A 140853-nucleotide genomic window follows, 5' to 3' on the forward strand; every position below is an offset into this window, starting at 1 on the left:
GAGGAATGAATCACCTGTATGTGTGAGCACAAATCAAACTGCTGGATTTCAAGTGTTAACTTAACCGTGCATCTGTGGTGAACGCAGTTGATCAATACAAAACTGATGCTTTTGATATCTTAACGGCTACATTGCACATTTCAGTACAGACTCGGTTGTGTAAAAACAAGTAAATGTCACACCAACTCAATAAAATAAAATGACGAGCGTTTATTTATTTCTTGGTGTACTGGATACAGAACACATCAGAACAACATAAAATGACATCCAAGAGTGCCTCGGTAGTTCCTGTAACGATGAATCAGTTTCACATTCTTGTGGGAAGATGAGGGTGAGGAGGCAATCTAAAAAAAAAAAAAAGAGGGGAGGGAGGGGCGATAAGTGCTAAGAAGGAGCCTGATTACCGGCTGTGATATTTACCCCATTGTTTGTCGAGCCTTACAAGATGGTAGTGTCTCCACTAGGAGGAGGTTTATGTACACTGAAGCTCAAGAGAAGGGCAAATATGTCAAAAACAAATGTTATCATTTAAACATTTTCTTTGTGGGACCGCAGAAGGATCAGAGGTTGATCACAACAGTCACTGAGTTGCTTCTCGACTGTTCCTTAAAAAAAAGAAAGCACATTTTCTTTGTTGAGTATTACTTTTTCTCAGGAATGAATGAATAAGCCATTCATATAATCAGTCAGGGCAAGCCAAAGTCTTCATCGGGGTGAGCCTTGTCCACCCATATCCAGGTTTTGGCTCGCTTAAGAGCCCACAGTGAAGAAGAGGAGTCCAGAACGGTTCGATGAGGTAGGCGGATGTGCGGTCTGGGGATATAAAACTGGAAAACACTGTCTCTGTTTGGCTCAGTCTGTCCCTTTTTTTCTCCAGTGGTGTCACCGTTGTTGGTCAGGGTTCAGTTCGTTTGATCTTGCTTCAGCCTCAGCAGGGCGGCCTGGCTGCCGGCCGAGGAGCTCCGAACATCTCCTGCGAGGCGTAAGTGATGTAGAGGAAGCCGTCGGCGTCCCTGTAGCGAGAATACACCTCGCCCATGCTGGAGGACATGCTGGACATGCTCCTCTCCGCTACCAGGAGGAACAGAGCCTGGGTGGTGTCCAGGGCGATCTTATTCCTAAAGAGAAAGAGAGCAGGCGTGTCAGGCTGAGGGCGGAAAACAGATTTTAGCGACGATTTTGATTTTGAAAAACCAGAAAACAAGCCTCAATACATGCGCTGTACAGAGAAGAGCTGTGAGTTATCATTTACCTGAGCAGACACAGGAACTGACCCAAGGTGAGCTCGAAGGGAACCAGAAACTTTGTTTTGTCCAACAGAGGGAGAGTCTTTTCACGGATGTAACGTTCAACAATCACCTGAACGCAAATACAAATACAATACATCGACTGGTAGTTTGAAAACACACATTAAAAATGGGATTAGATGCATTACAGTTGCAATAAAATTTAAAACTAACTCACAGGTAACTTGTTGGGGAATTTGGACCGAATACTGCACACTTCGTCTTTTCTTGTTTCTAAAAAGAAATGGTGCACAGTGTTTTATTTACACGTATAAACCAGCATCCATGCACAGTGAGGTCAATTATTTAATCCAGATGTTGCAGCTGTAGCGACCAGCGGGTCTTACCGAGGCATTTCCTCTGCTTGAAGGGCATCATCTCCATGGATTTCTCAAATGGAGCCATGTTTGTTCGTTGCTCGGGGCGGTTTGCAGAGACCAGTGGTGATGGAGGCGGTGAGGCCGGTCTCGCCCAGGCTGACGGTGAAGTCCCCTCGGGTGGAAGTAAGCAAACCCCAGTGAGCTGCTGTGACCGCTGGCGTTTTATAGGAGGACCAGCTGGGAGGAGTCGTCATGTGACACCAACAAACAAAGACACACTCCTCATCCTGGTGTGCAGCTGGTGGATGCAGGGATGCGTCTCTTGCTGGTTCAGACCAGATTCACACATACTGGTTATCTCACTGAGCATTCTCACATCTGCTTGTGATAGTGGTGCTGCTGTCACGTACACAGGGGAGCACAAGAATGAGGGCAGCCAGGAGCACAAACAACACATGACAAACTCCTGAGGGTGCACCAGCGCCCGAACCAGGCCAAACGACCCGGACTCTCACACCCAAACATCTGGTGGACCGTTTCATTATTAGATCAGAAGTTGATCAATTGACCTTTGACCTCACTGTCTGATAGCCATGCTGGCCACGTGTTTAAGATATCCCACATGTTACACTCTTGATTTACTGGGACACAACAGCTTTGGTAAACTTACACGGATCAAGCATAACATTATGACCTAATATTGTGTAGGGTCTCCCTTGCGCCTCCAAAACAGTTGTGACTCATCAGAGAATGGACATGGGCCTTCTGAGGGTGTCCTGTGGTGTCTGGCAACAGGATGTTGTTAGTGGGGGCCTTTGGGTCCTATGGGTTGATGGGAGGGGCCTTTGCGGATCATCCCACAGATACTTGATCAGTTTGGGATCTAGTGAATTTGGAGGCCAGGTCAACACCTTGTGCTATTCTTCATGTTTTTTGAGTTGTTCCTAAACTGTTTTTGTGTGTGCACCTGTGTCGGGCTACATCCTGCCGGGGATGGCTGCTGCCATCTAGGAGTGTCATTGCTATGGGTGGGACTGTCTTGTCTGGTCTAGGTGAGTTGTACATGTCTAAGTAACCGCCACATGAATACCAGGTCCAAAAGTTTCCCAGCAGAACATTGTATTGTCACAAGATGATCAATGCTATTTACTCCTCTGGTCAGTGGTCATAATGTTGTGTCTGATCAGTATATTTTAAAGGTCTATTTAGCAGCTGTTGTGCTCCTTTCAATTATATCACATGATTTTCACAAGCAGGTAGCTGAGTTGTCACAGCATTGTCATGTTGTCATGTTCAGGTTTCTAGTTTTATGAGCTCAATGCCAGCACTTAAAGTCAGATAGGCGCCGAGCAAAGTCCCATCTGCTGATCAGGACCACGTGATAAGATCAGGAGCTCCAGAGGTGGCGGTGAAGTTTAGGGTTTGACTGGATTGATTAGGCTTGCTGTGATTCAGAAGTTTGTTAGATGATGTAATGTATGTGTTAGTAGTTGATTTTCTTGTGATACGTCGAGTTTAGACTAATATAGTTTAATGCAATACATTTCACCTTAATGGAGGCTATAATGTACAGTTTTGTTTTAAAATAAAATTAAAAAAAAGACATTGCTATAGTTTTGTGGTCTCTTTGGAGGCTGTGTGTGCTGCTGTTGATTCATATAAAGTAGCGCTTCTAATACTTCGTTCACTCCATTGCAAATACACTGGCAGTAAAGATTATATACAGTTTCTATCTCAGACACTGACAGCGCGCCTCTCTTTAAGGAGGCCCTGTGGTCAGGTTGCAGCTTTACAAGCCATCAGCCTGTGGAAAAATAATCAGGGACAGATGCTCTGTTGTGAGTGAAGCTCACCCTCTGCTGGTAGAAGGATGGAAACAAGGTTCCCTCCAGTATTTCACATAAATTGTTCACTCCAGTAATCTGACATTTTTTTATACATCCTCATGGTGAAGCAAAAAAACAAAACAAAAAAAAACAATCAGAATTCTACATAAAAACAATAGGGACCAGACGGGATAGGCTCCAGCCCCGCCGCGACCCTTCACAGGACAAGCGGTTACAGAAGATGAATGAATGAATGAATAATTCAAGTTGCCTTTTTTAGTACAGACTGCTCATGAAATAACACATGCTCAATATTTACTATGTGTTAGACAGAGCTTATAGATTTTTGATAACATTTATGTTGGATTTTGCTGCTACATCAATCAACAGGATTTTAATGCCACAGTGGATTCCTGTCGTGCCCCTGAGACTGACTCTAAAAGTGACGCAGCTGGAAGGGGTTTGGTTGAAATATCTTTTCTTCCCTAACAAAAGTTGGGAGTTTTATTGGGAATTTTGCTACACAAGGTCAAACTCATGTGGCCCCTGTAGGCCTGGGGACCCAGAACAGTCGCCTGCTTTTGTTTGACTGGTAACTCAGTCTCATTCAGAAAGTAGCCCAGAGGTTTCACAGCAACAGGATAACACCCTGTAGTAACTTCACCTTACAGTGATACTCATGTTAAAGAATATCAACGCCCCAGGCTAAAAAGTATTATCATACAATTCACAAAGTCCTTCCTAAGTTTGAGTGTATTTTCAGTTAAATTAAAAGTGGTTAAGGTTCAGAGTTGACCCTGTCAGTGTTGTATTTATACAATACAGATTTACTGATGCCGATGGATTACAGAACAAGAAGCATTTTAATTGTGATATTGATATTTTTACCCTTTTCCTCAATGTCATGTGCAATAAACTTTCAATACGAGTGTAATTTGTTAACAAGTACACTACCTGATGCACCAGTCTACACTGATGCTACAACTGTGGTCGACAGTGGTGACCAGTTCACCAGTCACTGGTTGTTGCATTTATAGTATTCTGATTATGATTTGCAGCTTGAACAACTCATTTATGCAAACTTTTCCTGATATTTTTAACTTTTTACAAAGGTGCATTGCAATGTTTGCTGTGTTTACTGCGATTTGCACTGCAACCATCCTCCAGTGCAAAAAATGTCCTTCAGGACCAATATTGTCTCATCTCATCTCATCTTGTCTCCTCTCATCGTTATACATCTGGTTGTGTGAAATACTAATGCATTTCTTACTGATGCTGCAAGTTTTTGGTCCTTTTTCACATCTGTGGAGCCTAATTTGTATGTAAACACGGGAGTTTCCTCTCATTTAGCCTGGCATCGTTTTAGTAAACAGAGTGTGATGAAATAACGACATAATTTCCACTGTAACTCCACCTCATTTACACCTGGCAGGTGTGATTATGGTGAGCAATTACAAACACCTCTGAGGGTTGAGTAAAAAGTAACTTATTTTTTCCTTTTGTGTATGCAGATGCATAAATCTTAAAGCTGTGGCCTGTGTATGGGTATCGTTACAGAGACATGGTATTTGGCCTTTGACACTGCACTCTGAAGTTGGACACTCGGGGGATTTTCCTGCGTCCATTCGAAAAACTTGACCGTCCAATCCCCGCGCAGCTCCGGTGCAGTGGCTCCTCCTCCTCCTCTCCGCTGCTTGCTCCCACATGTAACGTTATCACCCACCCTCTGTCCGTCTCTTGCATTGTCTCACCGGGGACGCAGCGCACGGAGCGCAGCACCGTGGTAACTCCAACGAGACGGCAAACAAGTGACATAAAAAAGGAACCATGTCAACAGGAAATGAAGCCGGGGTTAACATGGGACATGGGTCGGTGATGTCTCTTCAGTCTGCCGCTGGATTCATTAATGCTAGTCTCGTGCCAGTCCGCGGGGCTGCGTGAAGCTGCAGGCTGCATGGCACCTTACAGATGGACGGGATTATCTCCTTACGGTTGCGTTAAATCGAGCTGCTGCTATGTTAGTGTCGCTCAGTCGAGCCTGCGTTGCTCTACCTGGTGCTGAACCTTAGCGCATTATTAATTATTCTCACCCGTTGGTAACTGAGCCGTGGTCACTAGTGCGCCCCGGTTCCGCCTGCCGGCATCTAAACGAGGATGGCCGCCCGCCGCAGCTCCGTGAACTCGCTCTGGTCGAGCACCGAGCGCGTCCGCATCGGAGAGCGCCTCAAAGCCACGCTGGCCGGGGTGCTGGAGCTGGAGGTGCTCAGGTGCAAACACCTGGAGATGGTGGACGCCGCTCTGGAGGACGGATCCTCCGCTGCCCCCAACGCCGAGGAGCCACGGCCGGAGGAAGGGAGCGGAACCCCGGAGAGCATCGCCTCAGATGCCGTGCAAGGCTCTGCGACATCCCGCAGGCAACAGGTCAGTCAGTGCGTCTGTCAGCTAGTAGCCCGGATCTCTACATGACGAGATTATTAAATATGGATGCAGGGTTTATGGTGATCTGCCAACAAGCATGTCCCTCTGCGGCTCAGTAGCCAGATTTTATCGCTGCCTGGCGGCGCACGGCTGTGTCGAGGGCTGAATACCCAATTGACTGAGATGGTGCCAGAGACCATCCAAGCATTCAGCCCGGTCATTATGTTGGTGACCGTCATATGGAGCAAATGTCATTGAGGTCAGGTAGCCAGGACCAGCTCCTGTCTGGCTGGCTCCGTGCCCTGCCTCAAGGTTATAAAGGAGGATGTGGTGGCAAATGGGCGCTAAAATCAGGTGCAGGTATTAATAAGCCTGCAACCAGGCACTACTGCATTTTTGGCATGGGCCTTTAGGTTCTAAATGTCACTTTGGCACATAGTTTGCATTCAGATTACTCCAATCACTGTCAGTTTGAAAAGTGCAATTTTGATCTTTTATTTTGCCAAATTTCCCAAACTCGCCTGGAATTGGATACTCCGATCTTTTTGTGTTGAGGATGTGGGTTGACATGTAATACGGGAGGACAGGATGTGAACAGGTTCCATCCTAAGGCTTGGACATGGAGGCTGGAGCTGGCCTGGCCCAGTATTTGTGAACATGAACTAAATTTGAACCCTTAAACTGATCAGGATGTAAAATCTGCTGCATATGAAAGAAAAAAAGAAAAGAAAAAAAAGGGCAACTGTGGGTGCACCCACAGGATTTTAAAGTTAGAAACAGATATTGGCAAGATAATACTAAATTTTAAATACTGCTAAAGAAAATAGTTGCTTAGAGGATCGACAGGACATGATTTACGTATTATGTTCCAACTTCTTAAATATAATTTATATACCTATATACCTACAACTTCTAGATTGTCCCTGCATCTTTTCCAGACTTGAAAAAACAGTGACATGATCGGTTCAGGCTGGTTTTGCAGGTGCAGATAACTGATAACTGAGAGGCCCATCAACCAATTCTGTTGTGTTTTCTGTAAAATTGTCTGGTTACAGCTCAAATAGATAAATCAATAATGAAAATAATCATTGTTTTTTTCTGTAGGGACGTCAGCAGGCCCTTTTTCTTTCAACTACCACAGAGTTTTATGAAAAGACATTATTTCAGCAGTGATTTTTGTTGTAGAAGACCAAACCATTACAATAAATACTGTACAGTACGTGCAGATTGGTTTTCTTTGGTACTAAACTTAACCGCATTACGGATAACAAACTCTGCTGTGCATGTTATTTTGCACCAGATCAATTATTTATTTCGTTTTTTAATTATCCCTGAATTATTTCCAGATTAAACAAATCACTGACATGTAGAGGTTCACGTTGTGTTCAGGGTCTGCTATGTGTTTGGGTATTCAGTTAATAAATGGAACACGTATTGATTTAGTGAATGTTTAAAGCTTTTAAATTATTATTCTGCATATTTTCTACCAATTAGAACAAAACCTTTAAGGTGGCCCTTCTTGCCTTCAAAATGGAGGTAAAGTCAGTGGAAGAAATAAAAAATAAAATTATCCTCGCTGACAATAACACATGGAGAATACGAGTGGGACAACCAGGGAGCATGCTGCAGGGCTTCTCTTAAACCAAATTTACAGAAGAGCAGCAAAGATTATTTCCACATGTGACAAACCAGTAACGTAACAGGTTCATGTTGTGTCCAAGGTCTGCTGGCATTTGTGATGCAGATATGAAAGAAGCCATCGCTGGCTACATCAACAACACTGTTATTCTGAGAAAGTAACAAATTCCCAATCACGTACTCTTTTCACAATCTGTGATTACGCTATGCATATTTGTTCTTGATATCAGTGAGTAGTATTAGTCAGCAGCCTGCAGCTGTTTAATACATGTTCTGTCTAAACCAGGTGGAGATCGCATATGCAGAACGGTGTATTTACTGGAGAAAATAATTTGAAATCATGTCCCTGAACAGGCCGCAGCAGAGAGCTGAAATAAATAACATATTTATCAGCGCAGGGACAGAAATCGCAGTCCCATCTGAGAAGGGCATCTGCATGGAAGTGTGTCTCATAATGTGCTGCCTTCCTCACCGCCCACCTACCAACATCTCCTCTGTAGTTCCCCCCACTGCGCCGAGAGATCCTGTGGAGAGGCCGAGCAGCATTGCTCATTCTCACCTCTGAAGGGAGCTGCCGGTGTAGCAGAACAAGCTGGCACGCAGCCCTTTGCCAGGCCAACCCCTTTACCAACACACACACACATTTATGACATTTGCAGAAATGGAAACAAATTCCTTGTTGTTGCAAAAGGGACCATATCTAGTTTAAACAGCTAGAGAATAAGAGAGAGAGAAAGAGAGAGAGAGAATAAGGAAGGGAAAGTAGAGGGACTCCTGCTGTTTTATTTACAACAATCAAGGTGATTATATTATATTCAGTTTACCTGTTAATTCGCTTTGAAAAATACAAAAGGTTGTTCTACTTTTAAAAATATATAACTATTCTGTAAGCTGAGGATTTTGTGACTCATATCATAATGCGCTCTACTTTACCCCCTGCTTTTTTTTTCATTTTATTATTATGTGGAATTAAACTCTTGAAATGTGATTCACTTTTTCTCTCTAAAAGCAGAGAGAGCTCAGAAGCTATCACTGAACAAATCCATACTTGGCAGGTCAGGATTATGGCTGTATGGTGTCATCTGTGGTGAGAGGGGGGAAAAAAAAAACATGCAGTTTAAAATGAACCATGTGATGTGCTCCAGCATTTATGAACAAGAGAATAAAATCTGTTCAGAAACAACGCTTCTTCAATATTGTTTGTGGGAAGAAAGCACATATAATTTGCATTATTATTATTATAAATAATTCAGTTGTGTGCCATTCCGTTTTTATAAATAGAACCAGCGTTGATTTAGTGATTCTTTCACATAAGTTTTTTTTAATTATTCTGCACATATTGTACAAAGTAGAGGAAAACTTTGAAAGCAGTTCTTCTTGCTTCCAAAATGGAGGTCAAGGCCGAGTCAGAGGAATTGATTCCATTCGGTGTTTGAATATATACAAGTCTCCTGAAGATAAAATGTACAGAAAAGGAGCGGGACAAGTAGAGAATGTGGGGCACAGCCTCCCTTATTACACATATACAGATGAAAGTTTAGTCCACCGATGAAGATTATTATCTGTGTTTCAGTCTCACATGCGACAATCAATTTGAGTTTTGTGCCACTGGTAAAAAAACACCTGAAGACATCTTAGCCCTCATGAAACACAGATGTGTATTTATGACTGATTTCAAATGTTTTATAGACCCAAACAACTAATCAATTAAATGAGAAACTGGAAAGGTAATCTTGTTAATTGTCAAATACAGCCCTAGTAAGCAGTGTCCATAGTACTGACTCTGAAGGCAGCCTGTCTGGAAATTGGGTTTAGTATTTGAAAGCATCACCTTACACAGCAGAGCCACTACCCTGACTAGTGGAGTGAGACAGCTTTTGTCTCATTTTTTTTTTTTTTTGTTAGCCTCAGGATCTTTCTGGTCTCACAGAAAAAAGTCTGTAACACTGATACTTTTTTGTTTTTGGCTAAAGATCCACCCGAGTGTCTCAGAAAAGCCGGAGCCCATCACTCCGCTTGTTGGTGAAGATGAAGATCCACAGCGAGGGCTGCCTCACAATTTCAATTCCATATTAATAATGCATGAAACGATAAATGCTGCGCCGCGTAACAACGGGCGAGTACTTCTCACCAAACACTCGCTCCGTCCTCCACCAAATTATTCTGCCTCAACATGGCTGCAGTTTGCCTTTGCCGATGACATAATGCACCTAATAGGAGGAGGTGTACTGCTTGTGCAGCTGCGATCACTGTAGCGTTATTATCCAATCGACCCATACATTTTCTACACGTTCCAGTGGGGCTGCACTCCTCCCTCATATGAAGGAATATCATGTTACAGAGCTCTGAGCAGACCCCCACACACTTTGTCTGTTAGCCTCCTATGATTTGATTATGCACTGGGCACTGTGTAACATTATATCCCATTATGTGCAATGCATTATGTTGCTTAGGGATAGTATGGGGATGGATTTTTTATTTTTATTTTTGCAGATATATACACATATAAGGGACTTAAAAAAAGAAAAGAAAACTCCAGTTAAACCTCTGTAAAATGCAAAAATATGAAGCTTCTATTATGACAATCTGTGAGCGAAAGTCAAGATTGGACCGAGGACGAGTTAAATATTTCGCCAGGCCTGTTGTGCTGTTGTGGGTCTGTGTGGGAGGAGAAGCGAGCGAGAGTTAGAGAGCGAGCAGCTGTAGCTATGGTGAGTAGGGGGCGGCTGGCTCGGAGGATATTATAGAAACGGGGGGGGGGGATTATTTGTCAAGGGGAGTGTGGGGGAGGAGGGGGTCCTTCAAGATGCCCTTCTCTCTCACCCGGCAACCGCTCACCCCCTCCTCACCTCACCCTCCCTCCCTCACTCAGTGACTCACACTCTTATTTCTCCGTCCTTCTCGCTGGTTTTGGTCACCCACTCAGCCACGGCTCACTGTAGATTCCCCAGAAAGAACCCGGGGACACAATCTCACGGAGCCCAGGAAAAGAGAGTGGTCAAAGTCTGCACCTCACTTTTCCTTCCCTCCTTCCTCCGCTGTCCATCCCCCCCCTTCCCTTCTGCCGCTCCGGCTGCTCTTTGTTACGTCATCTGTCTTCTCCCATTATCTTCTGAAGCCCCCTCCTCTCCTGTCACCCCAGCAGTGAGTCACTACCTGTATTGTTCCCTCAGTAACAAGAGGATTGATCAGCGCCACTCACAGTGTTCCTGTTGTCTGGGCTCGATCAGACTAATGCAGGGGCTCTTGGCGGCTGTCCTGGAGGGACGGGCAGGGGATTTGGAGGATAATTGGAGGTGGGGGGTTTACTCAGTTGAGCCCTTACTAATCTGGGAAATGGAGGCACTTTGCTAACTTGATGGGGTGTTTGTTGTTCTTGTTGTTGTGGGGCCTCATTCCTGACTTTTCCGGTAAGAGCGGCATGACGTCACCGCAGTGCGTGTCTGGTGAATGACATCATGGATGTACAATCCTACATGTCTTTTCACATGGCTTTAATTGCATCCCCGAACGGCAAACACATGCAGAGAGTTTTCAAATCAGTGGCCTTACTGTCAGTGGTTGACATTTACACAAGTGGAACTGATCGCTGTTGGTACATGATACCCACCTCAACTATTAGGCTCATTTGCAACAGCAGTCTCTAGAAAAACACACAGACATTTTACTTGGTGTTTCTGAAGCTTTCATGCGCATTCTGTGGCCGTCTTCAGAGGACTGGGTTTCTCTGTTGTCATGGAGATGGTTTAGTTATCATGTGGCCAACATAGTTTATTTTAGTCATGATGATAAACGCTGTCTCTGGTCAGTCATGTTATTTTTTCCCAGCTGTCCACTGACTTCTGGTCGGTTACTTTGATCACTCTTGTACATTATTGTGTATATTATTTAAGTCCTATTGGCCTTATTGACATTTTATGTATTTTATATTTTATAAAGCTCTATTTGATCACATATTTTGTTTTTTATTTCAGGCTTCCTCTCCTTCAGATACGATGGCATTTCCCAGTCAGAGCAGCCCGGAGGACTGTGGCAGTAATTCAGGGGATGGGACAGTCAACCTCTCATCTGGCAGGAGCAGTAACTCACGCTGGTCTACTCTGTCCTGGGACGCCCCCTCGGACCTTCTCTCTCCCCCAACCCCAGACCTCAGCGGTATGGTCCACCTGGACTGTGACTCCAGACCTAGTTCAGGTAAACACACACCTAAACCCTGAGCCGAAATGACACAAAGTGTGATAACAACACTGACCTGCACGATGACCAACAGCTTGTCACCTTCTGATAAAGCTATGGCTCACTCTCCCATCAAATATTAACCACGCTCTTTTTTTACCTGTGTTTACTTGCACTCTCCGTGACTTGGCACTGACTCATTCTTGCTGTCAACTTTTTAGCCTTGCTTGTCAGACTCTTATCCACTCTCCGCAACTCTGCTCCCTGTGCCCCTGAAAGCATTGTATTCTCACATACTTTTTTTGAAAACTACTATTTGCTTTATTTCCTGAAAACTCTCTGAATACAGTTTTTTTGTAACACTGGAATACTCCAAGTGTTAACAGCTGATGTATTTTTTGCACTGCCTACTTGTCAAACAGTAGATCCAGTACTGTGACGCCCTTCTCCTGGAATTTTAATGAAGTTTGAGTTTCTGTAGGTGATGTCTTGTCTTTGTTTAGCTAGTTTTACTGACCTTACTCGCCTATTTCTCCATAGAGACGTCCAAACTATTCTTAGGATAGAGCTGTAGAAACAAGTAGTGTTTGTTCCGGTGCCGTTCCAGAGAGCTTGAAAAAATATATTGGTGACATCCAATAAAATTCTTATTTTTTACCATGGAGTAGTGACATTGGGAGATGCTATGGAGCTGTCAAGTACAATCGTTTATTCAGAAGAGCTTCATTTCCTGGCATACATCCGGAGCAACTGAGAATTATGGAGTCACTTGTTGAACATCTAAACTAAGCCTAACTTGTTTTCTTTCGTCAAGGTTTCTATTCGGTGAGTGGGAGCTCTCTGTCGGACTCTTCCTACTCCGTCTCAAGCGATGCTGCTCTTGGGGGACTGGTTCCACCTGCCCGACCGCTGCATCTGTGGGAGCAGATACCTCTGGCTGCAGAGAACACTGACATCTTGTGGTCAGAAGGTGCAGGACAGCTGCAACAGCCTTTGCTCCAGAGCAGCCAGGAAGAAGGTGACCCAACAGAAGGGACCCAAGAACCAAAAGAGGGGACCCGAGAACCAACAGAAGAGACGCAAGAACCAATAGAAGAGACGGAAGAACCAATAGAAGAGACGCAAAAACCAACAAAGGGGACGCAAGAACCGACAGAAGAGACGCAAGAACCAGCAGAAGAAATGGAAGAACCAACAGAGGGGACCCAAGAACCAATAGAGGACACCCCAGTTTCAGGTGAGCTGCTACAGACAATATATCCATGTTTTGTGGATTCATCCATATAGATATTTCGAAGCATTGTTTTGACTATGAAGATCAGTGAAGGTCATCTGGAAAAAAATGTATAAATATTTAGTAAATGATCATCTAAAAAAAAAGTTTTGTCTGTTATCTCTTACAGTTCTAAGTGACCTTGAAGCAACTGGTCTGAGTTTTCTCACTGACCTTTGCTCTGGACTTGGTGACTCCCTAATGTCTTCCCTTCTCCCGCTCCTCAACACTGCTTCGTCCTCCCCCACCTCTTCCTTCGATTTTAAACCCCAGCTGGACCCCCGCTTCTGCACAGACCTGGTGTCTCGTCGGACCAAAGAGGTGTACTCTTACCCAAGCCCACTGCACGCAGTTGCCCTCCAGAGCCCCCTCTTCACCTCCCAGACCCAGGAGCAATCATCCTCTGCGAACCCCGAAGGACCACAGTCTGATGAACCAAAAGAGTCAAACGCTGACGCAGCTCTGACAGTCCAACCTGAACAGTCCCCTGCACTAGCATCCTTCACCCAGCTGGAGCAGTATATCTCTCGGCTCGCTCGTCAGTACCACAGCCGGGTAACCTCCTCCACCTCCGATCTCACTTCTGCTGCCACCCCATGTCGAATGACACACAGAGGCCTTTGTACCCCAGGCAAAAGTCATGGCTCCACCCAATCACTTTCTGCTTATGACAGCCGCAGTACACCCTCCATCTTACCAGGTGGCAGCATCACACCCTGTAAGTCACTGCTGGGGAACTCGGCCAGAGTCAGTCTCAGTACAACCGCAAAAAAAGGCACCAGGAATTCAATCAACCTGGGTAACCTCCCTTCAGCCACCGGAGAAGACTTGAGCATAAACCTGCATCTCAACCTGAACTTGAATCTGAATCCCGGTTTAAATTCTGGCCGCGGGCTGGCGGACAATCCCAAAAATGGAAGTTGTGGAGCTTTGAGGGCTGACTTTACCGCAACATCCACTGCTGCTCCCTCATCACTTTCTTCTGTTACACCCACCCCAGCAGTGAGATCCCGTCCTCGCATTTCAACTTGTCCCAGCAGCCTGAGCCACCGCAGCTCCCTGGAAGTCCCTTCAGGGTCTGGGACCAATTCTGGGTTTGCGTCATCAGGCTTCTGTCGCTCATTAGACTGGACCAGTGGTGCTCCACCTGAGACTGGACACTATGTGTATGGTACAAACCCTGGATCAGCTCCTGGGTCTCAGCGTAGCAGCTTGATCCAAGAGTCCAGCTCCAGTCCCAAGCTAAGCGAAGACTCCTCCATGGTGGAGGAGATCTCCCGCCTCTCTGGTCTGTCTAGGGCTGTTGTTATAGGACTGATGGAACAAGGCGTGGAGCTGGATATTGACTGCTTCCAAACTGATTCTGCAGGTGAGGTGAGGGGTCACAGTAAAACTCACTTGACGGCCCAGCCAGATCAGTCACATGACTATACTAGGCTGACAGACCTCAGCCCACAGAGACCAATCCAGCTCTCTCTCAGTGTCACCCATTCTCCACAGTCTCAGTCTAGTCTCACCCCTCCTCTTTCACACTCCAACAGCCCCATACACCCTTACCAGTCCATCCATGTTCCCTCTTCCCACTACTCGTCACACTGCCACTACCAACAAATCCCTTCCCCATCTGACCTTCCCTCCTCCACTGCCTCCTCCCCTGCTTCTCGCCCTACCCCAAGGGGTCGCTCCCCTCCACGCCCTCTCCAGCCATCCCCCCTAGGTGCCACTCCCCTCTCAGTTTTCCGACGGGATGCACCCTTTCAGTGCTCCCTCCCCCGAACCAATACCAGGAACTCTCCTTTGGAGCATGGTGGCATCCAACCAAGAGGTGGATCACTTCGACAGAGTGGTGGAGGAAGTGGGGGTGGGAGCAAGTGGAAAAAAGGGGAGGGAGAAGGGCTCTACAGAGGCAAGCATTCCTCACATAAGTTGATCAGGGCAGCCACAGTAAGCAGCTATGCCAAGAGGGGAGACTATAGCTCAGTTTGGGTTGAGGAGGAGGCACAAACACCAAGGAAGTCCTCCAACAAACTCTGGAGGGGGTTAGAAGGACGTCTCTGGGGAAAAGAGTCCGAAAGTGAAAGGGAGGAAATGGACAGAGCTGAGTATGGCTACGGCTGGAGGAGGAACAGCGTTGGGAGCTGGAGGAGAGAGCACAGAAGGATGAAGGCTTCATCCAGCAGTGGTGACAAGAGGCCAAAAGTAGATAACTCTCCCATCTTCTCAAAGAAGAGGGGGAAGGAAGATGGGGAGAGACGCAGTTCCAGTCTCAAGCTATCGAGGAGGGCTCTGTTCAGGAGTGAGTCCCAAGGCCTGCTGGTACCTCGTAACTACAGCGAGGAGCCTAAAAAGAGACAACACTGGGTCTCCTCCTTAGATGTGGGGCAAGGTGGCATGGGGATCAGTAGAGATGAAGGAGTTAGGCTGCTAAGAGCAAAGGAGGAAGACAAGCGACTGTCTTCCACAGCTAGCCTCTTTAACCTTTCTCGTTCTCAGAGCCTAGAAGGCAGCTGTCATTCCCTTTCGCCTCTCTCCTCCCCTTCATTCTCTCCTTCCCCTCCTCCACGGATGCCCCTCCAGCGCTCCCGATCACTGAGGGATTTGGGGAGGAAAGTATTTGGCTCCATGAGGTCCCTGAGTCTCAAACGGAAACCATCCAAGAAGTGACATTTCTACAATAATAGAACTTCTCAGTAGATGCATCTTCCATGTGTTACATACACCAGTGATGCTTAGTATTATATTTGTTGTAAAAGGAGTGCCATCATTTTTGATGTTCATTCTTCAAGGTTTTATGATCAGTCAAATACACTGGCCTTAAGATATATACTATGCCAGTACTTGCATTCACCGCCAACATGATGGAAATTCCTCTCAGGCACATGAAGTGTGTAAAATCTTGTTTATGGCTCATGTCATACATTCTAGTAACATTTTTTTTAAATTTTTAAAAGACATACACTTTTTATAACCTCCCAAAAATACTAATTTCTTATCATATTCCTTCGAGCATGTTCTGCAACAAAATAATAAGTGCTTAGTAGCCCAAGAAACCTTTTATTGGAAAACCTTGTATGGTTAACTGTGCACCATACACTAGCAAACTAGAGGACTGTAGAATGAGGAAAGGCCCACAGATAAATGTAAGTGAAGGAAACCAGTTAATTTATGAGTGAATATGGGCTGCAAATAACAGGAACTCCGTTCCTTTACTTTCTGGAAAGTATCCTGATTTAAAAATACTGAATATGACCCCATAACATTCACTATAAGAAGCTTCATTGCAATTTGGTTGAACCCACCAGTAACCATGAGTATGAATGCCTATGTGCACACTCCCTTTCTGCATGCTGCTCCGTGACTTGTTCAGTGATTGTAGCTATTGTGAGAATGTGATATTCTTCTTTGCTCATGGGCTCTGGAGTACAATCATATTGGCCAGATTATGACCAATACCACCAAGCAAATACTCTTTAACTTGCTATTTTGCTCAGGATCTTTAAATAAATATTGAATGATTAAAATATTGATGAGTTGTTTGAGATCAGTGTGTGGCTTCACATGGCGTGTAATTAATAAAAGGAACTGATAACTAAACTTGTACTGTGGTTGAAACACCTGCACTCATGTTAAAAAAAAAAGACCATTACACGTAGGCATTATTTAAAAAAATATTTTACTTGAAAAGTCGCAGGATCATTCACATCACAGACCAGGTGACTGCAATCATTGAGGCATTTGAGAAGTGCATGAAGAGTCTTCCTTGAGATTCCAGTATTTCTGTGAACTCTATTGAACTTTATTTCGTTTCTGTGTTGCTAGGAAACTAACTTTTCCGTCATCATCGTTCTATTTTCAACAGCATATCTTTACTCTCCTACAGACTGTTTTCTTGTATATAAAATGAAATCCTTACTTTCCAATGTGCACCTCAACCACATTAAGGAAAGACCATAACATTTGTGTTTCAAGACATTCTTCAGTTGGTAAGTTGAGGTTGGAAAGTCTCTCAGCTTTAGACTGCATTTGGCAGGTTATACTGGCAGACTATACTCCCTCACCAGCTCAGTTGGTTTGGTTAATCCCTTCTCCGGAGCCATCCTTCATGCCGGAGGAAAACATGCCTCGATACATGGCTTTCTCCTTCTGTAATTCCCGATTTATCTTTTCCTCAGCCCTCTGCAGGTGCTTCTTCACTTTGGCATCTGTAACAGAAAGGTTACATAGTTTTGTACTTTATTCCACAGGCTTTTAAATGTGTAGGAGATGGTTAGAAGAGAATTAGCAGAATGCCTGCTAGAATATAGGGAATGTAATTCTGCGAGACTCCTTGAGTCAAAATCTGCAAGGATTAAAAAACAACGCTGCAAATCACACACTTAGCTGTGCAAAAGTGAACTGAAAATTATTAAACTGATAAAGTGGTCCATGAAATAGGGACACAAATTGCTATTTGTTTTTTGCTTATCAGTATTTATCTGAAAGAACTTTAACACAGGACAAGATAAAGCATGTTTATTAGTGAGTGTAGCAGTTCTTGTGGGTAGGGGTGCTACATTTGGATAAAGGGTTAGTTTTCCCACGTAGAATCTTTATGCTAAGCTGACTAGTTTAATAAGCAATGGATTAGCATCATACCAAATTTAATTGTGGTGCTATTTTACAATAGTAAATTGATCTTAAACATGAAGCAGAATTGTTAAAACCTGTAATCTTTACATTAATTGCATTTTGGGAAGTAGGTGATATTTCACAAATAAATGTTCGGGACTGATTTCATTCCAATATCCATAAATCTGTGAATGTGTAACAGTTTCAACACTGAAATTTTTTCAGACGAAATTTTTGGTCATGTGTGTCAGGAGTAGAGATTATAAATGAAACAGACAGATTAGGACAAATTGTTCCACTGCTCCGACTGTAAACACGACTGTGTGAATGACTGGATGGGTCAAAATGCAAAAAAATCCCTTGTGGGATCAATACAGTATCAAAAAAAAAAATGTTGTGCTCTGAGTCTAATACAAGCAGTCAACAGTGCTTTCACTTCCTTCATTCGAGCATACAAACTCACTCCAACAACAGAGGTTTTGGCTAAACCAGCTGTGGATGTGCTGGCTCTGTTCTTACCATTAGGCTGCTCTCTGGATGCCTGTGTGAGATACTGCTTGGCTGCCTGTGCATCTCCAGTCTCCAGAGTGGCTACTCCAGCCCTGTACAGTGCTTTGACATTTTCTGGTTGCCACTGTAGCACCCGCAGACTGTACTCCAGAACACGAGCATAATCAACACTTTGTCTCTGCAGCAAACAGGCTGAAAGAGATTTAGAAGAACATAATGAGTGCCCCTCAACTGTAAAATAAGTTCCTCGTATTTAAATGATTGTACTATCAAATCAGTCTATTTGAATAGTTTGAACCGAACATTTACAGTATTTCTACTTATTAGATATTCTAGTTCTATTTCCACCACAGGGTTTTATGTTTATACTTATTATGCACCTGCTAGATTGTTGTAGCAGTCCACTTGTGTGTTTCTGAGTAAAGCCTCCTGTTCAGGAGTGAGTGCTGGTGCCTCTGGTCCAAACCCTTTCACTGCTGCCATCACTTCAGAGTCGAGGCTCCGAAGGACCAGCAGAGCACGGTGATAACGACCGATGGCTGAGCGGATATTTTTCTCCCTGTAGAAAGCATTCCCTTCTGTTTTCATTTGAGTTGCTTCCTCTAGCAAAGCCCAAACCGGCTTTGCAGAGGTCTGTCGTTGTCCAGAAACGCTCGGTTCTGCCGCTGCTGCCCCCTGTGCCTCCAGACTACCCTCTGCTCCCGCAACCTCCATTTCTGGAGTCCTGCTAGTTTGCTGTTAAGATGATAAAAACATGTTTAAATTAGTGTGTCAAGAAGACATGTAACATGGGTATACTCAAAAGCCAGGCATATACTACTTATTAAATCGATGGGAAATGTGGAAGATGGCAGCCTGGAAGCCAACCCCACTTCCTCCGCCAACAAGATTTTTGTGGAGACTAGTTGGGCACTACATTGGGAACTGATTATACTCCAGGCCAATCAAATTATCTGGGAGGGTTTTTTGTGGTGATGGACAGAAGAGTAACAATGACTAGTCATACACATCATCTGAGCAACATTGTAAGTGAATTTGTGTACAAAAACATTGGCTGATTGGCTGTAGGACCAAATGTACTGCATTGCATTTGGAAGTATTTTTTTCTCTGCATCGGTCAAAACACGCGCCAGAATTAAACCCAAATGGCGTGTTAGTAGACTCATATTCTGATAAGAATTTAGTATATGCTTGGGAAGATGGGCTCATTTTAAACATTTAAGAGTGGTCAAGAGAATGAACTGAGTGAGTTGAAGTATTTACTAGTTAAAACACATTGAGGACAAAACCTGCACTATTGAGAGGGAGCAAGGCGGCAGATGCAATATGATGCTTTGTTCAATAATATTGTTCAATTTTCTGCAGGGAGACCTTGGATCCTGTCATTCCTGTGGCTTCAGTTTGACACGACTAAATACCTTAGCATTGTTACAGGCCGTGCACACCCCTTCATGAAAACAGTATTCCCTGATGCCACTGGTATCTTACAGCAGTATAGTAGCTTCCAGATGCCCCAGAACTCAATCCATCTGAGCATCTGTAGGATGTGCTGGACGAACAAGCACACGGCACACCATTAGAGGTATAGCAGAGCTCATGCTTCACTGAGTCAGGGCTGTTGTGGCATTAAAAGGGGGATCTACGCTATATTTGGTCATAATGTCATGGCTGAGTGGTGCATGTCTTTGTCAGCATCATTATAAAGACCATGCTGATCATCCAGAAGAATTCAGACTTAAATATTGTATCCTAAAATACTGATCATCTTCGCTTATGTATAGTAAGAGTTTATGCAGTTAGAGACCTCACAAACAACTGTAGCACGTGTACATCGTGATACACTGCTCTAAAATGGGAAAACACAGCAAGAGAACTGGTCTCTACGCCTTATACTGGGCTTAAAGGGAAGATGTTTCTCAATAAGTGTTTCCACGTTGCTAAGTAACTGACTGCTGCAACGTCACAGAGCGACGCATGGTACGTAACATCAAAACTCGTTAAAAATTATTATAATTGTGTTTTTTAATATGAGTTCTATACACCTGAGACGACTCGATCAGCCTTCTGTAATCTGCATGCTAACACCGCTAAATGTTAACAATAGCTCTGTCCACTACAATACAATCAAGTCAATCAAACGCCTTTATTCCAAACACGCTGATGCCTTTTAACACTCTCTTTAACTCTGTGGTAGAGCGTTGACGGCTTGTTGCTGCAGCTAATCAAGCTAGCAGTGTTAACGAGCTAACTTCGCCTCCTCACTCGCTAAATAACTTTCATACAGTTCGTTTCAATATGTCGGCACATTTTAGCGACTCGGTACATCAAAATGTGACAAGATAACGTGCTGTGCACCATCTCACCTTACTCCAGCGAACAGCTAATCAACCGACAGCTACTTCTTAACATTTGACAATCATCTTGGTGCCAGAGCACAGGCGCTTCCTTGTTTTCCTATAAAGAAGTAAAAACTTCCGACTACAAGCAGCGTTACTGCCACAACAAGGCCGAACCAGGAATTACCACTGCACAATCTCAAAAACATATATATATATATATACACATATATTTTACATTTATTTAATCATAAAGCACTCTGTTGATAGTAAAAGAAAAAAAGGAGACCAAGGGGAATACTCAGTTTTTCAAAGTAAATTAAACATGTTGTGTGGAAAACATTTAACATTTAACAACAAATGCTATAACATAATAAAAACATTGCACATTATTTCCCCATGAGATTTCTGTAATAAAAGGCAGACACTGACTGAAATATATTAAAGTTTGCACAATATATCCCTTAGAAATTAGTTGTATGTTAGTGTACCCGCTGTTTATAGGGTTAGCGGTTTGATACCCCAGTGGACCACATCCCGAAGTGTCCATGAGCAAGACACTGAACCCTGAGTTGCTCACAGCACCTAGCACTAATGGGTCAGTGCATGAGTGTGAATGAACGGGTAAATGTGCCACTGTGACTGCAAAGCTCTTTGAGTGCCAACAGCTAGAAAACCACTGTATAAATACAAGACGATTTACCAATCATATTGTTTATTAGCCCATATTTATAAACAATATAATATATCAGTTCATCATTACCCATGTATAATTAAAATTAATACACCAATGTAATATTTGTTGCAAGTGATGAATTCTTACACCACCCAGTGGCGGCCAAAATGATCCTTTTACAAAGTATTTGGTATACAAAAAGAGCAGTGAAGTAGTGAAATGTTAAAGAGCACTGAAGCTGTTTAAAATTAAACTATTGCGTGTGCTGTTGCAACATCTCTCTCCTCTTTGTGTTCTCGTTGTGAATGGGTTTTCTTACCTCTCACTGAGGCTTACAAACAGAAAGATGCATGAAGGCATCTTGCTTGACTACCTCTCCACCTTTGAAGTAGACAGGATAAAGTGTGGCCTCTCCAACACACCCTCAAAATGAAGAGTAGACAGCCAAAGAGGATATACAGTTGTTCCTTGTAGAAAACACAACAATTCATACTATTGGATATTGGTTTAACATTTAGTACTTGAAAACAAAGATATGTTGCGCCCATCTGCTTAACACATTTCAACAATATTCATTCATTCATCTTCTGTTACTGCTTATTCCTGTTAAGGGTCACGGGGTCTGCTGGAGCCTATCCCAGCTGTCATCGGGCGAGAGCCCGGGATACACCCTGGACAGGTCGCCAGTCTATCGCAAGGCTATTTCAACAATATAATAGGCTTAAATGTTTGCTCAGTGTCAAACGTCATTGGTCAAGTTCTCTGCTTTGTATGATGTACTTACCATTTCCATGGATAAATTCAACCAAAGTGTGTACTTGATCTGTTTTTCCAAACTCACCAGTGTAGTTAAAAAGTTTTTTAGGTCCCAAACAGATGGTGAAGACTGGTCCATCTTTCTCTGGAAACTACAAGATAGACATAGCACACAAACGTGGAAAAAATGGGGAAACTGATAAATCCAGTACTGAAACAGAAAACAAAGTAAATCAAAAACTTTTTCATTTTCAGAAATGTTTTAAAAGGGCTCTTTAGGTTGAGTTGCAGCAGGTTGCCAAGAAGGAAGTGGTTTTGGTCCTAATGGTTCCCTTCATTTTGCTAGGACACTTAGGCCTGAAGAGGAGACGAGGTAGACAAGTAGTACAAGTTTCAATAATCTCATTACTCAATACATCAAAATTCTACTGAAATGTTAATTTGTAACTGCTTTTACTATCGTCAGGTTAGGTTTGATTAGGTTGAATTTTGATTCATTGTTTATTTTGCTTATTATTTAAGTGACAAGAAGGAGAACAAGAAAAAACAAAAGAAAACCTCTGACATTTGATAGCAAAAGGCACTTTAACAAGAAGTAATTAGAAGTAGAAATTAGTAGAAATGAACAACTCATGGAGACTCAGTTAGGTGTCAGTAAATGGCTTTGCCTTCTCCATGCAAGCTTCACATATTTGTCTGGAAGACATTTGCTTTGGGTAGTATGGATCAGTGGTAATGTGAGTGAACTCAAGCTTATAAAGCTCAAAATATCTCCTTTAATATTCTCTTTCTTGTTTCTGTCACAGATGAGGTCATCATTGTCTAAAGTAGAATTGCAAATAAGCATAGCAACAACAGCACTAAGTGCAGTACTACTGTGAATTGTTTTGTCTGCTGACCATATTTACTAGTAACAGCCACTCTGTTTGCTCTATCACAGCCAGATTAATGTTTGCAAACACTGGTTAAGCCAATTTCATTTAACTCAGAGGCTGCAATGAATGTAGACAGAAGCTGATAGCTGAGTGCTAACTGGGTCAGGTTTTAGGAATCAGAATGAAATAACAAACCTGATAAACTTACCTGTTTGTACTTTTAAAGGATAATCAGAAGTTCTGGATGAATTTGTGGAAGGAAACAACAGGTTGACTTCAGTTGTATAAAAAAGAGTCTTATGATTAAATAATTAATGTAAGAGATGAAATAGCCTTATTAGTTGTCACCTGTGACAGTAAATAAGAGCCAAGAACATACCTATAACTTTTGTCATCCTTATTTGAAATGAACAAAGAGCAAGGTAAGCCAGAGTCTAGTCATTTTATTATAAACACTGTTCAGAGTTACATTTTAAAATTGTAGGCCTACTATTAGGGTTTGCACCATGAACTATATTATAGCTAAGTTTATTTCATATTTATATACAGTCAGTGGTTTGCATACAGTTCAACTAGTCATACATATGCATACGTTATCATAGTACCATATTAAGTGGCTCAGATTGATGGGATTTCTAATTTAAAAAATGCTAAAAAGAGCTGAGCAAGAACAAAGCTGTTATATCAGCTGCCTTACTTAAAACACAAATAAAAGCATCATAATGGGCTGGAAAATGTTTGCTTTGAAATATTTGGAGGAGAAACTGCACTTCCTGTTTTTCACCGTTGGAGGCAGTAACGGCTACTAACATCTGTGCGCATGCGCAGTGGCACTTCACACAACCGCAATAAGCAAACATGGCGGCCGCCGTCGACAGTGTTGTGAAAGTGTAAGTTTACCTTTATTTATTGTAAAAGTAAAACCACTCGCTCTACAGTAGTGAATGTTTAATAGATTGCTTATCACGTTACTACAGAGGGCAGAGAATTGTACACACCGCATCCTCGATCTTAAATACGACAATTGTCCCAAGAGAGTAACGTTGCTACGGTTAGCTTGTTAGCTATGGAGAAATATAAGAGAGACAAACCTTTTCTGTAGCTGCGTTTTAGGCACTATTTAAGTCTAACTCCGATACCTGGGGGGTTATTTAGAGCGCCACACTGTACCAAACTGTTTGTAATCAGCCGCTTGAAGAGGAAAGTTAATTTTCTGGGTATCCTGAGCGGTTGGCGGGCGCTTTGTTGTTACGAGCGACTTGCTAACAATCAACCTTTTGTTCTGACACCGCTCCATCGTTACCGTTAATACCGGCTATTATAACGGAACTAGGCTTGGCCACGTTTGTTCTGTAAATAAATAAATACCGGGAACGTCAAGTCAAAGCCTGTGAGCAATATGATACAACAATGCTAATCATTGTTCCGTGAGTAGCTGAGGGTTAAGACTGTGTTACCGAGAAAAGGCAACACTCTCATATGAATGGTTATTCATTTAGATACACCGAAGATGGCTGCCGCATTATAATTATGATAATACAACCACAATACTATAGGGGTTACACAACGGTTGACAAGATATTTATGAATTACCATAAGGAATTTAAGTATTACGACCAGAGTGGCAGATGGAAGCGATGGAGCCATTTGTGTCTTTGTGTTGCAGGTCAATTTAAGTGTGCGACTACACGATCAGAGTACTCCTGATTATAGCTGCCGTGTGAAGCTCTGTGTGCCACATATTAATTCAAGTCTATGTGATTTAACGTGAATAGATGCCCCTTTTCTTAATGCTGTGATATAAACAAGCATGCTAATAGATCTGCTGAAAAAAAATGTTAAATGTTGATAGATTAGATATAAAGAATTGCATTTGAAATAATAGATATTTTCCAGTTAAAAATTTCAAACTTGTGACACTCACCGATACAAAATTTGCAGAAAGCACCTTTTTGTTTTGTGTTCAGCTGTAGCATTGTCTGTTTATTACATAATTTAAAGGTACTAGTAACACGTAAAAGACTACAATCCAATCTGTGGCTTGTAAAGCTAAAGAATTTATTTTCTTGGTGTGTGTAATGGATAAAGCTTAGTTTTAGAGGAGTAAGACTAAGAGTGAAATATGTCTTGAGAACACATGCAGTTACACATCGTGCTCTATGATGTTTATTTCACTCCTTGTTTAACGCTTTATTAAATTAAGATATTTACCCACTGTTCACCTTTTGGCATTTCAGGCTGGGGGAGCAGTATTACAGAGATGCCATGGAGCAGTGTCATAGTTACAACGCTCGTCTGTGTGCTGAACGCAGCATCCTCATGCCTTTCCTGGACTCTCAGACCGGTGTGGCTCAGTCCAACTGTTACATCTGGATGGAGAAGAGACACCGGAGTGCAGGTATAGTATGATTAGTGTTGAATGATGGTTTCATATTGTACTTTCTACTACATTTACTAAATTGTACCATCATTTTGACAGCGTTTATCAGGCTGCAATAAAATGATTAGGAATATAGGTATCAAAGGTTTTATTTAAAACGAGTGCCCTAGATCACACCAAAATTTCCTTCACCTGTTGTTTTTTTTTTTTTTTTTCTTTTCATTTGTACTCTCCTGTATCACATCAGGTGTAGCTCCAGGGCAACTGTACACCTACCCAGCCCGTCGCTGGAGGAAGAAACGGCGTTCTCATCCCCCCGAGGACCCTCGATTGGCCTTCCCACCTATTAAAACAGGTACCACTTTTGGGTGAAACAGCTTTTCTCATCACAAACCCATTTGAGAGGCTGCATTTATTTGTGCTCGTTGAACTTCAACAGGAATGGCTAGAACTGTGTGTTAATAGAGCATTGTTCCATAATTTTTTTTTTATTAACTTGTATGTTTGTGTTTGTGTTTTTGTCATGTCATTGCATGCATTACTGTTCTGCTTGTGTGTGCAGCAGATTTGGAACTGGGCCTGAAGCGTGAAACGTTGGGAGCAGTGGATGGCAGCAGTTTGGAGGCTCTGCTGAAAGGGGAGCCCCTTGATAGGAGGAGCGGTGTTGCAGAGCTCCGCGGCCCTGAGGATGATCCTGCCACTGTGGAGCCTCCTGCTACATCAGCTGCCACTCACACATCTTCTGGGCGCATCCGTAAGGTCAGAGTCAAACCTGGCTGAACGCTAATGTTTCCTGTGACGGCACTGGTTTTTGAACAGCATACACAAATGTATCACACTGGTGTTATAAGTGCAAAGCCTGCCTACTTCAGCACAAGTCATTGGGCTGCATTTTTAAAACAAGTTAGCTGCTTTAGTTAGCTTTTTTAATCATTGCCCTTTGAGCTTTAAACTTTTTCACATAACTTTTTTCGAAGGTAAGTGTGTAATAAGTTTTTTTTGTCAAGCTATTCACTGATATTGTTCTTATGTTCAGCCTATATCTCTGTGACTAATCTATTTTGTTCTTGATTGATGTTCTCTTATGATTTGGAGTGTTGTTTGATGCTTGGGTCAGGATGTGCTACCTGCATTGACGTGAACATGTTTGACTCAGACACTACTAAACATCTCTAAATTAGACAGCGCAATGTCTATCAAGAAGAGATAAGAGTCAAACACAGTTCATATATCCCTACAAAGTTGCTAATTACTGCTAACCTCTGGCTATTTTATCATGGCTAGTTTACCTCTTTTCATAAATACTACAGTAAAAGGCTTGATATATTTTTCTCTCAACAAGTAGAAGTATTCAAGACTAATCTGAACATGATTAGTATCTGCATTTCTACTTTTCTACATGTTCTTGTCAGGCTCTTACTACACTTTTTTATTTCAGGATAAACAACTTTGAAGTTAAGTTCTTACAAATCACCAGGCTCTGTGTGCTAGCTCTAAAATAAAATACAGTTGATACTTTTCATGCTGTAAACTAATCCACACTCTCTCACTGCAGAGAGTTCTGGACCACGACGACTATTTGGATGATCTGGATGACGAAGACTTTGAGGATGAGACCCCCAAGAGACGAGGCAAGAGCAAGTCCAAGGTGAGCGTCTGTTGTCTTACTGTACGCTGTAGGATGCCAGAAGACAGCATGGAGAAGTAGGGGGTGAAAAATGTTGTGGAGACAGTTTCATTAAACATTGTGGTTCAAAGATTTTGTATTTCAGCATTTTCTCTCTGCATTGGAAAAATCTAAAAACAGTCACAGCTGATAACTGAAATTAGATAAAGACAGTTTCTGCTGCTGTTACAGGCATGCTAATTCTCAGCGTGTTTCAACATATAAATACCTCAGCATGCAATTGGATGTTATTTTGTTGTGAACAAATTCAACTAAGTGACGCTCAGATGATGATGTCCACCACCGCATAATGCCTGCCCCGAAAGGTTTGATTGGCCCGGCAGATCTTTACTGACAGACCAGTTTTGTTCAGGTTGGCTTCCAGACAAGAGTTCTCCTGTAAACGTACAAGAATTATGTTTACATTAAATGTTTTTACCCAGCTGAGCTGTAACAGTTGTGATAAATGCATTTCGTTCCTCATAAAGTTTTTGCAAAACCGATAAAAATGAAGTATGTAAACAAAATAGTTGTTTTAGTTTTACTGTCTGTCTCAACTGTTGAATGGGTTCTTCAGGGTCGCAGTGATAAGAATGGCAAGAAGAAAACAGAAGCTGCTGCTGCAGCGCTGGAGGAGAGGGATAAACCATACGCCTGCGATAGTGAGTAGTAGCTTTCTTTGTAACGTCAGTGTGCGTCATGCACGTCAACAAGAGAGGCTTTTGCTTTTCCCTTTGAAAGACAAAGAGAAGCCTTCTTCCATGCATGGCACAATCTGTAAGACCCCACCTGGAACTAATGTTTGACAGCATTGAAATTTGAGATGTTTCTCTCCTGGATGCGTGTTTTTTTTCTCCCTGAGGTGCTGCTCCATGTTTGCTCTGTGGCTTCCTGTTCGCCCCAACTAACTCTGCAAATGTTCACCGCCGCCGTTTGAGTTTGCTAGCGTGTCCGTCAAAAATTAATAATGTTAAAAATACGCTGACAAATAATCGGTTTTGGGGGAATGAACGTCGCACCTCCGGCTTGGTTTCAGCTTGGGCCTTTTTGGGCGCTAGATCGAATTAGCCGCCATCACTATAACACTCATGTATGACCGTGTGTGTGTGTGTCAGTCTGTGGGAAGCGCTACAAGAACCGTCCTGGCCTGAGCTACCACTATACACACTCTCACCTGGCAGAGGAGGAGGGCGAGGACCGCGAGGAGATCGAGGCACCACCCACTCCTCGCCAGCCTGAGGAACAGAAGAGTGAGTCACTCTCTTCTACTGAGAGAGAGAGAGACAGAGAGAGAGAGGGGAGGGAGGTTTGGTTGCATGCTGTGTAGCATGTGTGTGTTTGTTCAAGGGAAGTCTCTCTCTCATTCTTTTTGTTTTTTTCTTTTTTTTAACGCTCTTTAAATTTTTTTCTTTTTATTTTCATGCTTTTGAATCCCAGTTTTGGGATTTGACTCAATGTTCCTGAAACTTGTTTGCACAGTTGGGACTGCTGTTTTTTTTTTTTTGTTTTTTTTTTCGTAATTTTTGGGTTTTTTTTGTAATTTTTGTTTTTTTTGTAATTTTTTTCAGCATATCATCCCACCTTTTTTCCCCCCCAAAACATATTCATCGCATTGTTATTGTTTTTCTTTGTGCACGACGACACCGTCTTAGCAAATACATACAAGAAGTGCGTTTTATCAGTTGTCACTCATCTATTAGTTTGGATCATGATTCAATACATCATCAGTCACAGAGATTAACAAAAAAGTTGTTTGCAGACACGACCAGGTTTGTACTTTCAGATTAATTTGTGAACTGTATTGCATTACAATTACACAGTGACTCTCCAGTTTTGATATGTTAAACTGGAAGAAGAAAGATTTATTTAACTGGTCTACCTTGATATGTTAAAATGACAGTTTTAATGTGCACTGAATAGTTTCTTCACTCATTCCTCTGTTTAGCCACTAAGAAAGGTCCCAACGGTCTGGCTCTGCCCAACGATTACTGTGACTTCTGTCTGGGAGACTCCACCTTAAACCAGAAGACAGGCCAGTCAGAAGAGCTTGTGTCCTGCTCAGACTGTGGTCGATCAGGTATGAACCTGTCCATTATCCTGATTATTACTTTACATACCTGTCTTTCTTCTTTTAGTGTGTGTTCACTGTTAAAGAATGACTTTTAGGATGAGGACTAAACCGTTTGTTTTTCAAATGTAATTCTACCTGTTGGTAAACTTCCCTACATACAAAAAAGCAGAGTCACAGAACTCTTATTCTCCACCAGCTCTCTCTCAGGGGATGTTCAAAACCTCATATGGGACCCCACAATCTGTTGTGGTTTGCTAGTGATTTTTTTTTGATCTGTTGGTTTACAGTTCATTGTAAGCTGGTATATGCTATAGTAACAGTTTCCGCCTAGGCTAGAGCAGATAAACAACTTTTGTGGTTGGGATTTCAGTTTAAAAAGGGATAACACACCCTTAAAATAATAAACCTTAGTGTTTGTTTGACTTTGTCATATGGAGATAAAGTTTCCCAGATCTGCTGTGCGTAGTCACGGCTGCTAATCTATGAATGGACAGTCGCTGTAGTCAGTGAATCGGGGTCGGACAGTGGTTTTCATGGTTATGTTTTCTCTTCCCGTAGGCCACCCAACGTGCCTGCAGTTTACACCAGTGATGATGGCCGCGGTGAAGACTTATCGCTGGCAGTGCATTGAGTGCAAGTGCTGCAACGTTTGTGGCACCTCAGAGAATGATGTGAGCCTCCCTTAAATGACACCCACTGCTCAGTTTACATCAGTCCCATCAGTACACTGATCATGTTATTGTGTTTTCACAGGACCAGCTGCTGTTCTGTGACGATTGTGACCGAGGCTACCACATGTACTGTCTAACTCCACCCATGACTGAACCGCCAGAGGGTGAGCTAACATTTTACTGTAGTAAACAAGTAAACAGAGTGGAAGGACTTATGTGTGTGCTGTCTGTGAAGGTTCTCAGTCATCCAGATCATGGTATAAAAAACATTTAAGAAAGGCAACTGGACTTGTAGAGAAAAGAACTCTACAAATCTAGTTGCCTTTCTTAAACGTTTATTTTTAGATGTATTTGTGTGTGGTGTTATACACAGCTGATGCCATCATTTAATGGTGGGTTAAAGATTGGTCACTGAAATGTCGTCTTCATAGCAGCGACTACCCAGCTCTTCTGATCTCCTGCTTCACTACAATTGAACGAGGGAATTTCAAGCCAAGTTGCATTCATTAGTAGTTAAATATTTATACTTGTGCTGAATTTCTAAAGTAATATAGTTAACGGTTATACTCTGTTACATTAAAATAGTTACGTTGTTACTGTTAAAGGCTCATTTAAAGTACTGAGGGAGACAGATGCTGTAACCTACGCACGTAGCCTACACCGTAGCGAGACATTTATACTTGTGTACTCATCAGCGTGGCTCGCTCTGTAAAAGCGTCGCCCAAACGCTAGTCTTTTTTGCCAGCCGGGTTAATTTTTGTTTCTAATTCCTGCTTCACTTTCAACAATGCCGACTGAAAGTTTCCCTGAAATTTCACCAATGACGAGTCGTACAAATCACCGAACTTCCTCAGTTAACCTTTCCTTGATGTGTTCCATCTTTATTGATCCAAAACAATCAGTTAAAAAGCAGCCGGAAATACGATACTACCAAGCAAACCATTCACAGCTCATGTGGTCTGTGTCGGAGTGACACTTATTTACATTTCTGGGGGAGGTGCACGTCAGGCTATGGCATAAAGGTCTGCGTAGGGTCTGGGCCGACGCTGTAGATATGGCGTCAAATGGACTTGGAGAAATGAACAGCGCATCAGGGACAAAAGTGTCCACTTCAAAAACGGCATAAAAATAATATTAATAAAAAATTCTACTTTTTGTTAACATAATAATTTAATTAACTGCAGTCCAAATCACAACAACTTCATATCAACTTCAGGACTGAAGACACTTTTGTCCCTTAATGGTAACAACGTAACAATCTGTGGCTGGAATATCAAAATTGGTTGAAAAATGCACACCAATATCATAGGAAAAAAGCATACGTTATAAAAAAAAAAAAAAAAAAAACTCAATAAGGACACTTTTGTCCCTAACAGAATATGTAGAAAATGTGGGCGGAAAAATCCTCTTAAATCTCCTGCAGTCAGACTGGCATAGAGCGGCACTGGACAGTTATTTTCATTATTGGTTAATCTGTCTAAATATATTCTGATTGCTCTGTACAAGACCCCTGGAGTTCAAGATCTTCAGAGGTCTTCCAAAAAACAAAAAGTATCACATGTGAGAAACCTGAATTTGAGACAGTTTTTATTTTGAGTTATAAAAATGTACTATTTAATTGATTCAGTTTATCTTGTAGCGTTATTGTAGTGTTGAAACAAGAGAAAGTAATGATTCAACAGTCCAGTAATCTTTCCTAAATTAGACTGTGGTGTTTAACAACAACAACAGGTGTATGAATAATTTACACTACATTACATTAAGGAATATATATCTACATGAAAACCTACACTCATCGATGTCTCACTGTACCTTATCTGTGGTCCAGGGAGCTGGAGCTGCCACCTGTGTCTGGCTCTGCTGAAGGACAAAGCCTCCATATACCAGCAGAACCAGGGCTCTGCCCCCGAGTGACGTCACAACAGTGCACTCCACCTCTTGCCACCAGGACCCCTCACCTCCGATCAAAACGTCAGACCTCCTCTCAGCCCGGAGCTCCAGGTTGTGTGCAGAAATAGCTGAGCCAGATCAGCTTTAGAAGTCTCATATCAACAGGGCCAAACAGGGGGGACTCAAAACCAAAACAGACCTCAGATCAGTCAGCATCAGACCGTCACTATCCACCGGCCTGAGAAGTCCCCGCGGCTTGCCGTCAAACACCTAACACATTGTGTGTACATACAGTATAGACACACAACCTCCTCCTGGACTGTTACTTACACTAGATACAGAGACAGAGCGCATGCAGTAACCATAGTAACTGCTGTCTCCATGGGAGCTTACGGGAGAAAGCGGATTAGCATCACAGCTAATTATCTGCACCCTTTCACTCAACGACACAGTGTGGACTGTCGAGACATCACAGTGTTTCTTCTGCCAAATTATCTATTTTTACTCCCTGGAAGTGACAAAAGCGTCACCACGTATACAGTCTAAAGAAAATGATTATTATTATTATTATTATTATTATTATTGATTATTATCGTTCTGGTTACTTGTGGGCTTTTGTAGTGGCATTTGTCTGTGTACTCTTGTCTGATCCATTGGAGCATTTATCTTTTGAAGAGGTGTCCCTGAGGGGAAGCCAGTCAGTGCCAAGGTCCACCATCATATGAAACTCACATTGTCATTCTGCTCAATGGGAGCTCATCTTAAGCACCATAAATCATCTTTGCTATGAGTCACCGCACCAAGATGGTAAAATTAAGTCTGTTAGCACAAAGGTTTTGGTGTTGCTACTTTAAGAAAAGCATCTTTTAACAATTTATTCCATTACTGAACAGATGAGTTGCATCAACCAAACACTACACAACATATATACTGTACCCCGGACCCATCAAACCTTTTAGTATGGTGTCACTCTTTAACACTCTTATTTTGAAAAGCCTCATTTTTTTTTTTTTTTTTTTTTTGCCAGTGTTCTCATGGCGGCTCCGTTACAGTATTGAAGCCCGTCCGGTACATGACGACTCTTAACCATAAAGCTGCATCCTTTTCTCACAGATGTTCTTCGTGCTAGCTGTTTAGAAATAGTTCGGCGGTGACGCCACCACATTTTTTTTAGACAGCCGCCCTCGACACACAATCATTAACAAACTGTAGCTGCTTTTACCATTTGTCACACAGAGGCAGATTTGCATGCAGATTGCACCTGTATGAATGCACACACACATCACAAGTGTATTTCTTTTATTTTTTTTTGAACATTTTATATTAACTGATATTCCATTGGTATTGGGAGTTTTTCTAGTAGATTTTTGTAAAGTCTATGGTATAGCAAACACTTCAGTATATAGCTCCTAATGCATTCTATATGTACTGTATTGACTTTTTCTATTTTTGTTATGACTGTGACATGTTTGGATTTATTTGATTATTCTGATATGTCAAACCTCCATTATAAGTATTTGTAAAATGATGTACTTTGTTGTACTATTTTTATTTTTTACATTTCTTTGGTATCAAAGCCGATTTAGCCTGACTCAAATAAAAATCACTTTGAATTACGTGTCCATTGTCATTGATCCAGATACTTAATTACTAGAATAGAAAAAGGTTTATTATGTTGTACAGTGGATATAAAACGTATGCACACCTAAATGTGCTGTTTAATGTCATCCTTTTTTATGTAAAAGAAAATAATACCAAAATCAATAATTTCAGAACTTTTTCCACCTTTAATGTGACCTATAACCTGTACAACTCAACTGAAAAAAAAAAATATATTTTAGGGGGAGGGAAGTTAAAATAATGTGGTAGCATAAGTGTGCACACCCTCTTATAACTGGGGATGTGGCTGTGTTCAGAATTAACCAATCACATTCAGACTCGTTAAATAGTCAGTATACCCCTGCCATCACTTAAAGTTGCTCTGATTGAACCCAAATAAAGCAGTTCTCGTAAACTTTTCCTGACATTTTCTCAGTCACATCTTACAGCTGAAGCTATGGGCCACAGAGATCTTCCAAAGCGTCCGGGGGATCTCATTGTTAAAAGGTATCAGTCAGGAGAAGGATACCGAAGAATTTCCAAGGTACTAGATGTAGTGAAGACCATCGTCATCAAGTGGGCAAAATATGGCACCAAGGTGACATTACCAAGAACTGGACGCCCCTCCAAAATTGATGAAAAGACAGGGAGAAAACTTGTCAGGGAGACTGTCAAGAGGCCTACAGCAACATTAAAGAAGCTGCAGGAACTTCTGCCGAGTACTGGCTGTGTTGTACATGTGACAACAATCTCCCGTATTCTTCGTATGTCTGGGCTTTGGGGTAGGGTGGCAAGATGGAAGCCTTACAAAGAAAAACATCCGAGCCCCGGTAAATTTTGCAATAACACATTTGAAGTCTCCCAAAAGCATGTGGGAAAACGTGCCTGATGAAACCAAGGTTTAACCTTTTGGCCGTAACTCCAAAAGGTATGTTTGACGCAAAACCAACACTGCACATCACCAAAAGAACGCCATACCCACAGTGAAGCATGCAGGTGGCAGCATCAGGATTTGGGGCTGTTTTTCTTCAGCTGGAACTGGGGTCTTAGTCGCGAGGGAGGGAATTATGAACAGTTCCAAATACCAGTCAATACTGGCACAAAGGCTTCTGCTAGAAAGCTGAAGGGGAACTTCATCTTTTAGCATGACAACGACCCACAGAATACATCCACATCAACAAAGGAATGGCTTCACCAGAAGAAGACTAAAGTTTATGAATGGACCAGACCTGAAACCTATCGAAAATCTGCTGCAATCTGTAGAGGGCTGTGCACAGGAGATGCTCTCGCAATCTGAGAGATTTGGAGCATTTGTGCCAAGAAGACTGAGCAAATACTGCCAAGTCAAGAAGTGCCATGACGGAAAATGTGTCAAGATGTGCCAGACTCCTACCCAAAAATACTCAATGCTGTAACAAAATCAAAAGGTGCTTCAACAAAGTATTAGTTTAAGGGTGTGCACATTTATGCAACCACATCATTTGTGTGTAGACTTTTTATATCCACTGTATGAAGCTTAGGCAGAAGTTCAATAAGACAGAACTGTCCCCTCGCTGTTTTTTACGGTTTCTCTTCCTCTTTGGTGAATGTGGGCTATTCCTGCCGTCTCAGTTTCCTCATATCTTCTATTTTCACACACTGTCAAAATCACTTCACTCTGTTTATACGTCATTGCTCCTGTTCAATGATTTACCCGCCTTTCCCATCAGTCCTAAGTCCCCATGCTTTAAATTCATTATAAATCTGTCACTCACTGTCTCTCCCCATTTCCACCTCTTCCTGCTTGTCCTCTCAGTCTTCATCATCCACCTGCTAACTTCATCTGCTTCTCCACCACCACCACCAGTCCTGTCTCTATCCTTTCCATGATACCGTCGCTCTTCTGAGTCTAACAGCCCAAATACTTTTCATTCTCATGTTGCTATAACAAATATTAATTCTGCAACCCCACTTGACCTCACCTTATTGAAATAATATGGTTGATGATTATTTTATTCAGTTAGAATACATGTAACTCTTGTTGATTCTCCAGGTAGCCCACGCAATGTGTCCCACTTCCATATTTAATACTGATTTTGTTCAAGCTACACTATATTACCAAAAGTATTCGCTCACCCATTCAAATGATCAGAATCAGGTGTTCTAATCACTTGGCCTGGCCCCAGGTGTATAAATTCAAGCACTCAGGCATGCAGACTGTGAAACAAGACATTTGTGAAAGAATGGGCCGCTCTCAGGAGCTCAGTGAATTCCAGCGTGGAACTGTCATAGGATGCCACTTGTGCAACAAATCCAGTCGTGAAATTTCCTCGCTCCTAAATATTCCACAGTCAACTGTCAGCTCTATTATAACAAAATGGAAGCGTTTGGGAAAAACAGCAACTCAGCCACGAAGTGGTAGGCCACGTAAAGTGACGGAGAGGGGTCAGCGGATGCTGAAGCGCATAGTGCAAAGAGGTCGCCGACTTTCTGCACAGTCAATTGCTACAGAGCTACAAACTTCATGTGACCTTCAGATTAGCCCAAGTACAGTACGCAGAGAGCTTCATGGAATGGGTTTCCATGGCCGAGCAGCTGCAGCCAAGCCACACATCACCAAGTGCAATGCAAGGCGTCGGATGCAATGGTGTAAAGCACGCCGCCACTGGCCTCTAGAGCAGTGGAGACGCGTTCTCTGGAGTGATGAATCACGCTTTACCATCTGGCAATCTGATGGACGAGTCTGGGTTTGGAGGTTGCCAGGAGAACGGTACATTTCAGATTGCATTGTGCCAACTGTGAAATTTGGTGGAGGAGGAATTATGGTATGGGGTTGTTTTTCAGGAGCTGGGCTTGGCCCCTTAGTTCCAGTGAAAGGAACATTGAATGATTCAGGATACCAAAACATTTTGGACAATTCCATGCTCCCAACCTTGTGGGAACAGTTTGGAGCGGGCCCCTTCCTCTTCCAACATGACTGTGCACCAGTCCATAAAGACGTGGATGACAGAGTCTGGTGTGGATGAACTTGACTGGCCTGCACAGAGTCCTGACCTGAACCCGATAGAACACCTTTGGGATGAATTAGAGCGGAGACTGAGAGCCAGGCCTTCTCGACCAACATCAGTGTGTGACCTCACCAATGCGCTTTTGGAAGAATGGTCAAAAATTCCTATAAACACTCTCCTCAACCTTGTGGACAGTCTTCCCAGAAGAGTTGAAGCTGTAATAGCTGCAAAAGGTGGACCGACATCATATTGAATTCTATGAGTTAGGAATGGGATGGCACTTCAGTTCATAGAATGAGTAAAGGCAGGTGAGCGAATACTTTTGATAATATAGTGTATGAGCGTGCATTGTGTTCATACTGGAAAAGTAATTTAAATCGCACAAAGGAAATAAAGGAAATATTGTTGTAAAAGGTTAAAACCAGTCGTGGAAGAGTACAAAGAATTTCTTTCAAATACAAAACAAAGTATGTTGAATTTAAGTAGATTCTCAGTCCCAAGACTGAAGGTAATCCTAAACGCTAGAAGAAGAAGAGGCTAACTGACTGCTGTTTTTTTATTAAGGCCGTCTTTGGGTGGTTACTGAAAAATTACACGACTAATAGTTTATGAAAGACCTTTGTTCAGAGATAGGTTTACCAGTTTAACATAGATGGTTCCCTTTATTCCTCCCTAAAGTCTGAAAAGAATGTGAGCCTTGAGTGATGTGAGTTTGAGGTGAGAAACACCCATAGATGGCTTAAAATATAAAACCTGAGATTTTCCTCAAAAGTCAGTTTGAACTGAGGTTTCTTGAATGAGAGGTGCAACATCTTCAAGAGCCAAAAAGAAGTGCCTGTGCCTTATACTCAGGTGTTAAGAAAGTATGTTGATGTGTCCACCGTATACCTGATCAGACTGGGTTTGGGTCACAGTGTAAAAGACTGGCATCTAAATAATGCAAAAGATTCAGTGTGCGTTATCACAGCGTTCCTGTCTCGGCTTGATTGTCATTTAATTCTGACACCTGGCTTCAGCACTGGACAGCTCCCCTCAACCAGCCAGCTGTGGGGCATAGAGCTGTTCCTGGTGCTGAACTATAAGAAGGGGAAACATCCCACAGCTTCAATGAACTACATTACACGATTATTTCTGTCGACACATCCTGGTTATATTTAGAACCTAAAAAGAGTCAAATAAATGTTTTGGGAGCTTATCAAGTTTACATTTCTTCATTGAATTTAATAATTTAAATAAATCGTTAAAGGAAAATACCATTTACTTGCAACTATGAATTGCGCCTTTGTCTTCATACGTATAATATAACTGTGCTCCACAATGGGAACACATGCACACGTTTAGCCCAACAGTTAAAAATCATTTTTATAGAGATTTCTTAAAGTAACTTAACAGCTGACATGTTTTAAAATGTAAATTCATCTTTTTGGGGGGAGTTCAGCTTAAATTCAGATCCAAACTAGGCTTATGACTTTCCAGCATTTGAGCAGTGACCTCACAGAACAAAGTGTTTTATTGCACTCATAACTCACAGACATATACTCAAAGACTCTCTCTCCAGACAGACATTCAAAAAACACTTCGTAGCATATAGTCACCGTTGTTTCCGAACAAAAACACAACATGTGTGCCGAGAAGCTTTTAGGAAAAGAGTGGGGGCCTACGCTATGTACAAGGCCAAGACAACAGTGGCTTAGTGCAATTACCTGGAGCATGATGAACAGCCATGCTATGCCATTTACAGCTACTGACACAGAGGAGTTATGACATTAAACTCTACATAAGTACACCAGCTGAGAAGCAACTATAGAAACATACACATATAGTCATCTGTTCATTGAGGTTACTTGTGGCAGTTATAAAGTAAGAGTAAGTAAACTAACACACTTTGGGGTTCCTTACACAATACTCCTGGTTTCAGAATACAAATTGAGTATTTTATAAATTTGTAGTGAGACAGTGCATTACCTGTTTGATTTCACAAAATCTGGTCTGGAGGTGCTCGGTACAAAACTATGTAAAATACTTGTTTATCAAAGGTAAACAATGACGCCTTCAGGGACCCGGTGTCGCATTAACGCCGCTCAGACTCGTACATCTACTGTGAAATGGAATTAAAAATCACCTCTTCGTACATTTGGTTAATAATGGCAGCAGAGAAGGTGGGAAACAGGTCGGGCCACCTGTGTATGGGGAGCGTGTGTTTCCTCTACAGCCTTTCAAAGCCGACGGAGCAGAGGATGAAGACGGAGTACAGCAGCAGGAGACAGACTCCCAGCCTGCGGTCCAACCTCCAGCGGTTCAGGTGGACACACAGGACCTGAGGACGGACAGACAGACAGGAAGACACAGACTCTGTTCACACTGCAGACAAGATTTAATAAAAGACAAGCTTCATTTCCTGTCGCACTGTTCTTAAGTATAATCTCCAAACAGCAGAAAAAACTGTGGTGTGAAAATTAAATGAGGAGCTCTCGGGCTGTGGCAAGAAAAAAAATAACAGGTGAAGGAAAAACAGGCAGCTTTGTTGATCATGACACAATCTCAGAGTCAGATCTGTGATTTCTAACGTTAGTGGTCGTGTAGGTGGAGATTACTCACAGTGAGTGTGACCGAGGCCAAAAGCAGAATCACTGAGTACACCAGGCCTTTGCTGTTGATTGTCACCTAAGAACCACAGAAAACAAAACATGAACACAATGTTATTAAATGGGAATGACGTGAAACAAAGGTTGTCACCAGAGTCAAACCAAGAACACTAGTTGAATTAAACACCTACTGACTGTCTGACCATAGATATACGGGATGAAGAGATCATTTAAATACACTGTGGACAAAACAATAATCACTACGTCACTGGACGCCCCTCTACTTTATATCACAGCTTGAGAAGAGGAAAGCTACGCCACCACATCAACAGAGAGAGAGATGAGTGTTACCACTGATCCATAGCTGACGATGAGAGTCCTCAGCGCCCAGGGGAAGCCCAGGCCCAGCAGCACGTCAAAGATATTACTGCCGATGGAGTTGGATACGGCCATGTCGCCCAATCCTGCAGCATGTGACAGACGCACACAACATATATAACGGTGTTCATCTGAAAGCATGATAAGTAGGTGTCTGCATGCTATCTATCCATCAGTCTTACAACTACTATAAGTAGTTATTATGGTAAATCTTTCTTGCTTCACATACATGTTGTCTGCTTTTCCAGAAATATGCTACAAGCATTAAATAATGGCCAGCGACTGTGTAAATGTGTAAATGTGACACCCACCTTGTCGGGCGACGATGAGACTGGCCATACAGTCGGGAACACTGGTGCCAGCTGCTAGAAAGGTGATGCCCATGATGACCTCAGGGATCCCAAGTGTGTAGCTGATTATGGTCACCTTCGCAGAGGAAAAGAGGAGGATGTTTTTGTGTGTTTTCATATGCGTGTGCGTGTGGACGGCTGCGTCTGTGCGTTTCGTACCATCCAGACCATGAGGTAGGAGAAGAGGGCTATCCAGAGTGTTGAAGACAGGAAGGTGATCAGGTACCAGCGCTCCCACCGCGGCAGGCTACAGTCGGGGATGGAGCAGTAAAGCAGGACGCTCAGGGGCCAGGACAGGAGCCACTTCAGACGCACGGACCAGCCATCTGAGGGCGCGCCGAGAACACACAGAGAGGCTCACGCAGACAGAAGCACACACACACACATACAGTATGTACACAACAGATTCCTCGCAGGCATCATTACAGATTATTCTAAATTATTAATGTGGCTCGGCCTGGATCTGTCTTTGTATCATCTCCTTTTAATTAGCTCCATCAGCTATAAAACCATCTGTTATGCTGGAAAACATGAACATTAGGTGGAGCAGGAAGCACCTCTGGTTGGTACAGAAGCAACAATGACAAAACAACTTTTAAAAAATGTAAAAAAAAAAACACTTTTATTTTTACTTTCATAATGTCTCTTTATGCAGTTGATCTGTAGTTGGCACGTCTAGGTTCGGTGGTGGAGCCTCTCTTTTAAAGCAATGATAATGTGCATTGACAATTATTTCTTAGCCAGCATCACAAGGTGAGATAACCGTTTGCTTAGTTTAATTCATCACTCACCTGGAATGACGAAGGGTTTAAAAGCAGCGTTCCCCTCTTCTCCTTCTTCCTGTTCTTCCTCCTCCTCCTCCTCCTCTTCCTCTTTTGGCTGCACCGCCCCGGCTGCCTCTCGCTCATTCTCTTTACCCCCATCGCTCTCTCCTTCCAGCGGTTGTCTGTCTCCCTCAGCCACCGCCCCGTTCTCCCCTCCCCAGGCCCCACTGGCTCCCACACCTTCCTCCCCTGGGGCTCCCCCCTCCTCTGGGCCAACTCGAGCCCGAATCAGCCTCTGCCTCTGTGGGTGGGGAAGGAAGTCGGATGAAGTCAGGGAAAAAGGGAAATGAAAACGAAATGAGAAACGCCGCGGCACGCTCATGGAAATGGCTTTATCTGAAAACTGGAGGGTGGTGCGATTAAGCAGCCAGGCAGGTCCTCACATTCACCAGAGGGGATTTGGAAAGCACTGATTAGGGGCATGGAAGAGAGCAGGGGCAGCGTTGGAAGGTGCGCTTCAATTTAGCACTGGAAATGAGAAGCACACATGCGGGAGAGCTGAGAAGTTGAGGAAGCAGATTTGAAGATGGAGCTGTCATCTGAGTCTATTTCTGAGATAATATTAATGCATTAGGCAGCGCTCTGTGGGCTTATTGGATGGCTTATGCTTGTACACGTCTCCCTATCTTTCAGTTTGTTTACTACAGATGCATCAGTCCAATAGTTTCTCTTCTGATTGTCTCCTGATCCCACAATTCCTCTTTTTTTTCCAAATCTGAGGTTGGTAAAAGCCAGTGGGAACTAATTGTTACAAAGCACTGACCTACTGTACTAAAACAGTGATATTTATTAACATATATTCATAAATATATGTCAAATGTAGGTCTGGATTAATTTGATGGTGGTGTATAACATGTTGTGCATCTGCGTTTAAATACCCACCAACCTAGGCAGATAAACCGGGAGAAGGTGGGGTTATGTGGATGGTGTGAGCACGTGCGCTGTACCTCGCTGATGACCATGCGTCCTGCCATGCGCAGGCGGGTGGAGGGGGGAAAATGCGGGGTCATGAGAAGGCGGAGGCTTGCCTCTGAGAAGGTGAGTTGATGTGGGTGCAGGTTCACAAGCTCATCCACCATCGCCACCCCTGAGTCTTGACCGGCCACCACACACGAGTCTGGGGACGGAGGGAAGAGACGGACGGATGTTAGGAGGCGATACAGAGAAAGAGTAAGGGACAGAACACAGATGTGAAGAAAACAAAAGGGACGGGGCGATACCAAAAGAGAAACTCATCAAAGCGGTCTAGTTCTATTTGAGCCCGCTGGAAATCCACTGGGGAACAGAAATGGTTTTGACTGGCAGCTTAAACTGTGTCACTAGGTCTCTTTAAAGCTGCTGAGTGACGGATGTTGTAGACGTACAGGTGCACACACACACACACACACACACAAACACGAGGTCTTGCACCTGGCTTCAGCGGCACCATGTCATTGTCACAGTCTCCAGCGTTCCCGACAGCGGTCGTCCGTCGCAGACTGCTCAGACACGGCTGACCCACCCGGCTGCAGTGCCTCTCTACCAGGCAACACAGGGGTCTGTTGAACCTACACACACACGACACACACAAAGACGTTGTGTCTTTAATGAGGGCTTGACACTAACAGCACTGAAATGTGAGAGCAGGAGAAAGAGACTCACTTCATGATGATTATATAGATTCCATACATAGAGATCAGGATGATGGTCTCCCACCTGAAACACCAACACAGATTCATCAGTATGGTGGAAACTGATCTGATTTCCAACAGGGGCTGCAGAGTTGTTACAAAAGAAATTTCCCAGCAGTCTTACCACATGACTTTCTCATCATAAATCACCTGCAAATAAAATGAAAATATCATTTAATCACTCAATAAGTAAATTTTTTTATGTCTTATTGATCTACTATTAATATCACAAGAACCGAGTTGTCATTCTCAACTAGTTGCCAGAAACTGCAAACTGTACTCCGCTTTCTTCCAGGTTTGATTCACAGATTACCTTACACCAATGCAACACTAATGTCATCTGATATCTTGTGATTTGTCTTTTTCATTCAAACTGTGCAAACCATTCATACCGTGCAGAGGTATAGCTGCTTCTTGTGCTTGGTATTAATATACTGTACGAAATGGGGTCAAGGGTCCATAATTGGACCTGCTACAAGTCACTGAAAAACTGGAGCATGTGTTTTTATATCCTTTTATCCAAACAGTGAAAAGTGTGAAAGCTAGTTTTACTGGAGACACTTCTCACCAGAATTAGCACCAGTATGGACAGGATGTAGAAGACAGCGTCGCGGAACAGCGGCCACCAGCTCAGAATGATGGGCTGCAGAGAGAGAGAGAGGACCCATTAAAAAAACTGACCCGACTTTGTGGGACAAAAACATTTTGTCACAGATTGTACGTACCTGTCCGGAGAAGATGCCACAGATGCCGATGATCACCAGGATGTTAAAGACCGCTGATCCTACTATAGTTCCTACACCGACATCTCCCTTTGTGATGAACACCCCTAACGCCGCAGTGGGACAGGGCAAGCCATAAATCATCAGCAATAATGTGGCAGTAAATTATGGATTACATCTTCCTCACATACATATTAAATGAACAAAGTCTTTTTTCCTCTGAACAGAAATAGTGCATCTCTGGTTCATTCCAACAGCAGCTTGGCTGATATGTTTTATGTTATGTCACTGATAATATGTAATATTTACTGCCTATTGCCTAAAGTCACTCTAGGATTTATTGAGGTCATCGTTCTTTCTCTTTTAAAAGTGAAACTGACTACTCCGGGGGCTTTGTGATAATAACCAGGCTACATTCAAGATAATGCTTGAGAATACGCTCACTTGACTTCATTAGGTACACTAATGAAAGCAAATGTATTCTAATATAACAGCCCTGCACTAAATCACCCTTCATGACTGTTGTAACCTTCAGTTTATGTTGAAGCAGTGTCAAGAAAGTGGTGATTCACCTGTAAGAGCACTTTGTAGGATGTAGTTTGTGGTGTTGTTTAACTAGACTGTATTAAACATCGGTGTTTCTGTTATTTAGCCCACTGACTCAAATAGTGTTGTTATTTAAACAAAATACTATAACCTTCATGAAGATACGATTTAGTGCAGGACTATTACTCATTCATTCATTTTCTGTAACCACTTGAGGGTCGAGAGGTGTTCACATTCACACTTCACACCTACAACCAATTAGGATCACCAATTACTCTAATGAGCATGTCAGAGAATGTCTAATAAGGGGAGAAGTTCCACTCTCAGTGAACTTCCGGCTTCTGAACTGTTCGTTACAATGGGACTTAATAGAGAGTGGCGAGGCTCTCCGTAGACGGGCTCTCTGAGCATGTCTTTGGACAGTGGGAGGAACCCGGAGTACCCGGAGAGAACCCACACAGACACAGGGAGAACATGCAAACTCCACACAGAAAGGACCCAGTGGGCCGATGGATTCGAACCCAGAACCTTCTTGCTGTGAGGCATCAGTGCTAACCCCAGGACTGGATCAAGGTTTCAAAAAACTGTGAACAGCATCATGTGAACAACAAACTTTATTTTGTCTAAATTTCACTCTCATCTTGTTAATTATTTGTTCTCTATCTACCCCAAAAAATTGCTTTTCATCTTAATCCAGCTTCACTGAAACCCTTTGAGAGAAGAAAACACTTCTGAGAAAAACTGGGCCACACTAATAAGTATGAGTAATTTACCGGGAAGATGGCCAGCCATCAAACGAATAAGAGATTCGCTCTGTTCTCGACACCTTAATGCATGAAATTGGCCAATCACTGCGGCCGCCTTGTCTTTAACTTGACTCTTCTCAGCCCTAATCAGGTGCTTACGATTGCAGGTAATTGGAGAGCTGATGGAGTAGCGATTGATTAAAGGAGCATCATACTGACCAATCAAAGAGGTGAAGAGCTCGGGGGCGGAGCTCCCAGCTGCCATGAAGGTTGCCCCGGCAACATCCTGACTGAGCTGAAGATTCTGGACAGAGGAGTTCAAACTGGTTAAAGACGGGTTGAAGACGGTGATATACTGTATTTTTCTTATTGTCTGTGGATTTATTCTACTAATAAATATGTGTTCAATCTATAGACCTCCGTCTGTGTCCATAAACTATTAGAACAGATACAAATAAGCCAAATGGTGGTTCTTTCTTTAATCCAATCAACGTAAATACTAGTCTAATCACACTGAATGCCACAAATTGTAGACAGTAACAAGTACGCCAAATTTATACACACAGTTCTGTCCTATTTGTTTAATGTTTGCTAGAAACTAGAGCGCCCATCTGTTTGAGAAATTACCGAGCTGCTTTCTTTTGTTAAAAAACCAAAGACAGCAGAAATCAGAAAGTAGTGACAGATGAACACGTTGTTGTCTTATGTCTTTTATAGACGTAAGTATAAACACTCCATCCTTTATGCCTTAAAGATTTGGAGGAATGGAAAATAATCAGAAGCTTTTGTAACAGTGGAAAAGAACATCAGTTGTGAACTTGCAAACCTCAAAATGAATAGGCTACTATTGCACTTTCAACCACCTCTGATTTATGTGTAGCTCATACCTCTGATACCATTTCCAGTGACGGCACAAAGTAAACATCACACACGATGGCCAGTGCGTGAAACATGTAGATAGCCTGTGAAAAGCAGTAGACATGTTATTTGCCGAATTACTTATATTTGTGAGTTTAATGCGACAAAAAAAAATTAAAAATGTCATGCCACACTCCGGCTTACTCACACAGAGAACATGAAGGAGTACGGCTCCTTGTCTCCTCTGATCCAGAGTAAAGATGTCTTCAGGAAACTCACTGATAGCTGCAGAAGAGATGAACAGAGCTAACATAGTGACATGTAAAATGAGGGAAATTTCTCTGAAATCACAGAGCTGGTTGGCAAATAGTCTCATAATCAATTCATCTTTTAAAACGTTTTTCATTCCAAGCAGTGCCTGATTGAGGTTTGTAGATTTGTTGCTACGCCGTCTCTACACTGACTCACTGCAATTAAAATCTTTATCTGCAATTAAGTCCTTTGCCCTTTGACCTCTGAGAGAAGCCTCAGGTATTGACTCTGATCTGATCCAAGGTCATGGATGAAAATGGAAGACACCCAATTGTGTCTAAGCTTTTGTGGCTTTTATGTTTTCCGTTACAACCTTCCACAGGTTTGTGCGCATTTTTTAAAAAGCATCTTCTGTTGCTTGCTGTTTTTTGTGTTATGTGATGGTAAACTACCGAATGTGTTTGGGTTTTAGGTTGTTGATCACACAAAACATCAACTTTGAGCTCTGTGGAACTTGTGATAACATTTTTTTACGGCGTATGTGTGGAATCTGAGTGTGCATATCTGACTTTGTTGGATGTATGTCCAGATGTATCCCCTAGCAACAAGGGCCCAGACAGTATTAGGTTAAAGCACAGCCATGTGATTAAGAGTCTGGTTGCGTTACAATTGAGTTTTTCATCCATTTGCTTGGAAAGTGCTCGTCTTGTGACTTCACACCATCCCTCATGCTATCAGCACTCAGGTTATGTGGCTACGTTCAACATTGCATCACAATGATCTTCTCTCTAGCTAGAAAGGACTGTTTTGGTAAACTGCACTGTCTCACACATAAGCTGTCACAACTCACTCTTCCTAAAAAGAAGGTTTTCATTGTGAGACGAGCAAAACAATAATCTGGAAAGCTGCCTCCCAAGTGACTTTCCCCAAGAGGTTTTCTGACTTAGTTGTGAGTCAGGATTTCTAAAATCTCTACTGAAGATGAAGGTTACGGACAGCTCAGAGAAACGAGTGTGACAAAACTGGATGAGATCCTGCGTATAGGCAGCATTGTGCAGTTAGAGACGAGCACGCCTCACGTGCTGGGATATGGTGTGATGTTATGACAACCTGTCACATGATTTCGTTTGGACTCCGTGATCAAACAGTATATTTTTATCTCCCAGAACATGATGATGCTCTTGAAAACAGTGATATGGTAATTTGAAGAAAATGTCTTTGAGGCCTTTAAGTTCATTAATACTGTATTTCCTTGATGCAGTAACTTCCTTTGAATACTTGTAGTGCAATATATTCTCCGTAACTGGCTAAATCTCTTCATCTCTTCATTATCGAACTATAAGATGCTGTCACAGCTTCTAACTCAATCTTTCAGTCAAACAGATCCAAGCACGCGCAGGATAAGAGAGCTTCTGATGAGAGGCTACTAATCAGCAGGTCATTACGACAGGGCAGGCACTTTGAACAGCTCCAGATGCACACGTCGTCCAACCACAAATTCAGCATTCAGTTTCCTAGCAACTGGGTCTCTCAAAGGCCTAACTGTGTTTAAACATCTAGATGTGCAGAGTTTGAGGAAATGAAGGATGAGGTGGACCAGAGAGGTCGGTCGCTGCATATAGCAGACAGAATTAATAGAGATGGGAAGGAGGCACACTTCCTCACTGTCTCGACACACGAACACATATACACCCACACACACACACACACACACACACACACACACACCCACACACACACACACACACTGGAGTCACCAAGACCATCACTGTGACTATACACCACTGCATAAAAAGTGATTAAAAATACAGTCTACTCAACACACTCAAAAGCAAACACAGCTTTCTGTTTGTCAAGAGCAATATGAAAATATTATGACGCACAGATTACACAAATGTCTCACCAGTTTTAGAGGTACTTTCAGTCTGGTTGTCTTCCTTTTGCTGGATGAGCTCTCTCTTGGACAGGAAGACGCTGTGATCCATAGTTGGGCCATATGAGCCTAAAAGAAGGATTAAATAAATGAAAATACTTTAAGTATACTGTATTAGTTCATGTTTGATACAGTAGGCCTACAGTAATTTTAGAACAACCTTTACCTAACTTCATGGAAATTATTCTGACTAGCGCCCTGATGTAAAAGGTTGCAAACTAATATTAAATAGAAAACACGTGTAACGAAGCACATTTTCATGTTTTGTTTTTTTTTTGCCTAGAGACGCACCTGTAACATAATTGACGTTAAAGATCCAGGCGGCTGCGAGCACACCGACTCCACAGACGCAGAACCGGGGGAGGAGTCGCGTCTGCCTCGGTCTCCTCGGAGCCTTCATCCCGCCAGCCGCCGCCGCCGCTCGTCGGCTCCCCGCTCAGAACATGTCGTGTCTCCGCCGCTGTCGCTCGTCCTCACTCCGCCGGTCTGGATCCCTCCTCTCAGACTGGATCAAATTGGCCTCTCGCTCTCTTATTCTGATTTATCGTCTTTCAGCTGCTCTGGCTTGGGGCTCCATTCACAAAACAGGACGTTAAAGAGGCTCGGCCTGTCATCAGCATCTCAGCATCTCAGCATCCAGCAGCAGTCAGTCAGTCAGTCAGTCAGGGAGCACCAGCGACCCAGCCTCCGCGTCCACAGGCGTCACCTCCAGCGGATATAAACAGATAATGAATCACCAGCCAGCGCCTTAACAATAATATCTGGACTCAGACCGTCCTCACATCCCTCTGCTCTCAGTCTGATCTACTGTTTATGGTTCTCCCGTCCAGGAGGGGGTGTTTTCCTGGGCTCAGACTGGAGAGCCTTCAACTGGGTGGGGCGACTGGAAAGGAATAACTGATACGAAGGAATCAACATTACTTGAGATGTGATTTCAGTCACGTGTGTGCTGGGAACTATTTTCTGGGAGGAATGTGAATAAATAGGTTCAAAAATTGTGAAATTATATTTCACATCGGTGCAACAAGTTTTAATAAATTAAAAGAAACTTAGTTTAACAGAATATATTTATCCAGTTATTTGAATGTCACTGAAATAACAAAGTAGTTCTCAAAGTGGCCATACTGAATTGTGGGAAGAGTATTAGGGCCACTGATTCTGAACCTAAAGTCATAAATTCAAAATACTGACTCATTTTCCTTAAAGTTCTGATTTAAAGTCAGAATAAAATTCAGAATTCCATATTTTCTCGGGATTCTGATTCTAAGCGGAATTAAATTTAGACTGAATTAAATTCAGAATATTGATTATTTTTCCTCAGAAGTCAGTATTCTGAATTTAACCCTTAATGAGTGGGTTTGATGTCCTTGAATTGAGACTGCTCATTGGCCACAACAAGAATTCTGATTTTAAACTCTTTTAAACTTAACTTAAATTCTCAATTTAGAACTGAATCAGAATACTATTTTTCCTATTCTAATGTTTGAAATGAGAATTTAATTAAGAAGCACATTTTACTCAGTATTCTGACTTCAAACTCGACTTTAAATTTAGAATAATTTTCCCATAGAATTATGAATTAAGGTTCGCCCTGCAATAGACTGGTGACCTGTCCAGGGTGTACCCCGCCTCTCACCCAATGACAGCTGGGATAGGCTCCAGCCCCACCTCCGCGACCCTTCACAGGAACAAGCAGTTACAGAAGATGAATGAATGAATGAATTATGACTTAAGACAACATTACTTTAAACTTTGAATTTAGACTATTTTAATTCAGTGTTCCTTACCACAGAATTTTCAGTAGTTTAAAGTCAGTATTCTGAGTTTAACCGTCAACCTCAATATCAATATGTTAATCAGTGTTCCCAATTGGCACAACTAGAAAAAGCCTGTTAACTTTTGTTGTGTTAACCCATAAAAGTATTACATCATAACATGACTGGAGCTGTGAACATGCATTTTAATGTCATCGAATACATCTCTAAAAATCTCTTACTTGTGCAAATGACAACGAGACTGGCAAACTTCATTACGCTGTCACAGGTTACATTTGGTCCTACGTAAAATAATCTTCAATAAAACCGTAATATTAACTTTATACACCTTGTGTACACAACAAAGTCAGCTACAAATATAACAAATAGTTACACACATGAATGGAGTGAACACGTTTAAAGAGGGAGTGTTAAGATTAGATGGGAGGTAAGGCTCCATAGTGGACGCTGCAGTAGGGCTGAAACATGAAGCGAGCACTGTTCCACAAAGTGTTGATGGAAAAGAAGTCAGAGTTTCTTGAACAGTTTCCCGAAGCCATGAAGGTCAAAACGGCGAGAATGAAGATGCACAGCACAAATAGCCATGGTCTCTGGGTAGCTGTGTCCGATTTATCTGCACAACTTAAACAATAGAAAATCCAGAGGTGCAACAATGAGTGAGGGAATGTTAAGAGAAATAAAATATATAAAAGTAATGCGATATAGAAAAATGCTGGATATATAAAATAAAGTTTATCAGAGATTTGTTTTACCTTTTGGTCTGAAGATCAACTGTGAGACTATGAGGTTCCAGCAGCTCTTCAGCCTCAGTTTCCTCCTGAAGGCAAAGTACATAACTTATCTCATGTTTTTCTACAATTACAATTGCAAAGCTGCTTTCTGACAGACACACTTGATTGCCACTTTAAGTACACTTCATAACAAGTAATGTAGTTTGATGCAGCTGTTCTGTAACAAATCCTCCCTTCAGTTTTCAAAGAGTTTAAGAGATGGGTAGAGTCAGAAATTGGATTAATCTAAGCTAGGTGTACCTAATAAATTGGTAACTGAGTGTATTTTACGATCTTTCACTTAAATGTCATACATGTCTCAGGTCTGTGATGCTGGATTCAGCTTCAGCTGTAGAGGCCAGCAGCTTAATTTCCTCTGCAAAGGACAGAGGGGGACAGAGTGATCCTTCCTTTTCTCTCATCTGGTCCGTCACAGCAGCACTAGAAACAAACGTGGACACACAGTACAATCTGTATGTACTGTATGTACACACATATATATTCATCTGAAGCAAGAGGATTTGAGTGTCTGGGTTACAATGAGGCCTCGTTGAGTTTGTCCTCTAACTGATTCTTCAGCTCCTGGTTTGTCAGCCTGAGGTCCTGGAGTAGAGAAACAGGATCAAACAGAAAAACACGACAACAGCTCATGAGAAAAACAATACTGTGGAAACTGTACATGTATACAGGGATCTTTGCTGCCAGGGGCCAGTGTCATAAAACACAGTTAGTGGTCTGTCCTGACATTAAGAGTTCCCTTTAAGGGGCATTTGTTAATGACATTTTAAACAGTGAAAATTGCAACCTGAAGGCCCTTCGATATTTTCAGTCTCCTTCTTAGTTTTAGTTTAGCCTTAGTTGCCCAAATGAGTCAATTTAGGCCAAACACGTACCCAAACTTAAGAATACAACTTTAGATTCACAGATCCTGCAGGTCTAGTGCGTGCGTATATTAAGCCTGTGCAAAACTGCCAGATTCTGCAGTTACTTGAATGACTTGAAGCTGCCTTGAAAAGCAAATCAGTCTTCATTAAATCTTCATATCTTCATTAAATATTATTTTCGAATAATTCGTTAATTTCTCCATTAATGACAACTGTATGTGAGGGAATTTTTATGTAACCCAGATGTTTAAATTATATGAGGCTTAAAGTTACGCATAACTGAGTCAGGTAGTGTCACAGACTGCCAATATGGCGACGTCATGCACCACTGCACTGAGCTTCAAAACCGCTCTTCAGAAAACATTTGGCTAGCGTTACAGAGTGTTAAAATTGAACCCATTTTACATATAAGCCTGCATGTTTCAGATATGGTGAAGTGGGCCCCTATCCAACCGTCACTGCTCAACACTGTTACAACTAAGACACTTATTTTATTTTCTGAAACCATCAACTATGTTTCTCTCATTAGTTTCTTTGCTATTTTAGTTTAGTAATAGGTAACATAAATAAGGAGTTACATGACATTAAAAATGTACTGTAGGACATTTCACCACTTAGCTCTATTACTGTCACCTCTGTATATACTTGCACTGTCGGTAAAGAATACCTTTTCTTGCACTTCTGGTTGAATACTGTATTTCATTGGCTTTGTACTTATACTCCGCACAATGACAATAAAGTTGAATCTAATATAAAACGCATACAGCTCTAACACTGAACCAAGAAGTTTAGAAACTAATGGATAAGAAAATCTTTACCTTGATGACGTTGGAAAACTCTTCGACAGTTTCCTCGAAATGCTGTAACTGCAAGTTTTTCTATTGCAATCACACATAAAAATACGACATTCAGAAAATAAAAGTGAGGGAACTGTAATCATGTTCATTTGGAATCACATAAAAAAAAGACCAATATTTGAGACAAAAGCTTTAGACTCCTTGATCAGCCATTGCCTCATACTGATGTACCTGTGTTCCTACCTGATGAATAACCTCATCTTTGTGCTGCAGCTCTAACTGAACCTCTTCCATTCCAAACTGAGGAAACACACGTCATAACATCTGATTAACTGATGCTCTACAGCGACTAATGCAAATATTAGTAGGATGACTGCAAAGAGAGAAATGCTAGAATCCATGGTGGTACCTCAAAGTCATGAAGTGTAACCTTGAAATTGCTCAAGCTGATCTTGTCTTGGTCTCTTTCTTGCTGGAGGCTCATGAGCTGAAACAAAAAAGCAGTTGCTACACAACTGGTAAACAATATGCACAACCATCCTGGTAAAGTTGTGACTGCACAGGGACACTGCCCTTTGGTCTCTACTAATCATGTAATAAATAAAGTTGCAATGTTAAAAGTAACACATATCTACCTCTGTATTTAGTTTCTTATTTTGTTCCTTCAACATGGTGGATTCTTTCTCCTGCACAAAAACAGAGCAACAATTTAGTGAAACCAACAATGAATGTCACAACATATGTAGCTACACGGTTCCATGTTATTAAATTTGACATATAATCCAATACTTCTTTACACACCAATATCTGAATCTTTCTTTCGCTGCATCTTGTTACACTGTGGTCACCTGCTTTGAGGGACCAGCAAGGCTCTGCTTCAACCTGTTGTGTTTTCATGGCGAATGTCTCCAGGCTGCAGACACATAAACACAGCTACTCAGCTTATTTAGCAGCAGATTGTACTGAGACATCCAGATCAACACAGACTTGAACCAACAAATCATGGTCCAGAGGAAGCATATGCAGTGTTTCAGGCAGCAGTCAGTGAAGCGATCTTTCTACTTGCTGTGCTGGCTAGTGATAATGAGACAATTAACCTAACTCTTTCACTTGTTTTCTGAGCATGGCATTCTCTGAGCGCAGCAAAGCCATGTCATCATCTGCAACATCCAGCCAGGTCCTCATTTCAGCATTCAGCTGACTCAGCTGACTCTTTCTGTAGTCCAGCTCAGCTATTTTCTCAAGCATTTCCTTCAGTGACCTGAAAACACCCATGCACGCCAGAAAATATATTGTACACAGCTACTCTATACAACTTTACATAAACAAATAAATAAATTAAACTTGTGTGTGGGGATTTTATCAGTGAGCATCGCTTACATATTTTCCTCTATGACATCCATCCCGCTGGCCTCCTGCTGGTTATCAACATAAAGTCCATTTAAAAGGAGTGACACAGATTCATAAAATATTTATTTAAAGAGTTGTGCAAGTATGAATCGCTCAAGTACAAAAATATATTTGCCATTGCAATTCAAGTCTAATTTAACAATACATTTATAAAATGTATTTTGTGGTTTTTCCAATTGTTTTACAGAAAAAAACGTATTGTGTAACATTAACCGCTCTTTTCTGTAACATTTCTTTTGAAAGCTCAATGTGGTATGGCTACTGATATATAAGCAGGCTAAAACAAATAAATATATATTATTAAATAAAGAAATTGATATTTTAAAACTGGTTAATGTTAACGTTTATGTTCCTCAAGTACTGATGCTACCATTGAGCGCACTGCAGTAATTGAGGCTAAGCTAGCTAATATCAAGGATAACTGAAGGGTCCGCTAGCTAAAATGCCAACTCTTTTTATAGATACATATATACACGAGTACAAATATATTATTTAAAATATGTTTAGACACATTAACTGTAATTATAACAATTTAAGACAAAATAAAGATGCGCTAACGTTTCTTAAGCTAGCTACCGTTAAATCACAGCGCAGGCTACTAGTTAGCTAGTGGGCTAACGTTTTTCAGTTAGCATTAGCTTAGTTACACGATGCTAGCACAACTTCCAAGTTAAGCAAAACGTTAGCGTGATGTCTAATAGTTTTCTGCCGCTTGATAGTGGTTAATTAATGTTGATTAATCACGGCTTTAAAAACTAGCAATATAAAAGCATTACCAGCAAGAAACTTACTTTTTTAGCTAGCTCACAAAGCTATGGAAGCTAAATTGTAGACTTAGAAGCTATATTAGGGAGGTTACTGTGCACCTGACAGTAGTTTACATTCAAATCTATTAAATAGATAGAAGAACTGTTAACACTAACAGACATAGACATAATGTCTCTTTTACATGTGGATTTCCAAGTATCTATCTATGGAGATATGAAATATACCGGCAGAAGAAGATGAGATTAATTGTAAAGGTATAACATACACAAGACAATGTTTTCAAAATTGCTCCCCAGGTACTGGTTTAAGAGAACTAATTGTAATGATCCATTGAAAATAAATACCAGCAAGAGATGTCAAGAGTATCTGAAACACTTGCACTTCACTGCTGCAGAAATCATCCCATAAAGCATTTTATACATTTATATTTAAATGTATAAAAATATATTTTTCAAGAGCCGTTTTGAGTACAACCTCCTCCTCTATCAAACTCTAAAGGCATTTCACATTCTAAAATCTAAAATCTGAACACTCTTGGTGATCAGTGATATATGATTTGTGCACTTTTAAAGTCTGCACCTGAACGAAATTAGCAGATTTGACTGTTTTATCACACAAGCACAAGTTAAAATGATCTCCAAAGAAGAAAATACTTCTCAAACCCATGTTTAATTATCACAACACTTATTAAACCACAGTAATTTTAAGAGTACAAAATTTACAATAATAAAAATAACATTTCAGTTCCTCCCTTCACACAGTTTATTCAAGCACTTTTAAATAGCAAAAGCAAACACAACATTGTGTGATCCATATGAAACCGCAAAAAAGGCAGACATGTATAGCAAGAGCAAGAAATACTTTTGGTTACAATATAAATTTAGTGGCAAGTAAAAGCACCTGTCAAAATAAAGGCTTTGTAAACATTAAGGCAAGGAGAACTAAAAAAAAAAAAAAAAAAAAGGTACTACTGTTGGTAGTGTCTTAAATCCATATGGCATGCTGACTTAAAGCTGGTGAGAAGAGTAAATATACTCAAAAAAAGGCTCCATAAAATTAAATCTTATGTTTTCTCACTGATAAATTTAATTGGCGATGAGATTCTCTAGTCACAAGTAGTCAGTGTTAGTGCTGTATAGAATGTGTTGTAAACGTATCTGCAATAATCAAGATGCTACAAAGATTAGCATACAGTATGTAATGTGCACAGTTAGTATGTAGTAAGGAATTAAGGCCCAGTTGTTACTTGAGTTCTTGACTGACTGAAACATCAATGTAACATGGAGAAAGACTGTTCTAATATCACATCCATATAGAATATTAAAATACTGTATTTACCTTTACACGCAGCTGTATAGAGAGACACCAGATTTCACACCATGTACTGATTCTGCTGGTTCTTTTCTTTACAGCGTACATGAGTGTTGTCAAGATATTGTTGTGAACCTGATGTCAGAGCTTCTACATTTTTCACAATCGATAAAATACATTCTTATTTCAGTGTTGTTTTTTTAAAAACATATATTTTCAGTGCTCAGTATTCCAAAGGAACACTATTAATTACTCAATATTCTGAGGCCAATCTCGACGAGTGCACAGATTACCTTTAGGTCAGAATCAATGTACCTTCCGAAGAACACCCTTGATTGATTTGTCTGAATACAGCAAAATGCTACAGAGAAGATACTGGGAGACAGTTATAACCAAAAACATCTTAAACAACCACACACTGTTCTAGCTGCTTCCCAACCCAAGCTAACTCTTTTAGAAGTGAGGTGATCATCCCTGTTGCTGGTCCTGATAACAGTAACCATCGACACCAAAGTAAAGACACAAGGCCTGTTCAGATTTCCAGCTGTTACCGCGTGGGTTCCAGCGATCCTGTGACCTGGAAGTTTATCCCATCTCCAGGCAGCCGTGATGGGATCAGTGGGCAGAGCCAGCAGACGTACCAGCGAAGGCCCAGTGTGTGACGCAGGTTGCCCAGGAGTCCCAGGTTGTAGGGTCGGCGAGATGAGTACCACTCCCTGGTGGTCTGACCCCGAACCAGCAAGACAAGGTGGAAGAAGAAGAAGGCGGATACCAGCAGGAAACCCACCACACAAGTGTCGGCAATGAAGGCAAAGGCAAAGGCACGTGCTGAGACCTGGCCTGAGGAGAGAAGGAACAGCAGCACTGATTAAATCACAGCCAGAGACATAAATCAAGGCTTGGGATAATTTAGTATCTCAATCTGATGTCTGGGATCCATCTCATCACGATCCAATGAAGCAATGAAGCAGAGGCATGAGGATAGAACCATTTTCTATTAGACTTTAAACAGGAGCTCCAGGTTTTGTCAGTGTCCATCAAATTAAATGTTAGCCATCTTAGAGGTGCCAAAATTACGAGTGTGTAAATTTAATGCAAAAAATTGATTAAAAATGACTCTTCTCCTATCCCCCTTTTCATTATTTAGCATCCTTTTTTTTTTTTTTTTTTGAAATAATTACATCTCAGAGTGAAAAAAACAGATTGTCAACATCTTGAAAAACCAGCAGGTCGCCACTTCCTATACTGAAATTCTGATTATTAATGACAGTAATATCAATCTAGGTCTGAAACATCTAGTCAATTAATTAATGACCTAGTCTCATGAAGTTTATAGATTAGATACAACCTTTCACTGTGTGCCGATTGAGCTACTCTAGCTCATAACAAGTACCAAAACTGTTAGACATAAAACATAGCACAACAAGATGTGAAAAACCAGATTGTACCTGAAACAAGCATGATCCAGGGTATGAGCAGCAGCAGGATGCTGTGCACCGTCACGCCCTCCTTCAGTATGACAATGAAGACCTCCGCATTCATCAACGTGGCGTACAGGAGCCCCGACCACATGAACAACAAGCAGCTCAGGAAGAAGCGGTAATTGCGGAAGCCCACGCACTGGCCGAAAAAGACGCAGTGGTGATCACGCCGCAGGACACACACCTTGCAGTCGTAGCAGTGGGAGCAGCGGGGAGGAGTGTGTGTCTCACATGTGTAACAGTACCTGTGTGGAAATAATAGGGAAAACATTTGTATCATAGAGATACTTAAACATCTCAAGGACATCACTGACGATAAGACAATTTCATCAATCTGAATTAGACATAAAATCCATTACATATATACACGTGTCAAGTGTCTTTGTTGTGGTAACTGGTTAGTGTCACATTTTAACATTGTAAAAAAACTCCTCCTCCTCCTCCTCCCACTATCGTGAGTTCAAAAACTAGCTACCAAAATGTTAACAGGGACGATTTAGTTGTGCAGCTCGCAACAGAACCGCTAGCTTGGCGGTCCTCCAACCAGAGGACGTGAAAACGCTGACGCTATCGTAGGCCACAAAAAAAGGCCTAAGATTACGAACTTGAAATGTGATTGGTTAAAGGAACAGCGTGATTTAATGTATTTCAAGCTTCAGCCGCCTGCAGTTTTAATTGTGAAGGCCCAGGCAAATTTCTTTGACTCCAGGAACACGGACCGTGACGGCTGAAATATGATTGGATAAAAGCTCTAATGCAAAGTTTCACTGCCAGAGATATCACAGCTGAGAGACAGACAAGCCATAAAATGAAAATGTTTCTGTATTTGAGTGAGATGGGAAGTATTTTTTTTAGGTCTAATGAAGCAAATCATTAAAAAAAATCAGTTTATCAGAGTTTGAATACAGAAACCACAGATGTAAAGTACACAAAGCCTGTAGATGGTTGTGCCCACATACTGTGCTGAATAACCACCAAATAAGGTAAAGTGTTGCTGTAGAAGTTTAGTTTTAATGACAACCGCCTCCAGCTGCTTCTCCCTTACCTCCACCCCTGGCCCATGACTTCTCCTCCCAGGAACACCCCTTTGATGCTGGGGCTAGTCTTCAGGAAGAGCATGGCGTTCCAGCAGATGTTCAGCAGCATGAAGTACTGGGCCAGCAGGTGGACCATCTTCCATCTGGAGGACCACACCGTCTTCTGCTGGTCCGCCTCCAGCGGAGCCTCGACCATCACCAAGTAGCTCACCTCCCCGGTGATGGAGAACACCAGGAAAGTGTTGAGGACCACGGGGAGATGGTGGCACAGCCTCTCCACCCTGCAGAACGCTTTACTGGCAAAACTCGTCATGTTTTGAGCTCTTCCGCCTCTTCGTGCTGTTTGAATGACAGAGGAAGGAGCGATTTGACAGACGCACAGTGACGACAGTTGGTTAGCTTACTCAGCTAAATAATCGACTGTTAGATTCCAGCGCCAGGCTAAATAAATTAAATAAGATCAGTAATGTCTCACATAAAGTTTCATATGAATTACTGTCGTGTAAATTATGAAATGAGACGTCCATTATCTCTCTTACCTGCCCTCTCTGTAATTTACAATCCGGACGGAATCACTGTGCTTACCGGTGTTACAAAAAAATACATCCGCAATGCAACAAGACACTATGGTTCCCCCTCTAACGCCCCAAACGTCGAATTACTTTAAAAATCACATAGTATTATTTGGCATTTTATTTACATTTACTTTACATATATTTTTGCTTATGAAGTTTTCTTCTACTATTTAAAATCTATAGTATATTTTTGTCTGCCTCCCTATTTCATTTATCACTCTTTGCCCAATCTAGAAGATGAAGACTTAACCAGAAAATATGCCTCACTCTGAAAACAATTCACATGATGCCATTAAAAAATGAATAAATGAACAATATCTTTGCCACATTTCTGGTCTCTGAAAAAATGCATCCCCTACTGAACCATTTCATTCAATTCCAGACGCATGCAATAATAACATTTTCAATATCACAATACATTGAACAGGAATATTTTTGTCATGTCTCATTTGAAAGTGATTGCAATTTAATTAATCCACAGGGACCTTTTTCTAATCCTGCCTTCTTAATAAATCTGTTTATTTCATTGTGAGAATAAGCTTTTTGTTTATGTCATCCTATAATCTGACATTTAATGCCTGACAGAAATTAATTTAAGAAGGTTCAGTTCTTAATACCCATTCTGTTTTGAGGATCTTCATACGGCCTTAGTGCTGCCCTCTGCCCTCTGCCTTCTGCCAAACAGAAATGAGTTTATGTAGGAGTAAAGTTTCAAAGTAATGGTTGTCTATGGTTCAAGCGCAGACACACAATACATGTAAATGTCTACTTCAACAAGTTTTTTATCTGTGTAGTAATAATAATAATAATAATCACTACTGTTTAACCCCATTACCATTGCATGTGGATTGGCAGCACGTCTGTGGTTCCCTCCCCCTCAGCCCTTAATCCTTGATAATCTCTGCATTTGATGAAAGCCGGCAGTCATGGCTGCACCGAAGGAGAGTTTGCTGTCTCTTGGGAATCTGACTGGCACAGAGAAAAGCACTTTCATAAACGCAAGAGAGCGCTATTTGAAAAAGAGGTAAGGCCCTTGCTGCCATGGAGACAAATTCAGAGTTTGTAGTTTTCTGATCTTTAAAAGTCCAGAGGAATCATTTTCCTGAACACAATTATTATGAAATACAATGCGTTTCTATGTTTAAAGATTCACACTGTGTGATTTTGGGAGTGTTTTAGCATCATGTGGAATTTTAGCAATACGTATTCACTGTAAAACACTATATGTACTGTTTAGTTTAGAACGATCTTCGAAAAATTAGTGAGCAGATGGTGGGAGAATGTAACAATAAAATGCTGTAATGTCAGGAGGAAAGTTTGGTGCAATCTGTTTTGGGCTGTGCCTGAGGAAGATGATGGAGAGGATGAGTTTAACATGAGTAAACATCATGCTGTGTGTTGATGCACTGTCTTCTTGCAGGCCAGTGCGGTTGCAAAATAACTTTCCGGCTCCTCAGAGACAGGAACATCTGTAAGTGCAAAGAGAAAAGGGAACATGATGCTTTGCACAGTGACTCATTGATTACTGTATGTTGGTATTAGCGTTATCAGTGTACAATCTCTGGCTTTGTGTGCGTGATTCCCGCAGCAGAGTGATGCACCTGCAGCAGCGTTGGCAGGAGTTGATGGAGAGAGAGCGGAAATCCCAACAACACAACAGGCAGCTGCTGCAGCAGTTTGAGGAGGCCCAAAAGACACTGACAGACATGTTGGCCTGCAATGCTGCTATGAAAACTATTCGGGTGAACAGACAAACACTCACACTACATCTTTACTCTTACCTCCGTGAGGCTCTGGTGGTGAACTTGCAGATTTGACCCCTCTAGATAGAGTATGAGAAGTACCTGGAGGAGAGCTTCCCACGCTGGCAGCAGCAGCTCAAGGAGAAAACACTGGCTGCTCAGAAGAAGGTACGATCTATTTGACTTCTCCCAATATAAAAAAATATTTTTAGCTGACTGTCATTTAAATAGAGCAATTAAAAATTGAGGGTGTAGTACAACATTTTATGCTCTACTTGTCATATATTATCATTATTGTCGACCTCATTTTAAGCTTCCCAAGAAGATGTCTGTATATGACTTACAATACATGTAAAAGTAATTTGTGTTGACCTTTTATTAAATGTCATGCCACCCATGTCAGTGTGAACAAAGACTTTTTTTTTCTTAAACAGAGGATGGAGGACTATTTGGGCTCATATCTAGAGAAGATAGAAGAACAAGTGCCAAAGTCCTCTGATCGACATTTACTCTCGCATGGTTTGTTCTCGTCCTCACTCGCTTTAAGAAATGTTATTAATGGTACGTTCTAATTACATGCAATCTCCTAACACTTATCCTTGTTCGTAGGTTCTACCACAAGGCCACAAAAAACTGCTGCACCTCAAGCATACTCCGGCCAGGGCTACTCTGACTACCACCAAGATGGCTCCTCTCATCTTCTCAATACACAGTCCTCCTGGTTGACCCACACTCAGTCCCAGAAAACTATATTACCTCCCAGAATACCCTATCAGCCCCACGGCCCCTCTCAAATCCCTCCATCTACCTTCCCACATCCTCACCCATTCCCTCTCCACCACCTTCATCCCACGCCGAGGCATCCCTATTATCACTGGCCCAGGCAGGATCAATCAGGCTGGGCTTCCCCACAACCCGACTACCCCTGGTCCTGGACTGCTGGTGCAGCTGGCATCCCCTCAGGATCTGAGGCTCTATGGGGCCAGCTCTTCATGGAGGACCCTCCACCTGAGTCGAGGCCTTCGCAGGCTGTGGGGGAGGAGGATAAAACCAGCAGAACGCCAAGCTCAAAGGGAGAGAGTGGCAGGAGCAGTCATTTGTCCCTGGAGCTGGACATTAAACCAGGTGAGTAAAGAAAACATGACCGAAAACAAGAACTGATCTCAGATTGGTGTGTCTAAGGCATTCCAACGCATTTATCTGTAACTTTTCCTGCATCCAGTTCGTCTGTCCAGCAGACAGGCAGAGAGCAGCGAGAGCGGCAGAGATTCCAGTTTGGCGAGCAGGGAGAAGAGGAAGAAGAGGGAGAGGAGGGAGAAGAGAGAAAGAGCCGAGCGTACTCCAACCTCAGACAGAGAAAGATGCAGCTCTCATGAGTAAGTTGTTCTTTTAACATTTATTAAACCTCACCTTTGACACCTTCCCTTCATATACTGCGCCTGCCTTTCAAACGTGTTCTCTCACTGCCTGGCTGTCTACTTCATGACTATCCACCAGTGAAACTATGTATGGGGCCATTATCAGTGCAGCACCCAACCTACATTCTTGCTTCCTTTGTTCGATGTTAATCCATCACAGTTACAACTTGTCTGGTTAGTGCGGCTTGTGCAATTTTCTCTCTTTAGTTTGTTTTAACAACAGTCAAGAAGGGCAGGAAATGTGAAAGAGAGCAGGAATGACGAGCAGTAAATGCCACACTGGCAATGAATCGAACCAGGAACTCTTAACATTACTATCTATCTGTGACCTCCCGCTGACATACAAATAAAAACTATAAGTTATAAGAATATATTAGTTATTAATTGTAAGAGACAGGAGAGACAAGCATCGTATGACTCAGTGACTTCAAATGTGAAGTAAGGGACAGCGCAACAGCTTACATTTTCCCATTTAACAGTAGGTATACTTTGAATTAGTATGCACGAAAATAAGAAATCTTCCATAAAGAATAATCTGATCAAAGACAAGATGTGCAAGTTAAGATGGGGACACACTACACTCTCTCTGACAGTCTTTACAGATTTTGAAAAGACTGGGAGTACACACTAACAGACTGGCTTCAGCAGATTTTTGCTCTCGCTGTTCACCATCGTTGTTTTGATATTCCAGCTACTTCCCGTCATCTTCTAACGCCATTTCCTGTGTCACACCCTCTGTATTCCATTGCCTGCTGGCAGTGTGTGTTTGCAGTTAGGTTGGTAACCATTTCATACTACCCACATGCAGACTGTCCACAACTAGTGCAGACTTTGCCCAACTGGGAATCTGAGGTCTCTCTTCTTGGTCATAGTCCACCTGTTTTTTTTTCACAGTTTGGGAACCACTGGTTTACCTAAAACGAGAAATATTCTGTGTTCACCTTGTTTCTTTATTCATCTTTCAGGTCATCTAGGATTTCCAGCGCTGTTGTCGTTGCCGCAGTTGCAGTGGCTGAAAGCTCAGAAAATGACACGCCATCAGAGAAAGACACGAGCAGCAGGAGGAGGATGAGGACAAGTGGGGGGGTTGCTTGCGGATCATCGAGATCTGAGCAGGTGGCAAAGGAAAGGACCAGGAGCAATGGAGATGACTCAGACACTCAGCATTCTGGTGAGAGGTTGGGAAGTTTGAGTGAGGAAACCAAAAGCGAAAAAGTGGAGAATCAAAGTCTAAATGAAAAATCAGCTAGCTGTGGAGAGGAGTCTGGATCCCAGAGGGAAGAGGAATCAGAAAGCGATTGTGTAAAGACAGAAAATAAAGCTGCAGAAGAAAGAGAAAAGCAGGAGAGTGACAGCTCTGAGCAGAGCAGCACAGACGAGAAGGATGAAGGAGGAAGAAAGAAAGAAGTGGGAGCTGGAGATGATAAAGAAAAAGAAGACAGTGATGTGGAAGAAAGTGATGATGATGATGATGACGATGTTTCTGCCAGAAAGAGAACAGATGAAGAAGTGGAGGTAGAAGAAGAAGACGAGATGGAGGATGAGGGAGATGATGAAGAGCTAATCGGGTTGAACAGGAAACAGGGTTCTGCTTCCTCTCATGATGAAGAGGCAGATGAGGATGTAAGTGAAGACAGTGACGAAAAGATAGAGGAGGATGATGAGGGATCAAATGAAGAGAAGGATCGCAAGAGTGAGGAGGAAGAGGAGCACAGGAGTGATAAAGCAGGGGAGCCAGAGGACAGAGATTCAGAAGACAGCATCATCTCACCTCAGGAAAAAAGGTAAGACGATGGAGGATTTAAATCATCTTCTAATTAAGTCACAGTTTAATTATATAAATCCTGCTTTTAGACCTAAACAGATAGACACTATTCCTGAGGAAGAAGCAGAGGAGGAAGACGATGACGAGAGTAAAACGGGATCATCTAATGACGACTCAAATGAATTCAGCGATGAGGACATTGAGAATCTCCTGGCACCTCCAGAACAAACAGAGAAGAAAGAGTAAGTTCTGTTCTGTCTTAAATTTGACACAATTCACATCATAAAATCTGATTCTCATTCATTTCATTTTACATATTTTGCTTAGAGTAAAGGACCTGAAAGCTGAAGAGGAGCCCAAAGGTACAGTATCAATCATCACAAGAAGACACGCACAGAAAATATATTGTAGTTTCTTTTTAATGTCGATTCTCATTTATACTTTCATTTATTTTACAGCGACTTTTGATAATGTGGAGATCCTTCAGGTGAAGAGCGACGGATCGAAGACTGATTTACAAAATGACTCGGATGAGTTTGATGATTTTTATGACTAAATATGTGACCGCCTAAAGCCAAAGGACAAAATCCACAGTCATTTAGTATTTATTATGTATTGCAACACCAAAAGGAAACAACAGTCTGCAGATGGACATTTTGTTTTCTTGGGTATGATTAGAGATGTGTGTGCAGAAGTTGCAAAAATAAGTTGACATACTGTACTCTTTATTAATGGACTAAGGTTGGAAATACAATAGAATAAAAAAAAAAAAAACAATAATCAGAAGCATAGAAACGGCGACTATACTGGCAAAAATATATCTATTCGAACAGAAGAACAATAGTAACACTCTCTAGAAGAAAATGGTACAAAAACTGTACAAAATTATGAAAATAATTTATTGAAGGGACCTTTTTTTGTATTGCTGCTGTATCTGTGTGATCTTCTACCAGCATTTTATGACTCCAGTTACAAGTGCACAGAGGTCACTTCAACATATAAAAATAAACCAATACAGTGTGTATGAGCTTTAATTTGTATTACATCAGAGCCTGGAGAGGGACGTTTTCAGAGAAGATTAGTCCTGGTTAAATTTGCTTATTTTCCGTGGACAGTGGGAATTTTAAGTCTTTGCTCCCGTTAGATTTTCACCACCTGAGCAGCCAAACAGGGACTCACTCTCTTCTCGCCCTCTGGTGTAGAGCTGCCCTGAATGAGCAGTCTGCCGTACGTCCCACCCACCTGGCCTTTGGTCAGCCGTCCCGGATTGACGCATACGCAGCCGACCACATCCTGGGGACAGGGGGAGATTGTGATGTGTCTTTATCCAGTTCTAAAAAGTGTTTGCGTATAGGCTATCAGCAGAAGCTCTGTACCTTTATGAAGTAGCGCAGCTCAGAGGGAACGACGAGAACGTCAGGGGTGAGCGGCATCTGGCCGAAGGTCTGGAACTTCTCATAGTCCATGTTCACCTCCTCCACAGGCGGGTACAGAGGGTAGTAACTGAAGCGAAGTCACAAACACAGAGGTCATTAATGCTGCGACACTCAAAAGAAATAAATCGAAGCTGAACTTTCTCCAGACTTCTACCTCTTCTGAGTCAGCATGTGCTTCAGGATACGTGAGAATCTGTCCGACCCGGTGCCACTGAAACACAACACATGGCATTCAGTAACATATAAGCACTACTATACTAGATTTACTTGCAGGCCTGCCTTGGAGAACCCCACTAGATAAATAGATCACTAATAATTACTGATCTCTGCTGCTGGATGAAGATACGTAAATAATATAAATAGACATTTCTGCTGATGCGCAGTCGTCCTCACCAGCTGATCTCCTCTGCACCCATATGGAAAAGGATGTCAGTGGATGTCAAGCCGAAGGTCACGCCGTCAATCAGCAGGGTGCAGGGGTCAGGGACCAGAGTGACACGCTGCAGGGGATGAAGAGAGAAACGTTATAGGACACTGATCATCATGTCTGAATGTACATTTGTTCTTCTGCTGGGCTCTGGTAGATAACAACTAAGTCAGGCTTGGGGCTCTAGTTTGACACATTAAGATTTAAAGAGATAAATGATATTTGACCACAAAATCCAACATCCTGTGCTATAATAGTAAAATTGTCATCGTGTCTGACCTGGGCCTGCTCCTTGTTCATGTTTGGCACGGTGAACGGAGGCTGTGGGTAGATGAAATGGTGGTGGATGTCTCTCTGGGAGGGCACAAACACCAGACGACAACCAACACTGGATAAAAACAAAAAACAAAAACCACAAATCTCTTTATTTAATGCCCATGTAAACAGTAATGTTCGAATCTATAATCAGAATTATTTCAATCAGGCTGAAAACACATCGTCCCTGCAACAGTAGCCAATGTCGAAAAGTCAGTTTTGAAAAAGTTTGAGACTTGGAGACACTTTCCTAATCCAGTGCAGCAAATGAGGTGGAGAGGCAGTTTCACACATGTCACAGTCACATGTGACCAGATTTTACTGGTAATTTAAGGGTCCCTTTGGGGAGAGGGGACGTACCTTCTGGTGCCCTCCACAACGCTTTCTATACATCTTGAGAAACTGGCCTCAAACGTCTCGATCACCTGGCCCTTCTGTTAGAGACAGAGATGGTCACAGATATTTAAGATCAACCAACTTGATCTGCAGAGCTAGACACAATAAATTAATACATTGATCTAAAGGTCATGTACTGACTTTGGTTGATCAAATTAAACAGTGTTGTGCAAAAAATTCGAGCTTGTAGTGCCATCCACTTCAAACCTACCTCAATCTGCTCATGTTTCGAATCCACAAATGGGCCCAGCTGGAGAAGAGAGAAAAAGGAAACACACACAACAGAGATGTATGAAGACTGTATACCTGTAAACCTCTAGTGAAGGTTATTCGTGAGCTGAATCACACGTGGCTAGTGTCTGTACATGTTATGACAGTGTAACTATACCAGTATGCAGACGTCAGGACGATCTCTGACAATCACACCGATTAGATCTAGCAGAGGGTCAAAGGTCAAGCTGTCAGACGGCGTGTACGGTCCACAGGCCACCAGCACATTCAATGGCTCTGAAAAAACATGAAATGAAGGGAATACAATAAGAAAAATTGTAAAACATTCCTTGACATAAGACGACTGCATTGTCATGCATCCATTTTTAGTTGAGAGATTTCTGCATGTCTATGTTATGTCTTATAAGCCAGCATTGCTTCTTACCTTCATCAGTCTCCATTTTCACATCAGGAGTGTAGAAAGGGAGAGGAACGCCCTAAAACACAACATCATTAGGAGAAGATAAACAACCAGGCCGTCTTCTAAAAGCTGAGATCTAATATTAGAACTTGTAGCAGACCTCGTAGAGTTTGGAAGCCACCAGTTTTCTTCCTGTAGTGTTCATTCCCTCCATCACTACCACCTTTAAAAAACAAAACATGCCAGGATAAATGTCTCATAACCCGTGGGTGCAAACATTGAGCAAATACATACGAAGCAGAAACATTTGGTCCACATCAGGCTGCATGTTTCCGCCGACAGAAGTTTCCTACACTGCAGGAAGTTGTCAGAGCTCTCGGTCAGACGCTGGGTTAGTCTCAACCCCGCGTCCTTGGCATGCTCTGTTACTCTTGGTGGACATATAACCTGCTGCACACACGCTCAAGTGCACAGGCAAAGGAAATACCACCGCTCGATATGTGCTCATTAACATCACAGTGCAGCCACTTATAATGGCAGGATATCTAGCAGAAGTAGCAACGACGGCTGCACAGTTTGATGTAATTCTTAGTGAGACTTTCAGAACAGACCAACTTTTGCAGCTTGAAGTGACATTTCTTTCAACTCACCTGACCAGGAAACAGGGAATACTCTTTGAGCTCTGACAGGTCAACGGGTACTTGCTGACCACCTTGTTCTGGTCCGGCCTCCAACAGAACCGACTGCGCGTTCAGTTTGCCGTTGCTGTCGCAGCAAACCTGACCCAACACGGTTATACTGTCCTGAAGGTGGAGAGACGGAAACACAGCAAAGAAAGCAGCGAGATGATCAGTGCCACATTTGATTCCACATCCATCAACAGCTAATCTAATTAACCCGCCCAGACATGTTGATGTCTTCATTTCATGACTATATTATATTACATCTTTGATACTATTAATTAAAACTGTGGGACTGGAGAAACTTTTTCACAGCAGTAACACTCTTCTTTGTACCTGTGCAGGCAGAGATACGGGGGAGAACTCTTCAATGTTGAAATGAGACCTGAGGCCTTCTCCCAGCTCCTCAATCTTTTCCGTCAACACTGAGAAAATGATACACACAAAATACGCTCATAGCACTCCTAATATCCATCAATTAATAGTAAATGCTGTTTTCCCCTCAATCAGATTATTCCTTTATATATTTCAAACCTATACATACAGAGGGAGCATTTATTTTTGACAGAAACTAAGTATCAGTGTTGAGTGGTAATAAGTCTGTACAGCTACTTACCATTTCTAACATCTCGCAGCCTCTGGAACATGTATTTGTAGCTGCATTGGAGAGAGTCCTCGGGCCCTTCTAGGAGCTCCAGCCTGAGGCCTGCGCTCGGATTCTTCCTGCCCAACCAACGAGTGCCCTGCACGGCCCCGAATGTAACCACCACCTCCCCTTTCCCTCCTCGCTGGCTGTACTTCTGTGAGGGTGTTGCACTTCCAGAGACAAATGGGGAGAAAGGATAGAGTCAGGTCATTGTGGTAGTAGTATTATTTCCCCACATGTTTACAAGGATTTAAGTGTTTTTTAGGAACTCATTGACTCCGAGTTGGCGTGTGCTGTAGAATACCTGGGAGAGAAGCTGGCTGGAGACAACAACAGACCCGGGCTGGCCAGCAGAGCTACACTCCTCTTTGAATGAGGATGTTCTGGGGTGGTTAGTGCTCGTTTCTGAGAGCCCTGTCCAGAAATAAAAAAAAAATAAAAAATAACACCTGACTTATCTTAGCTTTAAAAGCGCTAATCAACTGTGTTTCAGCCATAAGTGGCAGCTTACCTTAGCAGGAGTAGAGTAGGAGTCTAAGAGATTCTCCTCCTCTGCCTCAACTTTTATTCTGGAAGAAAAATTGTCAAGGTCTGTAGCACAATGATCACAACAACAAATAGAAACAGAAACAGACAGAAGAATGCATTAATGACAGCTGTGGTTTCTGTTTTGAGAGTTCACTGTGAAGGATACATATCCTGTATTGTGTGGATGTCTCTGGGTTTAATCATAGTTTCTTCTTTTCTCTTCCTCACTTTCTTCTTTAAAATCTGAGATGAAAATAAGCACATACTATAAAGGTGATGCCAAATAAGAATCACCACCACAGTCCAGTACTAAAATATTATTCAACGGAACACATTACTAGTAAAATATTAAAAGTAGGGCTCTTAAAGTTACCAATATAGTAATGCGTTAACACACATTATTTTAAATGCCACTAATTTCTTGTTTTGTGATTTAACCTGAGGGACAACTTGTGGTTTTGGAAGTTCAAAAGCAATGCAAAGTAACGCAGTGGATGGCAAGCTGAAAGAAACCTTGAAGAGAAATTGATAAGATTTCTTTTTAATGGCAAGTCCAGCTTCAAAGCCCTGCCACATAGTTTTCTCAACAAGACCAAATTTGTCTGCATTTGCTGTTGATGAATTACCAACATTTGGTCTCAAATATCATGTTGATGAGACTATTAAAAAAAAACATAGAAATATCACTTAAAATACATTTAAAACACATACAAATTAGCAATTGATCACACATTAACTATGGATAATGATGCAATTAATAATGATATTTTACTCGATTGACAGCTTTACTAAAAATATGTTACCTCGTGTTCAAATTGCTCCAGGGTGTCCATGGTTAGTTTTAGTACACCTTTTGTATTGCTGTAGGCAAACCACTCTAAGACCATCTCATCTGCCTGCATCCTGTTACAAATACACTGTTCCACCACTGAGGTAGAGGAGAGATGAAGGAAAGCAAGTTAAAAAGACCAAGTCTAACTGAGACAAAGAATGTGCCAGCAAATACACAGAAATATCATTAATGTTTAACAAAAAATAATGAAAATAACACTGTAAATAACAAGTGGCATCACCAATCTGAGCTTCTAAAATAACAGAGATTATACTTATGTACGAGTCAAGAGGAATATATCATATAAAGACACAGACATATTTAATTATGAAAGCACATTAAATAATTTGAACTCATTAGAAAACTGTTGACCATAGGTATGCAATCAATACCATTACTTCATGACAATATGACAGATGACGTTTAATATATATCACTGCTATCCTGCAGAATGAACTCTTCACTGAGAAGCTTGTTGGTGGACACAGTTGTCCTTTTAGCTACTATGGCTAACAGGCTGAGCCACAAATAAAGCTTCATTCTAGCTGAACTGTTAGCTACTTACTCTTGTCGAGGACGGAGTCATCCTGGCATGATATGTCGAACATTTCCAGCTCTGACTTTAAGCTCTCAGCGGTTGCTAGTGCCATTCTTTCGCTCTGTATATTTGACTAAACAAGTATGAGACCCCAGATGGTCCCGTGTTGTGATTATACTCTAGCGGCTAACGTTAGCTTTGCGCTAAATTCATAACAACTCTGACAATATAATTAACTTAACAGTGCGACTTCTAAATAACAGCTACAACAGTACGCTAGATTTGTATTGTTAGATATAAGCAGTCGGAGTAAATCTGATCGACATCGGACATATTTTCATTTTACCGCGAAAAATTGCTGTCGCTGTTGGCGGCCGGAATTGACGTCACATCCGAGCCGATAACAAGCGGAAGTTGGCGGCGTCACAAAAATAAAAGCCGGTAATTTAGCCTTGTAGTAATCGTGACAGTGCATTTTCTGATTGAGCTCTTCGTCTCGACTTGTTCCACACCCACTAACAACCAAACATGATGCAATCTTTCAGTCTCACTGAGGACGGACACACTGGGATGTTCGTATTATTGCACCATACTGTTTATTTAGAGGTGAACAATAGATAAATAAAATATTTGGTTTGGATAAGTTTCTTCTGGGGCATTTTTGAGCAAATCTAATGTAACACAAAGTATAATATCAACAATTTACTCTTTAAATCAAGTGTTATTGCTGGCACACTTTAAACAGAAAATCTATTCAGGTTCTATTTGAACGGCCTCAGTAGTTTTCAACCAAACCAAAACTCCTTCAACTCAAACACAGACATTCTCAGATTTCTGTTCTGGTAGCCTCATCACTCTCAGGATGTTCTTCCATCTGTCAAAACAACAAAGTCCAACATTAGACTATGGTTTAGGATTGGATATATAAGGACGTGCTGCTATAGCAACTGGTTAGTGCTGGTGGAAAGCAAACATCCCACTCACCTGAGCAGAATAACACCTGCTTGAGGGAGTGAATTTCCATGATGTCACTTTCCACAGAGACTCGCGGAGGGAGGCTGACAATTCATGGGTGTCACGCACCTAACAAATACATGCATTATATATATATATATATATTCATCTGACTATCGCACCTTCAACACCTACCCTGTATGCATCTGCCTCTGAATGTAACTGGAATTTACAGTGCAGAACTGATAAGATACTGTACGTACACAGGCGTCTTAATCAATTTAGGGGTTAGAGTTAGTAACTGAAATCTGCTTATACAGTTTTTAAAAATATTTTTTCTCACCCTCATGCGGCTCAGACACGCATTCCTGAAGTCCATGTTACTGCTGCAGCACACAATACTGATGGACGAACTGAGAATCACCTCAGCAGCTGAACGCAGCTTCTCTTGGTGCTTACATGTCACACACAAACACATACTATTATAGTCACACTACGTGATTGTTCACTATATTTTGAGTCAAATGAATGATTAATGAATAAGCAAATTCCCAGATGTGAGAATCTGGCAGCAGAACATGCAGTTGATGATGAAGTAGTAGGCCGTTTGTGTGTGTGTGTGTGTGTGTGTCTTGCCTTTTTTCTTTGATTCTGTTCTTTCAGTGTGTTCCTCAGCTCAGTCTGCAGGGCTGTTGTGACAGTCCACCTGTTGTTGTTGAGAATATCCTCCAGGTGGTGCTCTATCAATACTTCTGTAGCTGCAAGGAGGTCATAGACATTCCTGTTACCTCTGAAGCTGCAAATACAATCTAAGCTTGTATCAGTGTTTCCCACACATAGACGAATCTGTGGCCGGGGGGGGGTTTGGAGGTGTGGGAAACACTGTTGTATTCAGCTGTAGTAAACTGGAAGAGAGGCTATCTTGTTTTGTGATTATACATGCTGCTATATGTTTCTCACCCATCAAATCAGTGAGCTGTGAGATGAAGGGGTCACTATGCTGTAAGAAGAGGAAAAGTAGGAGACTCTGCTGCACTGGAGGAAGACTGGATCCTTGCTCTGGACCATTCCAGTTTTCTTGCTCCACTGTGTACACTGTGCCACCGCTGTGCACAAGACCTGCAGGGGATGTTGAAACTGTGTGAAAGGTGATCGCCCTCACCCCTGTTAAAACATAACTTCACTGTGTTTTATCACACCTGAGTTAAATTTCTCTAGCCACACCCAGGCCTGATTACTGCCACATATGTTCTCAATCAGGATCACTTAAATAGGACCTGCCTGACAAAGTGAAGTAGACCAAAAGATCCTCAAAAGCTAGACATCGTGCCGAGATCCAAAGAAATTCAGGAACAAATGAGAAAGCAAGTAATCGAGCTCTATCAGTCTGGAAAAGGTTATAAAGCCATTTCTAAAGCTTTGGGACTCCAGCGAACCACGGTGAGAGCCATTATCCACAAATGTCCAAAACATGGAACAGCGGTGAACCTTCCCAGGAGTGGCCAGCCAACCAAAATAACCCCAAGAGGTCACAAAAGACCCCACAACAACAACCAAAGAACTGCAGGCTTCACTTGCCTCAGTTGAGGTCAGTGTTCATGACTCCAGAAAGAGACTGGGCAAAAATGGGCTGCGTCGCAGAGTTCCCTAACGAAAACCACTGCTGAGCAAAAAGAACATAAAGGCCCATCGGTTTGCCAGAAAACATCTTGATTATCCCCAAGACTTTTGGGAAAATGTGGACTGACGTGGCAGTTGTCTACACACTGATCGCTGCAGGCACAGTGGTGCATCACTGTAACAATTACAACATGTACCTATCACTGTGGTTAATTCAGAAACGCCTTTGGGTTGGGAACATTATTGTAATCACTATCTGGTTTAATAGATCTAGTCTTAAAAACTGAGTTCACGTCTTTTATTGGGAGTAAAATAACAACACTAGCATCTCAACTGTCAACTTTAGGCCGAAGTCCAATAACACAGCTGTCTGTGACAGAATCTCCTGCAGGCAGAGATTGGAGTGGAGTATTTTATGAGGTCCTTCTTTTTAATTGAGGATGAATAAGAAGTGATTTTGAAGACTTGTCGTCTTGCTTGTGGTTTGAGGTTTAGAAAAAAAACTCAGATATTATGAAAGACCCGTTCCTGAGAAATTAGTCAAGTTCTGATTGTTCCCATGGCATGCGTGTACTTCTTCTTACTGTATTGTTAAGTAAACCATTAAGTTACCGTTAGTAAAACTCTTAAAACATGATCTGGATTAGTCAGAGACTTAGAAAGGAATGCATTAAGGACAATCTTGAGTTATTACACGATTCAATGAACTCTTGAATTTTTTATTCACTGGTGTCTCTGGGTGAAGGCAAACCTCCTTCTTGTAGTAAGCATACACTGACAAGAGAGATAATTCAATCATTTTTACACTCCTATGTCTGTAACTAGTTTACATCATCAAAAAGCACTTTGAGAAAAATCCAATGCTGCCTGAATTACACTATGAGAAATGTGCTTTCTGTCCAATATTTTCAAGGTCCCCAAAGAATGAAATCTAATGACTTTGTTATGCTTGGCGTATCCTCAAATGCTGTTTTGGTTTGTCTTGATAAATTTTGGACAGTCTACCACAAAATTAGAATTGATTTGTAATTACTTCGGTAGCCTGTGTATGACGTCTGTCAGCTATCAGAGTCATGGTATATCTAAAACAATTAAGTCTATTAAGTCATTAAGTCTAAATTTCAATTTGTACTTCACATCTTCACTTTTGTACAAATGATCAAATATGTGAAAACTGTGAATGTAATTACCTTACATTTATAAACACTATATACTTTTTTGAGTGTTACATTTAACAAAGGCGTGGTTACGGTGTAATTCAGCAAATAACTCTAGTATTGGACAGAATGGGAACCTGAGTCTCGAGCGTCAAGTCGAACACACTGTGAACCATTTCTCCACGACCAACTCCCTGCCCCGAATCTCTGAGTATGTTTGAGAGTAATAAAGGCGCTTGCATCAGAACCTGGGGTTACAGACATAGATAAAGCACAGATGGGGTGCACATGAACCTAATTAATTAACGTGACAATCATTGTAGTTCTGCAGTACAGATTTGCACAACACTGTCACGACTAAACTCTGAAATCCATTCTCTCTGAGTGCTGTCACTTTTTTTTTTTTGCTGTGTCTTGTGCGTGTTGTTTGCTGTTTTCATTGTTCTCTCTGGTTTTATTCCTCTCGTTCAAATCATGGGTTTGTGTGAGCCAATAAAGTTTTTAGCGGGCAGCTTCAGGCGAGGGCTTAGTACACATTCTCTAACAAATGTACAGGTGGTATAAATTAGTCTTAAGCCCAGACTTCACACTCAAATCCAGCATTTAATTGCCTCAACTGACAAACAACTTAACTTTTAAAAACAAGATTAAGAATAAGTGAATGTTGGACCAACTCCAGGAAAACCAAGCTCATCGAACTAAACAACTAAATGTATCCTGACCATCAGTACATGTTGTTCTAGTGCTGCTTGCTCTCTACCTCTGAAGGAGGAGCAGTGAAGTCTGTCCAGGCCAAGTTCCTGACAGTCAAGAGAGGCAGGAAGGGTTTGGAAAAAACCAGATGAGCCTGGGATGGGAACATTACTGGGGCTATATACTAACACCTGAAAAATGTCATGTCAAGGAAGACTAATCATCTCTATTGAGTCAACATTGAGAGGCAGCAGTTTTGCTTGGGAGTTAAACCCTCACCCTCCTCAATCCCTTCATGATTTCTTTCTTTTAGTCATTTAATGCTCATGGCCCGAGGTAGGGGATAGGAAATGGACTCAGTGGTATATTGACAGCTTTGCCTTTAAGCTAGATTTAGATCTGAAATGCTTGTCGCACGGCGGGATAACTTTGGAAACCCCCTCTCCCAGCACCTTCCTGACGCTGGAGTGGGAAGGCAGCTGCATCTGACTATTTCTGTGACTTTCCGAGACGGCCTTCACACCACGATTGGTCGGATGTTCAGAGACAAGTCAGCACGGTCTCGCTCTCTAGAGATTTGTTACACAACAACTGGTGACACAGTTCATGTGTACAACAGAGTGAAATGCTATGAATTACTTAAAGTTATCCCCATATTTAATTAATTTCCTGTTTTGTTTTTCTCTCTCTGTGGTCACCTGTTCACTACACTATTCGGGGAGGATGTTGACAATAGATATAAACATATTTAATTGCCAGTGAGGTTGGATAACATGTGCAACAAACAAACTGTGTTCAAGCAGACCCGATTCCATCTGATCTCTCTCCTTTACTTTGGACAGGGTCTCACTTTCAGTCTTAAGGGAGCAATCTGCTGTTTTCCATTAGAGTTCTATGGCCTTAGATTTGGACACGCCCAATCTCATCCCTGCTTTCGCACAGCTGCAAACCACCCCACATGTTCCTTATTCAAATGTGGCATTTGTAAAAAGCAGAAATGTAATTTTGAGACCCCAGCTCTGTCCATGAAAATGCAAACAGAAATGTAATAAAAAACAGCAAAGGATATTTGTACGTGAGTGACTTCTGTTGCAATATTGGGATACTGCAGCACACAGGGGCTCAGGAGTGTAACAAGCTGAACACTGAGCTCCCCGAACAGGCCTTGATCCATAGCTTGTGGTGGGATACTGAGTGGAACCCTGCCTCCGAGGACAGGGTGTCCTCCCTGACACCAGCAACCTTTCTTCACATTCAGCGGAGGCCTTAAAAAACAAGAAGAGACCATCACCTTCCAACAGTGAACAGACCGGTATGTGCTACAGTTAAGCACATACTGAAATTAAAGATGAAAATAATATAATTCAGACTATTAAAAACCCACAGTAAAAATGCCAACAATATAAAAACAGTATTACTCAGCATAACAGGTGACATCTAAAATCAGCGATCGTTGGTCTGCCTTTGCAACTTTGCGCTTGGTCTTGACTCTGCAAGAATATGAACATGACATTAGCGCCTCATAAAATCAGAGGTTGACAGTTCCATGGGTTTTATTTAAATTCATGAACTACCTTCAAACTGGAGCAGTGAGCTGTTATATCGTTATTATTTTCTAATTCTTAAAGCACTGCAGGCCAAAATCAGAGCTACTGCAACACGGTCTTTTAATGTGAGGTTAGTTATTGACTTTATAAAACAGATACTTATAAATGAACTAAGTCAGTTCTGTGTAACGTATCAACCACTGCAGACTATAATGCAGTAACTTTTTTTTAAGACATTTCACAGTTTTGCATTGAGATCATCCAAGAAAAGGGAAACGATAACTTTTGCTTGCATAGTTTCTGTTATACCTAAAATCTTGCAGTGAGATGTGCTGATTGAATTTGCATTTCAGGTGGATCTGTATCTGTAAGAAACAAATACAAAGAATTTAACCTTTTGCTTATTATCTTTGCATACGACTGTAGACAAAGAAACACTTTCCTTCTTACCCCTGCATTAGTCAAACTAAATGTGCGTAGGAAGGCTTCTGTGAGAGTTTTCCACTCTGAGGTGCAATGTCTTGCATCTTTCATCTGGATGTTGCAAGAGATAACAAGAAATAACATGTCGCTACCAAGCTAAGTCTGTCATCAAAATTCCATCGCAGGATTTAACGTCTTATGTAGTGGACATAGTAGATATTTGGTTTAATTTTGGTCCACTTCCTAGGACCAGAAAAGTGATGACATTTTAGTAGTCTATGACAGTGACTTTTAGTGATTTGTTCTCAGCTCAGTAATTATTATTGAGGCTAATAAAGTAAGTGAGCAAGTAAAGCATCACTGTTGTTTGTACCTGAAAAGACAGGAGTAATCGGAGGGGGCCATGCAGGTCAGTGAATGTACTCAGCTCTTCTGGGTCAGGCTCAGGACATGGCCACACACAGGGAAACATGGTCCCCTTCAAATCTGAGAGGACTAATGTGGCAGAAAAAGACATTATGAAGAGGCTGAAGATGTATGTGTGTACATACAAGTGTGTGCATACATACCAGGCTGGAGTGCTTTCATTTTAATTCCTGCACACCAGGGACCAGCAGCTGCAACTGGAACACAAAACCACTGTATCACACTAGAACACTTTGTACTTTAAGTATTTTTTTCTTTTCTAACAGCTGCTGGCAAAGGCCCTTTTAACTTTCTTTGTGTGTGGATGAGGTAATTTCTGTTTTATTCTACACTAATAAAATCCAAATGAATGTGAGCTCATGCCACAACGTTATCATGCAATTTCTATTTATTTCAATGATTGTTTTAAACGATACTTACTGCACTGTTTCACCTGTGCTATGCCTTACCTGTGCAGTTCAGCATTTGAACAGAAACTCCTTCTTCAGTCCACATTAATACCAAAAGTCCCCCTACAGTCTTAAACCCATGCTTTTTTTGCTTTCCCATTAGCATGATAAACCGCAGCACCTGTGGTTGAAAAGACGAAATCCTAGCTTAGCATGCTAACGCTAGCTATGTCATGCTAGTTAGCGTCAAACATCGTTTTGTCATTTCTAAAGTATAAAGTATCATGAAAAGTCTATCTAAAAATCTATCCTCGCTGTGCTTCTAGTTAGAATAGACTTAATTTAAAACATTACCTGCTGAATTTCTCTTAGCATTTTTAGCTGGTTGACAGTTTGTCATGAAGTGTGACGAGCTAAATTACAGACGCGTTTCCTCCTCAATACTTTTTTTGAAGAAAAGTTTTTCACGCCGACTAGCATAGTTTTTTCTTTACCTTGACAGTGAAGGAATTATTTGCAAATTAATAACAAATATGTGTGACATTATGTTTTTGCGGAAATGACCAAAATTTTACGCAGCTAAAAGGACAATGAAGACTAAATACTAGTATTAAAATTACAATTCAAATTTCATTATAACCTAAATGTTAATTAAAACATATTTATTTACTTTTGTCTTTAAAAACTATACTGATATCACTGTGAAAAAGATAAAAACTATTAATCTGAAGGAAAAACGCTTATCTGATCATTTGTATTTTCTTTATATATAGCCTGTGCAGTGTGTTAGCTGTTTATTTTATATTTTGGGTTATTTCAGTACCTATATTAAGGTGTAAAAACATAGGTCAATGAATATGTGCACCACTGTAGAATATTCTTATTAATCATGCAGGTTAACATTCCTACTTCATGAGAGTAGTGGGTTTTTGAGACACTAGTCATGTGAGTTATAGGTGTGCACCACAATCTAAACCTAATTAATCAAATAAAAACCTAATCTCTCCACCAGCCATTTAGAACTGAAGAAGCCTCTTGGATAAGTGGTAGTGGTTTAAAAAAATTCAGACAAGTCCAGTTGCCTTTGTCTCAGCTTTGTTTTAGATCCATACCTTGACCTGGAGGACGGAGAACGTTCACACTGGTCATTTAATCAAACTTCTCAATCAGCATGTCACCACAAACACAAGATTTGCTTGGATTTTATTTGTATTTATTCATACATATAAATACAATGTGGTGTACTCTATAAAAACAAAGCAATGCCAGGAGATAAATACAACACCAAAATGTTCATCTGCTTCGTCTGTCTAGGCTTTACGATTCCTGTTCATATAAATATATATGAGAGTCTTCTCCAGGATGAATCATTTTGCTTCTTTCTTACTCCACTCACTGTACGCACCAGCATAATTACGTGCACTGAAACAGAGGACAGAGAGGAGAAGGGTTCTCATTATTACGTGTGAAACATACAAAATAAATATAAACATCTTTTGCCAGTTCATTAGGTACACTAGTATACTAGTGAAAATAAATGCACTTTATGTTGAAACTGCGTAAAAAAGGTGGTATTGAACTGTATGATCATTTTGGAGGATGTAGTTTGTGGTGCTGTTAAACTGGATTGAATTAAAAACAAGTGTTTCTGTTATTTAGTCTAGCCCACTGTCAAATGAATAGAAACAGAATACCATAAATTTCCAGAAGCTTAGATGAACTGATGGACTGTTATATTACAACGCAGTTGTTTTCACTAGTGTACCTAATGATTTGGAAATGGAGTGTATTTCATAATAACAGAAAAATAAAAAATGGATATGTACTGCTAGTGCACAGAAACATTTTGTATTGGCACAACGTACAGAACATCCTGAAGTAGTAAGGCCATGTATTAATGTAAGCAATGAACTGTATTATTGTACAATCAACAATAACTTATTTACTTCACGTATCCTAGATCATAGGCCTTCTTCGTAGCTGCTGCCCCTCGCCTGCCCACTTGGCAGTGAAACACCAGCTCCGATGAATCCGGTGGTGGCTTGGGTACGCCGTATTTGGCCTTGAACTCGTCTGGATTCATTTTCATAGCAGCTTCAACTGTATCAACTGAAATAATTAATGGTGGAAGAGCCAAGAGCACAAAAGTTATGGAGATGAATTGGAACATCAAATGCAAAACCTGAAAAACCAGACTAGAGCTCAGCGATGCTTTACCACCACTCACACGCTTTAACAACAGACACAGGAATTGCTTCGTGTGTGAATAATTTTTTCCCTTTTTCCCCCATGTAAATGAAAAACAAGCTCACTTGGAATGTTGATAGACCCTGGAATATGTCCTTTAGCCACTTCTGCTTCAGAGCGGACATCAACCAGAAGGAGATTCTGGCTCTTTCCCAGAAGCGCCTTCAGTTCCTCATAGGAGATATCCTTGACAGCTGGTAGTAAGAAAAGAAGACACATTAAGGACATTGATGGCTTTTAACAAATACTCCCACAAAACTGCATCATACAAAAAGTAATAAATCATCCCGATACAAGAACATGTTACCAAACGTAACGTCTATCTGTATGATGGGTTCTATGCAGAGTTGCAATATGACACCTCTTGTGTGGATTCCTTGCACACATGCAAGCAGTTTGATAATTACAGATGTACCAAACAATAAGACCATCAATTACCAGTCATGGCGTGACTGTTTCACTCCCATTTATTTTTTTAGTTTTCTAAAAATCTCATGTCTCTGCTCTTCTCGATGCAGAGAAATCTCAACATTGTCTTACATAAAAATTGTTTATTTTCAATAAAACATATTTAGTTCAAATGTCTGAGTCTGTGTCAGAAAAGCATACGAGAATTTGAATTGCTTAGAAAAATCATAGACTTTGGTGAGGATTAATGAGGCCCGGGGCCAGGAAAGGCTACAAAGATGGTAGAAACAAATGAAAGGTCCACTTTCAGGGTACATTCCACACCAGAAGATTGCTCATGTTGGCGCTGGCAATTTTCCTTATCAAATGGTGAGTAAGTCTGTGCTTGTCTGGAAATTAGGAGTAAAGGTGCAATGCTGATAACACAGGTCACGGTATGAAAACAATCATCATGCTGCAAATAGTCGGACGTCGCTCAGGTAACCGACTGGATTCCTCAAAGAGACAGGTAACTTCCGGTTACCGAGATTTTAACTGTCTGCTGAGCTGCTGAGTCATCCTGAATCTCACCGGAGAATAGTGGAAAGGAAACTAAGTCTTAAATTAATTCAGTATTTATTAGTTAGAGGAAAATACATGCAAAGGAAAAAATCAACCCGAAGTCAAAACTGTAGACGCAACAAGTTTCTAAAAATATTGCGACTGTTAATGCCTTTACACGCGGCAGTTTTGAACTATTACTCGAAAAAGTATTACCTAAATATTACACATTACAGTGTGTTTCAGTTCATTGATAAAATTTGTTTGTTTTAGTCTACAGTTTTTACAGTTTTTTTTATCTGATAGAGAGAAAGTAAAGCGATAAAAGTAGTAAAGAAACGCTCACCTGTGTTGGCCATCCTGGTTGTAGTGACAAGATGTAGGTATGAACGGTAAAGAAGAGCACATAAAAACTCGGATAGTAATCACATATGTTGATAAAACAAGCACACCTTCTTCCTGGTGGCAAATCATTGGCTTAGAGCCTGTAAAGGCGAGGCTTAGCCAATAAGATTAACCGCTCGCTGCTAATGTTTTTCTAGATTTTCAAAATAAAAGTAGAAGTTACATAAGTAGAGGAAGTAAATAACTCCTTTACAGAAATTGAACATATAGTGGAAGACACGTTTTTAAAAACGTACGCGATTAAAATATATTAAAAGTATATAAAAAATAACCATATGTAATAAAGTCAGACATCTTCAAAATATTTCAATGGACAAAAATTATCACAAGACTTTTACACAGTTTTCAAAAAATAAATTTTTATTACAACTTTTTTAGTCAGTAACTATATTCAGAAAAATGATATTTACAGTTAGATTTAATAAAATAAAATAAAAACAACAACACTATAATACATCTACAGAGGTTAATTCGCCAGCAAATAAACCTGAAGTTTTAACTCCTCAACAACATAATTAACCATTGGTTAGTGTTATTCTATGATCATCGCAACTGTTTTCACCATTGTGTCTACAGATTCCTTGAATAAGGAGTTTAACGTCTTAAGTCTTTAAGCCTAATCATTTACAGCATCACTCAAAACTATTCAGCTTCAGTTCAAGATCACACTGTTGCTGTGCCACATGTCAAAGGGCCTGATCAGTGTGACTGGGATGGATTGTCCTTGCTGGATCACAGCGTCTCCCCTGCGCTGTAAGAAGGGTTTCCGAGTCCGTCAGTAGAGCCGCTCTTTGCCTTTTGAAACTTCTTATATCTCCAGAGAATCACAGCTGCTACGACAAAAAGCAGAAGGAGGGCAACTCCTCCTCCTATGATCCATACCAACAGGTTATAATCAGAGGACTGAGGAGCGGCGTACCGCTTACATGAGAACTCTGAGGGGGTGCTTTGCCCTGCATTGTTCACCGCCTCCACACACACCTTAGCCCCCACCTCCAAAGATCCCACCACACCCCGTCGCAAAGCATCCCCAAACTCCAGGACTTCACCACCACTTCCCTCGACCATTACTCTGTACGAAGACACCACAGAAGATGGAGCGCACCACTGCACCTCTACCTTCCCTCTGTCGTCCCCTTCACTGACTGGCAGCAGCGCTTGGATGCGTGGTGGGTGAGGTGGCTCATTAGCTCCACTCATCCCTGGACAGAGGCACCCGGTCTTCTTTGAAAGTTGTGCACAGGGCTCCTGATTCTCCAAGCAGGGGTTGTACTGGCAGAACTCGAGGTCCCGGTGGAGAAGGGGAGTCTTCACAGAAGACACCAATTCAGGAGGAGAGCTGAAGTAGTCAGCGTCTTCATCATCAAATTCATCATCAACTGAGCCCAAGCCATTTATGAATATGATCCGTGGACGGGTGACGGGTGAGGCAGTAGACGCCGCATGAGTGAAGAGGTGGGAGTGCATGAGTGGCGAGACAAAAAAGAGAAGTGCTGCCAGGTTCCTGCACAGTGGCGTCATCTCTATGGACAGAAATGACAAGAGTGATAAGAAGGACTTCATAATACAGTCATATAAACATCACTAACACTGTTATGTTCATCCACTGGGTCTGAGAGAGGACATACATTTTCATTGTGTGTCCACGAGAGGCCAGTTACACAAAGGAATTTAAAAAGTAAATAAGGTGAAATAATGAAAGTAAAATGGAGAAGCTGAAGTTAATGTGTGAGTGGACGCTGATTGAAAACACACACCAAAAAAAGGCCGAAACAAGAGTGGCAACAACAATCTACGGAGCGGCCAAGGATACAAAACTGGGTGTACCAGCTTTTAAGATGTGTGATTCTACAACAACAGAGGTTCGGTGAGAGTGGTCAGATACAAAACGATGTTCCTTTACCAAATACAGACCAGACGCTATTTTACCACTGTTTATATTACAATCAAAATTTTGCAATGTTCAAGTTTACATCCTGTAAACACGTTAGATAAATAAATACTGAGTGCTGGAAGAAAGAACACGACTATTGGGGTGACCCCGTCAGCTCTTTCATTCTCTCCTGGCAATAAGCCAGATGAGTTCTGTGGGAACTCGAAACTGAGGACATGGTGCAAGCAGATGTTCAGTTTAAATTTAAAATTAACCTCAATATTCAGCAAATCTTTTCTCATGCCTTTAAATGCAGATGACTACATGTCAAGAATTGACATGTAGCCATTCAGTTGTTTACTACGTGGTTAAATCAGCACAGAAGTCGTGTGAATTAAAAGTATTGAAAATGATCTTCTATACCTGGTTGATGCTGATGAATATCTCTCTCTGTCTTTGTCCTTTCTTGCTCTGGCTTCTCACACCGTGTGCTAACACTGTCTCCAGTTCTCACCGCATTTAAATTCTTTTTCTCAGACTCCCTCCTCCTCCTTCTCCTCGTCCTCCTCCCCAACACCCCCTCATTTTCTCCCCTCAGTGCCTCTCTACCTCCCCTTTTTCCTCTGTCTGTCTTTTTTCAGTTTTTGCTGTCCTTTCTTTCCCAACAGGCCTTCCAACCAGCCGTCGTTGCTCTTTTATACTTTTTTTTTTGTCAAGAATTTGTGTGTAAATGTGAAGAAAAGAGAGTAGGGGGGAGTCGCCATGTGTCTGTGCGCTGTTCAGCATATTAATTTGCTGAGTAGCAGCGGGAGGCAGGCTTGTGCTTGTTGCAGTATGTGTTTGTGCAACCCGTAGGTGTATTGTCTGTTTCTGATTAGTTCTTTTAAAGACACATTTCCTCCATACTCTGCAGGTGTTTTGTAGAAACTAACAGAACATAAGGTCACTTTTGTTGTTTATGTGTTCCTTCCAGTGTGGGGGGTGAGGAATGCATCCATGTGTGTTTATCATAGACCCCCTCCACTTCTTGTAGTCCCCATCGTGTCTAGCTGGAGGGGAACGTTAAAGGCTTTCTTCTATTCTCATCCTTTTATGGGGTAATGCTGGCAGAGTAGGACAGTTTTTTTCCAAGTGCCACTATGCCACAGATGAGAAGGAAAAATACCAAGGCCTCCTTTTAGCTGGAGGATTTACTCAACTTACACTGCAGAAGAAATCCTGATGGCCTCTTCAGGACCAGTTCTAATAAGAAAACACACATATTACATTTTTTTTTCTAGATATGTACAATAAAAAGAACTGAGTTACATGGCCAAGAAAATATGAGTCACAGTGATATTGTTCAGTATTTTCTATACAGCATCATAATTTTTCTTTTGTTTGTTTTTTGTGGGTGTGGAAGTTTTTTTGTCTTTGTGTCTGGTTCATCTCTGTGTGTGACTAAGAATAAGAAAATAACTTCTGCTTTAACTCAAATGGTTTCATCTGGATACATTTTTAAATCACTTCTGCTAATGGTTACATGTTAATCACATTCATAAGACATTTGAGAGACTTTCCTTCAAAGCAGTTGTCCAAGTGAGGTTGTGAGAGTGTGCACTTGCACGTATAAATAATCTTGTGGATGAAAGTAAAAATATTTAATGGTACATGCATGATATAAAACAAATTCCCTGGAGACAGATAAATACTGGAGAAAGGCTTCACATAAATACAGCAAAGTTTTAGGTTTTGTTCTAAAAAAATTAGGAGAAACTGAAATGAAGCCAGCGTATGTGTGTATGTATATTTGTGACATACTTAATGAACCGGATGCAGCGCATTCAATTACTGAGTATTTTTCATTATGGGTCGGTTTTAGGAGAATGGGTGAGTCATGTTTCAGGAAGCTACTCTGTGTAAATAAGTTTGTAGTAAAATACTTTTCTACAAGGTTTCTGGAAAAAGAAGCTTAGGCTCTTTGGAATTTTTATCGGATTAGTGCTCAGAGAAGGTGGTTAGAAACACTCTGTTTCCCGTCTTGGCTCTTTATGAAGAAGGAATATTACTTCCAAATGATCTCTTTTTCCGACCAACAACAGACACAGCCTCGCGCTCTCACGCTTGTGCGGCTGTTTTGAACCTCAGTTCCATTTAAATGAAACAAGATTGACTGTACGGGAAAGTAAAATTACAGTTCTTGTTGAGGACCAGAGGATGTAAACAGCTGACGTGGCCACCTAATGTCACATCATAATTCATCACAGCGCTCAAGATATTTAAAATATTGATCATGCAGTGGATATAAACGGTCTGCACAGTGTTTTGGGGGAAATGCATGACTTTATTTATCAGCGACATTACATAAGTTGTATGTTTAAAATTAAACAATAGATCTTTATTTCATTTTTTTTCACTTCACAAAACCTGCTGTTTCAGTCCACCACATTGGAACTGTGTGGATTTGTGAGTAAAATCTCTAGAGAAGGAAAGCTTTCATGCACACATACACGTCTTCTTCAGGGTAAACCGAAAATAACTTTGGCCCACGCCAAAGTTTACATTTTTTATCCATTACCTTAGTTTGGCTGTGGTACTAACGGGATTCCCACCAAACTCAGCTGTGTTTTGGTTTGGCTGTTTGCGCCAATTAGAATATTTTAGCATGCCAATATGCCAAACCATTAAGCAATGAGTCTTTATAGAGTGTATGTAGTAGCCCATGAGAGTGGCCTATTCTTGTCGTTGTTGTAGTTAACCTGTGTACCTTGGAGTCCGGTGTTTTATGTAAGTCTTTCCATTTTCTGTTGCATTCCTTGATGCCCAAACCTCCAGGCAAACCTTCCAGACATTTGTGGCCACATGGAAGTCTCCGTGGTTCCACGAAAGTGTTGTACAAACTCAATCTGGTCTGCGTTTGTTTAACACAGTTCAAAACTGGCAGCCATGAAGAAGCAGTCCAATATGTGTACAAGGCAGACTAGTCCCAATTATCACGTTTTACGCCGCACAAATGTGCACATTTTTGTTGATGTAAGAATTTATCTCCAAGCTACTCTGTTTAGTCAGTCATTTTAGTCAGTTAGCCATGGTATAAGCCATGTTATGATACAGCACATTTCACTGGAAAGGAGCTTGCATGTATTTGGGAAGTTGAGGGTAGGACTCCTCCATAAGTCTCCCCTCATCTATAGTATGTATATTTTTCAGGTTTAAGCTTAAGACTGTTTTGGCTACATGAGACAGTCATCTCTTCTACCCCCTCGTCTATCCTGACGTTTGTAGCCTCAGGCGCTGATAAGTCTCAGCAGCTTTTCTGTAACCGGGCGGTGCAGGTTGCTGGGGTGTATCATGAGATTAAATGATTCATGTCAGCAGTCATTCTTGAATGAGACAATCCATCTGCAGGAACTCTGAGAACAATTCCCCTTCCATTACAGAGATGTCGACACTTGTTCAACGCAGACTTTGAATGAAAAAAATATATATCATATATATATAAAGAGAGGAGCATTATATTGTAGTTGTGGGATACTGTACTGTATGTGCTCTATTCTTAAGACAATGACACAAGTGTTTGGCCTTAGACACACTTAGATGTGAAGATACTTCGAGAAGCTTGTATGCTTTTTGCATCTGTGAGCTCATACTTGTGTGGGTAAGATGACATCAGAGAACTAAAGAGCTCCTCTCTTGTTCAAATAAGGAAACATGAATGAAGAGAGAAAAATACAAACCAGCGTGTTAAATATTTACTATGACGACGAGTCAGAATTTATTGTATTGTCTTTTGGAGTGTCTGTAAAAGCGGTATAGAAAAATCAATAAAACTCTGGACATTTAGTTATGTTACAGTACATGGCAGGCAGTAAGCAGCTCACACTCCCATACATCATATACAGTACAGTATGGATTTCAGTGACTTATTTTCTCGTAACACTTTTGCTCATGTGGGTCATTCCTGGACATATGTCTGAACTCCCTTCTCAGGTGAAACCAAGCACATCACAGGAGGCAGACACGCAGCCATGCACAGATTGTACCACTGATACTGCTCACTGTTTTGTCTTTTTTCTTCCTACGTGCCCTCATGAACCGATGAGTGAACTGCTGAATAGTTACAAACCTGAATGCATACCATCGCTCTAACATCCCTGAGGACTGAAGGAAGGAGTGTGAGTCATACTCCTTGAGATAATGACTAGCCTGCCAGTGCAGATTCCCTTGCCTAACACCACAGCAGGTTTGAGCATGCCGCCGGACGTCACTGAGTCAGGCAGCCGGCACAGTGACGATGACGGCGCCACAATTTCAAAACTGCATTCCACAATCTTAAACTGAAAGACATTATTATTTTTTTGATAAACTGTAGTCCTTAAAGGCAGGAATTCCCCATCCACATGTTTAGCAAAATAAACCTATTATTCAGCCAGTGTTCAGCGAAGAGTGACTTAATCAAAGTCAGAATGTGTGTGCCTCCATTCCCTCCCCTACCCACACCTCTCTGAGGATTTGAGCTATTTCAGTTTAAGCAGGAAGCACTACTACTGGCTAGGTCCCGTGACCTTTGACCCCCACCTCATTTGAAAGGAATCTAATATCCAGACACTGTGAAGTTGTGTGAACTGCTATTTCTAGCCAAAAAAAGTGGAGCCAGAGTGGGCTATGCTGTCTCAGTGATCCTCCAGGGGCTAATTGGAAACAGGAGTGTGATGATGTAGCAGCTGCATTGGATGACGAGGTCCCACTGAATGAGTGTGGGATTGTAAAAGGGGATTTTAGTCATTGTTTTACTATTAATGGACTTTGAACTCTTAGTGCCCTGCTGCAATCTTTATTTAGAATATAATATATATAATACTATACTATTTATATCTCTGTATGTCAGTTTTGTTATTTGGATAATAGGCTGCTCCAAATCATTTGCCCCTTAAGGAATGTCATTTCTACCATTTTCTTGGAAGAGATGGCTGGTGTTCACATAACCCACCCAGCCACAAGGATGAGTTTCATTTTTTGTCAGCGCCTCAGTAAACCTACGAAGATGGATATAGTAAGCACTATGGGAAAGAAAATAAGCTCGTTCAGGTCCTTTCATAATATTACAAAACACTGATTTTTTTAAAACATCAGACGTCAGATGTTGAGATGTCCCAGCACTGAATGTTTCGGATGAGCAACAAAATGTGTTACCAGTACCAGGCTGCGAGTAGTCAGTTCATTACGTACAGTCCTTCACTAAAGCTTTCCTTCGTGAAGGTTATGGTATTCAGCATTTGTTTAAAATAACTGAGAGAGATGTTGATTCAACTGTGTTTTCATTTTGGAGGCTGTGGTTTGTAGTACTTTTGAATTGTATGGTGTTGTACCGGCACATGATCACACAGTTGAATTATCGCCTTTATTACTCTGTTTCAACATAAACTGAACATTATAACAGTCACGAATGAGTAGTTAATGCAGAACTGTTGTAACACATTCATTTCCTCTTGTGAAATTAAATAGAAAGTAGATGAAGGTTATAATCAATAATTACAATCTTCTTCTGGCCCTCGTCCACATTTACACACACTAAACTGACAAGCAAGACATTAGACCTCTTCTGATGATCCATTTCGAGCAGCTACAACCTTAGGACAATGAAATCGAGGTGGCCACCATTCATTTTTACTGGTTACAGCTGAGCTTTCTTCATGACCGACACAGATTTACACAGTGTTGTAGCTCCCCTTTGTGGTGTATACTTGTTAGTGCCGCCTGCTGTCCCATAACCACATGAATCCCATAAAAAAGTAATTATACTTGACTGGAGTATAAATGGGAAAACTCTAACTGCCTGTTTGGGGTTTTCTAATTGAATTTACTGGACTATTAAACTAATTGGATGGATTGATTGACTGATTTAATCTTTTTGCCACAGAAAAAACAGAAATGATTTTCAAAAAACAAACTAAATTAAAGAAATATTTTTAGGATCAAATTTTCAGTGTGTGTAGTAAACCCTATAAAACATAGAGTGATTCTAATACAGTTTTTTAAAGCTGTTTTTGCTTGCTTGAAAACGTTGCTCAAGTGTAAAATTAATTCTTTCTGACAGGAGACCGTCTTACTACTCTAAGAAAAATTAGGAGAAACAGAGCGTCTTTTGTTCGAAAACTGTATGGCTGACCTACATATCATTCCAGTCTGATTTCAGACTATGCTGTACATTTGTTGTGTATTTGACAGTGCTGTAAAAAGTCTTCAGATGTTTGCAGTATTTAGTTTTCTATATAACAGTAATTTACAATTTGCAGATTCATATTTTACATTTAAAACATACAATAAATTCCTAAACTGTGATACAATCTGTCGGAAATAGAATAGCTTTCTTGACAACACTGAATTCATTCAACAGAAAAAATACAACCCATATTTTCAGTGGTACTGCTCACATTGATTCTGGCTTTATTCATAACTTTAAAACGCTTGTTTGAACAACAAAAGAAGAGAATGTGCAAAAAGAGAATGGTGTGTATTGTTAACTTTTGCTAACTTTTAATTTAGATAATTCTTTTTTGAGATTTTTGCAAATTTATTGAAAATTAAAAAAATAAGAAATCACATGTACATAAGTATTCACAGCCTTTGCTCAATACTTTGTCGATCCACCTTTGGTAGCAATTACAGCCTCAAGTCTTTTTGAATATGATGCCACAAGCTTGGCACGCCTATCTTTGGCCATCTTTGCCAATTCCTTTTTGCAGCACCTCTCAAGCTGCTTCAGGTTGCATGGGACGTGTCGGTGCACAGCCATTTTCACATCTCTCCAGAGATGTTCAATCAGATTCAAGTCTGGGCTCTGGCTGGGCCACTCAAGGACATTCACAGAGTTAGACTTAGACTTAGATAAACTTTATTCATCCACAAGGGAAACTGCTTGGTCACAGTAGCAGTAACACTCGTAAGAACCACAGATAAAAGAAAGATTAAATAAAACAAAATAAAAATAAGTAAATAAAATCTAGTAAAATAAAATAAAATAGTATAAGCAAAATGTACAAATTAGCATATTACTATATTGTCCTGAAGCCACTCCTTTGTTATCTTGGCTGTGTGCCTAGGATCATTGTCCCGTTGAAAGATGAACCATTGTCCTGAGGTCAAGAGCGCTCTGTAGCAGGTTTTCATGCAGGATGTCTCAGTACATTGCTGCATTCATCTTTCCCTCTATCCTGACTAGTCTCCCAGTTCCCCACAGCATGATGCTGCCACCACCATGCTTCGCTGTAGGGACGATAGTGGCCTGGTGATGAGCGGTGCCTGGTTTCCTCCAAACACGATGCCTGGTATTCACATCAAGGAGTTCAATCTTTGTCTCATCAGACCAGAGAATTTTGTTTCTCATGGTCTGAGAATCCTTCAGGTGCAAACCCCAGGTGGGCTGCCATGTGCCTTTTACTGAGGAATGGCTTCTGTCAGTTCAGACGGCCTGCCAGCTCTAGGAAGAGTCCTGGTGGTTCCAAACTTCTTCCACTGTGCTTGGGACCTTTAAAGCAGCAGAGATCTCTCTGTTCCCTTCCCCAGATTTGTGCCTCAAGACAGACAATTCCTTTGACTTCATGCTCGGTTTGTTCTCTGGCATGCTCTGTCAACTGTGGTACCTTATATATACTTTTATTTCACGTTGTCATTATGGGGTGTTTAGAATTTTGGGGAAAATGAATTTAATCCATTTTGGGATATGGCTGTAACATAACAAAATGTGGAAAAAGTGAAGCGCTGTGAATACTTGTGTTAGAAAATGCAGCTAAAACGTACGTCTACGCTAAATACAGGATGTTTTTACTACTCCAGTCCGAAGACGAATATCGGCCACACTCGGGGATTTCCGTGAGAAGACACGACTGTACAGTAACTGTACTGGAGCTCCACCATTGGTTCCAACCTCTCCAACCGTCCATCTGCCGGGGAAAGGAGGCGGGGGCGAGCTGTTGAATGACGGCAGTGGCCGTGTTGACACTTAAAAACCGAGACGAGACAGCCCCCAGGATCCACACAGGCCTACCTATGTTACATTCCCACCGTGTAAAGATGTCAGATGAAAGAGGGAGAGCGCGAGAGAGAGAACGTTTCTTTTAACACCGGAAGGTGCGCGGACTGCGTGACAGCACGCCGCGGCGTCGAGGCGGAGCGGACGTTTTCACAGGTTGATGGTTTGGCTCCAACAGAAGTAAATATACGGCGTAAGTCTCTATAGGCAGTTCGCAGAAACCTCACACGGGCTTATGTCAAAGGACGAATAGGCGGCGCCTGCTAATTCCTGGAATCAGACCTCCGACCAGAATGACACAAGTACCGCGGGCAGGTTGGGGTTTATCCGCTGAAGTTGACGCTCAGACTTGGGCAACAGCAAGCGTGTAGGAGGTTTGTCCGCCAGTAAAGGACCGTTCGTCGTACACATTTAACAGATAGCCAATCAAATCTGTTATTCAAATCAGCGCTCTTATGTCAGTGACCTATATCTCATGCATGTGAGCCAAGAGCCCACAGTAACCTCTCCACCAGTCCAGACAGCATGGAGATCAACGGGTTAGACAGTCAAGCACAGCCGTCCAGCGGAGAGCCCCGGACGGAGCAGCCGGCTCCGGCTCCACAGATGGAGCCCAGCGACGCATCCCAAGAACCAGACAAGACCAAGGGAGACCAGGCGGCGGAGAGCGAGAGGAAAATCGCGAAGGAGGACAGCGACGTGCAGCTGATCGAGGCCGGATGCAAGCCGCCGCTTTCCCCGGCTACTGAATCCGAGGTGGGGGTCCAGGTGGAGAGGCACGACCACGGAACCGGATTCGTACCCCCAGAAGGAGGCTTCGGCTGGCTTGTTGTTTTTGCTGCAACCTGGTGCAACGGGTCCATCTTCGGGATTCAGAACTCTTTCGGCATCCTGCACATGATGCTGGTGGAGCAGCACGCAGACCCGAAAGACCCGGCGTCTCAGTTCAAAGTGGGTGAGTACCAGAGGTGAAACATCACATCAACTGATGACCAGAGGGGCAGTTTATCACGGATGCCTGTCATAATATGAGAAATTAAATGTGCACGACTATACTGTCATTTAAAAGTATATCACCACAATAAAATCAGCTACATTTTAATGTAACACGAGCTCAATAGTAGCCTAATACGTGATAATAGGTTACTATGTAGCCTATGTCACAGATATGTATCAGTCTAAAGAGGATGTTGAAGTGGATTACAATGTCCTCATCAATGCATTTAAATTGCATCTAGTTCTTATATAGGTTTCAGGCATTTGTGCATCCACAGCCTGCTCCTTACGCCTTTGTCTGAGTCTTAGGACAATAATTTATGTTAATCAGTACCAGGTACCTAAGTGACCAGCACTGTGCTTGCTATCTATTCACTGAAGCCAATTTTACTGTGATTCTATTAACCAGCAAAGCAAATCTGTCTGTTACCAAGGGACCATTGATAAAGTCTTCACCCTGAGGCCTTAAAGTTATAGTGGGCATGCTGTACTTAACCCAACAAGGCAGGACTTAAACTAGGGTTAATACTTGTGGCAATATGATTCTAGGAATTTGTATTAACTGTGTCACATTAAAGCTGCTATTGACCACGGATTCTGTAGTACATGGCCTTCACTGAATTCTTAAAACCTGACTTTGATATGGAGTGGTGTAAAAAGCAGAATGGAAAGCAAACAAGGAAACACATCTCATTGTAGGAATGTTATTTTACAGAAATGTGACAGTTTAGCCTCTTCGAATAAGCTCCAATTCTATGAGCGCTGGTGTTTGGCTCTCTGGAGATTTTATTCTTAGATGGTGGTAAATACTACAACCTTTGAACTGTCCAAAAAAAGGAAAAAAGTAACAGATGCTTTTGGGTTTCTTAAAGACGTTTCACCACTCATTCAGCAGCTTCTTCAGTTCTAAATGGTGCGGGTGGGAAGTTAGGGTTTAATTTGAAACATCTGTGGGTTTTACCCACCTAAAACTCACATGACTAGGGTCTGTTAACGATCTGTAACTGAAGGAATTTGTTTTGATCCAGTTTTACAATGAATGACATTTCACCCTGTAATGACCAAAGACTCCAGTGTCAAGGTGTGAACAGACAGATGTTAAGACTGCTTTGTAAATCAATGTTTTGTATATCTCAGTCCACCACCCCTGCTTGGGCAGGGGTTTTCTGGTTTCACACAGATGGCTTCCTCTGCTCCCCTCTCAAACCATCTGTCTTCTCTGGTAAAATGTGTACCTTGCTGTCTTAAATACACTATATTATAAATAATATAATAAATTAGATATACCATGACTTGGAAGACTGAGAACCTTGACAGGATTGTGTTAACAACTATTGAATAAATCTGTAATTTTTTTCAGGATGGGGATCCTCCTGCCTTTCCTCAATGCTTAAGTTATGGAAGCTGGTACTGCAGCGTACTGATCAGTCCAGATTTTTTTGTGGGAGAAAGTGTTTTGAACACGTGGATCATGCAGCAACAGGAGTGGTTATTTTTCTTAAATTCCTGTCAAGCTCCACAATCTCCAGGGAGGGTTAAGGTCACGATGTGGGAAGGGATGTTCCTAAGACTGTTCCCTGGAACTAATTCAGTTCTTTGTTATTATCAGTATGAAGACAGTTACGTGGGAAAGAAAACAAACTCAAAGGCTCCAACACGATGCGTTTCATTTTCTCTATGTTTATGTAAGTGCTGAGCCAGGTAATATCTTTAACAGTTTCTTTCTGAGAGCCATCTGAAAAGGGTATTCTCAATATGTTGCAAGCAAGGCATTTCTGGTCTGATTCACTTGTCTCTAGCAGTTCCTTGGATTTAATTGCCGGTTGTGCTCATATGTGAAGGGATTAAGTGAGTAGGTTGAGTCTTGACCTTTTTCCGTTGGCAACAGAAGAAAACCTGGGGAACAGCTTAACTATTATAGCCGCCGTTGTAAAGAATCCTTTCACAGTTATGCAGTTTGAGGAGATACAGGAAGTTAAGATCACACGTAGTATTTTACAATAATACTGTATTTATAAAAAAAAGTGTAATCTAATATTAATATATGGATCAGTACATGCATTATGGAGTATACCCACACATGTATATGCAGACATATGCACATAAATACATTCATGCATACCTATATACATATGCACATAAATACACAAATACACACACATATATACCTGTAAACATGTCTATATATACAAGAGGAGAGGAGAGATCGCTTATGAAGTTGTTTTGCTCAATGATCACATAATGGCACCTCAGTGACACATCAGTGGTTTCGTTCCTGTTGTAGCCACACATGTCGAGGTGGTGGAGTAAGTGCTCGTATCCAGCACCAAAATGAAAAAGGAAAAAAAAAAGGGGGATGCTTTTATAACCTCTCGTGAGGTGATGTGCAATTGAACATGGGTCCGCCGAATGTGGGAGAGAAGTTCCAAACGCAGCGCTTTGTGCAGAGTTGGCAAAGCTGGGAATATGTGTGAAGGGGCAGAAGAAAGAAACTGAGTTAATGAGGGATCGATTTTTCATTGCTGCTGAAATGATTTACATTTATACGGCAAAAGTGTGGAACAGAGCATTAGAAAGATTCTGATAAGGCACAAAACAGAGGTACCGTTTATGTTGTGATGTTAAAGACATTTTTAAGTAATATTAATTAGTTGCCTTGTTAAGAAAAATGCAGAGCAGGCTTCATTAGAAGTCCCTCTAATGAAGAAGTCAGCAAAGGAGTCTTACACTAACACTGTGAACAAGTGCCTATGACAGTACAGTCTACAGTCCCCCAGCCTTCACATTCTCTTCTTTCACCGCTCTCCAATGAAGACGACCTACGCCGCTTGTAATCTGTGTTTGTGCATCCAGTGGAGCATAACAATGTTAAACAACAATGTATCTACTAAGAAGGCACAATGCTGAGGTTATGTAACTATAATGCATCGTATCGGTTTGTGGGTCATTGCTAACGATTGCTCTCGTGGAGTGATTGCAAGCAGATTATGACCACTCTTTTTAATGCTCCCATGTTCCGAACAACATACTTGCTTCGAAAGCACCTTCAGGAACGTTTCTTGGACACTTCCCTAGGTTCAGTTTCATTCTTTCTGACCCCTAAAGATGATGAATTTTTAGTACGTTTGTAACTTTCGTTTCTCCGCCACAGGCTTTGCTATACTCCTAACAGCTGTAGCATACTCTGTCTCCAACGCTGTGGTCGCTTCCCTGGCAGTCATTGTTCGTTGACGTAAAACATATCACTGCCACCACAGGAATGGAGACACAAAAAAACAGATTTAAAAATCTCGATTTACCCAATGCAGATAAGTTTAATCGGCATTGTGTGAACTCGTTTGTAACAGGAAAGACCTGAAACTCCTCTGAGGCATGCATTTTCCTGGACACATACTAAATTATTGTATATTTGATTCCGAAGACCTGATAGTGTAGTAATGCAGTAGTAGTGGTAACATGCAAGTGAAAAATATATTTGCTTTAGTCTGTGGTCCAAATGTCTTGTGTGTTCGATTACACCACTGTTGTTTTTGTGCGACCTTGTCCTGTTCTATTTGGCATGGCCATCTTTGGTTTTAGGGTGAAATGTAACTTTTCTGAAAGTCTGAAACTGATAATATATAGTTGGCAGTTGTTACCTTAAGGCAACAAAAGGGATTGGTGTCAGTACCGGAGTTCTTCAGGAGCTTGAAAAGCTTGTAACACAGCCCTTAAAACGTTGCAGCACTCTAACATGTAAATGAAATACACACGTATAACATTTGCATTTAATTAGAATAGGATCGTCGCATGCTACACATGCAGTGGTGAGGGAAACTGGGGAAACTCTTGAGACCTGCATGAGCACCATTTAATAGGATTATAGCTGAAGCTTTTATATATTTATAAATGTTAAAAATGTAATCTTTTATTCCCTTTCCTGTTTAGGATATGTCTCAAAAGTATTTGATCAAATGTGTCAACACAGGATTAACAAGCCCTCAGCAGACTGGCGTGCTCCGTGTAGTGCTCTGTCGTGCCTCCGCTGCCCCAGATTTCTCCAGTATCTCCAGGGGAGTTGGAAATCCCAGGTTGGCAGATCAGTGTTCATTGTGGCATTTTTTGCATTCCAAGGGGCAGGGGAATGGGTTCAGGTTGGATCAGAGTCTCTACGGGTTCCTCGCACTCATAAACAGGTACATAGAGATGAGATTTCCCTTTATATAGATGATACAATAGAAAGAAAAAGTGAGAAAGGACTTGCAGCAAAAGGTCTGATCACTGTGTGTTCACTGCATGTTCATTGTGTGTTCTTTTTAACGCCACTGAATGAATGTGTTTATTTTAGATAGTTTTCCAGCAGATGGAATAAGAAGTACCGACTGAAAAACAATGCAAAGTCACCCTTTTCAGTGCTGTGCAGAGGTCAGGTGATATGAAGCATTGTCCTTTTCACAACTAGAAAGCTGAACTAATTTACTGGTAAGAAATATGAACTCAAAGCTCTGAGATTGTTACCAGCCTAAGATCCACTCTTGTAGGTTTGTAATGGAACTAAGAATATGTTTAACTCATAAAATGTTTTATGTAGCATATTCAGATCCACAAAAAGTAAGAGACTTTCAGAACTTGATATGGTAATCTAGTTAGCTCTGGAGGTAGCTGATGCTAAAACAAGGCAACCTTGAACTCACCACCAAAAAAAAAAAAATGCCAGTGACGTTTGAACGATTCTTTGGTGACTGTAAAAATGAAGGCATCACTTGGCTGTGCTACTTGTTTTAGTCTTTGGTGCATTGTTAACCATAGAAAAAGATTCTAGGATTTCTGTCTAATTGTGTTGGATTTCTACACTGCAAACACACGGTGGGACGTCCTGTGTTGTGCTTTCTGTTGGAACCATCATGTGCGTCACATAACATATTGTACATCCTCAGCACCTGCAAAGGGCATTTCATGTAGTCTTGAGGGAACGGACTTCCACATCAAGGCAATGTTCTTGTACCTTCTTATTTCCGTTAATAGTACAAAAATATGTATGGCTATTGTTTCTTTGACAGTGAGTACCCAAGGCAATTTCAAACACAACATGTCGCATTGTTTAGCTGAGGGGATACTTCCCTTTGTTCTCTCCTAACCACATACGGTGTCGTCAGAAAGCGCTTGGACAGCAATGTGTTTTGGAGTTGTTATGGAACACTGGATTTGAAATGAAACAGTGATAATGACAGGGACTAATGCTGTTATTTTAGTTTTTTGTTGTTTGTTTTTGCATTGTTTGTCATAAATAATGGCAGTTGATGCATTGCAGGTGAAAAAAAAGTTTGTAAGTACCACTCAAACCCCAAATCTTTGCCAGAACAATGTATTTGTTGTTGTGGATAATCCACAAAGCATAATGTGGAGAGATTTCTTGTAAAGTACTTCCTGCTTTACTTAGAGAACTAAAAAGCCAAAATTCCTACGCTGGTCGTATGATGTGAATGACTCAAACTGAATCTGAAAGGTGGCACTTAAACCTCATTATTTCATTTCAAAGCCAATGCCACAGAAGACATTGCCAAGTCAACAAAATGGTGTCACTTTCCCAATCCTGCTTGTAAACAAGTGCGGCACAAGAGCATTTGTAATCCTTACTTAATCATTTTGTAATTTTTTGTAATTATTTTGCAGTGTTGAGATTAATTAGATTAATGCAGACTTAAATGTCAGTGTTATTTTGCAGTGGGCTGTAAGACCTCAAAGGCACGTATGACTCACAGTAAGTACACTCACAGCAGTAAAAAAGCAGTGATGTTCATATTACTCTAGTATGTTTTGACAAAAATGTACATAGTTCACAAAACAGAGAAACCCACAAATTACACGTATGAATGTATACAGGCCTAAACTAAGCAGATTTTGGTAAATTTCTCATAAAATGAGACTGCCTCTTTAAAATTACAACGGTGTTTTTCTATCCTAAGGCAATTGTTACTCTAATGTACAGATGGATCCTATAGAATTTCTCTCTCACTGTCGGAGTGAATTCATCATGAAAAGGGTAGAAAGCTTGTTAAGATTCCTCATTACTACCACACACAAACACTTCAGAGTCCCTCGCTGTGTTCTTTTCCTTTTGTTTGAACCTAATCCTCCCTAATGAGCACACTGCACTCGGTCTACACACAGGCCTTTGCTTGTGTCAAGGCAAGGGGAATGAGAGTTCGATTTGGTGCTGCTGGCCAGAATAGAGAGGAGATGGTGTAGCAATGAGATCTTGTTTATAGTGTTCTCTACATGGGTTCAGTCAATACTAAACACTACTCAGATTGTCTCAGAACTTTTGGCGAAAGCTACTGGCTTTCTTTGTTCTGTTCAGTGGTGGTGTCGTCACTGTTCAGTCAAACTGGGCACTAATGTGCCCTCGTCTGCAAAGAGGCACCCACTTCAAGGGTACTCCACATTATTGCAGTGCTGTAACATTAAGTGCGGTTCAATTTAAAGCCAAAATGAGCAGTGGTTATCCAAGGCTGTCTAAAACATTCTGTTCCCGAGTCTTGGCTGAAATGATGCACCGTAAAGAGAAAGACACAGGAGTTAGGATAGTGCAGTGCATGTCCAGATCGGAGCCACCCAAATTACTGGCAGGGAATGAGTTAAGAGTCTGTGGTCTTTCCAGACAAACTTATTGGGACATGTTGTATTGGTCAAGAAACAGAATGCATAGCTGGAGAAATACCAGTGAGGTCAAGAGTAATCCCAGTAGGAGAACCACTCAAGGCTGTTGCCATACATTTCTGATTTCCAGGCATCAGTAAAGACTGCAGACCAACCACAGTAGGACTGACATGGTTCTGTCAGTGGTTTGGGTCTGTGCAGACATAGGTGATTAATCTTTAGAACTGTGTGTGTCATTACATTTTCGAGCTATTCGTTTAATTCGACTATGTCGTGAGGATTGATTGCACACACCGTCTAAGTGGTAGGTTGTTTTCCTGGACCATAAGGATCCTACTATTGAATTAGGATGCCACTATAGTCATGGAGGTCATTGAACAACTACCAGTCTGCAGCATACTGAGTCCCAGAGGAGAGTGGTTCTTAGCTCTCTAGCTCAGTAGTGCATTATTGTGCAGTTATGATGCTAAAGTGCTTATGGGAAACCCAAACCCTGGCTCATTAAGAGAAGTAGGTTAATCCAGTCTCCTGAAACTTTGGCATTTATTTCTCCCTAACTTGTACACCATTTTTGTGTTGGGAGATTATGTAAAACAACCATATGTAAATGTAAAAATAGAATTTATCAGCCACGTTATTAAAATATCTTGCCTAACATTGCGCAGGTTCCACTCATGCCGCCAAAACAGATAGGACAACAGATCCTTTTTGTCTGGTGGGTTTTGGGGTGGGGCCTCTGTGGATCAGTTTTGTTTGAGTGGATCCTGGGTACAAGCCTTTGTCTCAATCCTTGAATAATTGTCTAAGCAGTTTGTGCCGGGCGCATTGTACTGCTGGAGGAGGGGGTGTTGTTTTCCAGCAGGGTTTAGGGGGTTGGTATGCGTCAAAGCCGCATCCACAGGAATACCAGGGTAGTTTTAATATATACATGATTGAAATGCACAGAGATGAAATATCAAAACATTTTCCCAATGCCAATGAAGTATATTTTTGGGGCGGTCACGTCACGCTGCAAAACTTGAATCAATTAATAAGGAAAGTTGCAAAATGGTGGAAGTTCATGAAGGACATATCAAGCAACAGAAATTCCTATGCCCTGTTCCATTTGGATAAATAAACTATAGCAATGCTCGGATACAGTCCCACCCTTTCCCATACGTTCCAGCGGGCCTATGTTGTACATGTAGAGTACAGAATGTTTAGGTTGACCTCCACACAAAGACAGCGTACAGAATGCTGTCAAGCTCCTGTTTCACTCTGAACTCAGTGTGTGGGTGTGGGTGTGTGTGTACGTATGTGTAAATAGACAAATAAGTCCTTCAACCTGTCTGGTCTCATTTTCATTGAGCTGCTAGATCAATGTGACCCAGAGCCCAGACACCATGGTAGACATTAATGCTACCTTTGCTCCCTGGGAGACTGGCCACAGACAAGTGTTTGTTTGCATTACAGGGTACGCAGTGTCTCTGTTGGAGGATTTCAGACTCGTTATGTTTTAACACTGCATGAATATTTCACCACAGGCCAGAATTATCCACTCTGATTCACGTTTGATCGGCTAAATCACCATGAGAAATCTCACAGAGCGTGTCTGATCTATATGATCAGTGAGTGCAGAGTAAAGAGCAGAACTACGTAAAATTGTAGCGAACTGCCACTCAAAGTTTCTGCAAATGTGACATTTACTGAAAGGACATAATTGTATTCATGTTGAGATTCTGAGTAAGGAAATGCCTATAATGCGTTTTAAGTGTAATATTCTACGTGAAGAGCATGTTTGCCTTTGACTGTGGCCTTCATTGAGGCCAGTGGCACCACGTCTGCAAACAGATTGCAATCTGTCAAAGAAATCTGGACAGACACAAAGATTTATATACAAGTTCAGGGATACATCCATAAAGCCCTTCTTGTTTTTTTGGGGGTTTTTTTTGGCAGCAATGTCACAAGCAAAAAAAGATTATACTATAAAATTACATCTTTTTTTCTTTTCTTTTTTCCCACTTCTTTTTCTTTTCTGTGCCAAGTTTACTAGGTTTGGGCCTATTTTTTCCTACCTTCATACTTTTATGACATTTCACTGGGGATTTTTCTTGTGGGATTCCCATGGGACGGGAGTCGTTAGGTGACTGGACGGGACAAGTCAGAATGGAGAATGGAGTCAGATTTAGGGAACACAGCTTCGCAATGTATTGTAAAGGACAATGATCTGTGTGTCGCACTAACAGAGCATTGCATTAGGCAGTTTTTATAAGCTCCAAAAATCAAGAGTAACAGTGTTAAAACTCTGTACACCGTTTGTAAGACACGCAAAGTGTCATAGTAGCATCTACCCCCACAATAAAACACAACACCTGAAAGAGATAAGATGACAGATTAAATCTACTCTCAAGTCACACTCTGGTGCTGGCTTGCCTTCATCAACAAGTATAAACACAAAATACCCTCTAAAAGCTAAAAGAGGACAGATGCATTGTTTTTACTGCTCCTGTTCTCACCATTTCTTACCATTTTTCTTATTTTAGCTTTAATTTAGCTCATCACAACATATCCAGCATAGTTACATTACAGCGTAGTGGTTCAACAGAAGGGCATCTGCATTTCTGATGATCTTGAAAATGATACCGTTTGGATTTCTAAATATCCCAGACTACCATACCACATTGAAACTGCCCAGGCCTAGGATATATGCCACAGCTGTTTGAGTACAGTAAGTAATAATGAAGCTGCTTGAGGGCAAATACTGTAGTTAGATACAGTGTGTCGTGGTGGTTTAATGGCAAAAAGATGTGGCCCCATGTATCCGTGGAGCACAGACTTCTTCTATTTGGCTGTTGTGCTGTACAGTATTGTGTCCTGTATGTCTGTTGCACTTTATATGTTGACTTACACACAACACAAACAGGTGTAACATTTTATTTTAGTTACATCAGGTGATACTACAACATACAGGCTTTCAACATTTTTCTGATAATGAATTCTCTCTCCTCTCATCTTCCTATTTCCAGCCTGGGTCGGGGCCTTGGCCATGGGCATGATCTTCTTCTGTTCACCTGTGGTCAGCATGTTCACGGACCACTTCGGCTGTAGGAAGACCGCCGTCGGTGGGGCAGTACTGGCTTTTATCGGGCTGCTTAGTACGTCATTTGCAAAGTAAGATCCACCCGTCAAGATACATAATTTGTAAAATTCACACTGCAGCTAAAAGGATTTTATTTGAATACTATGTTAACAATTTTTCAGCACTGATATATTAAAGTAATATCTTGACTTCACTCTTTCACAACATATCTCTTTATACACTTGCAACAAAGATTGACAAATCACTTTGCACTCGGGCACTGATGAATCTATAAAAATAAAATGACCAAGTGATGACATTGTATGCCCAAAAGGTTAAAGGTCATGTTCACTGTAAAACCCTAATGTTGCCTTCTTGCCTTATTTGCTTTGTAACACATCTTTTATTATAAATCTCATGTTTGTATTGCTTGTTTGTATAATTAGTTTCTGCAACAATGATTGTGTTAGCAAACCAACAATAACTGAAACATTTCATGAGGATTTTCACCTCCTGTTCCACGTCTTATCTTCATTTCCCCTTTTCTTATCAATACCAGCTCCTTGATGCTTCGCTACTTCACGTATGGCGTATTGTTCGGCTGTGGCTCCTCCTTTGCCTTCCAGCCCTCGTTGGTCATCCTCGGTCACTACTTCCGCCAGCGCCTGGGCCTGGCCAATGGCGTGGTGACGGCCGGTGCCAGCCTCTTCTCCATGGGCCTCCCAGTTTTTCTCAGTAAGGTGGTGGAACCTCTGGGCCTCAGCAGAACCTTCCAGATCCTCAGCCTCTTCATGCTGGTCCAGGCCCTACTGGCGCTTATGTTCAAACCTTTGCTCCCCACTGGGGGAGGCATGGGCCCACCAGGCATGGGCCCTGGCCCATCTGAATCCCAGACCCAGGCTACCGCTCCGACTGGGAGCAAGTGGAGCAGGGCCATAGCAAGGGTCAGGAAGTACTTCAATCTGCGTGTGTTTCACATCGTGACATACCGTGTGTGGGCTTTTGGAGTTGCTACAGCTGTATTAGGCTACTTCGTGCCATATGTCCATCTGGTAAGGGCCATGCTTCTGTTCAGCATTTTGTGTTGATTCCGACATAAATAATGTTTCATAATAATTACAGCCTCTCAGAGTTGCTATTTTCTGCATATCTATTCTGCAAAAGCCTGCTGACAATGTTTTATTCCTTTTGTAGTTGATAGATGTTAATGGATTACGAAATAAAGCTTTGCAGTCTTCCGTTTATTTCTCTTGTGCTAAGACCTTGCCTCATATGGCATACTATATCATAATATTAGTGTATTTTGGGTATCTGTGGAAATGTGGTTCGATTCCATCTGGGGCCTTTCTGTGTGGAGTTTGCATGTTCTCCCTGTGTGTGCGTTGGTTCTCTCCGGGTTCTTCCTCCCACCGTCCAAAGACTTGCTCATTAGGTTCATTGGTGATTCTAAATTGACCGTAAGTGTGCATGTGAGTACGAATGGTTGTCTGTCTCTCTGTGTTAGCCCTGCGATAGACTGGCGACCATCCCTTCACTGGCTTGGGTAATGGAGTTGGAAAAGCAGGGCCAAAGATGTCAGAGCCATACTTTCGCACTGTGGGTGTTCTGATGCAGTTTATTTTCTGTGGGATTTTCAGAGAGTGGGCAATGGAATGCATATCAGCAAATGAGCAGGGGCTGACTGTCTGGCTTGTCCCTTTGAGTTTTACAGTAGGGTTTGAGAGAAGCTCAGTTGCCAGGTTTCTGACGATGGAGTCAAGTGTTCTCTGTTTTCTTCTTTCTCTGACTTGTTTCTGCTGATGTACACATATCTCTGGTAATGTTTTGTGTGCTCATTTGTGCAAATAATAGCAATATTATTGATTAACTGTCTACATGTGTTGAATAGATTTGTACTTAACCATATTAGCGAGAATCAGTAACATTCTGTCACTCAGGGAGTGCAGGCCTGTCTCTAATTACTCTGCTGGGGATCAGCTGGTGAACTGGTGTCAGTCAAATACAGACAGAGTCAAAGGGAAAATGTATCATGTTTTCACAAATCATAAAACAAAAGAATATACATGCAAATTCAGTTGGACTTTAATGAAAGAAGTCAAATCACTTTCAAGTCAATGCCTACGAAGTACAAAGTAGCTTTCCACAGGTAGCCCAATACAAAATTCTAATATTTTTGCAAAATCTGTGCTTGACCTATGGCGGACATTGGTGTGAGATGGTGAGATAGTAAAGGATGAGGATGAAGCGTAAAGCTGCAGCGTTGAGCTGTGAAGCTGATCTCTCTCTATCCAGATGTCGGATGTTCCAGCTCCGGCCTCCCTCTGTCAGGCCTGTTGTTTCAGGCCCAGGCCCAGATGTAAACACAGCCCCGGCCTTTGTATTGGCTTGACCACCTCAGGAAACCTCTCCTGTATGGCCTCTCTGTGTCCCTGAACGTGCCTATCCTATGGCCATTGATGAATGTAGAGCTCTTCAAAGCAGAGCAAATATTTCACAAGGGGCCAGCATGTTCAGGAAAGACTTCAGAGGGCGGTTTCATGTTTTGGATCTGATTTGGGGGGTCATGACTGAGGGGAGTGGGAGGGTCTGACCTATATGCGTTGGGTCTTCCTGTCCCGCTGTTCCTAAGGTCTGTTGATGGAGACATTTTGTTATTATAAGACCTAGATTTGGGATTATGGATGAACAATTCTTGCACTCCACCAAATTCTGAGTTCACTGACTTCTTAGACATAGAGCTACAAAATGGAAAAAAATATATAAAAATACAGTTCACCATCAGGTTGTTTGCAGCCTCAGTTGTGTATATAATGCAGGACAATCAAATTATCCATATTTAATGGTTCTGTTATTTTGTGTCTCTCAGATGTCCTTTGCGAAGGAGCAGTTCAAGGGCACTGAAAAGGAATGGGTGCTCCTGGTTTGCATTGGAGCTTCATCAGGCATTGGCCGCCTTGCTTTTGGCAAGATTGGAGACCTCATTCCTGGTTTACAGAAGATCTATATGCAGGTGAGGCAATAATTGATGTTTTCCATGTTTTTTGGGAACATTGCTTGCAATTAAAAATGGTAGTAAGTAACAGTAGTAAAAGGTCTAATATAGTGTAGTACTTTATTCATTTGTCTTTGTGTTACCCATCTCTTTGTCGTACATATAACTTCACTGAGACCAGTGCTTGTTCAATATAATTTTATTAAAAATGTAATTTAATATTACTTGCAGGAATTTAGACATTTTTATCAATGTTTGTATTGGCTGCGAATAAACATGACTCAGATACTAGTTTGCTCCCACAGGATGAGAACCAGCTTTGCTAGTGGCATAGTACTTAACAGCTAGATAATAGCAGGGATGATTTCCTTGAGTCTTAAAAAATAGGAGGCGGTAAAGCACAGGAGCTATTGAGAGGGGAATACAAACAGGCTTGGTAATTTCTTGCTAGTTTGTGTGTTCCTCTTAAATGCAAACACACAGATTATCCATTGCTTGTGCTGAATGGGTGTCTGCATCATCCAGGTAGCTTAACAGACACACTCACAGAATAATGAATGGCACAATAATGACACTGTGTGACATGCATTCTTAAAAATGTGCTGGTCTGTGTGATATTAAAACATAAAAATATAAATTTCTAAAGCTCTGTTTGCACTACCATTCATTTAGATTGTGCAGGAATAATGCTTTCATTGAAAAGGAGGATGTGTTTACAGTGTTTTGGTGAATAGTTTCTCCCCCTGCTGTCATGATAAAGAAACACTCTCATTATCCCGTGCTATCTGCATTGATTTCTTGTACAATGTGTTAACTGTGGGAGGTTTTAAAGCAACACCTTTTCACTCATTGTTAAGACACTGAACTTCCCTGTACAGTTTGCAGTATTTTGTTGAAGGAATCTGTTTTTGATCCCGTCTATCTTCTTCAGTGAATCACACGCTAACAACTCAATTATGTCCAGAAACTCTAGAGTTATACGTTGACCTTGATGACTGCACCTTTTATTGTGGAGGCACCAGAAAATAACAAATGTCTATACTTGTATAATAGTTGTAATATTAATTTATTAGTCTGGACGCAGGTCTGAAATTTCCCTGTCCCTCAATATTTGTGGGGGAAAGCTCTACTTCATTGGGCGTAGATTATGCAGCGGCGAATATCTGCTGGGCCACTCAAACTGTTTGAGCGAGCTTCATGCAGTGATGGACAGCAGGAGATTCTGAATTTGTTTGAATTTATTTACAAGAAAATTGCTCTGATTGGTAGTAAAATCCTAATGGGGTGTTCCCAGAATCCAGGCTGTTAATTAATAATAGTTAATACAGTATTTTCTGTTCTTTTGAACACTTTGGCCTCTGTTTTACTACATTTTTCTGACCTAAATATGTCTTTTTTTCAGTTAAGTTCTAAGTGGAGGACTGTCCTATATCTACAAAAAGGCTGCCTGTGTTTACTGCACCCGTTAGCACTAAAGAAATCACAAACAGGAAGCGTTTAAATGCTAATTTAGTTGTTAGTGTGATTTACAATGAACAGATTCAACCAGGGCATTGAAAGCATGTTATGCACATCCATGTACAATATGTACAGTTCCTTTCTATTTGAAACAAGACATTTTATATATTCTTTGGATATTTTGTATATTTTTTTTGTTTAGTTTCTTACTTATTTCTATGTTTATTCCACCATACACCACTTTGACTAGTTCTTTTTATGTGGGAGCATTCATGTTTATACATAGGATTCTGTTTGTTAATGGGTCTTGATGTCTATTTCAGGTGGTGTCCTTCATGGCTCTGGGCCTGATGTCCATGATGATTCCTCAGTGCTCCGTGTTTGAGTGGCTGGTGGTTGTGTGTGTGTTCTTGGGGCTGTGTGACGGATGCTTCCTCACCATGATGGCTCCCATAGCCTTCGACCTGGTCGGGCCTATGCAGGCCTCACAAGCCATAGGTTACCTTCTAGGCCTCATGGCCCTCCCCATGACAGCAGGTCCACCCATTGCTGGTAAGAAACGCACTCTTTTGTTTTTCAGTGCTATGTACTTTTGTATAGCACTGATTTAATCAACAGTGAACTCACAGTGAACTTTGGCCTAACTTCAGGTTTCTGGCAGAAGTTACACAGAAGTTGATTAGTATTAGCAGATGAAAATAATTGGACATGAGTAGAAAAATGACGTAGAGTAAAGCAAAAGTAAGACAAATGCACAGCAGGATAGATTGCGCAGTGGATTGTATTTAGAGATGTTTGGGCTCATGGCCAACTGCAGGCTGTTTCCAAGAAGAAAAACACACACAGGGTCAGATCTCAGTACTCAACTCCTTCAGGTCTGCTGTTATTTTCATCAACTCTCTAATAACAAAAGTGTATGGAAGAACAGTAATCGCACTGCTCACACTAATTTGATAATGCTTTTGCGCGCTTTATCAGTTTCCTCCAGCTATTACACATGCCTGAAAAGCTTTTATGACCCAACACTTTGCTTCCCTGGAAGTCTTTTCTTGATCTTTGTCTCCTCCGCCAGCATACTGGAGCCCTTTGATGTAGAGGTTTTTCACAGCTCTCTTTCCCAGCTGTTGAATTCTTCAAAACAAACTATTTTTTTGAGACAGTTCACTCTCAGTCCAAAATGCAGCCTTTTGTTTCACACTACATGTTAGGTGTCAGTGAAATATTGATGGGGATTAATTACTTATCTATATCAGGAGACAGGAGTTCAGGAAGACCTGCATAGGCTGTCACTACAAAATAAAAATGCTCCCTATAGCCAGTGCTTGGTTGTTCATTCTGCAGAAACATGCCAGACTCAAAAACAGTGCTGCTTGTAAATACAATTAATTATACAATAATTCAAATGTAGGTCTGCATACCATCTTCCATTCATCTGAATAATTAACACTGATCATTTAAAGATAATAACTATTCAAATGAATGCATTGTAGAAGTCTGAAGACAATGGTCTGCATGTAGACATAAGGTACAGTATAGTGACAAATGGTTTCAGTTCCTATGATACCTTCTGCAGACAAACAAAATATGCAACTGACACGGTGCAGACAAGTACCATGTGTATATCTAATATACTACACATCAAGGCTAAGTATTCTATTGAATCGCTTCATTATAGTTAGTATTCAAAACATACGTTGAAAACATATATTGACCCAAACAAAAGCAGCTCAGCCCTTCAGAGTCTGAAAGAGATTATCAGTATATCAACGTAGCTAAGTTGTTTTGTACAGTCTGTACTGTTCCTGAGCAAGAATGCATATGTGACAACACTGTAAGTGCACCCCTCCCCCCCCCATGTCACAAGTTCAGCTAGTTGAACTTGTTGACGTTGCGTTGTTACTGTACTGCATGTATGGTTTGTTTGCTTTAGCTCGTGTAGATAAATATAGGCTGTCATTTTACCAGCTGCAGAGTGGATGTGCTATAGTGTGTTACAGTATAGTGTGCTCAGTGCACTATAGCCTGTCCTTGCTACAGGCTGTAGTGCATTGATAGGCCAAAAACTATTTCCATCTAAATTTCACTAAATTCATTCTAATGAGATGTCCCTCTACAGACACACGCTGGCGTACACTTCCTTATAACAGCAGGGAAGTGAGACAAAAAACAAACAAACAAACAGAAGAAGTAATCCTTAAGATTTTCTGCTGCTGTTTTAAAGCAGCGTGTCAGTGTTTCCTTGACACCACTCTAATGCTTTTGTGTGGAGTACGGACTTGGAGTCAAGATGTGGTTTGCCTACAAAAGCAAGTATTTACTTTATCCAAATTTCAAAAGTACACCCTCTGGCAATTTGGAACCTGTCTGATATATCAAATACGTCTATTAGAGGTCTTTGTAAACGAAAACCAGTTGGGTACAGCGTCTTCCTGGAGTCCTGTTGCCAGAATATGATACCTCTGAACATGTACAGACCTCTGTCACAAACCTGTACCAACAGACTACAGCTTGTGCACCATACTGTACTGTAGTATGAGATGCTGCACTATAAGACTGAGGTGTTACAGAGCTGCTACAACTCCCACTAAAACAGAAGATTTCTGTGTTTTTATTTCCATTCATAAAAAGACCTGAACAAATGGGAATGTGTGAAGTGGTAACCATTACAAATTCATTGTAGGTGTATTTTCAAACTCTGACCTGAGCCATGCTTGCTGTTTGCCTTTGCTTCCTGTCTGTGTATTAAGCTTATCTTACCATTTCCAGAATTTGCATGGCTCAGTTTTTAAGTAGTTTGAATCTCACATTGTTGACATCAGTCTTTGCTTGCCAGCAGTCTTCACCGTCCCTGCTTTGTTGGTGAATTGCTTGCATATGTTGTATGTGTCGGCTTAGCTCAGTGAATGGCGATACTTGCCTGCATGCACACGTATATGTGCATCTTTTATGCGTATGCGCCTTAAGCAAAAGGGTTACTTACATACTACTTTGAACTTAAGGCAGGCAAAAACTTGACGTGGTGTCTTTATTGCACAGATACGTATTGATCTTTTCATTCTACTGTTGTAGGGAAAAGGGAGGAGCCAAACGCAGGACGCACTCGAAGAAGCAAGACTTCTTCAAAGATAATGATAATGTTCAATTTAATAAAAAGGACTCAAGGTATAAAGTACTGCCATGAAAAGGCAGGTAGTTCAACAGTGAGTCCAAACAAAAGAGCAATTAAATGGAAGGTAGTCCAACATAGGATGATCCCAGAAACTGAAAGGAGTCAAAAGTACCAACAACCAGGAAACAACTAGGAAATCACAACTAGAAACAGCAAGAAAACACTTGAAAGGACACCAGGGGAAACATATATGTATACTATATACACTGATCAGCCACAAAATTAAAACCACTGACAGGAGAACACCTGGATGCAATTCTAGATATAAGACAGGACAACATTAATTATATCTTCCTACCTCCACTTCCCAGGTCTCCTGCATGACTACTTTGGGAACTACACGGTGGCCTTCTCCCTGGCTGGGGTGCCTCCTGTGGTGGGGGGTGTGGTGCTGTTCTTTGTACCCCTGATACACCGCAGGCTCCAGCGAGGCCAGTCGTCCCCAGAGGAGACGTCCACCACTGCTCACATGTTGCCCACTGCCCAAACACCCGAGGAACCCAAGAGCTTTTCAAACGGGGACATCCTGCCAGGCTACACTGACGTAGAGACACACATCTGAGTCACATCTTAAAAAGGTTGCACAAGCTTGCACATATAAAGCGAATTTGACGCATGTAAACCAAGAAATATGTAAGAACACACACGTTTCTTCTTACATTGTCCTTTCCATTTTACCAGGGATTCAGCCCACCAGCACCTTTTCTCATCCTTAGATTGCCCTCCTCTCAACCAGAAGTCTCAACTGTCGAGTTCCTGTTGGCAGACCTTTTAACCTCCCACTGTTGGCTGTTTGCTTTTATTTAACGCTGAGTAAGTCGAAAAGGGCGCCACTGGCTACGAGCCACAAAGAGGACGAAAAGAAGGCACATCCTCGTTGGATGATGGAGGAGTATAAGCACAACATAGTCTCCACTACAATCGCTTTATCAGTTGGGACTCTGTCGTAACACATACCTCCAAGAGGAAAGAGGTGAAGACGTGCTCGCTGAAAGGTAGTAGTTTCTGATTTCGCAGCATCTATCTTGCTACCTTAGCTTTTGAAGCTATAAGAAAATACTATGATTTTAGATTCTTTATAAACACATTGTGAAGTTGAAGAGGCATATAAGATAAGAACCAGTGAAGGGATAAATTCACAACTTCTTTATGTAGTACCTCATTGATTTTTTTTTTTTTTAACACAATGCTTTTTATTTAGTTTGTGTAGATGAAACTCATATTGATTGATTCGCAGTTTTGCTGCATTGAGCTGTAGTCTACGGTTGGGAGTGTTCTGCCAGTGACAGCTGAAAAATTTTAAATGTCACAAGAGGTAACAGATGATTCTTCTGATAGATGAGCCACCAGACACAATCACCTCAACTCAACTGCACGCTAGTTTTAGACCTTGGCTGTACCCTGTACTCACAGCCAGGCTCCTTAACTTAATACCTTCGATTTCTTTGCCAGTCTGGCTGCATGGGGGACAGATGTGCGATCGTGGCACCTGCTGATTCCACTGATTCATATGCAACTAGGGTGATAGATCTTTTAACAGTTTTCTGTATCGGTCTTTTGACTTTGTAGGACGTGGCAGGTTGAAAAAGGGGTAACATTTGCTGCCTGAATTAATGAAACTAAACACTACAGTTGATACAAGGTCTTCTCATGAGTCTGTAGAGCCTTAATGATTGTGATTCTTTCCAGTCACTGTACTCTAAAGTTTCTATCGGCCTTTTAACTTTTTAGCAGGGTGCTAGACAAATCCGCATTAACTGTGTTTGTTACGGATTTGAAACATAATAGACAATAGTTTTGTACTGTGTGGACACTATTATAGTTGTTTAGGTGCAAAGAGTTGGAATCATGCAGTCGTTGCAGGAGCTTGATGGCTAGATTCTGGTCACATAAGGCATTTTTGTATTGTTTTCCTCTGCTCTGTACTTGTACAACTATCTTTATGAGGACCAATTTGAGTTTCAGACAATCAGAGTGAGGACATGCTGGGAAGGTGAGAACACTGTGGCCGGTTGTCATTTTCACACACCCTTTTCAAGGGGCTGTTTGAGGGTGAAGACTTGGCTTTAGGGTTCAGGCACTTGGTTGTGATGTTTAAGGTTAGGGTAAAGGGCTAGGAAATGCATTATGTCAGTGAATGTCCTCACAAAGTTAGCCATATAAATGTGTGCATGTGCTGCACCTGTACATTTGATACTAGTGGCGATTATATAATATGAAAATACTATAAAAAAAAAAAAAAAAATCTGTTGATTAGAGGAAACGAAGGTTAAAACTGCCAAATGACCCACCTGCTCATCAGGCCTCATGTCAAAGATCATCCAGTCAGCCTGCTGCTTTAGTTTAGTCTCACCACAACGGCATCCTTCACTATACTGGCAGTAATGAAACTAAACACCACAGCCTCGATATCCCTTCAAGGCAACAATTTGTAGTTACTGTTACGTTTCATAAATGTTACAAACTACTTACCTCCGCTGCACTGTCAGATTACAAGTTCTCACGAACAATGAACTTTAATGAACAGATGTGAAGTAGAGCTGCAATAATCAACAGTGAGACATACGACATGGTAATATGCATACATCAGTAGCAGTGAGGAGAACTGGGAAAAGGAAAGGCTCTGACATTCAGCTGCTAGTCCTTTACGTCATTTCACCTCTTTGCTGTGACTGTCATTATTTAGTCTGCTTCTGTGTTCTCTGTTTCAGAGTTTAAAAGCTGCACAAACCTCACTGCTGAGTGTAGCTCTTTGGGTCTAAAGGACAAAACCGTTCTAAATAGGAAACATACACGTCTGTACCTCAGTATTCAAACAATCCTCAGCAATCCAGTTGGAACAGTATCCATTTATACTTACTTTTATATTTTATGCTGATATGTGTAGTGTGTTTTTAGAGCAACAAAGAGCTGCCACATGCCTCTTCAATCAGCCTTTCTTCCTCCAAAACCTCATTAGTGTCTCTTTAGGTACCACAAAACTGTGGAAACATCAGACTTCCATACACATAAACAGTTGGTGCATAATGTTTTATTTTATATTTCCCTTTTCATTTTACCTTTGTTTTGTCTCTGTTGTTTTTTTTTTTTTTTTTATCCTCATCATTCCTGCTCACTGTTACCTCTTCCTACACATTTGCTAGTGGTCACTATATAGCTTCTCTTTATATTACTTGTCTGTAATTGAAGAAATGCAGTAATGGAAATGTCTAATATCCTTATCTAATGTTACACATGACCACAAGCAGTGGAGTGGGTCCACACATAGGTCTCTAGTTTGACAGAGGTAATGTTAGATTTTATTGGCAGTGCAAACAGAAGATTAAAAAACAACAACAAAAACAAAAAAACATGGGCTACCAGAATTAGAAGTACCTGTACCAGCCATATAAGCTAACAATTTCAAGTTATTTCTGATGACTGTGTCCATTATTTAACTGAATTGACATCATTCTGCCCAACATTTTGTGTTCGGAATAGTTTCAGGAGATGCTTTGTATGAAACTATGAAATTAGACAAAATGAATTACCTGTAGCCTTAACAGCTGATATTAAATTATGTGAACAGCATCTGTGTAAATAAGAAATAGAGAGGTAATGTTTGATAAATAAGTTCATATCCGGCTTCTGTATAGCACCATCTTTAAGTTACTGCTGCACTTTACCAGATGTAACCGAAACGCACCAGTCAAACTAGGGGCCTATGTCACTGAACTCACACAATCTGGCAAATGAATGAGTGAACAACAGAGGGTTCCCCCTCTGGCGGTGATATTGGAGGACCTCAGTCTCCTGGTTTAACACCCAGTCAGTAAAGTCAGTAAAGGCTGGCTGTGTTTGTGTGCACAAATCATAGCTGTTTCAAAAGAAATTTAACAGAAACAATAAATAAGTTTAAAATATATATATTTTTGACATGTTTGTATGTACGTCGTCACCTTGTCACCATCTGAAGTGAAGAAGAGACGAGGACTAAAAGACAGTCACAGCAGTAACCTCAGTCTGTAAAGAAATCTGCCTTACATTTACTCATCGTCGGTAGCATAGCTGTACACCAGACCAGGAATTGTCCCTAGACTTGGGACAAATCCGTGTAGAAAATCAGATCTCTACTTGTTATTTTCTTTCTCTGGTTTTACTTTATCTGACCAGCCTCATCTGTTGATTTTAGTCAGCCTCACCCAGTTTCTGGTTAGAACCAGCTGAGAGCTCCTTTTTATTAACCTACTGTAGGTATTCAAATAGAGAAAACTTACATGTATCTGTACAATTTGTAATAACTTTTAATTAACCTGAAATTGTTTTATTGTTTTGAAAATTTTGTGGGTTTTTTTGTTTTTTTTTATTGTCTCTGTTGGTGATACTACTGGAAAGAGAACTGTTAATTAGGTTTACCTGTTCAGATCTGAAATAATATATAGATGTGAAGGAGCGGAATGATGATGTGAAAAATGATGTGGGACGTCTGGATGGTTGCATGGTGTCTGCTGAGCCAGTGTTTGGCTTGCCAGTTTGTTTTGTCTATGCAGCATCACTGGGCTCGCTTCCTCTGACCATGTCAGACTCTTGAAGGCGAATGCTCAGCTGGACTCCCAAGTTAGCGTTTGCCTCCAGTAGCATTCAAATCCACGGCCTGCAGTCATTCAGGAACAGCTAAACCTACAGTCGAGCCCCTTGTTACTTTACCTAAACTGTGTATGTACTACTAACATGACTACTTGTTTTACTTAATGTTTTGTATCTGAATTATTACTTTAATTTTTTTTTTTTTTTTTTTTTTTGCTGTTGTTGGACAAGCTGCTCCCCTGACAGCCAAGATGGACAAAATGTCACATTGCTCTCCTGCTCGCTTGCTCAACATACCGTATGCAGGTCATAGCTTCAGAGAGGCACATTCGATGCATATTTTAAACCTTGAACTAAACATCTTTATACTGCATTTTTTCTAACAACAAATGTGTCATATTTACTTATTAAAACAGTTTATCATATTTTATTCAACCATTTCATTCGGCTTGAATTTTCCGTCAGTTACTTGTAAGCAACCTGGCCTTGTCCTGAGTGTCGTCTCGTTTGGTTTCCCTCTGGCAGAAAAGCCAACCTGATTTGATTCAAGCTATTGCGATACCAAGTATTGTTACTCTCCTGTGCGGTGTGCCATTTCTCTGCTCCTCTGACCTCATTCTCTGCTTACTGTTTAACTGGTTCGAAAACACGCGAACACTATGTGAAACAGGATAGCTAAATATTATAAAGCTGAGCCATGATTTCCTCGTAGACCGCCATGGATCGCTTCAAGCAAGAGCATTTTTTTTTTTGCCAGTACACGTAATCATTACTAATTTTTGTGAAGGATTTGTTTTATTTCTTTTTAAATCTCAACCTGACTTCCTTTCTACTCTCTCGCCACGTGTCATAGGAACCCTCTATTCATGCATATTGACTTGACTGTAGGCATCATGTCTTCACAGTTGCAGTAATCCATTGTTTAATGTTTTGCAGGTCACGCATTCTTATTCATGTTTCTGTACGGCTCTGTGGCGACGCTCAGCCCCAGGCCGTGCCGCAGCCTTACACATTGAAATACACAGCATATGAGTGATATTTCAGTGCAGGGCTCCGATAAAATTTCCACTTCTTAACCTCCAGTAAGGTCGCTGCAGTTCAACCTCCACTGCCTCTCTTCACTTCTTAAAGCTGCCCGCTTCTGTCCCTCTGTCCCACACAAGCTCTACTTTTTTATACAAAGGCCTAGTTCTGTTTTGTCCGTTTTGCAAAATGTTATGAGAAGGCCAGTTACATCAAGATCTGAAATTAAGACATGCTGCTAGAAGAAAATGTAATTTTTGTGTTTTGTGTTTTTTTTTTTTTTTTTGTCGTAAATTTTTAATCTGTATCAAAAGAGGCACATTTGTTTTCTATTAAACCAACAATAAAGGTGTAATATGATAACCCATCGTCAGCGGTGATTGCTAGTCGCTCTTTTGTTCCCCGTGTGCTTTCAGTCCTCAAATGTTCCACTTCCACATTACACTCTGCAGGTGTTTTAGTCATGCAGGAGGGTTGGAGATTAACCTCAGACTCCTTTGGATGCGAGGCACGGAGTTTCAAAGAGAAACGAAATGCTCCACCGTTGTTCGGCGACACTCTGAATGTGTCCTCAAATCTGCTCATTATCACCACAGCAACATGGCTGGGCTCACTCAGGCGTTGTGTCCTCCTCTGACTCCAATTCCCTTATTTAACCTCCACCCAGGCACCCAATGTACAGATCACACTCAACTGGATCAGTGCCAGCTACTGCATAGATGCCAGCAGGCGAATGAGAATCACTTAGCCTTGAGCCATTGTTTGTCTTTTTGATGAATGCATGAAAGATTCACATTTCTAGGACACACATCACACTCTTTAATCATGAGACAGTTCTTCTACTGTTCTGGCATAATTTTATAAAATTCACTGATGTCATTTATACTCCTAGAGGCAACGTCTGTACTGTACTTCACTGTATTTGGACAAACATGTGATAGATGCTTGTGATTTCTTACAAAAAAAGCCCTCTGTCTGACCTCTGTCTCTTTGCTGCATACATTTCTCTCTTACTTCAAGTGGCTTTAGTGAGCACAAAAATGGATTATCAGAATCAGATTTGTAATACAGAGGAACATTATTGGTTGAGACTCAGCACAAAATACTAACGTACTCTTACTAAAGTGGAATTTTGAATGACTTTTATTTGTAATGAATCATGCAAAATGCCTCTTCTAACACAAACACTCGCCACTGAAAAATAATCTCTGTCTGATATGATTTGTCTTTGGTAAGAAATTCTTAAATTTACATATGCGCTGCTTGTCCGTATTCAAATATTTTTTAATTTCTCCCCTTTTTCATTTTTGGAAGCTCATTCTTTGTGCATCACAGACTCATATTGTTGTGAGTTGCCTATTAATCCAGCTGTAGGAGCAGTAGGATTCTTCTAAACTAACAGACATTTTAGGTGAACTTAGAGTGCAGCAAAGCTGTGGTCCAGTGCAGCGACTAATGTAAGACTGTAGATTGTCCAGCAGAGGTCATCACCCTCATTTCTTTACAGCGATACACACATTTCAGAGTTGAACCTCTGCAAAGACTTTTGACATTCCAGCTGTCTCGTATTAGCCGTTCAGTTTAGAGAACATTTCCGACCGACTCAGGACATCATTAAAACTTTGGCTGAACGAGAGCTGAAGGCATTGCAGTGAGAACAGATTCACTCCGGCGCAAATATTTTCCCTACCTCCTGTTACTGTGCATATAAATTGAGCAAAGACAGAGCTAATAGTTTCCCCATGGCTAAGGAGATCAAAGAGGATCCAACACATCTGGAGGGCTGAAGTGATAAACCTGAAAATCCTCACCATCTGTTCATTACATGCTAGCGTGCCAAAATCAACGGGAAAAAAGCGAAACAAACAGCTAATGCGCAATGATTCAATGCGTTTCTATTGCTTTTATCATTATGATGTCATTATATGTTTGTGGTATGTCGTATTAAGGGAACATTTCCTGCGAAGTGCGTTGGCCGTGTTGGTAAGGATTTCTACTTTTAGGAGTTTTTCAGGTCAACTGGTGTCAACACAGTGGAAACTTGCTGAGCACTACATTTCTGAGGGAAGTGCCCAACACCTAGAACAGAATATTGATGATGATGACTCATCTTCTTTGTAGAAAATCCCATTGTTTCATTTCGAAGAATAACTGTGCGGAATATGCAGACATGGCATTATGACCACCTTCCTAATGTGTAGGTCTGACCTTGTGACTGTAAAACAGTTGTGGCTCATCAGAGAATGGACATGGTCCTTCTGAGGGTGTCCTGTGGTGTCTGGCAACAGAATGTTGTTAGTGGGGGGCCTTTGGGTCCTATGTGTTGAGGGGAGGGGCCTCAGTGGATCAATCAGGCTTGTTCCAGTGCATCCCACAGATACAGTTTAGGACTGTCATTGCTATGGGGTGGGGGTGCCTGGTCTGGTCTAGGTGGGTGCTACATGTCTAAGTAACATCCACACGAATGCCAGGTCCAAATGTTTCCCAGCAGAACATTGTATTGTCACAAGAAGATAATGTTATGCCTGATTGGTGTATTGTATGATTTAGTTTCCTCCATGTCCATTTCAAGATGAGGTCAAAGGTCAAATGGATGATTTTAATGTTAAACTTGAAATATCTTAGTTTTCATCAACAAATGAGTAAAATACTTATCTCGCACATACGGGTTTTGACCAGGACAGTTTTCTGTCAAGATGAAAATGAAAATCTAAAATGGGGCACCCCATCTAAAATGGGGCAAGGCACATACACTAGAATCGTTCTACTGCTAAAGAGGAACAAAGTATGTACATACTGTTTTCTTCTTACTAAGAAGAAGAAGAGGGAGCGGTGAATATATAAGTTCTACTTCTGTTTTCTGTTTTCTGTTTTCTGTTTTCTGTTTCTGTTATCTGTCTTTGGGTCTTTAGGGGCCCAAGGACGAAGGCAGGAAATGATGTAAGTGACGGTGATAAAACCGTGGCCATTCTCTGTCGTTGTGTCACTGTTTCCCTTCCTGCCACTTCACCAAAACCTGCCCACAGAGCAACTGATTCTTTACACCACTGGGACAAGGGGCATGTGGCAATCACTCACTCGCTCACTTTGCGATGAAGAAAATATCTGAAACTTCCCTTCGCAGTTTCAGAATCAATAGCAGGATGAAACCATGAATGACTGTGTGGTCAAATATAGTTTCTGAAAGGATCGGTCTTCACTCTAAAAATAAGCAGGATCTTTGACCAAACAAAAGATGTTCTCACACTTGAGAAGTGTTGATGACGAAACAACTTGAGCACTGTCTCTTTGGCTTCATTGGTTATGGGGCTTTTAGAGTGATGCAAACCAAAAGAAGAAGAAAAACGAGGAAGCGGAGGGGTGTCATTCTTTAGGGGACCTTAGTGGTCGGTTGCATGTTTTTGACATATTTACCACAAAGCCTACAGTACACTTGATGCCTATTTGCCACAGAATGAACTTGAAACACTTGAGACTGTTGAATACTTCATAGTTGGAGTTTGAGAGAAGGATTTTTTGTGACTTTTGGTGCGTTGTAATACAGCAGGTTCCTGTTTAACAGTGGAGTCTTGCCAAAATAGAGTTCGTACCTCCATTACAACTCTGCTGCTTTTTGCTGCTCAGTTTTACGTGATTATTAGAACATCCTTTGACTGGAAGCAGTTCCACACAAACTTTTCACGTATTTCTGGGATTATGTATGAGCTGCCAAACATTAACTCCTTCCATCTGCAGGTCCCTGTTGGAGCCAGACTGTATGTGTCATAAAGGCACTACTGATTAATTTCTTTGAAGGTTGACACATTCACTGAGTCTATAGCCTGGTAACTACTAGTACTAGTGCAAATGACCAAAAATGAATGCAGCATTTGTCATGCCTTATTTCTGCTGCATCAGACGAGCTACAGTTGTAATGAGCCACAGTTTTAATTCGGCAGAAGTGAAAATGTCAGTTATTTCTGAAGCTTGTCAAATCTCACTCTGTCCTGGTGATGAGGATAAAGCAGATTATTGCTAATCAAAATTCCCCCAACCGTCTCTCATTCATGAAGACCGACAGTGTTCATCTTGGCCTTGCCGCTTTTCAGTTGCTGCTGACTAAGTCTGGGGATGTGTTTTCACCTCTAATGAGATGGAAATTAACAGAATAAAAAGGTGGGTTCAATCCTCACCGGGGTCTCACCTCATAGCTGAAAGGCTTGTCGGGATAATTCGCTCAGTGGAAACGTGCAATCACTATGAGTGTTCTCAATGAAGATCTTCTGCCTCCTGTTTATTGTTATAATAATGTATTGATCCCCAGTAATATCTCAAACCCACTATAATGAATGCTTTGAATGCTGGCTCTATTCATCCTCTATTCATCAGTCTTCCTTGTACTATACACCACCTGGTATTGTGAACTCTTCTTTGTATCGTGTGTATATGCTGCATGCTGTAGATATGCTTTATCTAGATGCATGAGTTTATCTGCTTACTACTACCTCCTCCCTTCTTCCCTTGTGCTATATCATTAAACTTCAATTAATCAGCTCTAAACCAGACCACCAGCATTCTTTCCCCTCTCTGGCATGTGTGTGTTGTTGTTGCTTCTTTCACACGCTGTGAATTCCAGGAGCTGATCGGTGACCTCACCTGGGCTACAGTCCATGGCCTCTGCTCTCGTCCATTTCGCTTCGGTTTAAATCATTCTGGAAGAGATGAACACAGGTGGTCTATCTGTTTTTAAGATTGCAGGCTGTTTGTTATTGTTTTCAGGGTGATAAAGTGTGAAGCCAGGCATAATGTTGCTGCTGCCACATCTCTGCCAACGCATGTCCTGTCCAGCATCACTCTGTCCTCCAAACAAAACACTACCACGCCGCCTGGAAACTTCCTGGCTGATAATAATGTCGTGATAAAATATGGCTGGACCTCCAAACACGGTGTTCATGTTTTCACGCTGCCATCCAAAGATACAACCTTGACACAAGCATGCGCAGGCCTTGTTGATCTTACCACTTCCCTCCCGCTCCTCAGACTTAATCATTTTATTCTTGTGTGTGGACAGACTGTTTTTCCTTTGTTTTACTTGAGTGCATATTTTAACCTGCAGCAGAACAATGTTGGAGCTGAGCTGTTCCTGCCAGGAGGGCCTGGTAGAGGTGGATAAGCCAGAACAACAGCTTGGGAACATTTTGAACTAAAGACAGATGGAACAAAGAAAGGTTTAGGGATAAAGTAGTGGAAAGAAAGAAGAAAACAAAAGCAAAGAAGGAAAGAGGTACATCCTTGGGAATGAAGAGCAGGACACAAAGAAATTTAAGGAAGTTTTGAAACCAGGCTGTCAGGAAGCTCAGCTCTCTACCTGCTCTGCCCCCTCTCCCCGATCTGCTCCCTGCACGCACTAACTCAGGTCTATATATAATCTCATATTTGTTTAAGTTGCTGCACCGTTGGCATTTCAATCCTGGGAATGTGCACATGTCAGAATTGACAATAAAGCTGACTTTGTCTTTTGACTTGACTTGAAAGCAAGAATAATGTTTGCCTTCTGCTGGTTGTGTCTCTTTGCGCTCGTGTTCACAAAAAAGTGTTTGTCAGGTCCATAATGTAACTGAAAAAGTTTATTAGAACTCAAGTAAAGCACAAAAATACAACCTTTACCTATGATATACAACAACCAGTCAAACAATATACCTCCAGTCTGAAATATTTACATAGTTTATCCCTGTGAGCCATGTGCTACAAAGGTAAATACTGCAGAGCTCAGCTAAAACTGGCACTTTAAATAAGATTTTTACCATTTTACCATTAACATAATATGTCAATTTTATTATAATAACAAAATATCCTTTTAGATATAATATTAATAAAATGATCAAATACCACTTGCAAAAAATAAAACTATGTAAACAAAGTAGGGACTATAGAAAAAAATAGCTTCTCTCAGACAATTTAAATATAAGTGCTCTGCATAACAATTTCTCACAATCAGTTTATCTCCCAAATAAAGCCATAAAGTAACTTTAAACCTACACTGCTACTAAAATGCTGCTGCTGCTTGCTGCTGGTGCGTTCGTTCAGTGCTGTCAGACACCCTGCTGTGTGTCGCAGCCCAGCACCTCCAGGCGTAGAGCGATGTTGTTGATCCAACCCCGAGGGTGGATGCGGAGGTACCGGCCAAACAGAGGAGTATCAAAAACAGTGAGTGCTTCCTCGTCTGGATCGTTGTTTCCCGTGAAGATCTGAGGACGGAAAGGTGAGGAAAGAAATAAGCTCATCAGACAAACAATTCATAGATAAGTTAAAGAAATCCTTGCGTGTCCAGGCCTTCAACAGATCTGTATTTTAGTTTACTGCGTGTCGCTTGAAAAGACATAAACAAAACTTGAATAGCATTCTTTGGTCAGTTTGATAATGCAGAGTGACTCATCTACACGCGTAATTGTATAGGAAACTGTGGGATATATTATGAGTGAAGTGAAGGAATAAATTAAACAAAGAACATTAGTCACTGGAGTTCTGTGGACTGTTTCATGCAGTTGTAGTCATGCAGGCACATTCCCTGGCAGCACTGACACATACAGCTTACTGGAGGGCTGGAATAAAATCATCATTTGTGCACCAAATGTACCTTTTCTCTCTGGGAGTTCTCCTCTAACACGCTGCTCCAGGAGCGTCCATCGTGACTGACGGTGACCGAGAACTCTGTCACCATCATTTGGGTGAGCAGTGATTGTGCTCCTTGGGTGATGACCCCTGTGATTCGTCTGACAATCCCCAAGTCAACCTGCAGCCACTCATGGGGGTTGCTGTTCTGAGGGCAGAAGAATCAGAAAGGAAAATATTCATGCAAAAGAATGAGAAAAAAAAAATCTAATTAACAAGCCCTGTTTCATGATAATGAGACAAAATTTATCCCCAAAAGAGGTCTTAAAGCAGCAGTAGGCCATAATGTTTGAGCCAAAACTACCTAATTACCTTTCAACATATTGTAATTCAAGCTGTCTGAGAGGAAACTGCACCTCTTCTTGGCTCTGTTATAAGGCTTTAAAAAAAGTCTTTGACCAAACTTTTGTTTTGTCAGGGAGAGGTCTCTGACAAAATACACATGTGTGTACATGTCCATGCAGATGGTGCAATGTCTGATTAAATACCAGAAAATGCTGCAGAAGTTGCTAGCCTAGCTTTGGCAACAACTAACTACACTGCAAAGTTGTCCACATGTCATGTATGTATATCTATAGGTAGCTAACTAAGAGTTAATCCCTGACCATTTCTAAAAACCTTTGCATTTATAATGCAAGTGCTATACAGCCTCTGAGTCTGAGCTAAAACTATCACTGAAACATTTGCACCTCATTTCCATGACCTAGAGTCTGTTCCTGTTTAGATTCAGTGACGACTCAGAGCTCTGTATTATGAGAAGAAGGTTATGTAATGGGTAAAAAAAAACTAAAACAAAGCAGAACTAGACAAAAAAGAAACCTCACAGAAAAATGTAAGATGTAGAGATGGCCAAAAAGATTGCACCACTTGCTCTCCCACATTTCTCCATGGCAGTACACCCAGAACCCCCCCAACCCCACCCATCCCCACACCCCCCTCCCCAGCCTCCCGCCCCCACACTCAATGGCAAAACCAGATGAACTGTTAATGTGGTGGAACAAGAGCCAAAGCACCATTTCTCTGCTCTAAGTCATATCTAAAACATAAACAAAGGAGAGTAAATTGTATGAAATATCCTGGAACACAATTCCAGAGGTATGCCTGTTTTGACCAGTGGTGAGAGCAATACCAGAACTGAATGCTGATTACAGCTACTGCAGCTACTAGATAAAGGATAAATGCTAAGGATGTAATAAGTCATTTGTTGCAGTCCTTTATAACAGTATTCAAGATAATAGTTGGCCCACAGTCGTTGAATTCTTTCCCTGGCCCACAAGTGGTGTGCATGACCTGGGCAGCAGCACAATGGAAGGACAAATCACACCTCTACGGTTCAGTGCTGCAAAGTGTGAAGATGATAAGCTAAGGAGGAAATGAAAAACTACAGGCCAACTTAACAAAGGGGCAAAGAGAAAGGTTAATGACTCTTATTATGCACATCATTAGTTCTTATCATAAAATAGAATTTGTTTGGCATTTATGCTGTTTTCACATGAGCTTTGTGAGCTCATAAAGAGAATTCATATACCCAAAAATGCTGGGTAAAAACAACACGGCTTCTAGGCAACGGCCAGTTAACTTAATGTAGGAAATGCAAAGGCATACTGAAAGTCTAAGGCTGTTGGGAAGAAAAAAAAAACCCGACATGACTAAAAGGTGACATATTAGGTAACTATGTTAATCATCCACCACTGGTATATCTAAAAACATCAATAAAACCGTCACAATGCGTAAACCAAAATTTTCCCATATGAGGTTGTAAAAAGAAAATCATAATACTCTCTCTGAGCGCGAAACTGAGACTGGATCTGGAGAGCAGGCTAAGGATGCATGTGGAAGCGCATTTTAATTCCAGGCGTGCGCACAGTCGCTAAAAACTGGCCACTTGCGATCAGATTGCCCAGGGCGGATGATAATTCAAGATCTTTTTTTCCTACTCATTGAGGATGCAGACAGTTTACAGTTACTCTTTAACTTAGTGGCATAGCAGGACTTTGTTAGAGAGGGAAGTGTAGAGACAAGAAGCAAGAAAGATTACCGTTTTGTATCAATACAGGTGGACTACGTTCAGAATATACTTTACGTACAGTACATGTGTAAACAACGATGTGTGCTCACCTTTGGCCTCCAGGCATTGGTACCGCCCACCTGGTGAAGGCGGGCGAGGCTGGGGCCCCAGGTACGCAGGAATGAGTACACTGAGGAGGCACTGAAGCTGCTGTCGGGAATCTTCGTATTCTGGAATCCGGGAATCGTTTTATGGAGTCCGAGAGGGAGAGAACAGCCTGGCCACACACACACACACACACACAGTAATTTTCAGCACAGTTTTACACTAGAACTACTCTGACATCATTTGTGGTACTTTGGATTCAACTCACTGTTGAGATCGCAACCCAGAAGCTCCAGTCGGAGAGCAGGTTTTTGCACAAAGCTAAATGGCTGAATCCTGACGTAGCGAGCCACAAATGGCGGGAAGAAGCGATTCTCTTTCACCTTGGAGCTGTCCAGGTTGCCGTGAAAGTTCTATAACAGAGCCACACAAACAGTTAAAAACAGTCCTGGGCTTTTGCAGAGAATTGAAACCTATTTGAGATGTGTTATCCATTACAATGCAGACTTTGGAGCTGGGTTATTCAGTTACAAACAGAAACCAAGTTAACTTGTACATTGTGACACAATATGAATACAACCGCTGACTGTAGGTAAGAAAATCAATTCGGGCCTGAAAAACTGCAGTTAATGGTATAATAATGGTGGTTCAATGAACGCAAACTTCTTGAGAGTGTTTGTCTTTCTTCTGATTCTTGTCTTGATGTAGCACTAGTATGAAGTGGATGCTTTTTCTTTCTTGGAACATGAGACAGGAAACAGATTGCTGGAGCTGCTTTTTCCTGCTCAAATATTTCACAATAAGTAGTTTCATAATAATACAAAATGCACGTAGAGCGTCAGTGAATGCTACTTCTCCTGTAATTCTTCAGAACTAATTTCCAGAGGAGTCAACCTTTTATTGGGGCCGTATGATAACCCTAACTGTGATGTATACAGCATGTGGACATACGGTAGCCTTCCTGCTGCTGTTTCCTCTGTAAGTCATCCATGTCTCCTGGTCCAGGCTGTAGGAGACGGTGAAGTGTGTGATGTAGTGGTCCCTCAGCCTTGATCTTACTCCCTGTGTCTGAACACCATGCAGCAGGGTAGGCCTCTGAAGGTCAACCTAATAACACATGCCCTCCATTATTTCTCATAGTGCTCTATAACTGGTGTAAACAGAACATTTTACAATTGATTTTCACAAGATGAATTCAGACTTTGCATTAGGAACACTATCACACTAGAACACAATCAAGAAAGATGTGCATCTAACCTGTATCCATGACCTCTTGTTTCTGCCCATCCAAGCGTTGATGTAACCAGACTGGTCCAGCCTCGCCAGACTTGGCTCCCAATTACCTGCACACAGATGCATGAACATTTTCTTCCATCTCACTCTGGTTCATTTCCAGACTTTCAGATTTTATGACGGTGCTTCGCAGCCAGAAGAATTACGAATTATTTGTGCTAATACTTTCATCTTAGGGAAATGACATCACTGTTATAGACATGCATTAAGAGCTTTCTTGGTGTATTGAATTAAAGTCTAAAAAAACAAACAAACAAAAACAAACAGCTGCTGTAATACCTATGTGATCTGATGCTGTGATCTGGGAATCCTCGATCCTTCCTGATTTCATTCCCAGAGGCACGGCACATCCTGCAAGTCAGTACCACAAAATAATGCATATTCATATATATTTAATAGATACTTGAGTACCACATATATTTATAATCATTCATCTAGATAAAACCATTACAATAAAAAGCTAAGTATTATTATTCTGATTATCTGTTAGATCATAGTTTCAATTAATTTATGAACAATATGATTCACAGGTACTGCATATGAACCTACGTGGATTATAGACCAGTAGTTTAGCCCTCATGCCAGCCAGCTGGTAGTCTCCTATAGTGCACTCCACCAGCCATGTGCCAATCGTGGGTGGCCTCATCTCCACCGTGCCAAATACCCCTACAAGAGGGAAGGAAAAGTTGGTGACTGTAGAGCAATGCAACACAAGAATGGTGTCACATAGACAAAAAAACAATACGTGTTTATTAAGCTGCACCGAGAAATCAGAGAGCATCATTGACATTAAACTGAAAGCGTGTGGTTCACGTGAATATATTTAAAAGTACAGTTATTCCTGGAAAAAAAACAGGCCAACATAAACGTCATTTTAGTCTAAATTGAATTTAGAAAATTACATGTAAATCCAATTTTCTGATGGTAATCATATGGGCCGTGGTTTGGAGTATTTGCCACGCAAAGAGGAGCTGACAGCCAACAGAACTGAGGATTGTAACATATCTGTCAGCATCAGTTTCTGTTAAATGTCTGTATATGTTTATAGGCTACTGTATGTTTCAGATGTAAAACTATAAGTATATGAATATTAAAGTATATACACCTATCAGGCATAAAATTATGACCATATTTTCCTAATCTTGTGTAGGTCTCCCTTGTGCCTCCTTGTGACTCATCAGAGAATGGACATGGGCCTTCTGAGGGTGTCCTGTGGTGTCTGGCAACAACATGTTGTTAGTGGAGGCCTTTGGGTCCTATGTGTTGAGGGGAGGAACCTCTGTGGATCATCCCACAGATACTTGATCACTTTGGGATCTAGTGAATTTTGAGGCCAGGCCAACACCTTGTGCTGTTCTTCATGTTTTTCTAGTTGTTCCTAAACTGTTTTTGTGTGTGCTTGTGTCAGGCTGCATCCTGCTGGGGATGGCTGCTGCCATCAAGGAGTGTCATTGCTATGGGGTAGGGGTGCCTGGTCTGGTCTAGGTGGGTGCTACATGTCTAAGTAACATCCACATGAATGTCAGGTCCGAGCAGAACATTGCATTGTCACAAGATGGTCAATGTTATGCACTTCTCCTGTCAGTGGTTTTAATGTTGTGGCAGATCGCTGTATGCGTGTATATTTACCAGGAAAGAGGTTGTAGACGCCCATACGATGGTCTTCTTTAGTGTGAGCAGTGAAAGGCAAACCATGGAAGTGCACAGCGTGGTACTCTGTGTCGCTTCCCACATTCAACAGGTGCCATCTGACTGGCTGGTGCTGGGCGACCACTAAACCAGGAAGAGTCTCCGCCACGTAACCATTTATAGCTAAGGAACAACACTGACATTATTGCAGAGAAAGAAACAGAAGCAACCACCGTTTATTCAGCAATCTGCACTTTTATCCCCACCTGCAAACTTGTTGCTGATGTGGTACCAGGGATCCTCGGTGTTGGCCTGACAGGGAGGAGCACAGTGTCGCTGCAGGTTCTCCTCCATGTACCAACTTTTAGTTTCATCGAAGGTGTGGAAGAGCAAGGAAAACTCCCGGATGTCTGGCTGTGTGTTAAGCTCACTCTGGAGGGTCCCAGGCTTACATATCACCAATGGGCCGATCAGACCTGAATGAAGGTCCCTCTCCTAAATAAAAGCAAACACATATGAATTTTCTGCTTGCATATGAATACAGTCAGGTGTTGTACATAGTACTTGCTGTATCCAGGAAATAATACATCAGAACAGGCTCCAGGTGAAGACTTATGCAGACCTTGTCCACAGTGGAGTAGTAAGCCCCGGTCTTGCAGTCAAATTTGGAGTCAGTGGGTCCTTGTTTCTTGGTTATTTTCCAGTTGTAAGTCCTGGCTTCCCCAGGTGCCACAGGTTCTCCTGGAACCCCGGCTGGAGCAGACGAGGAGCTGGTTTGGGCATGGCCAGCCCCCTGGCTTCGGTCATACACTCCGTGAAGGTTAAAAGAGTATGGTCTGGATGCAGTGTTCTTAAAGGTCACCTGGGAGGGGAAAGAGAGAAGATAGTTACCTAATGTGTCAGAAGTAGGTTCTGAGACTACAGGAAACATTTATTGTTTCCTTTTGCATAGAAAGACTAATACTCACAGTGAGGAGATCATTTATCTCCGCCCTGATGAACGGTCCCAAAATTCCCAGGTGTTCCTGAAGCTCTCCTCGGCCCACAGGATACTTGAAGTCTTTATCCCTGTAGGCTCGGTACACCACCTTCTTATACTCTGGCAGGAACTTCCTCATTCCTCTACGCATCTCTCTAAAGGGAGGAATTGAGTCAATGATTGAGTCATTTGAATCATACTTTTGAGTCCTGCAGATAATTAAATATCATTCCCACCTGGGTTTTATGAGTTGGTGTGGTTTTCTGATGCCATAGTCCCATGTGATCTCCTCTGCAGCAATGTAGTAGTAGTAGCGTGGTCTCTGCCCTCCAGAGCGCAGGTTTATATAATCTGTCCCAAATATACCTTCTGTGCTGTTCATCTGTAATTAAAATAACATTTGGGATTTCATTTAGTGAGGGTTTAGGTTTATGTATGAACTAAAATGTACATCTGCATTGACATATGACTGCACCTCTTCATCGTAGTCGTCATACTCGAGGGACAGATCGATCGTTGTTGTGTTCTCAGCAGTATCGTTGTAATCCAGATCCGCTGTAAGCCACTCACGTTCCACATGAATGTGGTTTTCTAGTAATAAATTGTGATCGATGTCTTCTGAATTGCTTAGTTCTTCTACTGAGGCCTTCTGGCTCAGCAGTGGTTTGCTGTTCACTAAGATATCGTTGCTCTCTTTGGTTTCTGCCGTTGTTCCATTCTTTTCATTTGACGTTTCACCCCTTTCCTCAGCTTCTACTTCCTCATCAGTGTCAGTTATGTTTTCCACAACTTCTTCTACGATTTTTACTGTAGTTTCTCCATCTTCTAAGGACCCTGAACTTATATCTCCATCTGTCCAGTTTCCATCTGCCTCTCTCCTCTGCCTGACACCTGTGCTGTCTCCAGCTTCAGTCTGATACTGGGAAACTGTCCACTCTCCATCTCTTTCTATTTTCTCCAAGATATCCTCTGGGATTCCTCCCTCTGAAGGAGGTGCTCCACTTTCCAGTGATTCCGCTTTCACTTTCTGCAGCTGACATGCTTCCCCCGTTTGACCATCTGTATTATTGAGGATTTTCTTGCACACTCGAACCAGCCTTGTGTGATTTTGAGGTCTTGAGCCCCTCGGCTGGAGATCTAATTTATCAACATAGTCGGAGATATCATCTTCATCGCTATCATGGTCGACTATAGGGAGGTCTCCGTTGTTGCAGGGTCGAACGGTGTAACGGATGCTCATGCCTCGACTCTTGAGGCTGCTATCAAAGGCATTGATCTCCCACTCACCTACAAGAAAAGAAAAGTGAGAGTTGGGGCTGTTGATAACACATCCACACCTAGTTTTCCATCATTGCTTGCACTCTTCAATTACCAATCAGCTCAGCCTCCATGGGAACAGTTACACCAGTCATCGGGAAGAGCGTGAGGACAGACTGGTAGAGGCCTTCGTACTCAAACAGGTTTCCGGTGAAGTAGACCGAGAGGAAGTCACTCCGGGTTCCAACGTTTGCCACGTGCCAGAAGGAGACATCGGTCTGACACATGACAAACTGACGCTTGCTGAACATGATGCCATTTATACCTGGAGGATATTCAAAGAAAGTTTATTTTTATTTCGTTTCTGCTAAATAGAGCTTTGATTCTTTCCAATTTTTACTGTGTCCAAAGGTGGTAATTAACCCACAACCACAAGCTTAAGAAGAAGTAAAACCGAAATGTAACTCAGCGTTGAACTCACTGTAAATAACGTTGGATTTATAGAATTCAGGATCCGTGGTGTGAGACAAGTTTTGGCTGGACTTCTGCATGTTTTCATTGAAGTACCAACTTCTGTTCTCATCAAACACTGCAAATATCAGGCTCAGCGTCTTATCTGGTCCCAACTACATGCAAAAAAACAAAAACAAAAACGGAAGATTGTGTTGTATTACATTAGTGTTGTTCATTGCTACAGTATGTGAGACGCTTGAGCATATTAGTAATGTTCTTCTCACCAGTTCTCCTCTGGTATTGATGGCATTGTACTTGCAGATGAGCAGGGTGCCAACCAACCCGGAGGCCAAGTCCCTCTCTGGGGAGACGGTGCTCTGATACAGCTGGGTCAAACACGTGGGGTCGCCTTCCAAGGGCCCGTCATCTGTTGTTAGCTGCCAAACGTAGCCAAACGTCCCATTGGGGGGCACTCCCATTGTGCGCAAGTCCCCCTGTGCAGCTGTTCAATTACATTTGAGTGAATTTTGCATATCAGTTAGGGTCAGGGTCTGAATTATCGTGCATTCTGGGGTTTATGAATTGCCAAGTTAACTCCTCTCATCATACGAAATTAAACTTGACTGTTATCTCATCGGTCGTAAAAGCTAAGAGGGTAATATCACTGGTTTTAAGTGTGTCTTTTAGTATTGTTTGGACAAAGGATTCATTCTTTCCTCATCCCTTGATTTAAGGACTGTAATGCTGTTTTTTCTTCTTAGCTTCCACTTCCTGCCAAACCACTCAAGTGTGATGCAGTAATTCATGAATAATTGAAATTATAGCTCTACATGTAATTTGCATCACTTGGAAAAATGACACATTACAGAAGATAAAGACTCATTAACTGCACAGTGATTACAACTCAAATTAGAGGGCTCTCAAATACTGACACAACATTTCAGAATGGAAAGACATTAAATTTGGTTTATGTCCACGCTGAAGCTTACCATTTGTATATCCCTGCAGTGGTAAGATCCTGGTAAGGCCAGCGGGGTAGATATTGAAAGGACGATCGGCCAGGTTTCTAAAAATGATCTGGAAACAGTTCAAACCAAGGGGTAATCAACAGAAAGCCACACAAAGAGCTTCTGCTTCAACAGTTTGATATATATATATTTCTTCATTATTATTATTTTTTTGGTTTAAGCTGAAAACTGATCAGGCACAAAAGTTAATTTTGAAGCCCTGAGCTTCACTCACATGGAACTGATCATTGACTCTTCCTTTCAGAACAGGACCCGGCAGTGCTGTGGTCGGATTCCTCCTCTGAGTGAAAGACCCATCTGTGTATTCCACGTACACAACCTTTTTATACTTGTAGCCCAAGTGATGGGGGCCTGCAGGGAAATATCTGGACCGCAATTCGCTAATGTGGCAAAGACAAAAGAAACAGTCAATAAAATGCATATCATTTCAGTGCTTTACTTTCTGTCCTTTCCTTCCATTCCTTCTTTTCCATACTTGTCTGTGGGCTCAAGATGAGGAGTATAGTCCCAGGTGACCTCTTCAGCGGCAATATAATGCACCCAGGTTCTGGACTGTCCTCTGCTGGATCTGGCTTGCACTTGCGGCCTCATGGGTTGAAAGCTGATGGTGTTGAACCAACTTTCATAGTCTTCATCGCTGCCTTTCACGTTGCGGACGCCAGGTGCCGGCGGAGTGACAGGCTCAGGGCATTTTTCCACCGTGAACAATGCATTCATGCCGTCTGGGTGAAGCAGCAGTAGAGCACAATAACAGTTAACATTCAACTCAAAGGTTTTTTAATTTAATTGATTTAATTAGGGAAATGGACTGTGCTGCATTGAGGAGGTGGACCGGGTCTTTCTTACCATCACGGTGAGCGTGTATCTGACAGCTGATAAGGAAGCGGCCTGCAGTGGTGGGTCTCATTTCTGCAGTGATCAAGGTCATAGAGGTCACCTCCACGGTGACTTTACGACGGGTCAGTACCTGAAAATTACAAAGGCGATACACGGCATGTTGAGAAATGCTTTACTCACCGTAAACAACAGCAATAAAACACAGGGCAAAAATATTAGCAAAAAAGCTTTTAAAAGATAAAAGAAATAGTAAATAATATGCTGGAAAGTTGGATCTGAAAAGGCCACTTCAACCTATTATTTATACTGAAAGTTAATTTATACAAGGCTTTGGAAGTGTTTCTCAATCTAATCCTAATCACCAAGGTTTTATCTCCTTAACACAAGCTACAAATCTTTCAAAAAGCGTTTCAAAGCAAAGTGCTGGCAGATAACAAACACAGTTTAATGATGTTGGACTGCACGCCCCTTTCTACTATTCAAATTCAGTAGTTGAATTAAGAGTAGACTTAGCCCCAGTACATTAATATTCACGAAGTAGCAGAGTTTATTGGATATTATTCTGACAAATTTAATTACTCAATAAAGTATGTAATTTAGGAGCTAAAAATAACTCCATTAACCTCTGAACCAGATTACTGTCACTGTACATTATGTGAAACTGTTAAGGCTTACCTTCAAAGAATGACTCTGAAAGTGAATGGAGTGGATTTCTGGAGCCGTGCCCATCCCAATCATATGCCAAAACACGGGATCACGGCTCTGACACACTGTCAAACCTACACACACACACACACACACAAATGGAGTGAGAGAAGGTAAATGGGACCAGATTCCTGTGCAGACTGCAGACTGCACAGCGGCCACTGATAGACTGGGCACGGCCTTAGGGACACTTAACATTACAGCAACGGCATCATGGAACAAGCTCTGTGTCCGAGCCAGAATGCTTCTTTACCAGGTAATGTAGAGTTGATATATCCATTGATGGTGTGGTATTCCTTCCTGCTGCTGCTCCTCTTGAACTTCTCTCTGCTCATCCTCTCTCCAACCTCTCCGTACCAGCTCTTGGTCTCATCGAACACAGCGAACAGCAGGACGAATGCTGGGTGTTTCCTCTGCCCGTCTTTTGTGAAGGCACCTGAAGGAATCCACACATGATGGATGTGATGAATGAGCTTGCAATAGGCTCATGTAATCTAAACATGGACAAGCCCCTCATTTTACTGAGTGAGGTCGTCTGGTTCTGTCCAATTGTTTTTTGGCATGGCGTTAAGTTTGCCAGTGTCAATCTGGTGGTTGGTCCCACACCAAAATATTGCAGCATCTATTGAGTGGACTACCATGAAATTTGGCACAGTAATTCATAATGGCCAGAAAATGACTTCTGTTGACTCCTGTGTTGACTTGACCTTTCATGTTGTTTTTGAGTGGATTTTAAATATGGTACATATCACCTTCAGAATGAACTGTATTGATTTTGATAATCCTCTGATCTTTAAGCTAGGCTTGTTATAGGTCTTTTTTTTTTTTATCTTTTGACACTGGTGTGTCGTTTTTAGAATATTTTCATAGCGATGCTAAAACTCACACAGAGCTGCTAGATCGACTGCACCTCATTTTCACTGAACAACAGCTAAAACCAGAGGAGTTCACAGCTCGACTAGATCCCTACAGGTTGATGGGACTTTGACTTATTCATTACTTCATTTGTTTTGGTTGTATGTTTTATCAAAGGCTTAATTCTTCCAATGAAACAATATCACCTCTTTCTAACTATTTGTACAACGTCAGCCATGCTGTGCGTCTTTGTACCGGTGTGTGTATTTGATAAATGAGACAGTCATAGCTCCACTGCAGCACACTGACTTGATTTACAGATGAGCAGGGCACCGATGAGCCCTGAGTTGACGTCTCGGACTGTATCCACCCGGGAGGAGTATGTGTAGGTGAGACAGTCGGGGTCGTTGATGGTGGGGCCGTCCTTAGGGCTGATGTCCCACACGTACTCATAGTATCCTCCTGGAGAGACGGCGTCATCCTCCTTCTCCTGGCCTGCCGTCGAGTCATCATACCCGGCTCCTGGAAAGTGAGACACAGGAGGACTCTGTGACTATAATCTTAAATAAAAGGCTAACTCAGAGGAATTAATGTAGTTTACGTTAAGCAAACAAAAATCTCATCTTCATCAGTGTCTTGTGACGTTACAAGAAGCTTAAATTACATTTGTTTGGTTACAATGATTATTCCCATTATTAAACTCATGTTAAGATAAAATACCAAAATGCAGCTGTAAGAAACACAATCATTGGAAGCACTGACTCACAATAATGTGCAATAACGACTTCTGTCAAACACACCCACAGTCAACAGCCTTTTCTTCACCCTGACTGCTACACGTCGATGTGATTAGGTCTGCTTCATAAAGTCTCATTCCTGGACGTGACAAGGAGCAGCTTTTCAGATTACGATAAGCTGCGTTTTTGGAATCTACCCTGTGGCAGGAAGACATGAGCTGCTTCCAGGAAGCGACTGCTTTGGATCTATAGCAGCATTAGAACATATGCCAAAGCTTAAGTATTAACCCTAAAGCATCCTGAGGTGGTGATATTCAGTTATAACCTCTGCAGTGTTGGAGACAAAGAAAGTTTGAAGGCTGACAGTTTGGCTTTAACAGGATGCACCATATCTGCACACACGAGATAATGATAACCGTTGCTCTCCGTAATTTCTAAAGAATGAGGTGGTGACTTTTTGGCAGAGCTTTGCCTCTGGATGACTCTTACAATAACATGTTTTTTGAATAACTTAATGAACCAATCAATCATTTCAGTTTGTATCTGGCACTAATAATATATCAAAATTGCTTTGCATAGTTTTGACTCAAACCTAATTTCAGAGATAAATAAAACCATCTGTGGCGTCGTACGTTTGTATTTAATATGAAGCACAGACTTCACATTAAAGCTGAGCATGAGTCAACATGCTGAGTCAAGGTCTTGCTCATTACTTGACCAAAGCAAACAGAATGCTGCTGACTAGTGTACTGTTTGTGATTGAGCTCATGAACAAAAGTTTAAAAATAGTGTAGTGCGTAAAGGCTTGACAGCAGTTTTTTCCATTCAGCTCACTTACCTTCAGACTGTTTCCAGTAGGTGATCCCAACAGGGCTGATGCTGTAGGGCTGAGAGGCCAGGTTCTTGAAATGGACCACCACTCTTTCACCGGCCTTGGTTACGATCATGGGGCCTTGAATACCTGCGAACAGGGAGATGTGATGGTTTTAAAGAATTCAAACTTATCAAAAAAAAAGAAAAGAAAAAAAAAGAAAAAGAAAATTGTCAGCTTTCATAAAAGTCAGGCAAACATTCTGATGAAGTTTTAAGAACAACCACAAACATACTGACTGAATTGCCCTTGGATAATAATAGTTTATTTTATAAGATGATTATGAAAGCTTTTTGAGAATATCAGATCAGAAGGGGAGACCTACCTGTCCAAGCTGGTCTCGGCTTGGGAACACTGTATGTAGAGTCTGTATACTCCCTATAAACTGCCTTTATATATTTTTGGGGAATTTCTCTGGATCTCCTCCTAAAAAAAAAACATCCGAAAGGAAAATACACGTAAAATATTAAACCTTAACCACTGATTGTAAATGTGCTATTATTTGAAACGCATGAGGTCTTAAACGGCACATAAATGAAAGAAACAAAACGTTCACCTTTGGTCGGAGGTTGGGTCAGCATCGTCCAGGTAAATGTAGTCCCAGCCGATTTCTACAGCTGCTATATAATACTCTCTCACAGCAGCTGCGGGCTGCTGCGCTTCCCCCGCGGAGGAGCAGAGGAGCGGCAGCAGAAGTACGAGCGTCGCTCTGATCGCGGTGTGCGCACCTGTCAGCTCCATGGCGTCCCGGGTCAATCGCTACCCAGGCTTTGGTGCTCCTCCCGAGGACCGAAACCTTTAAAGGAAGGTGGCGTCGGGTGGGTGGAGGGAGGTCAAGCAAACTGGGAGGTTGACGCATGTGGGGGCGCATGGGTGGTGATTTGGAGTGTGCGCTCTGCTCTGATAACATCAGATGAGACTTTTATGTCCCGGGGGAGTCATTTGCCCTGTGCACATCACGCTGGAGCTGAGAGAGTGCAATTAAAATTCAAACCACTTTTGAGCATGGCTTAGGGTTACTTTACATACTTGACTGCTCATTTTAAAGTATTAATTGATGGATTGCCAACGTTTATAAATGCATTATTACCAGAAAAGGATAATTTAATAATTTTACTTACACGCATGTTTGTCAAAATGAAGTTTGCACACTTAAACTTAATGAAACAAATTATTTCATACCTGCTGTGACAGTACACCACACAACCAGCCCAAACAAGAGAATTTATAACATGGACTAATAATAGACAAAATTTTCAAAGAGTAATACAACAAAGATATGAGTATGAAAGATTCAATCGTCTGTGTGGTGAATGCTAAAGAAAATAGTCCAAAAACCAACTAGAGTATCAGTCAAATGCAACAAAGATTTCTGAGCTATTTTCTCTCAACACGTGTGGGAGAAACATGTCTTCATTCCTGGGCTTCACTGTCACCTTGTGGCAAGAAAACGTTATTGCAAAACTTCAAAACTGCATTTTACTGTACACGCCACTGATGATAAACACACCAGTGGCATGTGTTAGTGCGTTAAAAAGATTAATGCACAGGTGAGTGGTTTCAGTATTTTAATGCAAACACAGACAGCTTTGTTTCTAAAAGATGTAAACAAATAACTCCATTACAGAATATACTGATCTTTTTTTTTTTTTTTTTTTTTTACTGATTAAAGATCCCAAATGTGTAGGACTTAAGGGGCACCTGTTTGCACAAATGTAATATTTATAATTATGTTTTCATTAGTGTGTGATCACCTGCAACTACAAATTGAGCCCTTCTTAGCGAGCGCGTTCTCTCCCGTGGTGTCCGTCATGTTGGGCTACCACGTTTCTACAGTAGGCCAGAGTGGAAAAATAAGACACTGGCTTTAGAGAGACACTGTGGAAATGGAGAGAGGTATTCAGTTGGTTGCAATGTGCAACTTAACCTCTAGAGGCCACTAAATCCTACACACTGGACCTTTAAATAGGCAATAAGCAAAACAGACAAGAAATGAATATATAGTTTGAGAAGAAAAGTCTCGTATTATATACAGCATTGAGGTCAACAAGCTCACAGCAAAGACTCTGTAAAACGGAGGAGACTGTACATTAGATTTAAAATGATGTGACAACAGATTGCCGCTAATAAAGCTTTAGAAGTAAGGGAGAGTCAGACTTGATGTTTCAATCACTGATCGTGAACCATGAAAATATAAATAATGGTACAACTGTTCTTAAACAGTACTTCATAATTCAGTGACTCTTTTACACAGGTTTTGTATAAGAAGAATTCTGTTAACATGAAATACTAATCTTACTGGTGCACCACCAGTAACACAGTAATATGAGACTGATTGCTTTCCAAGGTGGCATCAAATCATTATCATATACTGCATGTACAGCATACACTGAAAGTATTTAGTTCAGACAAAGTTTTATCAAGTAAAACTTCGTATAACAAGTTGCAAACAATATTTCGATGAAATACAAATAATAACACGCGTAAGCTAGACTGATCGTACTGATCATAGCTTCAGTGAGTTGACCTCTATGATCTGCTGCAGGATGCTGTCTACATCTGTGGTCTCCAGACTGATGCCGGCCAGGTCCAGTTGGGGCAAGAGGGCCGTGAGAAGCACCACCACGTTGTTCCGAATGTCTAGAAGATTATCCTGTGCAGATCTGAGCGGACAACGGCTTCATTATTAAAGGTAGAAACCCGAACAGTTTGGGTTTCGCATTCAGTTATGCAGGTGGGCCTCCCTTCTAAGGAACAGTTATTTTTGAGTCTAATAAAAGGGTCTGACTTGAATGGTTTTGGAGAAAGAAGAAAAGTAGAAGCTTGAATAAAAACTATCAACTCTTCTAAGACAGGTGTTTTTCTTTTTTTGTTAGATCAGGAATCACTCATCAAAAATCTTGCTAGCTACAGAAAATTTTATTTTATTTTGACAGTTAACTGAATGAAGTGAAGGCAAACCAAAGTTTAGGCTGGTGTTCATCTCTGTCGTATGTTCATACATACTGTGTACTTACCCTGTATGACCCAACAAACATTAAAATTAGATTTTACTCTCACCTACTCCAACAATCTTTAAATAAGAGTATCTAAATTCAAAACTATAAAAAAGATAATTCCTTTATATACAGTTATGTGCTGCATGTGTATGTCTGTCTAGAATAGTCACCTGTTGTCTTCGCAGGCCTCGCCGTCTCTCGTCCTGTTCTGACTTTCAGTTTTCTCCTTTCTGGATTTGTTCTGCTCCTGTTGATCCTTTGGTTCATTTATAGGCTTTTGACCGTGAACCAGCAGCCCCTGTGTTCCTGCAGCTCGAGCCAGGCCAATGGATGAAGTAGAGCACTGATGGAAAGTAGAAGATTACTTAAAGTTTTCTTTTAGATCTTCATTTAAGACTATAAAGATTTATGTTGTCTTAGCAGTTCTTAATCAACTCTGCCATCTTATGTTTTTGTTTTGGCCACTTCACATTTGTCACAGACATTTCACAACTTGTGAATGACAGATATTTAGTAAGTATTACTTTGGGCAAATGTACAATGCTAAATTCAGTTAATAACCTGATGTACCACTAAACATAGTGTACATGAATTCAGCTTTTAAATGTTCTTTAGCTGGATTGTTGATATTTTAGGTGAACTGAGTCACTCTCGCAAACTTTACATTTCATACATATTAACAATTAAGATTAAGTTATTAAGTTATTGTCATTAAAGTTAACTTTTAATAGTTTTTACGAACTGTGCTGACCTCAGCCATGTCTGTCTGGCAGCCGATCGCTCTGCTTGCTGATGGTCTCACCGGTCCTTGTTTCTGATTTTCAGGACAACTATCATCAGTTGTCATTGTGCCTTGGGTTGTCTTTGTGATTTCCAGACCTAGAAGATCTCGCAGCCTCTGAACCTCTTTCTCCAACCCAGCCAGCCTCTGCAATTTAGCTTCACGGTCGCCCCCATCTGGGGGCAGCGCTCTGCTCCGTCGCCCCTCTGTTCGGCTCAGCGGGGACACCATCACAGTCTGGGTGAAGGGGAGTGAGTGTGTCCAGGTGTGAGGTGTGGTGGGGGTTTGCTCCAGCGGGTCTGAATTCTCTGCACGGCTGCTGGACAATGCTTTGAATGCACTTGTTTGTTTCCCAGGATGCAACTCCACTGACATGTTTCCTGAGCCAGGCTGTCGGTCCTCCCAAAGGTACAGCTTCTTTTTCACACTGTAAACAAAAGAGTCGGACTTCCTTTTTCTGCTAGAAAGAAAAAAGATTTGTTAATAAAGGTTACTTCCAGTATTTTTAATTTTTTTTTGTCAAATCTGTTTGTTTCAGTAGTATTTCCAAACTCCATCTTTCTGCAAAAGCTGTGTTTTATTGTGTCTACTTCCAGACCATACCAACATGCAGCATAGCCCACCTTAAAGTGTCTGTGTGCTCCTCTTCACTCTCCAGTGTCTTCATGCTTGTGTCTTCCTTTGTGTTCACAAGCTTCTGTGGGATTTCATTCTTTCCTTTAATGACTGTCACTCTTAAATCAGGTTTCTCTTGTGTTTGTGTCGATTCTGTGACAGTCTCTGTCTGTACATTGGCGTCTGTGTCTGTGTCTGCATGATGATCTTCCGGGGAATCTGCATTTGTCTTATCACGTTCAAGTGACTGATTTACTGTGGCTGTGTGCTCAGGTGTGTGTGTGGACTGGCAGGTACTCTGGACAGGCTCTGATGAGCTACGTGAGAGGATGTGATGTTTAGCCACTTGTTCCTGGAACTCACACATCTGCAACCCAACCAGACGCATGTAAGATGTCTGAATGCATGAATGTGGTCAGGCAAAATTGTACACTGGTTTCGTTATTGTGAGAGACAGAAAAAACACTTCACATACCTCCAAAGATCTTTCTCTTTTTCTGCCTTTGGTTGGCTCTCTGCAAGTAAAAGAACACATTGTACTCCATACTCAGTGTATATGTTGATGTTTATCTTCTACAAAGAGACTGCACTAGTTTTTGCTAAAACGTCTACTCTAAAACAAGATTATCTGATGGTTGGCCCAGATTAAAATATCTAGCCACTGCGTAATTAGTTCAGTTTAGTTTTTAGTTTACACGATGCCATCATGTGGTCTAAATGTGTCAGGCTATGTCTGAACACATCAGCAAATGGCTGCATGCTAACCCGCTGACAAAGATGTCTGACCAACATATTAAAATTAATTATAGGCCATTTCTGTATCGGCATGTTACCAGGCTAATACTTTGAGCCTAAGTAGCGCTGCCACACAGAGCTGCTGTTTCTGTTCAGACTGACATCACTGACTTGGAAAGTACAAGGAGAATAGTACATAGGCACTAATGGAAGAAGTTTACCTAGTATTTCTGGTTAAATACTTTGTTTTATGAACCTTTTTGAAACTGTGCTATCGTATTAATTAGCAGTTTACCAGCCTGCTATCTTGGTAGGTAGCTAGTTAACAGCTTCTTATAAAGAGTAATGTTAGCTATGTAAGCTAGTAAGCTAACTCGAGGATTCCAGGCTCTGGCAATCCATTAACTTCCAATAATTTAATAATAATTCAGTAGATTCAGTTTATTTTGATAATAAAGGGGAGTTACAGCGTGCCTATTCTAGAACTATGCAACTTGGACTGATCGGGTACGATCACCCATGAGAAGTGCATTACCGCTTTCGACACACCAACTATGTGCTTTCAGCTAGGTGTATCAGTGTATGGGGTATTCAAACTCCCACTGAAATTTTAACTGGCTAGTCACTGTCAACGGCGAGTCTTAGTCGCTGGCAAAAGCTTTGGGGGAAGAGAAAGGCTGAAAGGCACATTGTGTGCTGTTGTTCTTGCTTTTCAACTACTACGTAATATTAACCTTGTGTTGGTGGTTGATGTTCGACTGAGTTAGCAAATTTATCTAATTGTTATAAGTAAAACAGAAGTAAAAGTAAACAAATATATATATATTTTTTGCATTAGGGGGCTTCAATGTTCCTTTGCGTTTATGAGTAATAAGTCAACATAGTTTTTGAACAACTCACACTCATTTTAGTCCAGCTTCACTTTTAGATGGAGTATAGCAAAACTAAACTTTTCTCTGAATGTCAGACTCACACTCAAGTCACATGGACAACCACCGGAAATAAGAACATGTAGCTGACAGATAGAAAACCACAAAATGACACGTGAACCCACATACAGGCATGCAGGAAGAAAGGCAGCGTGAAACGTCTGTCCATATACAAATTCTCACAGAGACAGAGTTTGCAAGGTCTAAAGAAATGGGAATTTACAGTTTCTTGTGGTTTTTCTGGTAACTGGGTGTTAACAGCTCCTCGCTCTCTTCTGCTTCCTCTGGTGAAGAGCAGCTTCTGAAAAGAAAAAGAGACCTGGCTTAGGAACTCAACTTCTGCTAAAGTTCAGTTGAGCCAAACGCGCCCACACACTGGCTTGGGTAAGAACTTAAAAGTAGTGAAGTTGTGTTTCATACTGATCATGTGATCACTTGCTGCTTGACTTTTTCATGGACAGACACGAGATGAGAGGAAACGAGATAGAAAAACAGATACAAGGGATGCTCCAAAACTACGATCACATAAAGTTGCAGAACTAGAGATAAAACGGGGGTTAAAACTGATGCAGCAGAGGCTCAGATATGATGATCTTTAGTCCACTATATGGGTAAAGACAAACCACAAGCTCCTATGTTTCTTGTGGTACAACACAGTACTGTCTGCCCTTAAACACACCCTGCCAGCTAAATGGCAGGCAGGCTTTCCATCCTGTGCTTTCAGTTTCAAACATAAATATCCTCATAACTTTTGTTTCTAAGATACTCTGTCTTATATTAGCATGCGGTATAACAATGTTGGTGGGTAGCTTAGAAATACAAGCGAGAAAATGACATATAGCCGGTGCTTTCTGAAGCTCAGTATGGGTAGTTTTGGCAGTGACGTGACCCGCCTGTCACTCACTGCGGTCATCTCCTTAATTATGCATAATTCTCTGAGTCTGAATACAAGTTAAATGAGCGAGATACATAAAAATTCACCCCCATGCAGGTGGCGTGAATTAAAATATTAGCTTTGGAGACCAAAACCATGTTAGGCTCTAAACATGTTTAATTCTTCAGTAAGGTTGAGTTTTTTTTAATCATTTTTTTGGCTTTTAAACGTTGGCTTACTATTTCAGATCAGCATGTTTCCACTTGCACATGCAGGGAATAACTAGTCTGAACTCTCTATATCTACAATGACTTTAAAAGAACAATTAGTACTTGTTAGGCAAAGTCTTTGCCAGCTAATAAAAAAATAATAATTTTTCTTTTCAAATTAAAAAATTGTTGCTGCTCGTCATTGTGAAGGTGAACATGAATAGGATCCTGCATTCATTCATGTACAGTGCCCGCAAATTGTGTTTGATGTACAAGAAAATGATGTAAAGATAAACAAAAAAGAATGGTCTTTTCACACCTGTAACGTGGGTTGGGGTTCTGGCTGCAGTCCCAGCTTTCTGGAGCAACTTTGTAATAGCTTTCAGGGACACTTCGCCACTTCAGACACTCCTCACACTGTAACCACATGGGACCCCTGTAAATGCAATTCATTTAAGAGTTAAGCAGAAGTTGACTTTTACCAGAGACAGCTATAATTAGGGGTATCTCAGTTAGTCTGGATTTGTGCCTGTGAACACATACGTTCAATAAGAGAATGTTTTGTGTTGCATATCCTGTTCCTGCATATATTTTCCGTTTTCGTAAGCCACATAAATTATATTCTAAATGGGTTAAAAGGATCTTGGAGTTCCTTGTCTCAGCGTGTGTACTCCAGAGGCTGTGTCTCAATTCTCTGGTTTCAAGCTTTAAGGAAAAAAAA

The 140853-nt window shown here is 41.4% G+C and overlaps 13 protein-coding genes across 14 annotated transcripts in view; 3 read left to right on the top strand and 10 right to left on the bottom strand.

Moving 5' to 3' along the window:
- Nucleotides 1-685: 685 nt before the first annotated feature.
- Nucleotides 686-1706, bottom strand: map1lc3cl (microtubule-associated protein 1 light chain 3 gamma, like). Its single transcript, XM_084549452.1, has 4 exons — nt 1634-1706; nt 1465-1520; nt 1253-1359; nt 686-1118 (listed from the first exon to the last, which is right to left on the bottom strand). The coding sequence occupies exons 1-4, from the start codon at nt 1689-1691 to the stop codon at nt 929-931; spliced, it is 411 nt and encodes a 136-aa protein (XP_084405578.1). The 5' UTR covers nt 1692-1706; the 3' UTR covers nt 686-928.
- A 3714-nt stretch (nt 1707-5420) lies between these two features.
- On the top strand, nt 5421-15618 carry LOC311491347 (uncharacterized protein). The gene is made up of 4 exons (XM_084549252.1): nt 5421-5853; nt 11463-11682; nt 12479-12753; nt 13211-15618. Exons 1-4 carry the CDS (start codon nt 5587-5589, stop codon nt 15599-15601), a joined length of 3153 nt encoding a protein of 1050 aa, XP_084405378.1. The 5' UTR covers nt 5421-5586; the 3' UTR covers nt 15602-15618.
- A 986-nt stretch (nt 15619-16604) lies between these two features.
- Nucleotides 16605-20518, bottom strand: ttc9c (tetratricopeptide repeat domain 9C). Its single transcript, XM_084549927.1, has 4 exons — nt 20419-20518; nt 18436-18790; nt 18065-18247; nt 16605-17139 (listed from the first exon to the last, which is right to left on the bottom strand). The coding sequence occupies exons 2-4, from the start codon at nt 18767-18769 to the stop codon at nt 17000-17002; spliced, it is 657 nt and encodes a 218-aa protein (XP_084406053.1). The 5' UTR covers nt 18770-18790; nt 20419-20518; the 3' UTR covers nt 16605-16999.
- Nucleotides 20519-23137: 2619 nt separating this feature from the next.
- Nucleotides 23138-32989, top strand: LOC311492077 (zinc finger protein ubi-d4-like). Of its 2 annotated transcripts, none has more exons than XM_084550219.1 (11): nt 23138-23588; nt 24936-25096; nt 25326-25433; nt 25641-25837; nt 26634-26726; nt 27322-27406; nt 27860-27994; nt 28690-28821; nt 29374-29486; nt 29569-29650; nt 31315-32989. In XM_084550219.1, the coding sequence occupies exons 1-11, from the start codon at nt 23557-23559 to the stop codon at nt 31398-31400; spliced, it is 1224 nt and encodes a 407-aa protein (XP_084406345.1). In that variant the 5' UTR covers nt 23138-23556; the 3' UTR covers nt 31401-32989. The 2 variants fall into 2 exon arrangements, with proteins under 2 accessions (XP_084406345.1, XP_084406346.1); XM_084550220.1 differs by having other exon boundaries at nt 25644-25837.
- Nucleotides 32990-37405: 4416 nt separating this feature from the next.
- On the bottom strand, nt 37406-47226 carry LOC311492220 (sodium/potassium/calcium exchanger 3-like; the record flags this gene model as incomplete). The annotated part of the gene is made up of 17 exons (XM_084550437.1): nt 37406-38279; nt 38561-38626; nt 38899-39011; nt 39237-39351; nt 39435-39601; nt 40067-40340; nt 41047-41216; nt 41510-41646; nt 41741-41794; nt 41894-41919; nt 42338-42412; nt 42495-42598; nt 44003-44087; nt 44671-44745; nt 44850-44926; nt 46797-46895; nt 47118-47226. 17 exons carry the CDS (start codon nt 47224-47226, stop codon nt 38169-38171), a joined length of 1857 nt encoding a protein of 618 aa, XP_084406563.1. The 3' UTR covers nt 37406-38168.
- Nucleotides 47227-53880: 6654 nt separating this feature from the next.
- zdhhc24 (zDHHC palmitoyltransferase 24) lies at nt 53881-57636 on the bottom strand. Its single transcript, XM_084549453.1, has 4 exons — nt 57599-57636; nt 57068-57398; nt 55990-56267; nt 53881-55381 (listed from the first exon to the last, which is right to left on the bottom strand). Exons 2-4 carry the CDS (start codon nt 57370-57372, stop codon nt 55089-55091), a joined length of 876 nt encoding a protein of 291 aa, XP_084405579.1. The 5' UTR covers nt 57373-57398; nt 57599-57636; the 3' UTR covers nt 53881-55088.
- A 5361-nt stretch (nt 57637-62997) lies between these two features.
- On the bottom strand, nt 62998-69351 carry pola2 (polymerase (DNA directed), alpha 2). The gene is made up of 18 exons (XM_084550105.1): nt 69016-69351; nt 68422-68546; nt 67785-67861; nt 67602-67659; nt 67395-67504; nt 67061-67260; nt 66781-66869; nt 66415-66567; nt 65925-65987; nt 65789-65840; nt 65522-65640; nt 65345-65383; nt 65098-65171; nt 64702-64810; nt 64389-64495; nt 64150-64206; nt 63936-64062; nt 62998-63852 (listed from the first exon to the last, which is right to left on the bottom strand). The coding sequence occupies exons 1-18, from the start codon at nt 69098-69100 to the stop codon at nt 63700-63702; spliced, it is 1797 nt and encodes a 598-aa protein (XP_084406231.1). The 5' UTR covers nt 69101-69351; the 3' UTR covers nt 62998-63699.
- A 141-nt stretch (nt 69352-69492) lies between these two features.
- On the bottom strand, nt 69493-76679 carry top6bl (TOP6B like initiator of meiotic double strand breaks). Its single transcript, XM_084549253.1, has 13 exons — nt 76258-76679; nt 75952-76005; nt 75756-75877; nt 75410-75493; nt 75269-75324; nt 74831-74902; nt 74338-74677; nt 73480-73603; nt 70903-71061; nt 70579-70700; nt 70286-70396; nt 69973-70071; nt 69493-69862 (listed from the first exon to the last, which is right to left on the bottom strand). The coding sequence occupies exons 1-13, from the start codon at nt 76361-76363 to the stop codon at nt 69815-69817; spliced, it is 1497 nt and encodes a 498-aa protein (XP_084405379.1). The 5' UTR covers nt 76364-76679; the 3' UTR covers nt 69493-69814.
- Nucleotides 76680-77383: 704 nt separating this feature from the next.
- On the bottom strand, nt 77384-79892 carry LOC311491672 (thiosulfate:glutathione sulfurtransferase-like). Its single transcript, XM_084549657.1, has 4 exons — nt 79739-79892; nt 78510-78638; nt 78144-78306; nt 77384-77619 (listed from the first exon to the last, which is right to left on the bottom strand). The coding sequence occupies exons 1-4, from the start codon at nt 79749-79751 to the stop codon at nt 77565-77567; spliced, it is 360 nt and encodes a 119-aa protein (XP_084405783.1). The 5' UTR covers nt 79752-79892; the 3' UTR covers nt 77384-77564.
- A 244-nt stretch (nt 79893-80136) lies between these two features.
- On the bottom strand, nt 80137-82223 carry LOC311491671 (LRRN4 C-terminal-like protein). The gene is made up of 2 exons (XM_084549656.1): nt 82094-82223; nt 80137-81320 (listed from the first exon to the last, which is right to left on the bottom strand). Exon 2 carries the CDS (start codon nt 81316-81318, stop codon nt 80530-80532), a length of 789 nt encoding a protein of 262 aa, XP_084405782.1. The 5' UTR covers nt 81319-81320; nt 82094-82223; the 3' UTR covers nt 80137-80529.
- A 7382-nt stretch (nt 82224-89605) lies between these two features.
- On the top strand, nt 89606-113955 carry slc16a2 (solute carrier family 16 member 2). The gene is made up of 7 exons (XM_084549929.1): nt 89606-90636; nt 100322-100466; nt 100934-101426; nt 103241-103384; nt 105148-105376; nt 108305-108571; nt 108675-113955. Exons 1-6 carry the CDS (start codon nt 90207-90209, stop codon nt 108553-108555), a joined length of 1692 nt encoding a protein of 563 aa, XP_084406055.1. The 5' UTR covers nt 89606-90206; the 3' UTR covers nt 108556-108571; nt 108675-113955.
- Nucleotides 113956-118856: 4901 nt separating this feature from the next.
- f8 (coagulation factor VIII, procoagulant component) lies at nt 118857-134020 on the bottom strand. The gene is made up of 27 exons (XM_084550042.1): nt 133547-134020; nt 133316-133416; nt 132958-133080; nt 131692-131904; nt 130781-130963; nt 130498-130601; nt 129832-129952; nt 129461-129707; nt 129200-129365; nt 128947-129034; nt 128242-128459; nt 127986-128130; nt 127620-127829; nt 126723-127534; nt 126484-126629; nt 126237-126402; nt 125891-126130; nt 125535-125763; nt 125269-125451; nt 124189-124305; nt 123919-123990; nt 123604-123689; nt 123298-123453; nt 122615-122759; nt 122352-122518; nt 120199-120381; nt 118857-119809 (listed from the first exon to the last, which is right to left on the bottom strand). The coding sequence occupies exons 1-27, from the start codon at nt 133729-133731 to the stop codon at nt 119654-119656; spliced, it is 4962 nt and encodes a 1653-aa protein (XP_084406168.1). The 5' UTR covers nt 133732-134020; the 3' UTR covers nt 118857-119653.
- An 11-nt stretch (nt 134021-134031) lies between these two features.
- The window catches only part of LOC311491956 (MORC family CW-type zinc finger protein 3), a gene marked incomplete at its 5' end in the record, with an annotated part of 14750 nt that continues 7928 nt past the window's right edge, over nt 134032-140853 (bottom strand). Inside the window, 7 exons of the mRNA XM_084550043.1 lie at nt 134032-135653; nt 136160-136332; nt 136741-137230; nt 137394-137752; nt 137861-137900; nt 139273-139350; nt 140452-140568. Of these exons, the coding sequence (XP_084406169.1) occupies nt 135497-135653; nt 136160-136332; nt 136741-137230; nt 137394-137752; nt 137861-137900; nt 139273-139350; nt 140452-140568 (1414 nt within the window). The 3' untranslated portion in view covers nt 134032-135496. The remainder of the gene's footprint in view (nt 135654-136159; nt 136333-136740; nt 137231-137393; nt 137753-137860; nt 137901-139272; nt 139351-140451; nt 140569-140853) is intronic.

This window comes from Chelon labrosus (assembly GCF_963514085.1).
Source record: "Chelon labrosus genome assembly, chromosome: 8".
Taxonomy (NCBI): domain Eukaryota; kingdom Metazoa; phylum Chordata; class Actinopteri; order Mugiliformes; family Mugilidae; genus Chelon; species Chelon labrosus.

Bases quoted from the DNA above. Each gene is read 5' to 3' on its own strand.
- LOC311492077 (XM_084550219.1), top strand. From the start codon at position 23,557: ATGGCGGCCGCCGTCGACAGTGTTGTGAAAGT. The intron at 25,838-26,633 runs GTCAGAGTCAAA...CTCTCACTGCAG, and splicing joins CTTCTGGGCGCATCCGTAAG to AGAGTTCTGGACCACGACGA. The intron at 29,651-31,314 runs GTGAGCTAACAT...TCTGTGGTCCAG, and splicing joins CATGACTGAACCGCCAGAGG to GGAGCTGGAGCTGCCACCTG.
- f8 (XM_084550042.1), bottom strand. From the start codon at position 133,731: ATGGAGCTGACAGGTGCGCACACCGCGATCAGAGCGACGCTCGTACTT. The intron at 129,035-129,199 runs GTGAGTGAAGCT...AACTGTTTCCAG, and splicing joins GAGTCAATGATCAGTTCCAT to ATCATTTTTAGAAACCTGGC. The intron at 123,991-124,188 runs GTAGGTTCATAT...ACTGACTTGCAG, and splicing joins ACTACTGGTCTATAATCCAC to GATGTGCCGTGCCTCTGGGA.
- top6bl (XM_084549253.1), bottom strand. From the start codon at position 76,363: ATGCTAATGGGAAAGCAAAAAAAGCATGGGTTTAAGACTGTAGGGGGA. The intron at 75,878-75,951 runs GTATGTATGCAC...CTGCCACATTAG, and splicing joins AATGAAAGCACTCCAGCCTG to TCCTCTCAGATTTGAAGGGG. The intron at 70,072-70,285 runs GTGAGAAAAAAT...TGTATTTGTTAG, and splicing joins CGTGTCTGAGCCGCATGAGG to GTGCGTGACACCCATGAATT.
- zdhhc24 (XM_084549453.1), bottom strand. From the start codon at position 57,372: ATGACGAGTTTTGCCAGTAAAGCGTTCTGCAGGGTGGAGAGGCTGTGC. The intron at 56,268-57,067 runs GTAAGGGAGAAG...ATTTCCACACAG, and splicing joins GTCATGGGCCAGGGGTGGAG to GTACTGTTACACATGTGAGA. The intron at 55,382-55,989 runs GTACAATCTGGT...TTCTCTCCTCAG, and splicing joins CTGGATCATGCTTGTTTCAG to GCCAGGTCTCAGCACGTGCC.
- ttc9c (XM_084549927.1), bottom strand. From the start codon at position 18,769: ATGGAGGTTGCGGGAGCAGAGGGTAGTCTGGAGGCACAGGGGGCAGCA. The intron at 18,248-18,435 runs GTGCATAATAAG...AATCTCTTTCAG, and splicing joins CTGCTACAACAATCTAGCAG to CCTGTTTGCTGCAGAGACAA. The intron at 17,140-18,064 runs GTAAGAACAGAG...TTTCTGTTACAG, and splicing joins ATCCAGAGAGCAGCCTAATG to ATGCCAAAGTGAAGAAGCAC.
- slc16a2 (XM_084549929.1), top strand. From the start codon at position 90,207: ATGGAGATCAACGGGTTAGACAGTCAAGCACAGCCGTCCAGCGGAGAG. The intron at 100,467-100,933 runs GTAAGATCCACC...TATCAATACCAG, and splicing joins CTTAGTACGTCATTTGCAAA to CTCCTTGATGCTTCGCTACT. The intron at 101,427-103,240 runs GTAAGGGCCATG...TGTGTCTCTCAG, and splicing joins TCGTGCCATATGTCCATCTG to ATGTCCTTTGCGAAGGAGCA.
- pola2 (XM_084550105.1), bottom strand. From the start codon at position 69,100: ATGGCACTAGCAACCGCTGAGAGCTTAAAGTCAGAGCTGGAAATGTTC. The intron at 67,505-67,601 runs GTAAGCTGCCAC...ATTTCTGGACAG, and splicing joins CCTACTCTACTCCTGCTAAG to GGCTCTCAGAAACGAGCACT. The intron at 63,853-63,935 runs GTACAGAGCTTC...CCCTGTCCCCAG, and splicing joins AGCTGCGCTACTTCATAAAG to GATGTGGTCGGCTGCGTATG.
- LOC311491671 (XM_084549656.1), bottom strand. From the start codon at position 81,318: ATGACGCCACTGTGCAGGAACCTGGCAGCACTTCTCTTTTTTGTCTCG.
- LOC311491672 (XM_084549657.1), bottom strand. The intron at 78,307-78,509 runs GTGAGCTTGTTT...TAATTATTTCAG, and splicing joins AGGGTCTATCAACATTCCAA to TTGATACAGTTGAAGCTGCT. The intron at 77,620-78,143 runs GTAAATAAGTTA...CCTCTGTTTCAG, and splicing joins TATGATCTAGGATACGTGAA to TGCACGTAATTATGCTGGTG.
- LOC311491347 (XM_084549252.1), top strand. From the start codon at position 5,587: ATGGCCGCCCGCCGCAGCTCCGTGAACTCGCTCTGGTCGAGCACCGAG. The intron at 11,683-12,478 runs GTAAACACACAC...TCTTTCGTCAAG, and splicing joins TGACTCCAGACCTAGTTCAG to GTTTCTATTCGGTGAGTGGG. The intron at 12,754-13,210 runs ATAGAAGAGACG...TTTAAACCCCAG, and splicing joins CAGAAGAGACGCAAGAACCA to CTGGACCCCCGCTTCTGCAC.
- map1lc3cl (XM_084549452.1), bottom strand. From the start codon at position 1,691: ATGGCTCCATTTGAGAAATCCATGGAGATGATGCCCTTCAAGCAGAGG. The intron at 1,360-1,464 runs GTGAGTTAGTTT...ATTTGCGTTCAG, and splicing joins AATTCCCCAACAAGTTACCT to GTGATTGTTGAACGTTACAT. The intron at 1,119-1,252 runs GTAAATGATAAC...CTTTCTCTTTAG, and splicing joins CAGTTCCTGTGTCTGCTCAG to GAATAAGATCGCCCTGGACA.